Source organism: Carcharodon carcharias, chromosome 8 (assembly GCF_017639515.1).
Source record: "Carcharodon carcharias isolate sCarCar2 chromosome 8, sCarCar2.pri, whole genome shotgun sequence".
In the NCBI taxonomy this organism is placed as follows: Eukaryota; Metazoa; Chordata; class Chondrichthyes; order Lamniformes; family Lamnidae; genus Carcharodon; species Carcharodon carcharias.
Genome location: NC_054474.1, coordinates 70,494,026 through 70,610,574, shown reverse-complemented (window position 1 = coordinate 70,610,574; position 116,549 = coordinate 70,494,026). Strand labels below are relative to the sequence as shown.

Below are 116,549 nucleotides of genomic sequence, written 5' to 3'. Positions count from 1 at the left end.
AGGGTAAAGTGTAGGCTCATCAAGGCGTGGTACATGGAGAAGCCTCCAAGGTGTCTCACATGTTGTTATGATCCAGCAGTTGTTAAAGCTGAGTTATCTAAAAATAACAGAGGGAAACTTTAAACGTCATAACCTATATTTTTACTTTTGTATGTTTGAGATGCAGCTCTAAATTCAGGAATCAGACCATCAGTTCTCAAGAGGTTTTTTATTAAACTAAATGAAACATTTTATTAATTTACACAAGTTAAATATATACACATGACTACAAGTTACTACTATCATAACTTTTAACAAATCCCCAAATTAATCTCCATTAAGGCAACAACACCCCTAGACTTAACCAGACACCAGGCAAAGCATTTTCACCTTACAAATTCAAAATGAGATTCCTTTCACTTTGGTTCCTGTGGAGACAGTTGTAGGCTTACAGTTGCTTTGATCTTACACTGTCTGTGCACACACACAACTGCCATCCTTATACCTAGTACATCTCATTGAATGTAAATTCTCATTGTATCACCAGCCCTTTGAACTCTACCTCTTCTAAACAATAAAACCCTTTTCATAGTACCAATTTTATTAGTAATATAAACATGTTGCTTGGTCTCTGCTAGCTAGGTGCCAGATTTCACCCCACTTCTTGAATACTCTATTCAAAAAATACAAATGCACCTTAACTCTCTTACATCTCGAAACTAGAACACATCAAAGCACCCAGACTAGCTGGCTTTAATCCAGTTAAGACACACTTACAGACTAAACCTCTAATTTAAAAGAAAAATATTTTCCAATAATATTATAAACATTAATAGCTTCATGACAATGTGTCTCCACCATTTCTTCCATTCATATAAGTGGAAATTGTTTCCCGTTGGCCAATGGATATTTGCTGCTGTTGCAAATGCAGAGCATCATGTGCACCGTGTACACACGACACCAGCCATGCTGCAAGCAGCAAGGCCAGCTGACTCACCTTACCATAGCACAGAAGGTCACTAATTTCAGCACTGGATCCCGCCCACCTCTTATGCTCTCACAAGGCACTGACCACCTCAGCAATCTTGACCCAGGGCTGCCTTGATGAATCTGTGAGGCTTCCTGGGCCCTAGGAGGTACCTACTGCAGGAGGATTTTCAAGTTATGCTCAGAGAGCTGTGGAGTAGCTCCTTCCCGGGGACACCTGGTTGCTCTGAGCATTGGCATAAGGTAAGAGGGGTCACATGTGGAAGTGTGATGCCATTCCTTGTCATACAGTTCATGGGGTGAAAAGCTCCTGAGGGGGCGGAGCTGCTCTCTGGCTGGCATGGGAGGGAAATGTTTGGCTGGCAAATGTTTGGCAGCCTAATCATTGTGTGGCTAGTGAGGGCTAGCAAATGTCCCAGCTCACCAATATTGTAAGGGCACAGGGGGCATGGAACAGATTTCATGGCTTCTTTGTGGTGCCTTAGGGGTTGGACAGGGGTTTCCCTGTATCCTGTGAGGGTAGAATGCTTCAAAGTGGCTGCTGTGGGTGTGAGAAGGTCCGAATTGAAGTGTGGTGTGCAGCAGGTGAAGTGCTCTGCTGTGCCAACTTGCAGAGCTTTGTAAGTAGCTGCATGATGTTTATTCAAAAGTCAGAGACTAACAGGGGTCAGCATCACAAGGCTGGTGCAGCAGGCAAGTGACAAGACGGTAGAGTGTCAACATTGGCATAGAACAATGAACACATGAATAGCGGTCAACCATTGCCCATCTTACACAGGGCAACAAAGGATATCAGAACGAATTAGAGAGATTGGTCAAGGCACTTCAGAGGCTAACACTGTGAAGCCTGAGACTTTGTGGGAGATGTGGGAGGACGTAAATATGATAGGGATAAAGACTTAGGGGGCGAGGTAGAGTAAAGGGTTAACATTAGAAGCACATAATGCTGATATAATAATGATATCAGATCATATGACTAAGAAGTAAGAGAGATCTGGAAAGAGGTAAAGCTCCAGCCTTGTATAGAGGCCCAAATGTGTAAATACTTGCTGTGGATAAAAGTAATGGTTTAGAGAAACTACAGACATGAACAGCATACTTTAGGAGAATAGGCAATCCCCAAAACCCCTCTCTAGACCCCACCAACACAACAAAACAGTAACCTCTCTTCCTTCCAACTTTTTTACCTCAGATGGTGAAAACCGGGCTTCCCATTCTCATCCACCTTCCACTGCACAGCATATCATGACAGCGGAGGCAGAATAAGGCCCTGAATTGCCATTTGATTGGGCAGTTAAGGGCCTTAGTAAGCCTGAGGGTGGGCAGCCTAGTGGGCACCTTACCCACCTACCGTATTATGGGAAAAGGATCAGGGGTGGGTGGGAAGGTACTGGGCTAGCTATCCATCATATTTTAGATGTCACCGCCGGCCCCCTGTCCCTCCCTGCCCCCACTAAGACACACCTGGGATGACTGCAAAATTCATCCCACAGAATCTATTTGTTTAGAGTTAAGAAAGAATAGGAGTACAATTACACAACTGGGTGTATTCTAAGGGCCACAAACTAGTGGAAAAGATACAGCGGAGCATATTTTCCAGGAATTTACAGTGAGCTGCAAAACAATAAAGTAGCAGTAATGAGGTCTTTAATTACCCTAGTATAGACTGGGGCAGCAGTAGTGTAAAGGGAAAAGAGGGGGAAGAATTTTGAAGTACATTCAAGAGATCTTTTCAGAAAAGTAGTCATTCCAGTGCCAAAAAGGAAAATTGCAAATGGAATACCCTTGTAAAAACAAAGTCCAAGCATGAACCTAGTAGCCGTAGGTCAGTTAGCTAAACCTCAGTGTTGGGAAAGATTTTAGAAACTATACTCCCAGACAACACTAACAGTCATGTGGACAAGTGTGAATTAATGAAGGAAAGGTTGTGCAGATTTATTAAAGGCAAATTGCTCAACTAATTTTGGTTGACTTTTTTGATGAGATATTAGGGAGGTTGATGAGGGCAATGTAGTTAATGAGGTGTACATGGACTTCCAAAAGGCATTTGAAGAAGTGCTACATAATAGGTTTATCAGCAAAGTTGCAATAAAAGGGACAGTGGCAGCATGCATACAAACAGAGAGTCATGCGGAAAAGTTGTTGTCCAGACTGGAGGAAGGTATACAGTGGTGTTCCACGGGGATTGATATTGGAACAAATACTTTTCCTAACTTTTTAATGACCTAGAGTTGGGTATATAGGGCACACTTTCAAAACTTGCCGAGGACATTAAACTTGAAAGTATTGTGAACTATGAGCAGGATAGTGAAAGACTTTAAGAGGATATAAACAAGCTGGTGGATTAGGTTGATATGTGATTGATGAAATTTAATGCAGAGAAATATTAAGTGATGCATTTTGGTAGGAAGAACGAGAAACAGTATAAATTAAAGGGTACAGTTCTATAAGGAGTGCAGGAACAAAGGGACCTGGGAGAATATATACACAAATTGTTGACAGTGGCAGGGTAATATACTGGCATAGATTGAGAATTGGTTAGCAGACAGGAAACAGAGAGTAGGAATAAATGTGTTTTTTCGGAGTGCTGGGCAGTGACTAGCGGGGTACCAAAAGGATCAGTGCTTGGGCCCCAGCTGTTCACAATATATATATAAATGATTTGGATGAAGAAACCAAATGTATTATTTCCAAGTTTGCTGATGATACAGCAAACACCTGCCCCTTCACTTCCTCTCTCCTCATCTTCCAAGGGCCCAAACACTCCTTTCAAGTGAATTTCTCTTGCACTTCCCTCAACTTAGTCTACTGCATTCATTGCTCCCAATGCGGTTTCCTCTACATTGGAAAGACCAAATGCAGATTGGGTGACCGCTTTGCAGAACACCTTCAATCTGTCTGCAAGCATTACCCAGACCTCCCTGTTGCTTGCCATTTTAACACTCCACCCTGCTCTCTTGCCCACATGTCTTCCTTGGCTTGCTGCATTGTTCCAGTGAAGCTCAACACAAACTGGAGGAACAGCACCTCATCTTCCGACTAGGCACTTTACAGCCTTCTGGACTGAATATTGAGTTCAACAATTTTAGATCTTGAACTCCCTCCTCCATCCCCACCCCCTTTCCATTTCTTCCCCCTCCTTTTTGTTTTTTCCAATAATTTATATAGATTTTTCTTTTCCCACCTATTTCCATTATTTTTAAATGTATTCTACCCATTGTTTATTTCACCCCACCCCCTCTAGAGCTACCTTGCTTGTCCTGCTCTCCACTCTTAATTAGCATATTCTTTTAGATAATATCACCACCTTCAACACCTCTTTGTTCTTTTGTCTGTGATGTCTTTTGGTTATCTCCTGCTATCACTGCTTGCTTGTCCCAACAAACCACCCCGCCCCCCCCACCCCACCTTCTTCCCCCCACCACCCCCCCCCCCAAACCAGCTTATATTTCACCCCTTTCCCATTTTTACTTAGTTCTGTTGAAGGGTCATGAGGACGTCAACTTTGCTCTTCTCCGCCGAAGCTGCCAGACCTGCTGAGTTCTTCCAGGTATTTCTGTTTTTGCATTATATAAATAGTGACAGATTGGGAAATGTTGATATACACCAATCACTGAAAACAAGCATGCAGGTCCAGCAAGCAGTTAAGAAGGCAAATGGTATGTTGGCCTTCATTGCGAGAGGATTTGAGTACAGGAGCAAGGATCTCTTACTGCAGCTGTACAGAGCCTTGGTGAGACCACATATGGAGTATTGTGTGCAGTTTTGGTCTCCTTACCTAAGAAAGGATATACTTACCATACAAGGAGTGCAGCGAAGGGTCACCAGACTGATTACTGGAATGGCAGGATTGTCGTATGAGGAGAGATTGGGCCAACTAGGCCTGTGTCCATTGGTGTTTAGGAGAGTGAGAGGGATCTTATTGAAACGTATAAAATTCTGACAGGGATGGACAGACTGGATGCATGAATGATGTTTCCTCTGGCTGGGGGATCGAGAACAAAGGGTCATAACCTCACGATACGGGGTAGGCCATTTAGGACTGAGATGAGGAGAAACTTCTTCACTCAGAGGATGGTGAACCTGTGGAATTCTCTACTGCAAAAGGCTGTGGAGGCCAAGTCACTGAATATATTTAAGAAGGAAATAGATAGATTTCTGGACTCTAAAGGCATCAAGGGGTATTGGGAGAGAGCGGGAGTAGGGTGTTGAGATAGAGGATCAGCCATGATCAAATTGAATGGTGGAAAAGGTTCGAAGAGCTGAATGACCTACTCTAGCTCCTATTTTCTATGTTTCTATGTTTGAGAAAGTGATTAAAAACATATACAGGATCCTGGACTTTACAATAGAGGGATGGAGTACTGAACCTGACCAGTGATATAAATACTATGGCTACAAGAGCAGGTCAGAGGCTAGGAATCTTGCGATGAGTAACTCACCTCCTGACTCCCAAAGCCTGTCCACCATCTGCATGGCATAAGCCAGGAGTGTGATGGAATACTCTCCACTTGCCTGGATGAATGCAGCTCCTACAAGACTCAAGAAGCTTGACATCATCCAGGACAAAGCAGCCCATTTGATTGGCACCCTTTCCACAAACATTCACTCCATCCACCATCGACGAACAGTAGCAGCAGTGTCTACAAGATGTACTGCAGAAATTCACCAAGACACCTTAGACAGCACCTTCCAAACCCACGACCACTACCATCTAGAAGGACAAGGGCAACAGATTCATGGGAACATCACCACCTAGAAGTTCTTCACCAAATCACTCACCATCCTGACTGGAAATATGTCACCATTCCTACACTGGGTCAAAATCCTGGAACTCCTTCCCTAACAGCACTATGGGTGCACCTACACCACTTGGACAGCAGCAGTTCAAGAAGGCAGCTCACGGCCACCTTCTCAAGGGCAATTAGGGATGGGCAATAAATGCTGGCTTAGCCAGTGATGCCCACATCCCGTAAAATAAATTTTAAAGAAGTTATGATGAACCTTTATAAAACACTAGTTCAGCCTCAACTGGAGTATTGTGTTCAATTCTGTGCACCACATTTTGGAAAGGATGCAACGGCTTGAGAAAGTGCCGAAAAAGATTTCTGTGAATGGATCAAGCACAAGGTATTTGAGTTATAAGGACAACTGGAGAGGCTGGGGATGTTCTCCTGGGAGAAGAGAAGATTGAGAGGAGATTTGATAAAGGTGTTCAAAATCCTGAGGGGTCTGGACAGAGCAGATATAGAGAAACTGTTCCCATTGGCAGAAGGATCGAGAACCAGAGGACACTGATGCAAAGTGAACGGCAAAAGGACCAACTTCACATGAGGATTTATTTTAGGTAGCGACTGGTTAGGATCTAGAATGTACTGCCTGGCAGTGTGGTGGAGGCAGATTGAATCAGTACTTTCACAAGGGAACTGAATAAGCACACGAAGTGAAAACATTTGGAGGGCTAAGGGCGGGGGAGTGGTTTAGCTGAATCATTCTTGTAGTGAGCAAAAAAGTACATGTTGGGCCCAATAGCCTCGTTTTGTGCTGCAACCATTCTATGGTTCTGTTATTCTTTGAAATAGGGTCATAGGAACTTTTACATTCACCTGACTAGGCAGGCAGCACCTCAGTTTGATGTCTCATCTGATGGAAGGCACCTCCGACGGTGCAAATATATTTTTTATCAAATACATACCAGCTTTCAGTAAACAAGGGAGTAAAGCACCCATAACAATCAAAAACACTTGCACAATTTGTCCTACCTTCTTATCAATGAAAGCAAAAAAAATGTTCAGGTACACATACATGTGAATATGCCTAATTAGATCAAATTTCCAACCTCAGTATCTATTGCATATTTTTAAAATTAGCTTGCAGCACTGTAGTGTAGCTCAAGGATCCTCCCAAGGAAGATCATGGGATGATGCAAGGTGCTTTATAATTGCAGCATCTTTGTTTTTATAACTTTCTATTTTTGTGGTTAAGTACCTGATCTGCCCCACTGTAGCACAGATGTGGTCTAGGTTTCCCTGTGTGGGATGCAATGTCCATTGCAAACCCAGGTTTCATCACGACATGATGCATTGCTGCCAGGGGCTGCATGTTTTACGAAGACTTTAAGTCAAATCCCCTTATTATTGAATCAAACTCTGGGATATTTAACACCACTTTGAGGAATTGTGTTCTTTTATTCTGTCCCTTTCTAATTGGATTCACTAGTTCAAGTGCCAAATTCTCTTTCATTCAATGGCATAATGGAATATTCCAGGATTTTCAGTAGTCTTTTGAGGGGGGAGTTGGGCATTGGGGTTTATTCTGCTTTTCCATCCATCTTTCCATTAAAATTGCAATTCACCAATCGCTCGGGCACCTCATCAAGCTGTTCTTAGGTGTTCTGAAACCAGAGCACTCAAGCATCTCAATGCAAGGCCTGGGAGAGGGGGGATGCACAAGGCCCCTGCTCTGGGGGGGCAGGCGTTCATGATACCCAGGATGGTCAACCAGACAAATGGGAAATTCTGTCAGGAGAGGGTCACATGTTGGGCAGCAGACCAGCAGTGATTGGCAGCTTGCAGGTACTAATGACAGTTTGCAATGAGGGGGGGGGGGGGGGGGGGGGGGGGGGTGCGGGGGGTAACATGTAGAGCGCCTCACAGTGGTGGTTGACAGTTGGGAAGGGTCACATGTTGGGCGGGATGAGGTCCCAGGGGTTTGAGGGGAGGGTGGGCGAGGTGGCTGCAAGCCGGTGAAGAGTGATGGAGCGGCCAGTGGAAGAGCAGGTGGGTATCAGGCCGGGTGTTATCAGTCACCTTAAACGTTACCAAGCTGTGTGAATATGTTCCCAGTTCAGCTGCTGGCCTGGCAGGTTTTCCACCCTGCAATGGCTCTGGCTGGTGTCAAAAGTGGGAGTGGATTAATAAAACCATCAGTGACCGACCTCTGGCTTCAAAGCCCCTCATTCTCTAGGACTAGAGCACCCCGCCCCCACCTTCAGCACAGCATGGGCAGAGATGCTGCTAAATGAAGGAGCTATTTCCCTCTCCTGCTGCTTCAGCTGGAGATTAAAGATCCCAAGGCCCCTGTTGAAACACATTTCCCTGGGTAATAATATTGAACTCTCTCTAGACTTACAGCATTCCTCCCTCTCCCCTTCACTCACCTTCAATAATTAAAAGGAGGGACATGGGGTCTGGCAACAGGGGAAGCATCAGGACCCATAATTTCTTTCCCTGGCCCTGCCTCAATGCATATTTTGAAAGAGGAGTTGCAAGTATTTTAAGGTTTCAGAAAATGCGTACATCACAAACCGGTTTCTGTCTTACACGGTTTTGGAATGTTGTTATATTTTTACTCCCTTCAATTGAAATGTTAAGCCTCACAAAGATTGTGAGGGAAATTCTATGCTGATACCTACTGAGCTATTGCAGTGTTCTGATGAACTCAATGATTTTTTTAATCCTTTCATGGGATGTGGTATTCCTGGCTGGGCCAGCATTTATTGCCCATCCTAGTTGTCCTGGAGAAGGTGGTGGTGAGCTGTCTTCTTGAACTGCTGCAGTCCATGTTTGTAGGTACACACAGCGCTGTTAGGGGGGAAGTTCCAGGATTCAGCAACAGAGAAGGAACAGCGATATAGTTCCAAATCAGGATGGCGTGAGGCTTAGAGAGGAACTTCCAGGTGGTCTGGCAGGGGAGAGACTATGATCATGGTTGTCCCTAACTATGTTTTTTTTTATTCATTCACAGGATGTGGGCAACTCTGGCTGGGCCAGCATTTATTATACATCCCTGTTTACCTTTGCGAAGATGGTGGTGAGCTGCCTTCTTGAACCGCTGCAGTCCATGTGGTGTAGGCACACTCAGTGATGTTAGGAAGGGAGTTCCAGGATTTTGATCTAGTGACGGTGAAGGAACTGTGATATATTTCCAAGTCAGGATGGTGAGTGACTTGGAGGGGAACTTCCAGGTGATGGTTTTCCCGACTATCTGCTGCCCTTGTCCTTCTATATGGTAGTGGTTGTGGGTTTGGAAGGTGCTGTCTAAGGAGCTTTGGTGAATTCTTGTAGATTGTACACAATGATGCTACTGTGTGTGGCTGGTGGAGGGAGTGAATGTTTGTGGAAGTGGTGCCAATCAAGCTTTGTCCTTGACGGTGTCAAGCTTTTTGAGTGTTGTGGGAACTGTATTCATCCAGGCAAGTGGAGAGTATTCCATCACACTCCTGACTTGTGCCTTGTAAATGGTGGACAGGCTTTGGGGAGTCAGGAGGTGAGTTACTCATCGCAGGATTCTAAGACTCTGACCTGCTGTTGTAGTCATGGTACTTATATGGCTATTCCAGTTGTGTAAGTGCTGTTTTTTGTGGGCTTCATTTCTTTTACTGGGGGGTTTCAGCGAAGGCTTCAGCCTTTTGCCCTTTGGTATTGGAAGCTCTTCTCTGGCTGTTTGTTCTACCTTGAAGGGGCTTCAGTGCCTAACATTGGGTACTTAGAGACGATGACTGCAACCAGCTGAGCCCCAAACTGGGGGTAAGTAACACTGTTAGGGAGGCAGTGAAAGACAGCGAAGGAGGTACACCCATTGACTGTGCCTTCTTCATTAAAGGAATCCTTTTGGAATTTGTGGATTTGAAGCTGCAGATATCTACTGTCTGCAAGACTTCCCCAGCACTGGATATTTTGACGTGACCTTCAAGAATGTTGCAGTGGACATGAAGTTCCTGAAGGTGTCCGAGAAGAAGAGGGATCTGCCACAGCTGAGACTCCTCACAGCGGAGCCACTGTTTCTCTGCCATTGCAACGGGACCGTGTGATGGTTGTGCACCTCTACAACCCCCCGTTTGATGTGTTCACCTTCCTTGGCAGATATATCGACAACTGCACCGAGGTCAAGGACACCTTTGAGATTTGGAGCTTAAACGGCAGATTAAGGTGATTCTTAAGATGGGTGATAAGGGAGCAACCCTTCACCCTCCCTCCAGCTTTGCTATCGGGAGAAGCCGCAGCTACCTTGTCTATGCCGGGCAGCCTATAGTTGGTGCTCCTGCAGCAAATCCGGTCATGTTGTGGCCAACTGCAACACCATCATCTGAGAGAACTGCAAGCAGGAAGGACATCAGACAAAGGACTGTGAGCAGACTAAATGCTGCAACCTGTGTGGTGGGACAGGCCATCTCTACAAGACCTGCCCCAAACACTGCCTCAGTTATACACAGGCAGCAAAAACCAAGGAGGGGCAAGCCGACAGAACGACAAGTATGATTACCGCCAAGGAGACTTGCAAACCTCCACCCACCAAGTCTCCAGCGAATAGAATGGGACAAAGAAGGGCAGAGAGAGAGACACAAGACTAAGGAAAAGAGTGAGGCAGCAGACTGCCAAACACCAGCACTGCTGCCTGAACTTCCCACTCCTCAATAAACCAAATCAATGGAGGAGGAACCAGCAGCGGATTAATTGGGGGATTGACAGCTGGTGAAGAAGACCAAAAAGAAGAAGGGGCCAAGAAGGGATCAAGCCACCTCCCAGACAAGTGGCAAAGGGCAACTCCCATCCAACATGGACGACGGGCTGCTGCTCTTCCAACGAAGAAGGGCAAGGGCGCACCAGAAGCAGCAAAGCTCTAGGAAGCTGGAGGAGGAAACATCCATGGTAATCAATTGAAGACAATGAAGGGGCCAGTGCACCCCAGCTCCAGGAAGCCAGGAGCAGTGAAGTGCTCAAAGCACCCCAGCTCCGGAAAGCCAGGAGAAGCAACAACCCTGAGGGGGAATGGATGGGGGAGATTTCTCCAACAGAGAACAATCCAAACCTTGCTCCTTGCATGAACCCGATGTTACCTAGGTGGCAGATTTCCAACACTGCAGTTCAGGATGGTTTCCTCAATCCATCACAAGTGAAACAATTTGCCAACACTATGGATATGCAGGAGCAGACCAAAGGACTGAAACAGTCAATGACAACAGGTCTGGTAAGCAACAAAATGTTTTAAAATGGGAATAAAGATTATGTCCATTAATGTGCGTCGTGTTAAATCTACTACATGATGTGTTGCAACCTTAGACTACCTTGACCTACTATTTCTCCACGAGTGTGCGATACCACACCTCAGCTCCTACAGGCAATGGTTGTGATGGTGGTCCCAAGGGCCATCGACCTGGTCGGGAAGAAACGACTCATGTTCCTGCTGCCTGGGTGTTCTGCTGCAAGGAGACAACTTCCCCATCTCTGAAGTTAGGGAGGTGGTGGATGGGTGCCTCCTCACAGTAGACGTATTATACAAGAATGCTCCGCTCCGGTTAATTAACGTTTATGCCCCAGCTCCAGCAGCAAGCGGCTGGCTGTCCTTCAGCAGCTCCCACTGCTGCTGGCGACTTCCAGTTCGGTCATTCTGGGCGGCGACTTCAACTGCATCATTGATGAAGGTGGGCAATTCAGCAGGGCCGACAGCAGACTGGATGCCACGTCTGGACTCTTGATGGAAACAGTAAAGAATGCTAAGCTGCACAACATCTTCAGCAACCCAGCAGACAGAGCGCAATGTAGTTACACCTGGTCGCAGCCAGATGGGTCCATCCGTTCCAGGATAGACTTCCTATTTGTGTCCTGAACGTTCACAGTCAGATCCATTGACATCAAGCCAGTGTTCTTCTTTGACCACTGCCTCCTACTGACTGACTGTCACTTACAGGAAGCGGAAAGTGAAATTGTTGACCCCAGAAAATATTGAGGAACTCAAGAGGGACTACAAAGGTTGGAGAACCCTGAAACCCCTCTTTGAGTCCCTGACTCACTGGTGGGAAGTAATCAAGGAGAACATCAGGAGGTCTTTCATCCCCATTCAAAAAGCTAGAAAGAAACAGAGGGAAATGTCCTGACTCCAGAAAAACATGCAGAATCTGCTCCAGCTGCCGTCATAGGGGTTGGGGCCAAGGAGAACCTCCAAGAGATGAAGACCCAGTGAGCTTTGCTCTTTGCCTCAGAGCTCTCAAAGGTCATCTTCCAGTCCAGAGTCTGTTCTGTGGAGCAGGATGAGACGTGCTTGTGTTTCTTCTTCCAAAAGGTACACAGAGAGAGCAGCCTGAAGGAAGACGTCTCAGTAAAGTCATCGCAGTCCGACATTTTGAGGATCAGCAAATCCTTTTATGCTGGATTGTATGACGTGAAGCCCACAGACAGCTCGGCCTCCCAGTCCTTCCTGTCCTCCATCACGAAGTCTTAGATGACAGTAAACGGGAGAGTCTGGACAAACCACTAACTCTGGATGAGCTGACTAAGGCCCTCGAGAAGAATAAAACTGGAAGCAAAGATTTACGGCTGAGTTGTATTTGGCTCTGGGACTGGATCAGCCCAGACCTGCTAGAAGTGTACGAGAGTTTGCTTCTGGACAGCAGCATGTCAGGTTCCACGAGGAAAGGCATCATCACCCTCATCTACAACCGGTATGGGGAAAGGGAGGAAATTAAAAATTAGCGACCCATTTCACTGTTGAATGCGGACTATAAAATTCTGTCTAAAGCCATCGCCAAATCTACTCTGGAGTTGGTGATCCACCCTGACCAGACCTGCACTGTTCCTGGCAGGAAGATCACTGATAGCCTCGCGCTACTCAGGAATACGATTGCCTATATACAGGTCAGGGGTGTGGACACCTGCCCTATCAGCCTGGACCAGGAGGGGTTTGGGGAGAGAATCTGCCATTGGATCCAACTGTTCTACTCAAACATCTTCCGCTCCCAGCCATCATGGCGGGTCGCAATTCTTAGCAGAGGCCAACGTGAAACCAATTTGCATCCTGCTAATGGGATGCAGATGTAGGCCTAACCAGAATTGGCACTCTCACGTCAAATCTGGACTAATGTGGCATGTAAAAGTTGGCACTTACCATAAGAAGGCCCAGGGCAGCTTGCGAAGATCGAATGAGAAGATGGAGGCCTCCAGCGATTGGACCTGAAGCACCACGTGCAGCACTGGGAGGGTGGAGCATCACCACATGGATTTTCTGGGTGCAGCAACCTCTCCCAGGGCTCAGATCTTCAACCACCAACTTCTTCCAGGGTCCAGATCATCAAGCTGCAGGTAGAAGGTTACAGGGGGTACTGCTAGGCGGTAAGGGTCTGTGGTGGGGGTGAGGGGGGTGTCGGGGGGGGGCGGGGGGTGCCAAAGACAGGAAGGAGAGGAATGAATAGGTAGTGTAGGTGTGCAGGCCTAGAAGAGAATGGGGAGGTTGGGTTGCTAGGGGAAAGAGAGAGAGATTAAGCAGGGTATTGCAGTGGGTGAGCTGGTACAGGACAGGACTGTGGAAAGGGCTGTGTTGGAGTGTGGGCATTGGTTGGGTGGGGTGCAGCTTGTACAGGTGTGAAGGGGCATGGGGGGCCTGTGCAAAGGTGCAGAAGGGCATGGGGACTACTGAGGGGAATGGGGTTCAGAAGGAGGGGTCAGTGGAGCTATGGAGGGTACTGTTCATAGGAAGGGATGATAACAATTAAAGGGGGGAGTGGGAACTGGTAGGGTGGGAGGGTGAGGGTGCGACGATGCTTTGCGAAGGGGTGCCGAAGGTTATTAGTGGGTTTGTGGGAAGTTTACTCAGGGTTAGGAAGGATGAGGGCAGGCATATCTATAGTAATGGGTGGGGGGGGGCGGGGGGTGGGGTGGGGCGGGATTTTTGGTAAGGAAGGGGACCACTGTATTAACATGGGTGGGACGAAAGATGATGGGGTGAGGGGGGGGGGGGGTGGTGGGGAGGTGTGGTTGAAGGATGATGGTGGGGAGGTTAAAAATGATTCCTGGGGGTGCTGACCCTCCCTCCTCCTGCTGTGGACATGTGTCTGTGCAGTGACCCACCAGAATGAGACCCTTCCTAAACTAGAACTAACACCAAATGAGGTGTGTCTCTAGGTGGTGGAGGTGCAAGTGTCTGCACTTTGGTCATCAGCGATGTCCTTGCTCCTCTCCAGGCTTGTGTTAGAGCTGGACACGGCTTCCTGAGTCTTGGGCCTTGCCCTCTTCCTGCTGGCACCTATAAGTGAGAGAGGAGAGAGTGAGTGATTACATGAGCTGCCTTCAACATGGAGGCACCCTTGACCCTGAGATTTCTATGACATGCGTGGACCCTTACTGGATGGAGGCCACAAGCCAGTCTTTCCATCTCCAGTGATCTGGTCCTGCTCCAGCTGGGCTGTCTGCTTCTTGAAATCAGTGAGTTCTTTCAACTGTGGCTGACCCCCTCGTGTCTTCTGCCTCTCTCTATGGTGATGGTTTAACTTCTCCTGTGCTGAGAGTATGGGGTTGAGAGCAATTGTATTTAGCATTTAATTGTATATAGCAATTTAATGCATCTTTCTTATGTTTCCAGACTTAAAAATAACCCATTTGATTGCGTAGCATGTGATAGATGCACTGCAGCTTGTCCAGCACTGGGCCAGCACACTCCAAAGTGGTGAGCCCATGCAGACATAAGGATAAGGCTCAGAGAGCATACCATTTGCAGAGTGTGCTATCACCCTCAATGCCTGAGCCCCTTCCTCCACCCCCTTCCCAGATAACATGCGAGCTGTGTGTGTGGAAGGGTGAGAGAGACACAGTGGCCTCTCCACCTGCAGAGTGGAAAGGCTACAGTGGGGCTATTAGGTATTGTCCTTATCATAGTGCCACTGAGGCCTATGCCCCCTGTACCATTCATTGAGGTAAGTGTGAGCAGCTGAGGGTTCACTTGCCCTGGTGCACAGATGAGGTCATTCATCCCCTTGTGGCATTGGAGGGCAATCCTATGTCAGAGGCCCTGGGCTCTAACTGCCCTGGCGACTTGCTCCCATTCAGGGTTCGTCTATGTGCTCAGCCTTCTCCTCCCATTCACTGGAAAGAGAATGTCCATCCTGGCCTCCACTTGGTCAAGGAGGATGTCCAGGGAAGAGTCACTGAAACTGTGCTCCGGAGCTGAATGTCCCCTTCTGGCCATCTCCTCAATCAGCATGGTGGGTAAGTTGCTGTAAGTTGCTCATATCTGGTGCCCAGATATGAGGATGGGGCACCACCATCCAGCCCACCCTACCCTGAAAAATGTTGGGAAATCCCCGACTGCATAAAAATGAGTCTAGGGTTGCATGATACCACACGCATTCCTGGTGGCCTCCGCAGCGGGAAACACTTCCCATCCCTAGCCCTCCCACAGGACTTAGTTCCGGAAGGGAAAATTCTGCCCTTGGTATTTCTCTTGCACCTTTCACAACTACAGGATGTCCCAAAGCATTTTAATTGCAATCATTGTTGTAATGTGGAAAATGCAGCAACCAATAATAAGCTCCCACAATGTGATAATGACCAATTAGTCCAAAGGACAGCACTTTCAACAGTGAGCATTCCCTCACGACTTCACTAAAATGTCAACCTTGATTCCTGAGGTAGGACTTAAACTCACAACCTCTGACTCAAAGGCAAAAGTGCTACTAACTGAACCAAACCTCTCTGGGTCCCTACACAGTATAAGAGTTTTCATTGACTGATAAGAGATTGCAGTGCTGGAGAGAGCCATTCTAACCCTTGTTGGTCTTGGCTCTACAGCAAGTGTTCATTTCCCATTGTCCACTCTATTCCCTGACCAATTCCTGATATTTTAACCGCAGGCCTCCTCTTGTCTCTCAGATCACACCCCACCCCTCCCCCGCCCCCTCTTTCCCGCCCTAGCATCAATCCTTCTTTCTCCTGCCCCAAGCCCCAATCCCTCTGACCCTGTCTCCCTGCCCAAACTCCAATCCCCAAGTCTCACACTCCCCTCTCCAGGCCTCAATTCCTCTGATCCCCAATCTCCTCTCTCTCGCTCTGGCCCAAGCCCCAATCACTTCTGCTTCAGCCCCCCTCTTTCCCATGTGCAAGCCCCAATCCTTCTAATCCCTGACTCCCGCCCAGCCCCCCTCTTTCCCATGTGCAAGCCCCAATCCTTCTAATCCCCGACTCCCTCCCACCCCTATCTGACATAATTTCTCAGACCCAAGTCCCTTCCCTCCCCAACCAAGCCCAAATCCCTTCAAATCCATCCTTTCTGCCTTTCCTAAATCCTCTGACCCTTGCTCAACCCCCATACCCTCCAACCCCCTGCCCACATCTCCCATGCTAATCTCTCTGGCCCCAGCCCAAATTCCCACCTCCTAGTTGCCCACAATCCCAAACACTGCTGAGCTCCTATCTCTTTCCCACCACCCTCTGAGCCCACCATGGCCCCAATTTGCCAGCTTCTTCTTCCACCCTAAGTTTCTGCTTACCCTCGAGTCCAGCTCAAATCCTCTCCACTCCAGTAGCCCAAATACTTCCTGGGAATCTGGCATGGAGGACACTGCATAGATCTGTACCATTCAATAGGACTACAGCAATCCACAGACTCCCAGGCCACCTGTAACATTTGTTATCTGGATGAATCTGTGCATCACATCTAACAGGAGTGTGTGAGTTTCACTACTTGAAGGAGCTGCTCCTCAACGTTTGACTCCACTTAAGTCCCTGATGTTTGGGCACTCAGTGTTGGAGGGTTTTGGGAGTGGCGGGGGTGGGGAGCGTTAGAGGACCTCCTCGTGGGTCTGCTTCTAGGCCCGGCCAAGACAGCCACTACAGCTCCAAGTTAGACAAGGCCCATGGGGTGATGACTCTGGCTGTCTGCTTCTTTTCTGCAACACTGTCCATGTCTGGATGGCCCTGGTAAAGGAGCAGGCAGTGCCTGCTGGTACACTTGAGACTTTCCAATGGGACTGAAGTGCGTTGTAGGTACAGGAAATATTATTTAATATTTTATTTATAAATACATTTGTACTCTTTAAAAACAGAGCACTCTCAATTATCAAACAAAAATAATTTAACCAATGAAGAGTTGAATGATTTTCCAGCACTCCTTAATCGAAGTGATATCAAAGAGTGGGACTAATACAGTGTGAAATTTAAAAGCTGCAGTTCTCCTGGGAGATTGGGTCAAGCCTATCATGTACTCTGGAGCGAGGTGATCCACATTCAACCTGGAGTTGATGGTATGAAATCCAAGGCCATTACAGCAAGTGCAGAGTGACAGCTCAACTTTTCTCATCTGTGCATTACCTTGAAATAAGAACAATGAACAGCACTATTACTTTAAATACTTTTAACTGTTCATTCTCCTCACAATATCTTGCAGAATGTCATGTGGAGAATACAGACCGAAGCATTTCCAAAAGCCTGCCTGAATTTCCCCTCTACTCCCTTGAAGTGGTGAGAGATGTGTGTTTTCCTTATTCCTCTCTCGTAACTTGATTGGATCACACTGTGCCTCTCCCCCTTTCAATCACTCACTTTACTTCTTTATGATTTAATTCTCTAGATTTCTGACACCAATCACTTTCATTTCTGACTGCACTTCCAATCATTATTTGCAACACCCTGAGAGATTTCAGTAGTAAGGGACAGTGCACAAATCTTCCAGTACTTCTAAAAATGTACACTGACAGCCAGTACATTTGATTAGTGGATTGATGATCACCCATGGTATGTAACATGAATCTCACCCCATTCCCACAATTAAAAATTTAAGCATTCTTGCCTCAAATCGCCCCACGGACACTAAACAATCGTGACAAAATTATACAACAAAGAATCATTATTAACAATGAACTCTTCAAATATTTGGCACCACTCTAATGTTGTCTAGATCAATTTCACAAGAAATTGAAACATTTGAAGAAACTTTTATTGTTATTAACACGAGTGTGAATTATTAGAAAGTGAGTCAATTTATCTTTCATGTTCTTTACTTTCTCAAATGCTTCTAAAACGTTTCAGATAAATCACCAGGAGTGGATTACTGAGAAAGCAGATCTGACATTTAGATGTTTAAAAACTAGAGGTCATCAAATTCTTTGGGAAATTGCTCAACTCAAACATTTCATTAGTCACTTTCCACCAACAGGGAAGTTTAAAATCAGGTTATGTAGCTCCCATAATGAGCAAGTTGGTAAATGTATTACCTGGTGTAGTATTCAAGCACAGAGCCCAGCAATTACAAATGCACTTTCCTAAGAGAGCCCAAGCCAAGGTAGCAGTTGAATTTGCCATTGCTAGCTTCAAGTGGCTCCAGCTAGGCAATGGTAAAAACTGCAATTAGAGCTCCCATTCATAACTGCTACCTGTAACACCTGGTGAAACGTGTGTATATGGACTTCAGGCAAGGACAGAATTAGACTACACTGGCACCCATGGTTACATAATTGCCTGACCCTAAGCTCCAAAATGAAGAATTCCCACTTAAGCAAGTCAAGAAGTTGACAGCACCCTTGGATCAGTACCCAAGCAAGAATTAGCATCTTCAGCAGCATATAAAGAATGTACTAAGTATCTTCAGATTAATTTAGTGCTCATCAAGGTGAAGGGTATCAGTGCAAGAAACAATTTGCCAATTATTGTCAAAGTCAAGCCCCCAATTCATCAGAACTTAGTATTTCATACAACACTCTTAACACCCACATGTCAACCATAGACGATTTGGGGTCAATTCCACAGAAAGCAAAACTGTTTTGAAAGAAAGCAGAGTTTTCCAGTGAGTTTCTGTAAAGGATAAAGATTCAATTGGAAAGAAACAAATAAACTTTGTGAATTCTTTATTACGATTGCAATATACTGAAAGAGAAATCATACAAAAAAAATCAGTTAGTAATCTAATTGTAATTTTTAAAAATCAAAAAGTAGTTATCTTCGTATAATGTAGTGTGAAAATATAAGCAAACAATGATTCATTCAAACTATCAGAATATTATACAAAAATACTTTGAAGTTTGAGAAGGGAGTAAGACAATGCTCCAAAGAATACTTTATTCCATATATGGTCCCATTATATACAGTACACTTCTTTGTTTGAAAATTGCTTAAAAGGGAAATGTCAAGATTTCTGAAACAGTGCATTCAACAGCAATTTTTTTTAAAACAAAAACAGCACTTTTTAATCCACAGTACAGAGCAATTACATACCACAGTATTCCCCAATCCAGTGTGACCAAAGGGTTACTTCAAAAATCTAATACATGCTTCCACAAAGTAAATATTGTTAATTGCAGTTTTTGGAAGTGCAGATTCACTGTCACATTTGATAGATGCTGGGAAAGATCCATTCCAATTGTACATTTGTGTATTCTAAAAGTGTGTTTATTATTTGGGAAACACTGATGGGTCTAATACCAGTAACATTTCAATGGATCCCCTCCCCTGAAGATGGTCTTGATATGCAAAGTAAGTTACTGGAGGTTGCTGGGCTCCCACTGTGGTGTGCCATAGCCATACAGACAAGAGTCCACAAATAACCCCATAAAAATCAACCGCACTGTGACAAAAATAAGATCTTAGATTTGTATGAGAAACAGATGCTTTGGGTCAAAAGTGGTAGCCTCGGAGATTCCATTGAGAGACCCACAAGTTCAAACGACAAACCTTAGACCCCAACTCCCCAACTAACCTGTCATAGCTCCAGACAAAAGGGCAAGTGCTGCAAAGTGACTGAGAAACAGCCTGGATAAGGAGCAAGAAATCAAGTAAACTGTGCACTTGTGCTGTTTATTTCAATCCATCTAACTTCATAGAAACCTAACAGGGCTCACTTGATGTACAGTCTGAAGTAGTATATGGCTTTAGTACTAGAAGTCACCAAACCGAGCACCCAAAGCAGAGAGCTATTAACTACTAAGGATAACTGGGGCGGTATCAAATGTGAGGAAGTGCCAGGTGTTGGGCTTGAGCTCACAGGGACAGGATACGAGCATTATAACGTCCATCGGCCAGTCTTGCTCATGTAACATGTAGTGGATCAGGATTTTCAATCGAGAGATACAAATAGATTTTATCAAGGTTATATACTGTACTGGTCCTGGACAAACATGACATATTCAATGCACTTTACTGAAAACTGCTGTCGTTAGGCAGCTACATTCCTGACTGATTAAAATTACACATTTAGATTCTGGAGGGATGAGGTAGGACAAGAGAGTAAAACTTTATATTAAGCAAAATGGGGCACAAATTATTACATTTCTTCAAAGCAGCTATTCTTACAAAGAACCATGGGTGATTTGGATAGGGTGAGGTTGGGTTGGACTGGATTCAATTACATTGTGTTAATTACTCTTCACATAACAGAACTTTCATCCACATTTTTGATGGAGCACTAAGAGGGAGGCAAACCAAACTCAAAATCCAACACACTTCAAGCTGTCAAATGCAGCAGCAACATTTTGAATAACTGGGCTTCTGTTCACAGGCTGGGACTTTACATGTTTTACAAACTGTGTGCATTATTGTCTTTTAAATTCAGAAACATAGCATTAATAACACATGCACATATACCTGGTCACAAGTAGCTATCTATATACAGAAAGAATTCCTGTGCTTAAAGCATCTGGCAGTTTATAGCATATTTACATGCAAAAAGCAAACTGTCTAGATTTTCTTTACAAAGTGTCACAAGTGAACAATGGGTTGGAAAGGTATGATTATCACATAGACGGTAATGCAGACAACTCTTTCTCTGCTACAGACATTATTTGTACAAACTGTAGCAAGTCTGTCTCTCTTACGCTACACATTCAATGGCTCTATCCCTTACTATGTTTCCTGCACATGGTGCAATGGTCCAAGCTACCTATTCAATGGAAAATAAAATACAGATTTATTGTCCAGCACTCAGTAGTCGAACAGATACCTTCCTTTATTACAACAATCTTGCATACCACTGAGAAAAGCTGCAGGGAGTATGTATTTAACTGCAACACACTATGATAAAATAAGAGTCAAAGCTAATCCAACTGGACTCTCCCAATAAAGGTGCTCAAGCAGCCACCTATAATGCTTGAGTTAACACCTACCTAAAATTGACTGGACAAGTGCCACTGTTATGTAGAGACTTGCACTTTCTACCTGCAAGAGGTAGCATTGGGGATCATGAAAACTAAGATAGCACTCAAAGGGATAAAGTTCCACTTAATTTGGGAACAGGACAATGTTCAAGAAAATAGCTTTGAAGCCATTCTCAGATTGCTCATTTGCTTACAGTGGGACATTTCTACACTTACTAAGAGCTCTATGAGTTGGGGGTGACAGAGGAAGTTCAAATGGCACAAGGTACTGGTTTTCGCAGGATCCATTCTTGTTATTATTTTCTTTTGCTAATTTCTTATTTACATCTGCTCCTGAAAGCACGAAGATAATGTCTTTTCCAATTCAAAAACACTGTAAAACAGAAGGGGATTTTGGTTAAAATAATTGGGAATGAGAACTTTTGCAGGGTAATGGGTAAAAACTTGGAACATCAAACCCATCAGTCAGCCTGTTCAATTAGTTCAATGGTATTGGTAACATTAAAAGCTGAGTCTTCAAACTGTACCCATTAGTGCTTTTTGGTCAACACAATTCACCTCATTAATCAGGATTCTAGTGCTGAGGCCTTTATTGTGCAAAGGGCTCTAACTTTCTGGACCTCTTTTGTTATTTGGGTTGAAAAGAGGGAGGACAGATGATTCGAGGGGGGAAGGTGTGGGGGAAAGGTGGTTGGATCATAGGAATAACTATGACAAATAAAAACTTGACAGTTTTAAAACTTTTTTTTAATATATAAAAACTAGCATTCAACCTAAAAGCAAAATCAGTAATTATTCAACAGAAATGATTCCTAAATCAGGAAAGGAAAACTTAACCGCTCAACAAAGAATACAGTTAACTTTTTAAAATAACTCTGAAAAAGTTATCACAAAATAAATATGAAAATGTTAGTGACCATTTCAATGTGGTTTTCCTTTTCAGAATCTCAGCCCAAGTTTGTAACTGGGTAATACATCTAATGAGCTCTTATAGAGTGTTCATAATTATGTACACTTGATAACTTTCAAAGCGTGTACAACAGAAATTCTAGGAAAAGAAAGCTGGTGGATTAATGTGATCTGCAACCGCTAACATCTTGCTGAGGAGATTCTAGTATCATTTGTATATACGAGCGTAAAAGTCTATAGTTTAAATTATTAACTTTGATCCCTCATGTCTTTAAGCAAGACAAGGTTAGTCAAACAAGATCCACACAGTATAGCTGGCTATTTTCAGCTAAACATACAGTACTTGTAACTGGAGATATCTGGGTAGGACAAAAGAGATGTAGGTGAGCAGTTTCTTATGTCCATAATCTCTTTAGTTTTCTCTTTTCAAGGTCTCCAGAGTGCATCCATTTTGCTGGTCTGAAAAAGCTGAACTTCAAAATTATCTTCCAGCACATTTACAAAGCTTCTTAATTAGCTGTTTCTTACCCAATAAGCTGAAGGAAATTAAAAATTATTTAGTCAAATAAGACAACTGTGTTTCAAAATTCTGCTGCTATCCTTTTTTAGGTCACTGTAACCATTTGGAAGTACAGTTCTCAAGGTAGGCCTGAGATACCTCATAGTGCCAGGTAAACTGGACCTTCTGACAATGGAGATGATAATGAACTGTTTTGTTGTGATCATTTTAATAGGTGCAATGAGCTGTAAGTACCTGAGGAAATTATTAATACCTCCATTGCCAGAGTTTACAGGGATTAATTTACACTAAAGTCAGTACTAGAAATAATACAAACATTTAGAGACTATAGTTTAAAGTCAGTTATTTAAAGCGGCTGCATTAGCTTAAGAAGAAAAATTAATATGTGTCAAAACAGAAATTGCATAAGACTATTTCAGAATGTGGGAGGCAGTGTCTTATGTCTAATTTATTGAATCCATATTCATAGCAAATATCATTTTTAAATAGTCTCAAGAGGTGCAATCAGATCACCTTTGTGTAAAAATATTACTGCTGCAGAGGTAACAAGACTCTGCTGCTGCTTTGTTCTATTTCTCCAAACTGACCCAGTGCACTTTCTGTCTTGCAAGTCAAGTCCTGAGGTCTCTTTACAAAGAGAAATAGTATTTTTTTTAAATGCAATGGACCTGTCTCATGTTTTGTTTGTCATCAATACATTACAGAATGATTCAACATAATATGCACACAATTTATAGATATATTCTGGAAACAAGAGTATTATTTTCAAAAGGATAAGCACATTAAAAACAAAACTTTGAATATAACTCAGGCAAGCCAACAAAAAGAAACATGCTTTCATTAAGAAACATCCCTACACTGTTCACATATACAATCAATATGTAAAGGAAACTAGATGAGGCAAAGGATGTTCAGAATTGGAGGAGTATCCCTGATAAGATCAGTTTCTGTTTAAGGTCAAGTTTTCATCTTTGGCAAATTGGAATTGACCTCATCAGAGTTCCACAGTATTTAGTAGTCAAATGTGTGCAATTACAGGCATTCCAACTAAACAGAAAACCCACTTCGCAAGTTTCTCTTTAAGCTGGACAGAAACAAGGGCAAGCAAAAGGATAGGAGACTGACCCACTTAAGGGAAATTCCTTCTTGCTGAGTTTTAAGGGGTCTCTCCTATTCTCATAGATCCTCAAGCAGCACCTTGGACTATAACATTGTTACTTCACAGTATCTTTCTGAAGATTTGTCCATTGTTCATATATGAGTAAGCCCCTCACTGGAGCGGTGACAAATGTGAGCCTTTTGCACTCTCCTTTAGTGTTTAAGACCATGACAGGTAGAAGTCAAATATCAAAATTAAGCTACCTTTTATAATTCTATTGGGGTCAGTCTGTATCAGCAGTTTATTATACAAAATGCTCCCTGAGCACAACTCCAATTTTCTCTGAGAGAGATTCTGAATGTGTATTAAACAGTAGCATCATTCCATTTCTGAGTATTTTAGTTTCTGCTTCAAAGGAAACGCTTCCCTGCTAAAAGAAAATATTGGCTATCTTGATCAGAATGGCAAATAGTAGCCAGAGTAGTCACTCCTGAAATGGCTACCCGTCCTTCACCCATGACAAGCTTCAATGCAACTAGGCTTGACTTACACCACCCTGCTACTCTCAGCCATGTTACTACAGGAGCTGTGAGGAGGACAAGTGATCTACCCCTCTCTCCATCCCTCTTCAAACAGCGAAAGGAGAGAAAAACAAATCAGGACACATCATTGCCATCAGGCCATTCTCATGGAGATCATTGCTAATTGCTCAGAGTGGCAAGACAAGGGTCTAGAGATAGTCTGAGGTCCTCCCTCTTGGCCAGAGTTGACGCATAACTCAGAGAGATTTGGAGAGTTTGGCAGGTTGGAAGTAACTTTAACAGCACATAGTCTCACTGACACAAAAGGCAAAAAAGTGAGTGCAGGTGTAACCTTGCATATTGTCAAGCTGAATTTCAGCATTAGCAAATCCATGAGAGATAACTTGTTCCACCTTTAACTTAATTGGCAAAGCCATTCACATTCTCTTTTCAGGGTAAACTGTAGAAAGGTGGGAGGGAGAGAATGTTGATGGACTGGAAGACAATCTGCGCATTACTACCTCATCGTAAGACAGATTAGGTAGCACTGAAGTTCGCAAGAGGTGGTTATACATTTGCTGGGAATGGGAAGCAAGAAGTTGTCGATGTTGCACAGAGCCAGGAACCATAACGGGTGAAACAGGAAGACCAGAGGTTAATACTGGCACCATGGCCGGTTCAGACTTTCGTGTCTTCGAAGAATTTTTATTCAAATCAACCAACTGAAAATGTGCTCCAAATTTTTCTGCCATATTATGAAGTTCTGGATGATAGCCTCCTAGGAGATAGGGGCTTGTTTGTTTTCCTTTCTTATTGTCCACTTGACTCACTGAGGATAAGGCCTGATGATTGGACAGGTTCAATTCTTGGTCTCTTTCATGCTTTTCTTCTTGACTGACTTGATCTAAGTGAGAGTTAAGTGACTTCTTTCCAGTTGGCTCTTCAGCCTCTTTTCTCGACTCATCTAGTCGGTGTGCAAGAAGGCTTTGCTTGACCGATACCATACTACTTGATGGGAACGGTCTGTTTATGGAGCTTTTTTGGAATTCCGCTTGACAGTTCTTTTTTCCGTCTAAAATTAAGGTTGTCCCAAGCAGTGCATTAGGCCCACTTTGTGCTGGAGACCTTTGGCTGCTGTCGGTTGTATTAATTGTTTCAGAGGCAACAGGTAAGGAAGGCAGCTGGGATATATCTGTAGGATGCTTGCCTGCTGCATCGGAGCTCAAACTTGTTTTCTTGTCTTGAGTGCTCTCAGAACTGGTCAAAGTATAATCTGGCTTCTGGATTTTAGGATATTTTGGTAGACTTAAGTCCGTGGGTAGATCATTAGGCACAACTCCAGAACTGAAGCTCAGGGGTGATGAACTAAGTGACTCCACACCAGAGCTATGATCTGAGTGAATAGAATCTCTTCTCCGGTCACTCACCTCCGTGCAACATGAGTTCAATCTCAGTTTCTTGGTTGGCTGTTCATTTTTGTTATGGCTTTCCCTGTTCTCACAAACATTTTGCAAAGATTGAGGAAGTAGATAAAGAGGGGCACTCTTGTGTGACAGACAGACTGGTGCATCCATGAAATCTGCAGTTCTCTTTCCTGGAGAACTCCTACTTGACTTGCTGAGGTTTAATGGAGAGGACTGTTCCCTATATTGCATTGAAGTCTCGATCTGTAGTGGTGACTGTTTATTGGATAAATTCTGAGGTAAGATTTCACACAGTTGTCCTTTACGGTCATACATATAGCTGCTGTCCATGGATTTGCTTAAATTCAATCCTTCCTCCACCAAGCCCCTCTTCATCAGGCAACTTAATGAATCTCCATGGTCACTATTCACAAGTAACCCCTCAAATGCAACTGGCATGGGGTTAACTTCACGTTCTTCCCTGGAATCTGTAACATGTTTGGTAGAATTCAAGTTACTTAACAGGGGTAGAGGAGACACATTCCCTTTCACCATTCGAATTCCATTCACTTGTCCAAAAACAAGCTTCTTTGTTGTTTGAGGATCACATTCAGAGTCTTCTGAGATAAGTCCAGCAACATTTTGTGTTTCACTCTCGCTCCGAGTTTTGCCATACACCTTGCTATCCTGTTTGATGCTCTGTGATCGTTCCATCTTCAGTGTCCTCTGCAAAGCAGGTCTAGATACATCTTTGGATGTGGTCAAGCCCAGCCTGCTTTTAAGAACATCAAGAGGTGAAATGCCTTCAGGTAACTGGAAGCTCAGTATACCAGAGTGAAGGTGCTGGAACATTGCAGATGGAAAGATAGACTTACTGCCCTCTGTGCCAATGTGCAGACTTTGCTTAACACCGGGGCCACTGGACAAGTCCTGAGGCTGCAGGGGTGACTTCTGGCATTTTCCTGCATTTGAGCACACTCTATTTTTCTGGTTTTTCACTTTTTGCTCACGGGATCGGTGTACTTCCATCTCAGATGTCTCACCTTTTCCTAGTCCTGTAACAGGGAAAGTCTTGCTTCTGGGATATTCCCCTGTAATCAATGCACCATCATCTTGGTTTTTACATTTTAGAGTTTGCATCCGTTTGTCTTGGGGGTTGCCCTGAGTACCTGCGTGTTGAGCAGTGGTAGTCCTTTGGCTTTTTTCTTGGCATCTTTCAGCACTTGCTAGATGACCCTGAAAAGGGAAGAGAGAATGGTTTCATTTTTTATCCTATTTCACTCTTCAGTTTATTACCCCCTCCCCCACCCCTCTCTAATTTTCTAGCCCAGACACTAACTGTCATTGTGGCACTATTGCACAAACAGTGACACACAATGCAGCTCACATGGCCTCTTCACCATCCGATTGTCCAGGCCGTCACCAGCGTGTTCAACTCTGAACTCGTTACATTGCAATCCAATCCTGTTCCGGTCAAATTTCACAACTGTGTACTTTCCACCTGAAGCTAACTGGGCAGCCATACAAATCAGAAATTCACAAACATGGATGCTAATTTTAGTGTCACCATCACAGTGTCTAGTTGACATTAACTAATACAAGCACAGATGTGTAAATAAAACCTGGGACCAACATTCCCTTTAAGCTGAATTGAGTGTACAACGGCGCAGAGTCCAGAAATTACCATGCAGGGAACAAACAGGCCATGTACAAGAAGCAGTCTCTTTAAGACTTGTACATGTGTAGCAATCTTAAAGGGACCGTGTAGTGCAACAAACAGGCCATGCACAATGAAGGGAAATTAGAGTGAACTTTGCCTGGGACACTCCTATTAAGTATGGCTCAGTACTGTGAATTTGCCCATTGACTCAGTACAAGTTTTTAAATGTGAGAGGGGAAGGGCTAGGATTCTGCAACATTTAAAAGACAGTTACAAATTCAGATTCCATTTCCCAAGTTTAATATACCAAACAAACATCTACTTATTTCTACTTGATGTTATCCTTGCAAATTTCAGAAGAACCAAAAAGACTTCTATGTTGGTTTAAAATCAGCTTTGCAGCTGGACAGTTTCTCTACCCTGAGCTTTCCTACAGGAGTCAGCAATCTGACTGCCAAACATCCATTCACATTAGGGAGGAAACTGCACCAACTGGATCAGTCACATCGCTAACGGCCTGCTGCTCTTTCTTCCAGTTTGGGAACTTTACAAACAAAACACAGCAGTTGACAGCGTGTGCTACAGATTCAGGTCTTAGCAGTAAATATTGGTAGAATAGGAATTCATGCCCAGTTTTCCTCACAGCAAATTCCCAATCTCAGCTATGTCACTATATGAAGAACTAAAGGGAGGCAGTACCCAGAGCAAAGAGAGAAAACAGGCAGGGCAATCACTACCTGCTTTACTTGTGATTGAAGCAGAGACAATAAGAACATTTAATAGGTTAGGCTGATGGTTGAAGGAAAGAGAACTAAACGGGATACAGGAATAGAGCGAGCACATGGGATTAGGGCTACTGATCGTGTTGAGGATAAGCATCAACACAGAGTGGTTTCTGTGCTATAATTTCTGTATAATTGTGCACCCCTAGTGGTAAATGGTACAGCAGCAACTAGGAGATTTAGCTAATTTAGGAGAGTCTAGAAAAGGAAAGAAATTAAAAAAAAACGAAACAGTAAATAAACTAAAAATACAATATCACACAACAGGGACCGCTCTGATGCTAGCTTGTCACCTAAATACGTTTATGACACTGCCGGCACTTTCTTGTGCCAGATCATAGCTGGCACAAGGAAAATGGTACATATCAAATGTCTGCAAATCCACCTCCTGATTTTAAATAAGTAGGCTGCAAGATGTCATTCTGTTTCAATTACAAACCAGCACAATGGTCGACAAAAACTACTGCAGTATAATACTGAGGCCTCCGTGGGTCCCTCTGGAAAAAGGGCTTTGCTAATGACTTGAACTGCATAGTATAGGAATGTATTAAGCACTGGCCACAAGAACTTTTTCCACATTGAGTGAGGGAGGCTTCTTGATCTTGAAGAAGAAAAAGCATTGCATGCCATAAGCTCAACTGTAAATTGGTACCCAGTAGAATGGCCTCACCTCTTGCTCTAATATTTGAGTCGATTCCTGAAGATTTTTCACTTTCAAGTTCAGCTCCCCGTTTTTAGTTTTCACATCTTTCTCAGAGTCCTCAGATGTGCTTGTAGTGTGCTTGCGTGGCTTGGCTGGTGGCAGTGGTTTGTGCTCCTCCCCTTTGAGGTAGCGTTCATATGGAAGGATTAGCCTGCAGAGAAACAGCATGAGTCATCTCATTGTGCTGGACGAGGTTAGCTTCAATCATCATTCTCACAGCTTTCCCCAAACCAATCTCCAGAAGTAATTGCACACATGGTAGGTCACAAACAATATCCTCAATTCGCTCATGGGTTCTCTAGAGATATCAATACAGGTTCAGGAGAATGAACAAATGTCGAAGCTGTCAAATTTATGTCCAGCATACCAGGGTCCCTCCTGATGCCTAACTCAGTCCCATATTTCTATTTGTTTGATTGTGTGGGCTAGAGCCATCCTAGTTAGAATTCACCCCTCCAATATTTCTTCTGTCACATAACACCAGAGCCTGAGGGGCACTGACAAATCAATAAATATTCCTGTGAACTATTAGATAGGGAGGCGGTGCCGAAGCTAAGCCCTTGTAATTTGATCCTAAAAGCACAGGCAACTTGATCCTACTCACAAGGTTGCCATGTTTCAGTTATGGAAAGGTGGAAATTTGGAAAGGCCTTTGTTTATTAACCTCAGCGCCTAACTCAGAATACTCAAGATCTCTCAGCATCAACATGTAATATATAAAAAATAATGGCAACAGAGGGATTATATATGGTCCCCGGATTCCATGGATACTATTAAATGGCCAAGAGACAAAAGGCTTGAACATCCCTGAACTAGGTGGTATGTGGTACATATGAACATGGAGCAGGAGTAGGCCATTCAGCCCATCCCGAATTGCCCTTGTTCAGAGTCAACCACATTGCTGATGGGTCTGGAGTCACATATAGGTCAGGCCAGATAAGGACAGCAGATTTCTTTTCCTAAAGGGCATTAGTGAACCAAATAGGTTTTTACAACAATCAGAAATGGCCATCATCAGGCTTTTAATTCCAGATTTTTATTAAGTTCAAATTTCACCATCTGCCTGGTGGGATTCGATCCCAGGTACCCTGGGCATTACCCTGGGTCTCTGAAGCACTAATCCAGTGAACTTTGGATCAGTATTTGTGCTTTCCTTGATCTGGACAAGGTTACCTTCAAAGTAAATCTTTTTACGCTTGCACCTGGCCTGCAAAAGAGAGGTATCTGTCTGTGCACACAGGCTCCTCCTCACCCTTCTATCTCTTCATTCACAGGCCAAACAGAGCACACAGTCTCCCCTTGCCCTCCCTCCAAACAGCACACACTTCTCTCCTCTCGACCTCTTCCTCAATCCCATCTTCCCTCATTGGAAGAGAATAAAATTTCTTCACAACACTAATATTCTTACTAGAATGAATAATGGAATAAGAATAATAATTTTACTGGAGCAATCCTTTAGAAACTAGTTCTTCAGGACATGCTTCTACATACCTGAAGGTTTACAACGAACAACAGTTAATTTTTCTAAATATAGAATCTCAGAATTTAAAGTAGAAACTGGACATTCAGCTCAAATTTGTAACAATTTTCCACCACAAGCCAGCCAAGTTCACCCACTATGCTATTTGCTACCTGTGTCCTTCAACATCCCTATTTTTTCATGCAATTATTTAATTGCCTTTTAAAAAAAACATATTCATCCTGACTCAGTTGTAGTGCCCTCGACTCAGAACCAGAAGAGTGTGGGTTCAAGACCCACTGCAGAGACCTAAAACTATAATCCAGGCTGGCCCTTAAATGCAGTTGTGAGAGTGCTGCATTGTCGGAGGTGGTGTGTTTCAGATAAGACATTAAATGTCTGCTCTCTCAGGTGGCACTACTCGAAGAAGAACAGAGGAGTACTCTCTGGAGTCTTGCCCAGCATTTGTCCCACAACCAACATAACTAAAACAGATTATTTGGTTATTTATTCCTTCTTGTTGGTGGGACCTTGCTCTAAACATATTTGCTGCAACTTTTCTTGCATTACAACAGCCGTTACACTCTGAAGTACTTCATTTGTCATGAAACACTTTGAGGGGTGTCTTGAGGTCCTGCAAGTGTGTTTTATTTCTCACTGGTTAGTGGTAGAAAATTCATGGCAACAGCAGAGTGAGCCTACACTACATTTGTCATAATAATGCCCTTGATGTTGTCAGGTAAATAACAATAACTACTGAACTTAAGCAATAACACATTGAGAGGATAGTAGCATGTTTTTGGGGCTCTCTAAGAAAAAAGAACTTGTATAAATACTGTGTCTTTCATATCTTTGGGACATTCAAAAGAGCATAAGCACTACTGTAGACAAGTGCAGCAAGGTTCCATAACAGCAACAAGATAAAATGACCAGATCTTCCACAAAGCAGCAATCACCTCCGGATTGCCGCCCTGACCGTACTTTTCTGTGCCCTGATGCAGCTCCACATTTTTGGCCGGGTCTTCCAAGCCTGGCTTCTCCAGAAACATGGAGTATACAGTCCACTGGAGAACTCCGGCATAGCGGAGTAGCATCAGGGGAAGACTGGGCATGCCCCCTTGTTACAGCACCAGCTGACATAAGGTAAATTTAAATGGCCAGTGTAAATGTTAGTGAATGAATGGGGAGGATGGTAGGTGGGTGAGATAGGTAGTAGGTGAGGGGGCAGTTGGGTCAATTCGGGAGGGGTGGTCAGGTTGGGGTGGGGGTAGTTGGAGGGGCAGGAAATCAGTGAGAGAGTGTGATTGGGGGTGGGTTCAGTTCCATAGTTACTTAGGAGTTAGACTAGGATTTTTTAGTCTAACATTTCCTGAATAACTATCCAGGAAAGTACGTCGGAACTCAGACTTGGAGACTTTGCGGAAGGTCCAGGGGAGCAGGGGAATCGATTGTTGAAGTTCAAATTATCTGGACAATTTCCACAGAGATCAGCATATTGAGACTTCCAAGGGGTCCCGACGCACACTTTGGGTCATACGTTCCGTCTCTAATGACCGGAGACCAGTAGATATGGGCCAATCTGTTTTAGTAATGTTGGTTCATAGTATAAACGTTGGTCAAGAGAACAGGAGAACTCCACTGCTCTTCTTCATATAGTGGCATTGGACCTTTCACCTTTACCTGAGAAGGTTTATAGAACTTTGATTTAATGTTGCACCTGAAAGACATCAACTACGGCAGTGCAAGAACTCCACTTCACTGCACTAGGACTGCTAGCTAGATGTGATTAAGTCTTTAGAGAGGGTCTTGAACTTACAGCCTTCTGACTCAGAGATGAAAGTGGTACCAATGAGCCAAGGCCTGCACTTTGGTTCACCTCTTACTTTTAAGAAGATTTAGTCTTTGTGTGTTGTCAAGAAAAGCAACTAAGCCACTTAGCATCATTTCAGGAAGAAGCCATATCCAATTAATACAATGACACATTTAGATACAAACTACATCATTGTGTTTCACAATTTTTCTTATCAAAAATGTCTTAATACAAAATTGTGCCTCTTTAAATTTAATTTATTTGAATAAATTTCAGTATGGATCTCAAATTTGCTGGGAACTTGGAAGTGCCTCAGTTCAATTCACTTAGGCTCCTGAAATTGTGAACTGGCTTTGAATTCACAGGAGAAAGGTCATATTCTAGCACAATATATCACTAATATCCCTATAAACAAGTTGCCTGCACCTTTTCTTTGGCTGAACCCAAAAGTTTTCTAATGCGATGTTCCAGGAATTGAATTCACACTGCAGAAACTCAATTTGGGTCACCTTTCAGCTGATGGTTTGTGGTCCTGTTCCTAGAGGTGAGAGCTGTAACAGGTCCTGACTTCAGTCACTTATGAAAGTCAGGCAACCTGAACCACCTTCACTTGGGTAAATAATAAACCTAAGTTCCAGGATAAACGACTGTAGCTGATGACTTCTTTTATCAACTCCGTACCATCTCATTATGCTCCGGTGCAATAGCCACTGATCTGATAACAGATTCTGTCCATTGCCTGAAGAAGTTGGAGGTTTCACAGATAGCTGGAATTTTAAGAGTGCAGGCTGACAGTGAGATGCAATGTACTCTACCTCTCGTAGTGTCTCCTGGTACAAGTGGCAGCGCTAGTGCTCCCTGGGTTACCACCCAGCTCATCATAGATATGTTTCCACAACCGGCGGGCAGTTACCTGCAACAAGAAGTCAGGACCTTTTAATAAAGGCCACTGCTAGCTTAAAAAAAAAAGCTGCAGAACTGATAGCTTTCAAATTTAAATTCCATTTTCCTCAAAATACTGACAAAGGGGGAGTTAGATACGACCAGTGCCAACCTAACGTGTAATATTGGGAGATCATCAGCTGAACCCGCCTTCCATTTTGGATGTAAACAGAATCCTTAGGATCTTAGAGCAGAATGGATAATTTCTCTGGACCCACAGTTATGAGTTACCCAGTGAAGGAAACAAATTCACCGAATACCACAGCTGTGGCAAATTCAATACACTGAAGCAGGTCAGGATATGGGAAAGTGCCTTACACTTCAAGGGAGGCTGAAAGAAACAGGACACATTACTTTGAAATGCCCAATACACTGTGGAAGAAGGGAGGGAAAGAGAATAGAGAAGCAAGATTCAGGGTGAATTCATATTTGACGGTCAACGTGGTCAGAATCATTAAGGAAATATGCTTTAATAGCATGGGGACTGATGCATCAGGGAAGAGCCATCTTAAGCGAGGGTGGAGAATTGGGCGTGTCAGAGAGATCCTCCAAAGTGAACACAGATTTCTGAACTCAGCAGCTTCTTCATTATACTAATGAGTTAGTGGGTTCCAAGATCCATTTATTTCAAAACTAGTTACAAGGATATGTCTTAACAGCCCTGAGAAAATAAGAGGAAGGATACTTACTGCCTCGTATCCTCCAAGCCGTTGTGTGACAGTAAACATTATGAACAGATCAACTAATGAAAAAAGAAAACATGTCAAAGTGGGTGAACAATGGATTTTCAAACATGATGTCAAATTCAATACTATCCACTACATTTGGGATGCACCTCTTGCCAGATATACCCCTTGAATTTAAACATTAGCATGAGGGTTTGTCTGCATTTGGACAGCTGTAGCGCAAAACTAACCTCGGATTTTACATAATTAGCACTGCTGCAGCTCCGTAACTCCAAAAGAATCACAGAGGGTGCTTGGTTGGAAAAAGAGCATCAATTAGGTTATCTCGGCTGGGGGGAGCAGAAGAGAAAGTGACTCAGTTCACTTATTATAGCTGACATAACTCAATATTCAAGTGGAAAAATGCTCCGCTAAGCACTTTGAACATTAATCATCATTTTAAAGAACTAAAGGAACATAGAACTATACAAACGTTGGTAATTCTAGTGGACCGCTGTGGTAAATGATTTCACTATGACTTCACTTCTCGAAATTCCTACATAAATCAAGCTCATGCTCCTGACTTGTGTCCTGTAGATTGTGCACAGGCTTTGGGGAGTCAGAAGGTGAGTTACTTGCCTCAGAATTCCCAGTCTCTGACCTTGCTCTTGTAATGGCTGGTGAATTCAGTTTCTGGTCAATGGTAACCCCCAGGATGTTGATAGTGGGGTATTCAGTGATGGCAATGCCATTGAACTTCAAGGAGAGATGGTTAGATTCTCTCTCGTTGGAGATGGTCATAGCCTGGCACTTAAACGGCAAGTAATGTTCACGCCACACATCAGCCTGGGCCTCTAGATGACTCGTCCAGTGACATTACCACTACACCATCATCTCACCATTCCAGATTTCTAGCATCTGTAATACTCTGCTTTCCGATTACTGTTCTTTCTAATTTTTTTGTTCTACACAGCCTGTTTGTTGCACTGTGTAGTCCCTTTAAGCTGTGCACTTGCGTACCTTAAAGGGAATGTTGCATGTGCACAGCTTGTTTCCGGCACTGTGTAGAACGTCCCAGATTGTTACTCAGCCATGGAGTTCGGAGGGAACATTGTACAGTGCTTACACAGTTCATTTTGTGTGTTCAATTCTGTATTTTCTGTCGGTGCTGGTATCCAAGTTGATGTATATTGCCCCGACCTGTTTTGTTACTCAGGTAAAGAGAAAGCAACACTGTGGTGAAGAAACCGGAGGGGTTGGAGGGGGCGGGGCAGGGGCAGCCTTAAAATTTCTAGAAATTGCTCGTTTTAAGAATGACACCATGTTGGGTGCCAGAAGCGGTCATGTAGCAAACTGGATCTAGTGACAATTTGTGTTGCACCATTTTCCAATTTTGATCTGGGTTAAACAGGAAAGTATGCTACATTTGCTGAAGCATAGCAATGACCTTAGACAGCACTTTCCAAACCCACAACCACTACCGCCTGGGACAAGGGCAGCAGATAGATGGGAACAACATCACCTGGAAGTTCCCCTCCAAGCCACTCACCATCCTGACTTGGAAACATATCACCGTTCCTTCACTGTTGCTGGGTCAAAATCCTGGAACTCCCTCCCTAACAGCACTGGGGGTGTATCTACAAAACATGGACTGCAGCGGATCAAGAAGGCAGCTCACCACCACTTTCTCAAAAGCAACTAAGAATGGGCAATAAATGCTGGCCCAGCCAGCGAAGCCCACATCCCATGAATGAATAATAAAAAAAAATGCAACCTCATGTTGTTAGACACAGCAGCACCACAACCCAATGGCGTGGAAGCTGTCTGATTGTAGTTTCTTTTTAAAAAACACTTATTTAATTGGCAGATTGCATTTTAGACTTGCACCAGTTTGGACCCTCGCCTATGTGGGAGTAATGTGACATGGGTCATGCGTGGGCATTCCTGTACTTTTGAATTCCCAGTTTTGGCTATTCCACTGTTCAGGAGTTGCAATGTGAAGACCAGAAAGTTCTTGTATGACAACAGCTTGAACACTGCAGGGGCAGTGGTTCAGGCTGCTCTTAAACATGAGCCCACTACCAGAGGCCTGAGAGTCAATTACCTGTCCAATCTCTAAGCTAGCAATGAAGCAGAGAGGAAACAAAAACCTCACACAGTTATAAGCCTGGCTGGAAAACAGTAAACTTTGTGTTCTGCAGTTCCGAATAAGGTCATATTGGACTCAAAACTGGGCTAACATTTATTGCCCATCCCTGGTTAACTCCTTTCCTCTCTCTTTCGAAGCTGCCAGACCTGCTGAGTTACGCCAGCACTTTAGTTTTTATTTCAAACTTCATTTTACACCAGAAGAGAAATAATGCAACATTGCTCTCCTCCTCCCCCAATTATTTTGGAGTGTAATATGATACTACAACATTTAGTGATGTCAATATGATACTACAACATTTGGTGATGTCAATATGATACTACATCATGGGTTCAGATATTAATGCCAATAGCAGCCAAAAAGCATTGGATCAGCAGTTTAACTGCCAAGACAGGTGTGGACAGGTTTGGTTGGTCCAACTACTGTGATTGAAACCAAGTTGTTCCCAATGTGGTAAAACTACTTTGCAAGGCAGTTAGGCAGGAGTACAATACCTGAAGTAGCCCATTCTGGAACACTCTTGTCCTCACCAGTCACACCACTTGCTTCTGGCCACTCAACAAAATTACAGAAAAACTGATCCATCAGATTAACTGATACTAGACTTCAGACAGAGTTAATGTTTCAGGTCTTGTCTTTTCATCAGGCCTGAAACATTAACTCTGTTCTTCTCTCCACAGATGCTGCCTGACCTGCTGTGTATTTGCAACATTTTCTGTTTTCGTTTCAGATTTCCAGCATCCACAGTATTTTGCTTTTGTAATACTAGACCTCAACTGACTTACTACCAGGCATAAATTACTACCAATTAACAAATAAATAGATATTAGAGGTGGTAGCACAGGATGTGTCTTGGTACTGTGCCATGTGCAAATTCATGGACAACGAGATTATCACCAATTTCCACATTGTCAATAAACGTCTCTGGTTTGAGACACTCGGCACAGAGTCTTGGTTGGATTGCAGATTAAAGACACTCCAATACAAAGGGAGGGAGAGAAATGTTTGGATCGCTTTTGCCAGAGAATAGTGCAGGTACAGGAAGGAGAATGTGTGACTGTTAGTAGGTTAACAGGGTTCCGAAAGGAGATGGTCCCGCAGACACTGGTCATGTCAAATAGGTATAATGTACTAGTTGCCTGCAAATAAAAGGATTCAGGTTGCAGGCTAAACAGCCAGAATGCTAACCATGGCACATGGAGCTGAAGGCAGTCAAAAAACAGAATAGAAAAGTTATAGTCATAGGAGATTCGATAATAGTGCCCTCTCCAGTCACGACCAAGGGTCCAGAAGGATGTGTTATCTACCTGTTGCAAAGATAAAGAGCATTTCAAAGCAATGAGAGGGGAATTTGGAAAGGGTCAAGAAAGATCCAGTTGTCATGGTCCATACTGGGACCAATGACATCGGGAAGAAAAGGAAGGAGGTCTTGCTGAGGGACTCTCAAACGTTAGGAACTGAATAAGAAAAAACAGAACCCCATGGATAGTAATCTTGGAATAACTACCCAAGCCAAATACTAATTGACATAGTTATACAGAGATCAGCAAGGCCAGGTATAGGAAGGAGAGTTTCTATTTCATGGGACGTGAGTACCATTACTGGAACAGGAAGGAGTTGTACTACTGGGACAGGCTCCACTTGATCTGGGCTAAAACCAATATATTAGCAAAAAGGATAAATAGGAATGTCAATAGCTTTTTAAATGGTAAGATGAAGGGAGAAAACTGGTAAAAATAACTTGTGTGATGGCAAAAGAAATAGGTGAAAGTGAAGGTCAGATCAAGGTATGGAACCAGGGTAACATTACAATTATTAATCAGGAGCACAAAAGGACCTGCTTAAAAATGAAGTAAAAACAAAGACAAATTAAATCACCTATACAACAATGTACGCAGTCTCCAAAAGAAAATAGGAGAGCTAGAGGCAATAATCTATAGTCTATAGTGAAGAACCAGATGTAGTAGGAATAAATAAAACAAGGCTACAAAAAGATCAGGCCAACTAGGTACTGGAGGTTAAAACTAATCTGAAAGGATAGGGAAGGAAGGGGGATGAGGATTAACTGTACTAATTAGATATAACAATATTAGTTAAAATAAGAACATAACTAATGGAAACAGAATCCATGCAGAATGAAATAAAAGATAAGGGAACGATCACACTAATAGGGATATATTACAGACAACCTCAATGGAAACGAGGTTAAGGAAGAAATATTTAAGAACTTTGTGAAATGAGTAAAGGCCATAGGGGGCAAAAGGTGTACAGAGAATGGAGTCTTAGAATGTGCGGAGGACTTCTTTCTTACTCACTATGTAAAATAAATTCTAACACAAGAGAGAGAGCGCGAGCGAGAGTATTACTGGTTCTGATAATAGGAAATGAACCAGAACAGATAACAGAAGTATGCATAGGGGAGTGGTTAGGCAATGGCTATCACAACATAATAAGGTTTCAAATAAAGATCAAGAACGATATAGGTAAAACAAAGACAAAGTTAATGAATTGTAAAAAGCTGATTTTAGCAGGATGCAACTGGAACAAGGAAATTAAAACAGAGTAATTTACTGGCCAAGGAAAGGAAGAGCAGTGAGAAACACAGAAAAGCCGAATGGCAATGACAATGAAACGGTAGAATTATTAGTATTTACTAGAGAAACTTACACGGTTGGCATGACTTTAGAAGATATAAAGATATTAAAGATAGAAATAGGGCAGAATTTTGCCTTTGCCAGGTGGGCGGGAAGTCGACCATCGTCCATGATTGAGGCCGGAAGGCAATTTCTTGCTGGTGTGCCAATTAAGGCAGGGTAAGAAGGGCGAGCACAAGCTTCGTGCATGTGTGCGCGTACCACTTGACAATCTCCATGGAATAGAGCTGCCTCAGGGAGATGAAGAGTTTTTAAAAATATATAAGAAATGAAAAATGTAAGAAAACATGTCCCCTCCTGTGAAAGAGGGAACATGTTATATTACATTTTTCATTTCTTTATTTTTTTCTCAAACTCTTCATCTCCTTGAGGCAGCTCTGTCACAGGGGCAGGGACATGTTATTAATTAAATTTTATTCTTATTTGCTTTAGGAAACCTCATCCCGCCCTTGGATGAGGTTTCCTAAAAAGTGCGAAGGCTGTTTGGCCTTTTCGCCTGCCCGTCAACCATAAAGTTGAATGGGCAGCGAAAAACTTAAGTTAATAACCTTGTTAATGGCCTTAACAGGCCTTTTAATTGTCGTGCCCATCAACTGAAATATCACACGAACGGGTGTTGACATCGAGATGCTCGCCCGACATTATCGCACGTCATTTATTTTTCAATGTATAAAATTCTAACAGGGCTAGACAGGCTAGATGCAGGGAGCATGTTTCCCCTGGCTGGGAGTCGAGAACCAGGGGCCACATTCTCAGGACATGGGGTAGGCCATTTAGGACTGAAATGAGGAAAGATTTCTTCATTCAGAGGGTGGTCGACTTGTGGAATTCTCTATCACAGAAGGCTGAGGAGGCCGGGCCAGAGTATATTCAAGAAAGAAATTGATAATTTTTTGGATATTAGGGGCATCAAAGGGTATGGAGTGAAAGCGGGAATATGGCGTTGAGATAGAGGATCAGCCATGATCATAATGAATGATGGAGCAGGCTCAAAGGGCCAAATGGCCTACTCCTGCTCCAAGCTTCTATGTTTACGCTCGAGCGGGTCAGGCATGCGCTCACCCACCGAGCTAAAATTTTTGCCCATAGAGAAGATAATTAACAAACTATTTAAACTTGGAAAGGATTAAACCTCTTGTCCAAATGGATTGCATTTCTGCATCTTGACAGAAGTTAGGGAAGAGACTGTAGAGGTCCTATCATATACACAAAGAAAACCATTGCAAAAGGGAATAGTGCTAGAAGACTGGTAGACAGTCAATGTGATTCCTATACTTAAAAAAAACACATAGAACAAATCCGGTGAACTACAGATCCATTAGCTTAATGGCATGGCAGGAAACATTGTGAAATCCTTACTCAAAGATTTAAAAGCAAAACATCTAGAACCTGAATGTATAATAAAGACCAGCCGCCATACACTCCAAAACAGAAGTTCATGCTTGAAGAACCTTACTGAATTATTGAAGAAGAAAGGATAAATATGGGTGGCGCAGAAGACGTAATACATTTGGACTTTCAAAAACCTTTGCTTTTTCACTCAAAGGGTTGTGAATCCTTGGAATTCTCTACTCCAGAGAATTTTGAAGGTTCCATTGTTGACTATATTTAATGTTGGGATAGACAGATTTTTTGATTCTCAGGGATAAAGGGATATGGGGAGTGGGCAGGAAAGTGGAATTGAAGCCCAGCATCAGCCATGATCATATTGAATGGAGGAGCAGACTTGATGGGCTGCATGGTCCACTCCTTCTCCTATTTCTTGTGTTCTTTGATAAGGTACCATAGTGCAGACTCATGATTAAAGTCAGAACATGCAAGGTCAGAGATCATGTAGCAGAATAGATAGCAAGTGGCTACAAAGTAGAAAACAGAGTAAAAGTATAGAGTAATTAGTCATATTGGCAAATAGTTGGGCATGATATTCCATAGGATCATTGCAGGGTGTTGTTTACCATTATATATACGATTACCTATTACAAACAACTGAAGGAATATGCTGCTTGATTTGAATAGCCAGTCACTGGGATGTACAGCCTACCTGGCATCACACTGGCACTGAAATTTGTACATGACTTTGCTCAATTGTGTGGTAAGCAGAATGTATTTTTGGACTGATGGCAGTATTCCTGCTGGTGGAAAATACCTTTTACATAGCCACTGCATTGTAGCAGTGTTAAACAGTTTGATTAACCTGTTGTTCAAATTTTTGTGATACTTTGCCTTTCCAGGGTAATTTGAGATTGACAGGGCACCTTTCAGGTCCGAAAGTGGCAGCCTGTGGCCCATTTGCGAGTTTGCATAATTCACAGCGAACAATGGTCTGATCAGGATAGCCTTTGTCCTGCAGGATAGTTTTGATGCACTCTATTTCTGTGTCAAGCTCCCAACGTGACCAAATGGCTAGGGCCCGCTTGCTGGAAGTGAAATACGTGCATTGGCAGGGATCAGTTTTCTGCAAATAAAAGGAATATGTTCAAGCCTTGAGCCTTTTTTGAATTACTCAGCAGCTTGGGAAGCCTACAGTTCCCTGTTGCATTCTCCATAGCCATGCCTTGAGCAATGAGAGTCAGCTTGCAATCAGCACCCTTTTCTCCTGTAATATAAATTGTGGTGATCGTTTGAAATTTGGCATTCTTGCATTTGTCTTGATGAGTGCAAGACAAAAAGCTTTGGCAAAGTATCTCTTATTCTCAACAATTTTCAAGGCAGTGGAAGTGTGGAACTCTTCCATAAGAACAGTAGATGCGAGACCAATTAAAAATTTGAAAACTGAGATTAGCGCTATTTATTGGCTAGGGGTATTAAGGGCCATGGAGTCAAGTTCGATAAAGAGAGTTAGGACAGAGCAGCCATCAGACCTGAATGGCAGAACAGGTTCGAGGGACTGAATTAAAGGTTCTTGTAAAAAGGTTTGAGAGAATATGGAATGCATTCCGTCATAGACACAAAGTCCAAACGGAAATGTTTAAAAAGGAGGTAGATGCAATAGTAAACAATTGTAATTAAAAAGAGTTGGCAAAACGAACAAAAATGATGGAGCAAGTTAAATAGACCAAATAGCCTACTTCATTCCTATCCATTCTTTAATAGTTAGGCAGAACCAGGCAATGGAAAGCAACATAACAACCTTGTTCTAAAGCTAATGTGGTGATGAGCAACGGCAAACATTACAATAAAGCTATGCTTTCTTCCTGTGTTTGCATCAGATTACAATCGTATTTATATTTTTGAAATCATCAAAGGCCTGAGCTTCTGCGGAGTAGCAATTAGAGTCAGATTGCCACTCTGCTCCTAGTTACTTATCTGGAAATCCAGCCGATCCTTTCTCATCTGACCTTCTGACTCAGGCCAGGCAAGGACAATGTAATTCAGTTCACGCCCCTTGTCTTATGGCACTGGCTGCCCTAAAGCAGGTAAGTTTAAAGGTTCAACCACTTTCAAGCCAGAGACGAGGTAGGTTTGTAAAGTAAGTGAGCAGGATTGGGAGCTGGTCAATGGGCAGGGACGGGGGAGTGGTCAAATGGCCAGTTCCGGCTGGGGGGTGGGGGGGGGCGGAGTCAGTCAGTGTGGATGGGGTCAGGTGTTCAGGGGGTCTTCCATGGAAGGGGTGGGGTGGGGTGGTGGTCAGTGCTATAGTTACCCAGGAGTTAGGAGTGGTTTTAATTTTTCTAACATTTTCTGCGTAACAATCACTGTAACGCAGGTGATAGTTTTATAGTTGAATCATATTTTCAGATGGTTCAAATTGCAGGGCAATTGTCCAGTAGAAGTTTAAGCTTCCCGAGCAATTGTCTGGATTTCCAAGGTTTAATTTTTGCAGCAATGTCAGTCTGTACCAAGGATGCTGCCAAGTGAAGTCATCATGTCCTGACATCAGAAATGGCCTCTCAAACTCTCAGGCACTGTGACAGGTGCTGATGTTGACTCAATCAAATTCCTGCCCCATGAAGCTATTACAGATTTATATTTGCTGACTAATCAAGAAAACACTTTGAAATAAATGATATAGGTAAACAAATTAACATGAGGGCACATTGGGAGAATATATAAAACCATCCAATACACCCGGTACTATGTTCCATATTTTGCTATTGAATTAGTACAATTCCAGAATGTTCCATGTTACTTCAACTACTACCCACAATAATTTTTTACCTAGGACTGGTGAGATTCTGACTGTTTCAGTGAGACTGGGGAGAGGAAGTACAAACATTCAGGGAACAGTCAAAACCTATGCAGGCCCAACATTTATTAACTAAGTACATGGGGATGATCAAGAAGTCCAAATATCTTGTGTACGTGGAGATGTTAAATCTTCCTCTTATTTATGTTTGGATTAGTAGAGGGTCAGGCATAGTTACTTATTGTTGCAGAAGTAGCCAGCTTTTTCCAGAGAGATGATCCTGCAATTTAACCTCAACATGTTAATCCAGAGAATTCAATTCATTTATCTGAGTAAGGTAAATAATGAACTGGAACATGAACCATAGAATGTTTACAGCACAGAAAGAGGCCATTGAGCCCATCACGTCCATACTGGCCCTCTGCAAGAGCAACTCTGCTAGTTCCATTGCCCTGTCCTTTCTCTGTCATCCAGCAATTTTTTTCCTCTTCAGGGGCTTCTCCATTTCCCTATCGAAGACACTATTTGAAGTTGCCTTCACCACACTCTCAGACAGTGCTTTCCAGATCCTCTCAACCTGAAGCATAAAGAATTGTTTCCTTATGTTGCTGTTTCTTTGTTTGCCAATCATCTTAAATTGGTGCCCTCTGGTTCTCAATCCTTACACCAATGGGAGTGTTTTCTCTCTCCACTCTGCCTGGACTGTTCAAACTTTTTGAACGTGCACCTGACTAAAGTCTCTTATCCATGGAACCATTCTCATTAATATTTTCTGGACCGTCTCCAATGCCTTCACATCCATCCTAAATTGGACACAACACTTCAGTTGAGGCCAAACCAGTATTTTGTAAAGGTTTACCATAATGTCTTTGCTTTTCTACTCTACACCTCTATTTTTAAAGCCCAGGATCTATGTGCCTTATTAGTCACTTTTGTATAGCAAAGGGAACAACAATTTATACTCTTAGCTAATATCACCAGCGTCAACACCTCTTTGTCCTTTTGTCTATGACATCTTTTGGCAATCTCCACCTATCACTGGCCCTCTATCCAGTTCTACCTGTCCCACCCACCGCAACCCACCACCCACCCCCCCCCTTAACCAGCTTATATTTCACCTCTTTTCTATTTTTCCTTAGTTCTGTTGAAGAGTCATACGGACTCGAAACGTTAACTGTGTTCCTCTCCGCAGGTGCTGTCAGACCTGCTGAGTTTTTCCAGGTATTTTTGTTTTTGTTTTGGATTTCCACCATCCGCAGTTTTTAGCTTTTTAACAATTTATACTGCATGAGAAGAGATTGATGCTCTCAATTTGTGCTCATGTACCCTCAAGTGTTTCTGTCCCTGCACCCCTTTAGAACTGTACTCTTTAGATTATATTGCCCCCTCTCCTTTTTCCTATTAAAATGTATCACTTCAAATTGCTCTGCATTAAATTTTATCCATCCATTCCTCAGCCTATGTCCTACTGAAGTCCATCATGGTTCATAATGCATTCAAGTTTTGTATCATCTGCAAATTGTGGCCTGTATATCCCAAGTTTATGTCATTTTGATATATCAAGAAAAGCACCTCTGGGGGACACCACTGGATACCTTCCTCCATTATCTTACATTTCCTGTCACTCAGCCAAGTTCATATCTATGCTGCCACTGTCCCTTTTATTCCATGGGCTTCAACTTTGCTGACGTCTATTATGTCACACTTTATCAAATGCCCTTTGAAGTCCACGGTCATCACAATACCCTCATCAACCCTCTCTTACATCAAGTCAAGTTAATTAAAATGATTTGACTTTAAATAAACCCACGTTGACTTTTCTTAATTAATCTACATTTGCTCTTTTCCTTAAATAATTTAAGCTATATGATCACTGTTTCCTAAGTGTTCCCAATTCACACTATCAGAAAATTAGCCCGAATGCACTTTAGAAACTCTTCACCCTCTCTGCAACGTACACCATTACTATGCCAGTCTATATTAGGACAATTAAAGTCCTCCATTATAACTGATTCTTATTTTTTGTCCTTTGCCAAGTTCTTTGAAAATTTGTTTCTCTATATCCTTCCCACTATTTGGTGGCCTATAGATTACACCCAGTGCTGTAATGGCATTCCAAATATTTATTAACTCTAACCAAATAGATTCCTTCCTTGACCTCTCCAGGACATACCCTCTTTCCAATACTAATATTCTCTTTCATCACCTCTCCTTATTTCCTTCCCCATCTTTCCTGGACACTTTGTGTCCAGAAATTTTTTAAATATTCTTTCATGGGACATGGCATCACTGACTAGGGCAGCATTTTTATTGCTCATTCCCAACTGCCCTTGAGAAGGTGGCAGTGAGCCACCTTCTTGGACCACTGTAGTCCACCTGGTGCAGGTACACCCACAGTGCTGTTAGGAAGGGAGTTCCAGGATTTTAACCCAGCAACAGCAAAGGAACGGCAATATATTTCCAAGTCAGGATGGTATGCGGCTTGGAGGGGAACTTGCAAGTGGTGCTGTTCCCATGCATCTGCTAAATATTCACTGCTTAGTCCTGCCAGGAGAAATATTTTCATTGAACACTAGCTTGTTCACTCTACATTTTAAATCCAGGAAACAACCAACTGATAGATGGAGGATGCATCTGATGGGTACTTACACTGTGCCATTCCAGGTCAATAACAATGTCTATATTAATCCAAGTTGTATGTATTAATAGTGTTAACATTGAACTGGGAAAGTTAAAAGTAAAAACTTTTGTATATTATACATGGATTTATCCAAAACCCTACAATAAAAATAAAGTTTGGTAGCACAGAACGAAAAAATAAAGTTGGACAAGTGCAGGAATTTTGAGGCATTCAAAGACACTGACCAATTTTTTAGCTACTTTCAGAGGGAAAAAAAAACACAAAGGAATTTCACAAAGACTGAGTTACCCCATATTTGAGGAAATGGTGAATTTTACAAACTGCTCTTAGAATTTCAGTGGAACAAATAAGATACATTTTATCCCAATGGATTTATTGATGGATCTTTCAGATGCTGGTTATGAATTAAGTCTGTTAAGGAGAAAATATTGTTTACAAGTACTGCAGATCATTTGATTTTATGTAAGGGATTCTTTCCTACATCAGTCGGTCTTTATCACTTTACAGTGATGCCCTTTGTTTTCCATGGGTCTCAGCCACATTTCAGAGGCTAATGAACTAGATACTAAGGAGATTAGAAAACCTTTATTCCCCAATGGTTGAAATAACTGCACAATACAGTTTTATTGGGAGTTCAAATTAATATAAACCTCATGGTACTATCCCCTAGCTTGGATTAGTGAAGCTGTTTAATAAGTCATCAAATATTATGAGGCAGCAATTTGTTATAATCAACCAGATCACTGGGGTTAGTTCAACTTGTTTAGGTGATATCATTATCAATGGTGCTTTGAGACACAGGACCATTTACTTTCAGTGGTCCAAAGGTTAAAATAAGGTTTAACTATTAATCTAAACAAACATGCATTAGGTCAAAGGTAATAGGCTTGGCAATTGACTGATGAATCCTGTGGTATCCATAGGCAACAAATAGGGCAGAATTTTATGGCCCGCAGGTAGGCGCATGCCCGACCCAACTGGGCATAAAATAGTGCACAATGACGTCAGGTGAGCATCCCCACATCTTTGCACATTCGTGTGATATTTCAGTCGGCGGGCGCGTGCGAGAGTCAGCAGTGTGCCCACCAACAATTAAAAGGCCTATTAAAGCCATTAAAGTATTAATTAAGGCAGATATTTTGCTGACTGCCCAACCTTACGATTGGTAGGTGGGCTTTGCATTTTGAGGAAACCTCATCCACGGGCAGGATGAGATTTCCAACATTAATTAAAAAATGTTTAGGCAGTATTTTCATTATGTATATGTTCACATGCATAAGTCCTATGTGGGGACACATTTTCTGGAATTTACGCATCTTTATTTTTGATTTTAAAACCCTTCAGCTCCCTGAGGCAGCTCTCTGCCTTCAGGGAGCTTTCATTCTGTGCTTTCCCGCGCTTGCGCAGACTTCAGTGCTCACCCTCCTCTCACCCCCACCCCAGCAGCGCTGAGCCTTTCAGTGCGCGTTTCACGCTGGCTGGCTGTTAACCAGCCAGCCAGCATGAAACCGCAGTTGTGGGCCAATCGGGTGCAGCAGACTGTTTCCTGGCCGTTTCCGGGCCCACCCGACAACTTGAAAATCCTGCCCATAGTGCGTCCTATCTTCAGAAGTAGCTCGTGCAGGCTCCAATAAACTTTAATACAAAAATCTATATTTTATCCATGCAGATGAGGCAGATCCTATGTTCAGTGCCTCGCCTGTTGTGTGACATAGTTAATCTCAGCCATAGTAGGAGGGAGGACTGCAATATGAGAGAAATCTTCACCAAGTGCAGGCAGAAATTTGGTGATAGCAGAATTCCCATTCAATATACACGTTATCTGATCTCCCTTTTCATGAAACTTAGTGGACAGCCAAACCATAGCAGCAGGGCACTGAGAAAAGAATCAGCTAGGCTACTAGATTACTGTTACTCTGTACTGGGAGGGTTTAAACAAAACCCCTCCATTGAAAAGCAGAAGAGATGCATATCAAAATCAGACAGCTTAGTCTGCAGAATGTCACCCATCTTGTGATTAAAGAATGAGACTTTTTAGACTCTTCATGTGAATTATTTAGGCTCAATGTGTTGAGCCAGCCCTCTTCATTTTGGAAACAGCAGCAGTTAGTTGCCATGGACTTCCATCCAAGGTGGCAGCTCTACCGGTCAGCTCCTAGTCCTGGTTGGGAGAGAGGTCATGCCTTCATCTTCCTGTCCATAGAAGGAACAGCAGAACTAGGGAGCACATGTTCTTTGTTAGTTGATAAGATTACTCAAGCAGGTAAGAAAATGTTACTTAGCCAACTAAAATGGTGAGGTTTATTTTCTTTTTTCCAAGTACAGATGGAAATTATGTTAATATATTGTTCTTAATGATTTGCGATATATGTTCACTTATAACTGTAAAGTAAAGCACCTTAAAACAATTTATATTTGGCGGTGTCTCATTAATGTGCTAATTAATTTTTTTTAGGAAGACCGGAGGACAAGTTTATGATTGGTATATCATATAAGAAGGTAGGCACACCCTGGGTCACATTATGGTATAATTATACATTAGACATTACAGGCAAAATTCTGATCTTAATGGATGAGAGTGTCATTTACTGGAAACCCATGATGCTGAATCCAGTACCTACAGCAGATCCAAGATTTGTACAAGATATAACTCCCCATGAGGCACACCTGTGGGACATAAAGCAAGACTGTCCATTAAAAGATGCAGGGAGCTATCTGGTTTGCAGCAAAGATGGAAGAGTGAGAAAGCATACACTACCATCTAGGACAGGAGCAGCAGACGCATGGGAACACCACCTGGAAGTTCCCCTCCAAGCCACTCACTGACTTGGAAATATATCGCTGTTCCTTCACTGTCATTGGGTCAAAATCCTAGAACTCCCTCCCTAACAGCACTGTGGGTGCACCTACACCACATGGACTGCAGCAGTTCAAGAAGACAGCTCACCACCACTTTCTCAAGGGCAATTAGGGATGGGCAATAAATGCCAACCTAACCAGTGACACTCATGTCCCATAAATTAATAAGAAAAAGATACATCATGGCAATTCAATAACATGTAGGCCTTATAGATGCTGGTTTCTAACATCAAAATCTAATTAGAAAAGCTCATTATAACAAGCAAGGGATCTGACATTTCTTTAGTTTTTGTTTGCAGCATTCGTTCACTTCATCCTTTATTATTTAACCCATTGCTGTCCAGTGCACCCTGTCTCTGGTTTGGTCACACGTCAATTATGATCGCACAATGCTTCATGATGGGCTTCCTTCTCTGAATAACGGAACTGGGAAATAAGATGGTTGCTCTTTAATAACGGCTTATTAAATCCAAAAATAGGATAGTAGAAATGGGCCATCTCTCAATAGGAGTAACGTACTTAAATTGGGGAGAGCTGCCTGCTGACTCAGTTTGGAGAAAGCTTATGGTATCCAGTTCCGTTATCTAATGGTAAATGTACTCTTTACATGAAAAGAAACAAATGCAAGCAGCTTTTTTTTAAAAACAGAATCAGTTCTGTAATCATTTCCAGCTGAATGTCTGTACAGTTCAATTATGCAAATTAGTCATAAATATTGCAATTATTTTATTATGATGCAACACCCTGTGATTTGCACCATTGTGTGCAACATTCCCTCTCAGTCTCTTCATTCACTTGCACTTTAACTTTAATCAGTAGAATGATGTATAGTGCCAGTCTTTGTGTGTCTCAGCCTACTGAAGAGTAAAGTGTGTCTACCTGATCACTGTAACACACTGATCCACTTCCTTTACCAGCACTGTTTAGAATTAGTGAAGTATCACTGAATGCAACATGCACTGACTGCACGAGCAGTTGTTATGGTAACCAGTCAGGCTTACGGGCTCATTACGTTTTGCTCTGCTCCGAGCACTGGCATTCATACTATTAATTTTAAACTTTACCGCAGCTTACAGCTGAGTAAATGCCAACTTAGTTGTTGCAGTGATCACACAGAAAATTACTTCACTATTGGTGAAATGAGAGAAGCAGAGTACCCACACTTTAAAACATGCAGAAAACAGACTTGTTGCCTGCAATTGCCTATGTTGTTCATTACATCAAATTCATTGTCCTATATATGAGGCCAAATATTTCCCCAGACAAAAAACAATAAAATTCAATCAACCACACTGATGACCAAATCAGCACAGTTATGTGCTATGGACCAGAATAGATTGCCATATCTTGAGTCAAGGGTGGTGTACAGCTGTGTAAGAGCAAAGTGCAAGATGTCACTGTGGTAAAGAAAATTAAATAGTGGTGGAGAAAATTAAATTTGTGGTAGAGAAAATTAAATAGTGGAATGCTACAGTCAAACACAAATAAATTGCAATTAATGAGGCTGGATCCCAGTCAACTCATTTGTTGATATATCTGCCAAAATATGTTAACTTGAATTTATAGCCTTTCTTACTTTTCTTGAAGCCCAGGTGAGGTATTCTGGCGATGGGAGTGTTGCGATCACACATGAAGTTGTGCAAAGCCTTCAGGAAGTGTTGCTCTGCAGAAAGAAGGTCATTTGGATTGGCTGGTTGATTCGTTTGTGCACTTCCAGCTGCCATACTTTCTGATTCAACTTTGTTCTGGAAGGAAAAAAAATCTTTCCTTAAAATTCAAGAAAGAAAAAGACAGAACTATCTTGCTACAAGAATGAAATGGTAATAGATGAGAGTTTTGGAGTCTAGAATACGTCACCGTCTGACAGAGGTTTACCTTACAACAAGGCTTTGTTGTTATCAAACCTGATTACAAACATGGTGATGTTGTTGCCTGGTGTACTGACCTCTACCTTGCAGAGGCTGAGCGCCAACTCGCAGACACTTCTTCCTTCCTCCCCCTGGACCATGACCCCACCACCGAACATCAAGCCATTGTTTCCAGGACTGTCACTGACCTCATCTCAACTGGAGACCTTCCCTCCACAGCTTCCAACCTCATGGTCTCCCAAGCCCAGACAGCCCACTTTTACCTCCTTCCCAAAATTCACAAACAGGACTATCCCAGTAGACCAATCGCGTCAGCCTGTTCCTGCCCCACAGAACTCATTTCCTCCTATCTTGACTCCATTCTCTCTCTCCTTCTCCAGTCTCTTCCCATCTACATCCGCAATTCCTCTGATGCCCAATGTCATACCAACAATTTCCAGTTTCTGGCCCTAACCGCCTCCTCTTCACCATGGATGTCCAATCCCTCTACACCACCATCCCCCACCTGGATGGTCTGAGGGCTTTTCACTTCTTCCTTGATCAGAGGCCTGAACAATCCCCATTTACTACCGCTCTCCTCCGCCTGGCTCAACTTGTTCCCTCACTGAGCAATTTCTCCTTAAACTTGACCCACTTCCTCTAAATAAAAGGTGTGGCCGCATGGGCCCCAGTTATGCCTCTCTCTTTATTGGGTATGTGGAACATTCCTTGTTCCAGTCCTACTCAGGCCCCCTCCCACAACTCTTTCTCCAGTACATTGATGACCACTTCGGTGCTGCTTCATGCTCTCGTCTGGACCTGGAAAAATTTTTATCAATTTTGTTTCCAATTTCCACCCCTATCACCTTACATGGTCCATCTTTAACACTTCCCTCCCATTCCTTGACGTCTGTCTGCATCTCTGGTGATACATTATTAGCCCACCGACTCCCACAGCTGCCTCAACAACATCTCACACCTTGCTTCCTGTAAGGGCTCCATCCCAGTTCCTTCACTTCCATCGCATTGGTTCCAATGATACCACCTTCCAAAACTGTGCTTCTAACATGTCTTCCTTCTTCCTTAACCGAGGTTTCTCAACCACTGTGGTTGGCAGGACCAATAAACATGTCCGACGCATCCTCCACGCCTCTATCCTCATCCTTTCCCCTCCCTCCCAGAAACATGATAGGGTCCTCCTTGTCCTCACTTTTCACCTCACCAGCCTCCGTATTCAAAGGACCACCCTCCACCATTTCCGCCAAATCCAGCATGATGTCACCACCAAACACATCTTTCCCTCACTCCCCTGTCAGCATTCCATTGGGATTGTTCCCTCCGGGGCATCCTATTCCACTCATCTATCACCCCCAACACCTCATCCCCTTCCCACATCACTTCCCCATGCAATCACAGAAGGTGCAATACCTGCCCCTTTACCTCCTCACCATCCAAAGGCCCAACACTCCTTTCAGGTGAAGCAGTGCTTCACTTGCACCTCCTTCAATTAAATGAGCACATGGAGGTACATGTGACAGGTTTAAGGATTGTTCAGTTAACCTTTTCCTTCCAAACTAAAATCTTCATTACTCAAACTGAATAAAATGGAAATAAGGTCACTGGCGCAGCATGCAAATGCAAACCTTCAGAAGTGGCCTCATAGACAATACATGGTACACCAATAGTGGAGTGGGAGGATGCCCTGATGTTAGCTGACAGGGTTTGGAGGCGGGCGGGTGGGGGTGTGTGTGCTGTGCTGTGCTGAGATTCTCCATAGCACAAGGAGGAAAGAAATGAAGGCAAGTAAAACCTGATCAGATTTATGCACTTATGCACTTACAAGCTGCTGGTTTTCAAACCTGTCAAACAAAGTCTTGGAACAAAGACGGGCCTGTTTTATAGACACTACACCATTTATTTCCCTACAAAACCAAATGAAAGCATGTGGAACAACAGGAAATGTAAATTGTAGAATTCAACTCTTTATTTACCCAGCCATTATTCCCTCAAGGCTCAATATTTTGTAACTTACCCGCTTGCATGATGCAACATTTAATATTTGAGGCATAGTTAGAGTAGCAACAAGACAATTTGACCGCAGGAGGTATCATAGCCAAGTCCAGTCCTGTTCCAACGTCCACATCAACTGCAGGGCTTGCAAGAGTACTCACTTAAGTAACCCAGAAAAACTTTTGATGGCCACTATATAGCTCTACCTCACTCGCTTTCTCAATCTTTGATTCAATCTCTTCCACAGCTTGCCTCGAGTTTCCAGCTAGCTTATGTTTACTTCTTTTTTGCTTAAAATTTGTTCATAGGATGTGGGCATTACTGGCAAGACCAGCATTTACTGTCCATCTCAAGTTGTCCTCTGCCTTTACCCAATCTCACTGCTGCTAAAATTCTCTCTCACCTTAGTCACTTCTAAATTCAATTTTTCCAATACAACTTGCTGGCTTTCCAAGCTTCACTCTACATCCATATATGATCCAATTACCCCTGACTTCTGTGGCTCCTGATTCTCTGCTCTTCCAAAGCGGGTCTAATAAATAGCCTAAACAAAAACAGAATTACCTGGAAAAACTCAGCAGGTCTGGCAGCATCGGCGGAGAAGAAAAGAGTTGACGTTTCGAGTCCTCATGACCCTTCGACAGAACCTCAAGTTCTGTCGAAGGGTCATGAGGACTCGAAACGTCAACTCTTTTCTTCTCCGCCGTTGCTGCCAGACCTGCTGAGTTTTTCCAGGTAATTCTGTTTTTGTTTTGGATTTCCAGCATCCGCAGTTTTTTTGTTTTTATCTAATAAATAGCCTGCCTCCTTGTAATCAATGATGATTTTATCAGCCGCCTTGCTTTTAAACTCTAGGATTCCCTTTCTAAAAATCTAATTCGCTATTTCCCTATAAGATCTATCTCTTTGACAGCATCTTTGGCCACTACATCTAGTTGCCTCCTATCACTACTCCGATCTAACCCCAACTCTGAGGCACCTTAAGACGCTTTGCTACTTTAATGTATGGATACAAGCTGCTGAAGCATTCAAAGAATTACGGAGCAAGAAAGAACTTGCATCTATATGATACCTTTCACATTCTCAAAACATCCTAAGAGCTTTACAGCACCGATACACTTTTTTAAATTAAGTCACTATTGTTTTGTAGACAGTGTGTTGGTTGAGTGATAAATCTTGGATACATCAGGAGAATTCATCTGTCCTTTAAATCATGCCATGAGATCCTTTAAATCAAACCTTCCAAATCCACGACCGCTACCATCTAGAAGGACAAGGGCATCAGACACATGGGAACACTAAGTTCCCACCAAGCCTCTCACCATCCTGACTTGGAAATATATTGCCGTTCCTTCACCGTCGCTGGGTCAAAATCCTGGAACTTCCTCCCTAACAGCACTGTGGGTGTACCTACACCACGTGAACTACAGCGGTTCAAGAAGGCAGCTCACCAACACCCTCTCAACGGCGATTAGCGATGGGCAATAAATGCTGGCATAGCCAGCAAGGCCCACATCCCATAAATGGATATAAAATCGAGTATGCAGACAGTGCATCAGATTAATGACTCATCTGAATGATGACACCTCGACAATGCAATGCTCCCACAATACTGCACGGGAACAAGCAGCCTAAATTACGTGAATAAATCCTGGAGTGGGTTAAACTCACTGACCTAGGCGAGTGTGCTACCATAGCCAAGGCCAACACCAGTTAAACCAGTTTCTCCTATCAAGGAGGAGCTCTTGTCCATTAATTTGATGCACGATACCTGGTCCACCACAAAAATCAAGACATAAGCACTGAAACTAAGATGCAGATTCCTGAAACAGCCTATTTACACAGGCATTCATTCAGTATAGCAAACAGCAAACCACTTTTTTTTTTTTAAAGATCTCCAGAATGTGCCACAGGCTGATCACTAACACATTCCATGCTGTAATAGAAATTTATTTTAGCAAATGTAAGCATGATTTGACAGCATTGTAAATGACCAACCAGCAACTAATCTCCTTGGACCTGTGTGGAAAGTATCAAAGAGAATAAAAGCTGGATCCCTTAGGGTTATGCTGGTTCCAAGATGTCATATCTGCCAAGAGAGGATCAGAACCAAATTATCTCTTTGTGACAGACTTGATAATCCAATAACTCAAGATAGGCAGGTTTAATGGAGTACCGTTACATCCGGATTATGAGATGAACCTGGCCGTTTGTAGGAAGCTTGTACTTTTGAGATAACCCCTTAACCCAAAGTTCTAAAGTAGTTCTGGGAAAGGAATTGGTCATTGGATTTTCTGACTGAGAAGGTGACCTGGGTAACCAGGAAAGGCAAATAGAAGCTAATCGAGGAGCTTGGGTTTCAGCTTGTTATGCTGCAGAAGAACTCACACAGAACTCGTGTTCAGGAGAAGCAAGTAGAGCTCTCTACAAAAAAAGGTCAGTTTTCTGTTTGGCAGCATGAAGAATACACAGAACTCCTGGAGCTCTTGGAGAAGTGATATGTGAACTAGCTAAAAGGGACCGAAAGCTAAAAGCTGTGTGAATAGCTCAGATATGATAAAGAGCCAAGTATTTTACCAGAGGTGATCAGACCATGAATTAGGGTGTTGTTGATTGGTAAATTGAAAGGAAATCTGGAAAGCCACGCCATCAGGGCTACCATGACCCAAGGGGCAGAGAGTTTGTAAAAGTATGCTTTGCTGATGATGATTGTATCCCAGGACCTCAGATAAAATGCTGCAAAATCAGAGGTGGAATCATTCAAACGTGATATTAAACCTATGCCCTCTCAGATGGCTGCAAACGGCCCCCTGACAATGTTTTGAAAAAGAACAGTTGAATTCTTCCTGCTGTTCTGGCGAATAATTACCTCTCAGTCAATATTAATAAAACAGATTACCCATCCATGATTATATCGCTGTTTGTGGGCTTTGCTGTGTGTAAATTGGCTGCCATATTTCCTACATGCCAACAGCGGCTATACTTCAATTGCTGTAAAGTACTTTGGGACATCCTGAAGTTGTAAAAGGCATTGTATAAATTATTTCTTTCTCTATATGATTGGTTTCTGTCCTCATCAAGACATCCAACCATCACCATTTTGGAGCTTTTTTAAATATGACAGATCCAATGTCAAAAATAATGGACATGAAATCAGACAGCACCAAAGAAAATGTTCAGCTAAGGATGATCAGGTTCTGAGCGAAAAGTTTCATCACAAACACATAGTGAAGCTTCAATCACCTGAGACCACCGGCTTGTGGCGTCAAGGTCTTATTTTGTCTCATTTTCTCGATACCAAAATCAAGTCCCAGCAGAGGGCAAATTCTCCAAAGCCGGTCCTCGCCACTGCAAATGATCACATATTACAAACCTTTTCTTCCTTGACATCCGACTGGCTGGGCCGCCGGTTCTCCCGCAATGGGCTCTCGTCACCCTTTCTGCTTGTTGATTTCTTCTTTTTTCGAGATCGCCCTTTGAGATGAGTTGCTGCAAGGAAGAATGAAACAAGGAAAAATATGAGTGGTGAGTGGCAAGTAGCTGCTGCACCTTCAGATCATTGCCTGAGGTGAAGCGCACTTTTTTTTGTTTCTCCAAATATAGCGTTGTGCTCGGCACCAGCCAAATATATTCAATAACAGCTGAAATTTGCATACCGCTCCCTTGGTGTTTTTTCTCTCTCCCTCCTGTGGTTTTCTTCTGGTATGAAGGGTAATTTCAATAAATGAATACATACCCTTAAAATCAGAGTTCAAACAACCATCCTCAAGCCATTTACCAGGTATTCTTGGGATAAAGATTCATAAATAGCAAATAACCTGAACAGTGCCAACAAACTGGACCATCCCCTTACACATTACAATCGAGAGTTGGTTCACATGCTGACATTAAGTTGTAAGCATTCACTCCCAGGGAATTCAAATATAGCCCATCTTGCCACCCACCCACCAACAAAAATAAACACCATAAAAGTTATGTCAGAAGGATTGGTAACCAAAGTCTTCTTTTGTTTTTTTTTTAAATTTAAATTGGGATTACTTATTGCAGTTACAACACTGAAATGTAAAATGAGTACATGCAATCGTTAGCCCTTATCTACACTCCCGTCAATATTAGCCTGTCAATACATGCACTCTGCCCATGGCCCAACCCCCAGTGGCTTTGTTTCACAAGGCTGAATGACTGACTGCAGGCCACACACTTAAGGGTCAGCTTGTGCAGCAAAAGTAATTTCAATTCAAATGGGAGAGCCAACAGGACAGTCGCAAACCCTCACTCAAACACACACTGTCTCACTTCATTTAAATATGCCAAAAGGCAGAGGAGAAAAAAGCAAACAAATCACATGATGACAGTGATAATTCTGCATCAATACCACAACACTAAAAAAAAGCCAATATCATTCCACTCCTGTATTTCCAAATACCATCACTGATACTATTCCATTTCCATGCAACTATCCAACCACTTATCATTCCAATACCATTAAAAGCAAATTCTTGAGTCATTTGGCTTCCACATGACTGTAATTATAAAAGTTGCATATTCCTTCCTGTGTACTGGAATTTGTAATTAGTTTTACATCGCTTCCTGTCTATTTGCAATAATATTGTTTTATAATTACCAAGGTACAGATAAAAGCATTAAAAGTATTTTACATCTTTTCCCATTTTATTTGTAATTACCATAATTTCGCAAAAGCTCTGCTTATTTGGAAATATAGTATTTTAACTATTCCTTCCTGTAATTTTTTATGCACTTGCTTCCCTGTATATTTGCATCAAGAGTTTTATGTTGTTCCCTTTACATTTGGAATTATAAGGCATTTCACATTCCTTCATGAATAATTGACTACAATACTCACAATTTTACATTTTATCAGCCAACACTGATCATCCAGAGTCCACTCTGTGGCAGATCAACAGTACAAATTCCATCTAGTCCCCTGGAGTATTTCTCAGAGTAGGGGCTGCTGCAGCAGCAATAGCAATGTTATACCAGTAAGGTTAAATAGAACCAGCTCCTGACAGTTCCGTGTTCCTTGATCGGCTCTTTATTGCCTCATAAACAAATTAGTCCTGCCCTAGATGCGGTCACTAATATCCTCCCAAGTTACATGCGCATATTAAAACAGCCAATTGAAATCACCTCTGAAATATCGACAGATCGAACAAGTCATTTACAGAGCACATCAAATCAGTAGCTTCCTGCATACCTAACCAATGAGAACAATTGGCTTTTTATTGGTATCTTGTCCAAGTATGTGCAACTATTCAAATTTCCATTAACCCATCCAGCAGCTTTACATTGTGCCCTACAGCGTGGTGTCATCTTTCTTATTTGTGACCTTCAGAAATAAAAAAGTGTTTTCAGAAATGTTTAATTGAACTGTAAAACCTCCCACATTTACCTATTTTAAATAATTTAATGGCTTGTTCAGGGGATCAGCCTACAGTCTTGGCATTGTTAGCATAATGTGCTAACCGATTTAAATGACCACCCCCAGCTTCACAGCACCGATTCATCTTGGATTATTTCCTATCTGAATATTATATCAGGGTGACAAGGACACTTTTGAATGTTTGAAATACCCTGAGAGTACAAGAGGCCAGTCTGTTCTTTGGGCCCCAACTACCCAGTTATTAATTGCAAACATATTATTTATAAATAAACCAACCCCCACGCCTCCATAATACTTTCAAGAAAATGATTGTTCTGGAGAAGTCATATTGGACTCGAACCTCTCTATGTTTCTGATGCTGCCAGGCCTGCTGAGTTTTTCCAGCACTTTGTTTTCATTTTTGATTTCCAGCATCTGCAGTATTTTGCTTTTACTCAACAAAATTAAGATGATTTCCATAAAAATAAAATAAAATCCAATCTAGCTCTACTGTCCACTGTGTGCTATGGATCTTACACATACTCTAAGGAGAGTGCTATCCTTCTGCACTGGCTGATTTGCTTCCATGAGAATGGCTGACCAGGATGCCCCAGGAGGTAACTGGTTTCAGTGACTGGTACATAAAATGTTGAGGCTTTGCGACTACAATTTTTTTTGTACTGATTATAAATAAAGCTCTCAAGCATATTTTAACCCAATAGCGAAAGGCTAGGTTTCTGTTCCTGTTTCAGCTGCACAGCATGACGGTGCGGAGGAATGTAATGTCTAGGCAAACATTATAGGGGCATCTGTCATTATCTTGGGGGAAAAAATGTTATTGAAAAGTCCATTCCCCTCCAATGAAAACCACATAACACAATTGCAGTTCATGATTTGTAGCCTGCATAGCAATCAGTATTAAACAGAAATCTGAAATAGCACCATGGCCTTCATCAGAGTCTATTCTTCTCCAAAACAATAGATATTCTTCAATTAAAGTGTGAGCCTCCAAATGGAGGCCCCCCACCCCCACCACCCAACAAAAACCAAGGGGGATCCTAAACACAGATTTCTGTTAATTTGTCACTAGGCCAGACCTCTATATACAAATTTTGGTCAACCTAATGACACTTTATTTCTAATGCAAAGCACTAAGGAAAGAGTCTTCAATAATGCTCTTCATCTTGGGGTTGAAAAGCCACTTTCACCAAGGGGTGCCTGGGTACTGTATGTGTCATGCCTATAGGTTGCTCCTCTCACAGATAAGTTTTAAGACTACACAAGTGCTTCTGTCCTCAGCAGAAGTGGGCTGAACTATTAACCTAATTTCAGTGAATATCTATCCTACACAAATTTCAGGTCAGCAAATGAGAACAAATTCCAAACCATTTTATCTTCACTCATTGTATTCAGTCCTGTTACATGATATAGCAGACCTCGGTTAAGTGAAAAGAAACCTAAAATCCCAAACCAATTTGACTAATTCTGCTCACAGCTAATGGCATCCAGCTCACCCAGGTTTGCTTAAACTGTGCAGCCCACATTCCAAACAGTCACCTCCCCTGCAATCCATGATATTCCAGACCAGCTAAAATATGTCAGAAATGTTACCAGACATTATATAACCACTTCTCAATTACCAAATACAAATGGCTGTCTTAATTCAACAATTATACACTAATCAACATTTGACCAACAAAGATAAAAGCAAAAAACTGCGGATGCTGGAAATCCAAAACAAAAATAAAAATACCTGGAAAAACTCAGCAGGTCTGACAGCATCTGCAGAGAGGAACACAGTTAACAATACAAGTCTGTATGGCTCTTCAACAGAACTAAGGGAAAATAGAAGAGAGGTGAAACCTGCTGAGTTTTTCCAGGTATTTTTATTTTTGTTTAGGATTTCCAGCATCAACAGCTTTTTGCTTTTATCTTAGTGTTTAATTGACTGCCACTTCTCTTCAAGGATGCCTACCTTGAAGAAGTATTGCTCTTCTCTCAGACAGGATTTCCATCTCTCTCTTTTGCCTTGTTTACCTTCATCGCTTTCCATTTCTCTCCTGCTGTTTACTCAAACTCACTTTCACAGCCATATTTCCTCTATGACATCTTTTGGCTATCTCTACCTATCACTGGCCCTCTATCTAGCTCTACTTGTGTCCCCCCCCCCACAACTTAAACCAGCTTATATTTCACCTCTCTTCTATTTTTCCTTAGTTCTGTTGAAGAGTCATACGGACTCGAAACATTAACTGTGCTCCTCTCTGCAGATGCTGTCAGACCTGCTGAGTTTTTCCAGGTATTTGACCAACAAATACTGGTCATATGACACAAGGCCATGTAGAACCAACAAGGTACAGGAGAAACAATCAGAAAAGTGCAATCTAGCCGCTCTGAAGTAAGCAGGGCATGGAGGAATGAGCAGGTAAGAATACTTCATAAAACTACCCAAAGCCTTACTGATGGTCAAGTGGGTTATAACACGAGCTGGGGAGCAGTAAGCCACACAGCCCACTCTCAGGTCTGAATTTTTGATTATGCTGAATTGCACAATCTCTGCTGGGGAAACACTTGACTGAAGTAGACCTGGGCTAAAGCAGTAAAACTGTTTCCTGTTTCGATTGCTGAACAAGATAATTCTGTTCTATGGGCAAGAGGGAACTTCTCTCCAAGGCATCCTGTTTTTTTCACCTTCTTACTGCACGCCACTGCCTGACTATAAGGTCTCTTTCCAAAGGCCTGGCAGTCTTTTTGGTGTCTGCATCAGGAGGACCAAAACAGTGGATACCATAGACAAATAGAGGTAAACACTCAAAGTGACATCACAGTCAGCATGAGTGAAGAACAGGAGAGGTAATTTACAGCTAAGTATTTAGTTCATTGGTGGGTGATAATAACCAGATAATCTGTTTTTGTGAGGTTGTTGAGAGATAAATATTGGCTCGGGCACCGGTGCTAACTTCCCTATTGTTCTTCGAAATAGTGTAATGGAATCTCATGCATCAATTGTAGAGCATCAACATTGGTTTAATGCCTGATCTGAAAGGTGGCAGAACTCTCTCAGTACTGCACTAGGGCAAAGGCCAAGATATTTGAGCACAAGTCTCTAAAGTGGGACTTGAACCCACAACCTTCTGACTCAGAGGTGAGACTGTTACCAAATGAGCCACAACAGCTACTAACCCGCTACATACATATGAACAAGAAGGAGTAGGCCATTTGACCCCTCAAGCCTGCTCCACTAGCTGTTAAAGCCATGGCTGATCTGATTCTGGCCTTAACTCTATTTTCCCATCTATACCTGATAACCTTTGACTCCCTTAATCAAGGATCTATCTGACTTAACCTTAAAAATATTCAATGACCCAGTTTCTGCTGCTTTCTGGGGAAGAGAATTCCGCAGACTAACAACCCTCAAATGAAAAAAATTCTCATCTTCATCTTAAATGGCAGCACCCTTACTTTTAAACTATGTCCTCTGGTTCTAGTTTCTCCCACCAGAGGAAACATCCTTTCAGCATCAACCCTGTCAAGTCCCCTCAGAATAATGTTTCAATAAGATCACCTCTCATTCTTCTAAGTTCCAATGGATACAGGCCCAACCTATCCAATCTTTTCTCATAAAGTGACCCCTTCATCCCAGAAACAGCTGAGTGCCCATTCTCTGAACTGCTTCGAATGCAATTATATTCTTCCTTAAGGAGAACAAAACTGTACACCCTATGCCAGATGTGGTTTCACCAAAGCCCTGTACAACTGCAGCAAAACTCCCCTACTTTTATATCCCATTCTCTTTGCATAAACAGCAACATTCCATTTGTTTTCCTCATCACTTGCTGTGTCTGCATACTAATGATTGTGATTAATGTACCAGGAAACCCAGATCCCTCTGTACCACAGAGTTCAGCAATATCTCTCCATTTAAATCATATACTGCTTTTCCTTTCTTCCTGCCAAAGTGAACAAGTTCACATTTTCCCACATTCCACACACAGAGATCATCTATACCTTACGTAATCAATACACGACTATGCAGAAACAATGATCAAAGAAGCGTTTGCAGATGACAGAGCACTTGCTGCAAGCACAGAAGGAGGATTACAAGAACTAGTCGATAGGCTAGTAATAGCATACATGAATTCTGGGAAAAACCAAAGTGATGCATATCTCAAAATCACCAAGAAATATTCACATATTCAAAGAAGGAAAAGAACTAGAACGGGGCAAGAGTTCAAGTATTTAGCAAAGCATTATATTTGCAGAGAAACAAAAACAAGAATATCAATGGGAAAGGCCATACTTGATAAGAAGAAACAGTTGCTAACTGGAAAGCTGACTGAAGAACTCAAGTAACAACTTGTAAAGAGCTTGATTTGCAGTGTGTGTTGTATGGATGTGAAACTTAGACCTTATGAAAAGAGAAGGCCAACTTGCTAGGTAGCTTTGAAATGTGGGTTTGGAGGAGAATGGAAAGATCAGATGGACAGAAAAAGTAACAAATGATGGAAGTGCCGAGGAGAGTGACTGAACAAAGAAATTTGTTGAGCATAATAAGGAAAAGGTAGAGTCGGAGTAGGGCACATCTTAAGAGGAAACGGGCTTGTAAGAGATGTTATAGAGGGAAGGTTTCAAAACAAAAGGGGGAGGAAGAGAATAAAAATACTAGATGGCTTGAAAATTGAAGCAAGTTATTGGCAAATAAAAAGACTGGCACAGGATAGAGAGACATGGAAAGACTACTATGCCCCATGGGCCTGCCTTCAGGCAGAACACACATGATAATGAAGAATCATTACAATTAGGCTGGGAAAGAAAGAGTTTACCCAACTGCCTGGATGAGAGGGCCTATGAAGTCAAGGGTACAAAAATCCAACAGCAAGATCCAGGCATTTATGGGAATAAGTAAGCAAAAATGGAAAAGGTGATTTCACCAAAAAGTATCTCACATGGATGAGACATTTGAAGGCCCACAAGGCCTACCACTGAGCTTTGACAGCATGATCACGAGGTTATATTTAGTAAGCATATTGGTATTAATATGCTTCAAGGAAAAAGAACACTTAAGCCAATACAGCTCTTTATTCTTGACTCATCAAATGGAGGGAAATTCCAGCGGCAGACAATAGCAAAGATTTGGTTGGTAAACACAGGACTGCTTTTTGACCTGCAGAAATGAAACCTTGTTTACTGCAGGCTTCAGTTTCACAAAACAATAACTGTAATATTGTATTATATTTCACTCAGAGTCAATCATGAAACCAAATTTCTCTGTACCATTTGTTCGTGCCTTCAGTTCTGCTTTTTATAATCCACACTGGAAATCTATTGTATTATTGTCAACTGCCTGTGTTTAAAGCAAGCGGTCAGCAATTTGGGCAGAGTTAGCACCAGTCACATAGTGGCTGATATGTTTCCGAATTTCCAGTCATCTCCTCTGTGCACATGTTTACTTCCACACGAATGCAGAAGAGGCAAGCTGATATTCTTTGGAAAGTCATAGTGAGCTTTCTGGAACCTTGATAAAAACGTACATGTTCACCATTACAAAATTTTAAATTTGTCCCTCGGTTTTTTTAAACCCATATATTGCCACATCAGCTTTCAGAGAAAACAATTGGAGAAAGTGATCCCAAAACACTAATACAAATTCTGAAACTATTGTAATGAAGCTGTTGAACTACATCACTCACTTCGAAGTAGTAGCCTCGATCATAGGTCCCTATTCAGCTGCAATTTGTTTTGATCTGTTGAGTTTTTTGAAGCTGTTTATTTGCTTTTCTAAGTTTTGTAGGTTGATATGTATGTATCCACATTGGAGCCAGCCAAGTAGGTCTGGAATTTGCATAGAATTTACAGCACAGAAACAGGCCTTTTGACCCAGCTGGCCTACATGGATGTTTGTGCTCAACACGAGCCTCCTCTTAGCCTACTTCATTTTATCCCATCCAGCAACCTCAGACATTCTTTCTGTTCTTCTCTCTGTCCATTTTAAAATTATAATTGCACAAATGGTCTTCTTTGAAGAAGAAATAAATTTGATTGTTTCTAACACAGAGCTGCTCACAGCAGAAAGGAACAAGTCCTCCACATTCAGGATCATAGCAAAGTTTCAAGCTTTTCAAATACCTCAGAGTACCATTGAGACTCAGTCAGAATGCACTAGTGTAAGGGCAATTTCTCCATGGTCACAGAGGGAAATAAAAGATCGATGTTTAATTGGTTGATTGTCAATCAACTGAAGAATGCAAGAAACCTGAGCAGACTAGGACAAAGACATTTTTTCTGGACTTTAATCAAATGATTTCCAAATCAAGTGCTGTGTGGAAACAGTCACAAACCAGCTGGCATCAGGTTGAAGCTCTTTCAGTATGATTCCACTTCCTCTTAATAATTGCACAGATGTTGCCCCCTGCTGTTTAATTTCAATACAATCACAGGGACAGACAGGGAACAAGGATGCAACAAGTGATGGGGTTAAGAATTGCGGATTAGATGTACAAGAGTACACTTCTACCAGCACTGAAATATTTTCAACTTTATTTTTCATTACGTTAGAAAGCTCTCATCTCATCTGCTTTTGAAACACTTAGTCCATGCATTTGTTACCTCTAAACTTGACTATCTCAACGCACTCCTGGCTGGCATTCATCTTCCACCCACTAGAAGCTCGAGTTCTTCCAAAATTCTACAGCCTGTATCTTAACTTGCACCTAGTCCCATTCATCATTACCCCTATCTTCGCAGGACTACAATGGCTCCTGGTTGAGCAATACCTCGATTTAAAAATTCTCATCCATGTTTTTAAATCTCTCTATGGTCTCACCTTTCCCCATCTCTAAGTTCCTCTAATCCTACAACATCCGAGATATCAGCGCTCCTCCAACTCTGGCCTCTTGCACATCCTCCCCTTGTTCACTAATCTACAATATGTCAAGGAACGATCAAGGGAGTAGAATCATAGCATGGTTACAGCACAGAAAGAGACCATTTAGACTGTGGAGCCATGCTCACTCTCTGCAACAACAATTTAGCTACTCCCATTATCTGTTCTTTCCCTATAATCCTGCAAATACGATCAGGTGCTTATCCAATTTCTTTTTGAAAGTCATAGTTAAATCTTCCTCCACCACACTTTCAGGCAGTGTATTTCAGATCCTAACCATTCACTATGTAAAACAGTTTTTCCTCATGTCACCTTTGGTTCTTTTTCCAGTCACATTAGATCTGTGCCCTGTGCTTCTCAATCCTTCTGCAAAGCTAAACAGGTTATCTCTTCTACTCTCTCTCTCTCTAGGGCTCTCCCTCATGTCACCTTTGGTTCTTTTTCCAGTCACTTTAGATCTGTGCCCTCTGCTTCTCAATCCTTCTGCAAAGCTAAACAGTTCATCTCTTCTACTCTCTCGAGGGCTCTCATGGTTTTAAGCACCTCTGTCAAATCTCCTCTCAACCTTCCCGAAGGGAAACTCATGTCTACCCATTCCACCAGCCTGTCTATGTCCTTGAAGTCTATCACTAATCTCTTCACAGTTCAGTATACTTCTAAGTTATATGTCAGGCTACTTTCGATTTAGTATTATGTAATAAAGAAGGTTATTTAGCAATGAATCCTCTGGGGAAGATCATAATATGACAGTATTTCACATTCAGTTTGTGAGTGATGTGAAGAACAAAATTTATGTTTTAAATTTAACCATAGCCAATTCTGAGGGATGTGTTGGCTGAGGTAGATTGGGAAATTAGGTTAAAAGATATGACAGTTGATAACTAATGGCAAATATTTAAAGAAATAATTCATTAACAAATGTACATTCCCTTGAGTAATGAAAATTCCACTGGAAAAGTAGTACAGCCATAGCCAAGTAGAAAATATAGTACTAGATTAAAAATAGTAGCAAGCCTGAGGATTGGGAGAGCTTTAAAAATCAGCAAAGAATGACCAAGAAATTGATAGAAAGGGAGAAAATAGAATAAAAATAATCTAGCAAGTGCTTTTAAAATTATGTGAAAAGGAAGAGATCTGTTTAAGTAAATGTGGGTTCCTTAAAAGCAGATATAGGAGAAATTATAATAGGCAATAAGGATATGGTCAAGATGTTAAACAAATATTTAATGTCTGCCTTCACAGTAGAATACACAAAAGCATACAAGAAATTGTGAAAATTAAGGATTCGAGGATGGAGTGTAATAACTATATTATCACTTTTCAAAAAAGGAGTGAGAGAAAACAAGGAATTAAAAGGCTAGTTAATCTGACATCAGTGGTGAGGAAGATACAAGAATCTCAGTTCTAAATGGCTGGCACTTTATTCTGAGGTGACTCCTAGTTCTGGACTCTCCAAACATGGTACCTGCCAATGGGATGTCTCCCCTGTCAGGATGTCTATACACTATACACATTTCAATGAGATTCTCTCTCAATCTTCTGAACTGCAGAGAATACATTCTCATTCTCAATAAAGTAAACAGTTTTATGAAGAAATAGCGTTTGATAAATCTATTACAGTTGTTTGAAGGTGTGATTAACAGAGTAGATAAAGAGGAATCAGTGGGCACAACATATTTGGACTATCAGAAGGCATTTGATAAGGTGCCATACAGAAGTTCTTAAATATAATTAGGGCTCAAGGAATTAGGAGTAATATATCAGCATAGACAGAGAATTAGTTAACAGACAGAAAACAGTAGGAACAAATGGGTCATTTTCAGGGAGGCAGGGTGTACCTAGTGTTGTACTACAATGATCTGTACTTGGCCCTCATCTATTTATAACCTATAACAATGCCCTAGATGAAAGGACTGAGAGCAGTAGATCCAAGTTTGCTAACAATACATAGCTAGGTGGAAAAATAAGCTATAAGGAGTATGCAAATAGGCAGCAGTGGGATATAGACTGGTTAAGTGATGGAGTAAGAAGGTGGCAGATGGAGTGCAATGTGGGAGAGTATGAAATTAACTTTGACAGAAAAAATAGAAAGTACAATTTTTTTTCAAAATGAGTGATTGGCAAACATTGACATGTAGAGGAACTTGGATGTACTTGTACACAAATTATGTTAACATGCATGTACGGTAAACAATTAGGAAGGCAAATGGTAGGCTTGCCTTTATGGCAAGGAGGTAGGAGTATAAGAGTGAGCAAGTCTTGCTGCAAATATATAGGCTTTTGGCGAGACCAAACCTGGAGTACTGCATACAGACTGGGCTCCTTACCCAAGGAGAGATAATTGGGTTGCTCAGAATGGTTGCAACAAAGGTTCAGTAGATTGGTTCCTGGAGTGAGAGGGCTATCCTATGAGGAGAGACTGAGAAGAATGAGAATGTATTCTCTGCAGTTTAGAAGATTGAGAGAGAATCTCATTGAAATGTGTATAGTGTATAGACGTCCTGACAGGGGAGACATCCCATTGGCAGGTACCATGTTTGGAGAGTCCAGAACTAGGAGTCACCTCAGAATAAAGTGCCAGCCATTTAGAACTGAGATGAGCAGAAATTTCTTCCTTCAGAGTGCTACGAATCTTTAAATTCTCTATCCCAGAAGGCTGTGGATGTTCATATAATGAACATATTCAAGGAGGGTGATAGAATTTTGGGCTCAAAGGGAATCAAGGGATAGAGTGGGAAAGTGGAGCCGATGCAGAAATTCAGCTTTGAACCCTCCATGGCCTCACTCCTAACTCTCTAACAATTGCAAGAAAGGGTTAATATGCTTTAAAGCTTGGTAATAGCATTTATACTTAACCAACTAACAATGAGCAGCTTCTGCAATTTCTGCAATATAGCACAGCGAGTTAGCAAACTGAATTTTATCACTGAATGGAGCATGCTCAACAGGCCTTATTTTTCATTCCTGGGACGAGCATTGTTGGTAAGGCCGGCTTTTCTTGTCCATTTCCAATTGCCCTTGCAATAGTGGTGGTGAAATGCAATGTTGAAAATAGCTGAGTGACTTGCTAGGCCATTTCAGAAAGCTGTTAAAAATCAACCACATTGCTGTGGGTCTGGAGTCACATGGAAGGATAAGTTTCAATCCATGAAGGACATTAGTAAACCAGATGGGTTTTTACAACAGTCCAGTAGTTTTATGATCATCATTACAGACTCCAGCTTCCTAATTCCAGATTTTACATACGAGCATATGAATTAGGAGCGGGAGCATGCCACTCAGCCCCTCAGGCCTGCTACACCATTTAATAAGATCACAGCTGATTCGAATGTAACCTCAGCTCTGCATTCCCACCTACCCTGAGAACCTTTCACCCCCTTGCTTAACAAGAATCTATATAAAAAGAAAAAAATTAGTGAAGACAAATGAAGATCTCTTACAGTCCAAAATGGGAGAATTTATAATAGAGAACAAAGAAATGGCAGAACAATTAAACAACTACTTTAGTTTTGTCTTCACGGAGGAAGACACAAATAATTTCCCAGAAATACTAGAGAACCAAGGATCTAGTGAGAAGGAGGAATTGAAGGAAATTAGTATCATTAAAACAATAAGTGCTGGAGAAATTAATGGAGCTGAAAGCCAATAAATCCCCAGGGCCTGATAATCTATATCCCAGGGAATAAAGGGGGTGGCCATGGAAATAGTGGATGCATTGGTTGTCACCTTCTAAAATTCTGTAGATTCTAGAACAGTCCTGGCAGATTGGAGGGTGGCAAATGTAACCACACTATTTAAAAAAAGGGAGGGAGAAAACAGCGTATTACAGAATTATAGCATAACATCAGGGAAAATGCTAAAGTCTGTTATAAAGGATGTGATAACAAGGCACTTAGAAAATTGATCAAAAAACAGGATTAGACAAAGTCAACATGGATTTATGAAAGGCAAATCATGTTTGCCAAAGCTACTGGAGTTTTTTTTTTGAGGACATAACTAGCAGAATAGATAAGAGAGAACCAGTGGGTGTGGTATACTAAAAGCTTTCTGAAAATCCAAAGAAAGTCCCACATAAGAGGTGAGTGTGTAAAATTAAAGCACATGGGGCTGGGGGTAATACATTAGCATGGGTTGAGAATTGCTTAGCAGACAGGAAACAGAAGAGGAATAAACAGGTCTTTTTCAGAGTGCCAGGCAGTGACTAGTGGAGTACTGCAGGAATCAGTGCTTGGGCCCCAGCTACTCACAATATGAGGGAACCAAGTGTAATATTTTCAAGTTTGCTGACGACACAAAACTTGGTGGGAATGTGAGCAGTCAGGAAGATGTTAAGAGGCTTCAAGACAATTTAAACACATTGAGTGAATGGGCAAATACATGGCAGATGCAGTATAATGTGGATATGTGTGAAGTTATCAACTTCAGTAGGAAAAGCAGAATGGCAGAGTATTATTTAAATGGTGATAGATTAGGAAATGTTGATGTACAGAGGGACCTGGGTGTCCTTGTACATCAACCACTGAAAACAAGCAGTTAAGGAGGCTAATAGTATGTTGGTCTTCATTGCAAGAGGACTTAAGGACAGGAGCAAGTATATCTTACTGCAGCTGTACAGACCTTGGTGAGACCACACCTCGAGTACTGTGTGCAGTTTTGGTCTCCTTACTTAAGGAAGGATATACTTGCCATAGAGGGAGTACAGCAAAGGTTTACCAGACTGATTCCAGGGATGGCAGGATTGTCATAGGACAAATTGGGCTGACTAGGCCAGTATTCACTGCAGTTTAGAAGAATGAGAGGGGATTTCATTGAAACTCTGACAGGGATCGGCAGACTGGATGCCAATTGATGTTTCGATGGCTGGGGGGTCTAGAACAAAAGGTCAGTCTCAGGATACGGGGTAGGCCATTTAGGACTGGGATGAGGAGAAACTCCTTCCACTCAGAGGGTGGGGAACCTGTGGAACTCTCTACCACAGAAGGCTGTGGAGGCCCAGTCACTGAATATATTTAAGAAGGAAACAGATAGATTTCTGGGCTCCAAAAGCATCAAAAGGTATGGGGAGAGAGCGGGAGTAGGGTGTTGAGATAGAGGATCAGCCATGACCATACTGAATGGCGGAGCAGGTTCGAAAGGCTGAATGCCCTACTCCTGATTCTATCTTTTATGATTCTATATTTCTACCTCTGCCTTAAAAATATTCAAAGACTCTGCTTCCATCGCCTTTTGAGGAAGAGAGTTCAAAAGACTCTAGGCCCTTAGAGAAAAAAAATCTCATCTCTCTCTTAAATGGGTAACCCCTTATTCTTAAGCAATGACCCTAACCAGAAAAATCCCTTTTACAGCTCTATCAAAAAGTGCCACCAAGCCAAAAATGTGATAAAAGCCACTTTTGGGACCCCAAAATGCTGATTACTTTTATTTTATTATTGTCAAATTCTCCAACTGTCATGGTGGGATTTGAACTCACATCTCAAGGGATTTACAAAGACCTCTGGGTTATTAGTCCGGTAATATAGCCACTATATTATCACGCCCCATACACCTTCTCCTACTGCTACTTTTTATGTCCATAGGCTCCCAATTGAACAATGCCTTGATTTTAAAATTCTCATCCTTGTTTTCAAATCACACCAAGCTCTTGCCCCCATCTCCCAAGAATAGGTTAATCTGCTCTGAAGCTTGCTAATAATAGTGTGCGCATCCTGTTATACAGCTGTGAGTGAGAGGGAGGGCGCGAGAGAGCGAGATGAGCACCCAGGAGGAAGGAACCAATCCGATTGCGTATTTCAACTGTGCCCCATGACAGTCTTGTAGTAGATAGTGGATGGTGATTAAGAATTTTTCCCTCTATAGATCTGGGCTGATGAAGCCAACTTCTATCTCCCCAACACCATCCCTCTAGCTGCAATCTGCTATCTCAGCGAAGACGAGGAGTTGAATAATAGAGTTTTCTAGCTTGCACAACTTCACTATCACTTCTAGCCCCAAACTACTCATTGCTTTTTAAAATTTTACCAGATTACCCAAGAAATTGAACGTCCCTCCTTAAAAGCTCAACATCAAATTTTGCCCAATAACTCCTAATAAGTGGCGTGAGGCATTCTACTACACTAAGTTGCTACACAAATGTAAGTTTTTGTTCTATAATGGATCCTTATTCTTCCTAATAGCATCCCTTCAATTTCTCGGACTAGAAAGTAGACAGAGAACAGGGGTGATTCCTGGATCTAGTAATATCTCACAGTTAGGTAGCAAATAGTACCTCCGGAGACCAAAGGGAAGCTCTGTCGAGAGTCACAAGTGACGTGGAAATGGATCTCATGTGATCCCTGGGTCACATAATGAGCATCTGTAGATTGAGGCAGACGCTTCATTTCCCTTTGTTGCTGGTTAAAGTGCCTGCGCACACTGGACACATTTTGAATTAATCAATCAACTTCAATTTTAGACTGCTAGACGGAATGCCATAAGGGAATGGGGCATTCAGAGTAACAGAAAAGGAATGTCAAACAGCCAACCTGACTGAAGTGCCAAACTTTACCTCCTGTCAGTTGAAGATGCAGCAACGTCAGTGATCGTGGTTGTGTGGTAACTTGCAGCCTTGTCCGCACCACTCGACCAGCTGAAGTACGTGTCAAGACACGAGGTGCTAAAGAGGACAAAAAAAACATATGCTTTTTCCAAATTCAGACACACAAAGCACTCTGTCATTTATGTCATCAGAATTACATTTCGCTTTGGCTTAATACAGAGGGGGAAAATTTGCTGCAACAGTTCTCCTGTTCATTCTCCGTGACTTAAGATGCAAAACCAGGAAACCTCCATAGGGAGGCATGAAGTGTTTCTGCGGCTCTTCTGCTGAAGTTACAGTGGACGAATGAAAGAACCCCCACCTAACTTCAAAGCCCAAATATTTAAAGCATAACAAAACTTAAGAGTCAGGCTCCCTCTATAGTCATCCCATTAAGATTGCTTAATAAGATAAGACACAAACACAGAAGTTGATAATACAGAAGGAAGGCATTGTGCCTGGGCTGGCTGCTATTTTCTACTAGCAATGATGTCAGGGATACTATATATCTACAAAATTTCTACAGGTACTTTTAATAATTACACCAAATTATCATGTGTTTCCTATTAATAGTTCTTTACCAACTGTAGTCACAAACAATGCTCCCTGTAAGCTGCACAGTCATGCAAAAACCTGAAAGTTCTTGTGCAGGGCATGCACAAATTGACCCATTTAAGTTACCGTGGCCTCACAATAAAATTTATAGGGGTAAACCACTTAAATACATCACATCAGACACCAAAAAAAAGAGGGTGGTTGGTCACGAGAGACACCTGCATGTTGCCGGTGGCCGGTCTTGCTATGGGTGAAAATTAGAGGGTCAGAAAGCGGGTTGATCCACTGAATGGCTAGAACAATCTTGATCAACTGTTTTCTTTTAATATTCCCTATGCCCTTGTGATCAGTGCTTCCTGAGACACCTGGTTGAGACTGAAATTGTGGGCTCATGTCCTCCCATTTCAATACATAAGGTTTCACTTTAACGTAGGAAAATTCTACATTGGACAGGTTGAAATTCATATTGTGGGACAAAAGGGCTGAATTATCAGTTTGAAACAAAAGCAAAGAAACACGCTCACACAGGCAACAAGGTGGCAAACTTTCAGAACTCACCAAACTCATCACATATGGATTTGTTATCCCCCAGTGTTGGGTGTTCAAAGGTTTCACGACAGTAAAGAATCTTGGTGTTCTCATTAACCAAAAGGATCCCTCCAAGAGCCAATAGTTGTGCTTCACTGACACAGTCAGCAGATGCTTTCTGAATTCTTTTCCTTATGGCCCGGTAGCGACAGTACTGGGGGTAGCTTAATATTTTAACTCGTGGTCGGTCATCTTTAAATCCTAGAACACAAAGAAGTTACTTTGGTAATACCAGAGACTGGCCGGCACTAATTCATCACCTTAATTTCAGCCTGACTAGGTAGGGACGGTGCCTTGGTTACTTCATTCAGTACAAGTGATACCAGAAGAAACTGCATGGTGTCACTGTAGTAGATGTGGAAAATGGTCGAAATTACAAGATATAAAGCTCCCATTAAAATCTCTACCATCGCAGTAGAATGTCCGGGAATCAGTTCTGTGAAGCACAGAGAGTGGGAAACTAAGCATTTGCTATCTGTATTTATTCATTTCAAGCAACCACGCCCCATACCTTCCCATATATGTCACCTGTTTAATCTTGTGCTTCATAAAGTGCACAGTTACCTGATAGAGTGGATCATCAGTCCATAGTAGAACCTGTCCAATTTTCATCTTGGTGATTTCAATGGGTTCTACAACAAGTGAGCAACCTGTTCCAACAGATAAATGCCTGGGCAGCAAATAATGAACATTTCCTCCAGGGCTTTGCATTCCTCCCAAACACATCTGAAAACATATAGTTCCACTATCCATGCACAGCCCAATACATGCACAGGTCCTCACATACCTGATGCACACATATCTATTCCAAATCTGCCCTACTAAATACATACACGTCACTAAGCCCTACCTCCCAATCCCAACATTTGCACATCTAATACAGAGTACTAACCTTTGCAAGTAGCCCACTAGATCCAGTAATGCTACTGTTAAGCAGTTTTGAGAATAGTCTCAACCTGATGAACCAGATTTCACCTAAAACACCAACAAATTGTAGCACACACTGGCAAACATCAACAAAGAAACATTCAGCCAAGCAAACCTGGGGAACAATTTTTCAAATCTTCAAGGAAAGGTATAATGTCTCTTCCCCCATTGTTGCCTGCCATTGATGCCACCTACTTTTGCTGGTGGGGCAGAAAACCAGACCTGCTGCTTCCTCTACAGTCACCAGTAGAACAAAAGGGAGATTGCCAAACACGGCTGGTGTGTCTACCTTTCTGTTCCCCTAAAGATGGTGTGTTTTTGGTGCCAGCATCAACCAGCCTGGCATGATAACAGACAATAAACACCCATTGAGAGATAGAATGAATTGCACATTGGTGTAAAAGAGACAGTGATCCAAAAGCAAAACACAAACAGTAGTTGGGATGCATATTAACCTCATTTTGGCAGGGAGGGGAGGAGAGAAGTAGAGCCAAAATGTTAGTGAAAATGCATTAGCAAGGTCTTAGTGCTGCCAGGAATTGAAACAGTAAAACGGTCAGGATAAAGAGATGAACGCAAATTCTAATATAATAATGGTTCTAATATAATAACTGGGGACTTTAATTACCTGAATGTAGACTGAGACAGTGGTAGTGTAAAGGGCGGAGAGGGGCATGAGTCCCTAGATTGTGTTCAGGAGAATTTCCTACAGCAGGAAGTGTCCAGTCCAAGAAAGGATGCACTTTTGGACCTGGTTCTTGGAAATGAGGTGGGCCAAGTTGATCAAGTGTCAGTGGGGGAACATTTAGGAAACAGAGATCATTGTATCCTAAGGTTTAGGGTGATGGTAGAAAAGGACGGTAGGCAATCCAGAGTAAGATTTATTAACTGGGAGAGAGCCGACTTCAATGGGGCAAGAGCGGAGCTGGGCTGGATCGATCTGAACCAAAGGTCAGAAGGAAAAACTGTAGCTGAACAACGAGCTACCTTCAAAGAAGGTTTGGGCACAGTCAAGGCATATTACTTCAAAAGGGAAAGGTAGGGCAAACATATCCAAAGCTCCCTGGATGAAAAACGATATAAAAATTAAAATGAAGAAGAAAAAGTGTGCTTATGACAGGTGTCAGGTAGAAAATACAACTGAGAACCAAGAGGGATACAGGAGGTTCAAAGCTCAGTTGAAAAAGCAAATCAGATAAGCAAAAAGGGGTTATGGGAAAAGACCAGCAGCCAACATAAAGGGGAATCCCAAAGTCTTCTATCAGCACACAAGTAGTAAGAGGATGGTAAAAGGGTGTATAGAGGGCATTAGGAACCAAAAAGGGGAAGTGCAAGTGAAATGCTGCTTCACTTGAAAAGAGTGTTTGGGCCCTTGGACAGTGAGGAGAGGGGAAGTGAAGGGGCAGGTGTGCACTTCCCTCAACTTAGTCTACTGCATTAGTTGCTCCCAATGCGGTTTCCTCTACATCGGAGAGGCCAAACGCAGACTGGGTGACCACTTTGCAGAACACCTTCGGTCTGTCCGCAAACATTACCCAGACCTCCCTGTTGCTTGTCATTTCAGCACTCCACCCTGCTCTCAAGCCCACAGGTTTGTCCTTGGCTTGCTGCATTGTTCCAGTGAAGCTCAACGCAAACTGGAGGAACAGCACCTCATCTTCCGACTAGGCACTTTACAGCCTTCCGGACTGAATATTGAGTTCAACAATTTTAGATCATGAATTCTCTCCTCCATCCCCACCCCCTTTCCATTTTTCCCCCTCCTTTTTGTTTTTTCCAATAATTTATATAGATTTTTCTTTTCCCACCTATTTCCATTATTTTTAAATGTATTTCCATCCATTGTTTTATCTCTACCTCTTAGCCTTTTTAGATTCCTTCACCCCACCCCCACTAGGGCTATCTGTACCTTGCTCCTCCTGCTTTCTACCCTTAATTAGCACATTCCTTTAGATAATATCACCACCTTCAACACCTCTTTGTCCTTTTGCCTGTGACATCTTTTGGTTATCTTCACCTATCACTGGCCCTCTCCCTAGCTCTTCTTGTCCCAACCACCCCCCCCCCAACCATCTTTTACTTCACCCCTTTTCTATTTTTATTTAGTTCTGTTGAAGGGTCATGAGGACTCAAAACGTCAACTTTGCTCTTCTCCACCGATGTTGCCAGACCTGCTGAGTTTTTCCAGGTATTTTTGTTTTTGTTTTGGATTTCCAGCATCTGCAGTTTTTTGCTTTTAAAACAGGTTATACACACCAATTATCTGATCATTATCTCAATGCTGTGTGTAAATTGGCTGCTGTTTCCAAATTACAACAATAAACATACTTCAAAATAGAAATGATTTCCCGGTTTTAACATGCTTTCGGACGTCCCAAAGTTGTGAAAGACATTATATAAATGCAACAAATAAAAACAAAAAGAAATTTGATGCAATTAATTTTTAAAAACAAAAATAACTCCCCAATTAGTCAGCTTGTTAAAGCAGCAAGTAGCTGGGCCATACAGACCAAAAAGGTGCCACATTCCATCCCTGGTCTGTGCCGAGTTAGTTAATCTCAGGCAGCATCAATGTTGGCGCAACAACAAGGAACAACGACAACAACAGCAGCGGAAAAATGTCAGATTTTGTATTCCTGACTGCTATCCAGCATCATTGCCTGCTGGAAGCATGAATTTGGACCCCTGGCAGGGGTAGCAATGAACACCGCCACATGCTTCCCTTGACCAAATAGCCAACTGGCACTCAAATAGTTAGAGTCAGACATGAATGACCACTGGAGCAAAGTGGAGGGGGAAATATCTCAGGTACATTCTCGAAGAGGAGAGAAAGTCAACAGAAAAAGGGTGATGCAAAATTTTAAGACCAGGTGGTAATGTAAGGATCAAACTGGTAACAACACAAGGACCGATAGGAACAAACCTTTGTGATTACAGGTAAAGAAAGCCAGTGAAAATACTGAAGGCAGCTGCAACCTGAAAATGGACAGGAGATGGTGCTAATAGAGGTGGAGTGTTTCACTAGTAAACTTAAACTTGGCACAAGTGTGGCATTGCTATTAAGGGACTATATTAAAAGGAAGGGGGAAGCTGAAGCAGTGAGGGTAGGTATTTATGGTATGGCTCTGAAGTAATATCAATTCATGTTATTTGATTTCTTGCTCAAGATGTACTGATGATGAGCTGTTTGGGCAAGTAAAAGACTGCAGGAATTATGACCTGATAATCACAGGAATTTCACTGAAGTAGAGTGATCGGGAGAAAGCAATTTCACAAAGACAATGAGTCACTGCTTTGAGTGCAAGGGAATATGCCATGTTAGATTCAACATCAATACTGAAGGGGTTAAGACTGGGTTGATGTCATCACTGCACAGCTTTATTAAACTACCTATTAAGTGTGAAGCTCGTACAAACGCAGATAGGCAGGAATTTGGAACTGCATGGAAACAGCCCATGAAATCTGGCCTGGTTCCTTTTTCTAAATGAGCTTTCTCATCCAATCCTGCTGCCAGCAATGCCCACATCCCATGAATGAATAAAAAATTCATTCATTCATTAAGCTATCGACAACAGCATGCATAATCTTAGTCCCCCGCCCTTTAATATTTCTTTTTCTATTTATCTGCTTTTCCTGTGAAAAGCTATCATGCCTTCTATGTGCACCACCATATCTGGCAGGATATTTCAAATTCTAACAGCTCTTTTTAATATCCCCCTTTTTCAAGCAGCTATTTAAATCCCTCTTGCAAGAAGTTACAAATAATTGTGCAGAGAGTTTGTCATTCCACCCACTGTGTGTGTGAAGAACTAACTCCCATCCCGTTTAATTTTTTTATGATTATCTTGGGGAACGGAAACTGGAAAACAAGACCATAAAAACTTTTGTCTCTCTCTTGTCCTCTCAGAGTGTAATTCGACCACCACTTACAAATGGTTACGCCTGGTTGAATGAGGGTATTATTCTGGAGAAACAGCACTCTTTTCTTGTGAAACAAACTGCGGCTTCATCAAATCATTTGCATTAGATTTGTCAAAAGCACGGCAATCTACACGCTTGCTCACCTAAATAAAAGCTTTTTTTCTAAAAAGAAGAAATTGACCTGGATATTGGGGCCAGTAGCGATGCAGCAGCACTCGCCTAGAAGCAAGCTACCCACAATATCGAGCCATCTCTGTGGTTTGAATCTCCCCTTCCTCAACATCAGTTTGAATCTGGTGCCAAGTCAAGGTGGCCTTCATCTGTACAGCAACAATGATATCATCAAGGAGGATAATCAACCAATTGTATTTAAGTATTCTCACAGACAGCAAACTAGGAAATAAAATGCAGTGATTTTCCATTCACTTTTAATTGCAGAGAACAAAATGAATGACTGGGCATAGACATAGGGTGCAAGATTATAAACTAATCATTAAACAAAACTGAAAATGTGAGATTTTATCATAATGGAGAAATTAGGCATTCCACAAATATAAAACTTGTTTTTCAGGGCCAGTGGGGCTATTCAGCTATAATTATGAACTTAGTCCAACCTTGAAAACTTAAGTCACACCTCATTCAACAAGGTATGACATTTTCAAGGTCTTTTATGGCAAGACTAACAGTGTAAAAGAGCAGGCTCTCATCAATTCAGTGATTTCTAACTGATTGCAGTCTGGGAGTGAAGGGAGTGGGGGAGGTCTTCATCAATGCACCAATGGGGACATGTAAAATCACTGACAGCAACATCTGGATTTTCACGTTTAATTGTGCATGTACAGGCTCCTGTAATTGCTGTCAGTTTGAGAAGTCATGATGATGACACTGACAGTTTTGTTGTCATCACTGTCGCAAAATACAGGCCAGATAAAAATAATCGGAAAAATACATACAAAAGCATCAGGGATTATACTGGTGTGGTGGCCAGCTCTACATAAGTTAAGCCTTATTGTAAACAATGCCTTGGTTTTACTTTGTGGGGCCAGCCAAATGTCCTACACACAAGGAACGCCATCACCGTATTTAAAAGACTTCAAAGCAGGCACCTGGGAAGTTTACAGTTTGCCAATATTAATTACACATGCTCTCCCCGCAGGGATTCACCTTCATTTCCCAAGTCTAGAAATCTCAAAGACAATATTCAGGGGCAATAGTTTCATATGGGGATACTGCTGACATTTAGGCGGTTACAGCTCCATAGTTTATCAGCATGGCTAACTGGTCAATCATCAAAGCTCCAGGATCTGCCACACAGAATTTGACTTGGGGTTCCAATCTGCTGTATGGTATGTCATTAAAACAGAAATTTATAGCATGAAAGAGGCCATTCAACCCATTGTGCTCACACCAGCCATTAAGTAGTAATCCAGTCTAGTCCCAATGGTCTGTAGCCTTGCATATCCAAGAACTTTTTAAATACTTTTGAGCGTTTCAGGTGTAAGTGCCACTGTGAGGAGACTAAGATCTCACATTGTATATAAAATATATATAGATATGCTCACCACTATTTCTAAAAATTTTAAAACTGAACATCTGTAAAACAGCTGAAACTGTGTCTGTCTCTGACCCCTGGAACTCACACATTGTTATCTCCTGAGGACCACCTGTGGACTGCACAGCCCAACTTCAAAGGGAGCTATACGAAGGCCATTTGTATGTGACAACCCAGGCTGGCCAGCGGAGACGGGATGTCCACTAAGACAATGCCTCTCCAACATTCCTTTTAACCCATAATGGCTGAGACATTATCAGCCTGGAACACAAAGCCAATTTCCAGACACTAGATAAACATCCTTTGTTGAAGACATCATGAAGAGGTAAAAACAAAAAAACTGCGGATGCTGGAAATCCAAAACAAAAACAGAATTACCTGGAAAAACTCAGCAGGTCTGGCAGCCTCGGCGGAGAAGAAAAGAGTTGACGTTTCGAGTACTCATGACCCTTCGACAGAACTTGAGTGAGTCCAAGAAAGGGGTGAAATATAAGCTGGTTTAAGGTGTGTTTCACTTGCCAGCAACCCATATCACATGACTTTACCTCTTCATGGAAAAACTCAGCAGGTCTGGCAGCATCGGCGGAGAAGAAAAGAGTTGATGTTTTGAGTCCTCATGACCCTACCTTGCTAAGCTGCATAGCTCAGTCTGCTGTTTAACATCTGGCTAGTAATCTACACCAAAGGACCTCTGGCCCAGGTTGGACGCCTGGCCCCATCTGCCCTGCTTCTGCTGTAAGTCTGTAACATCATCTACAAGACTGACAGCATTGATTTTCAGCCTGCTGATCTCTGTGAAGGATGCCTCATTGGATTCTTTTTGATTCTTGAACCCATCTTTTCTCTGTGGTCTCTGTACTGTAAATCTTTCTTTTATTTATCCCTCCCTTCACTATCTGAATACAAGGGGGATGTTGCAAACATTCTTTTGTGTTTTGATTGTGTGCAAATGAACTAACCCTTTGAGCTCATTCTATCTCAAATTTGCTGTGGGGTTATTAATAGAACATTGGATCACAACAAAGCCAAGAGATTGGGAAATATGCCACCGCTTATAAAGAGGGAAACAATTCAAAACACCTTTCTAATTACGGATGGGTGGTGAGAGGAGATATTAGTGCTGTTTAAATTAACCCCCTTCCTGTCCATAACATCCATATTCCCGCCAAGATGACGATACAAAAATTCGTTGTGTGGTCGATGATGATGAACAAAGCTGTAGACTGCAGGAAGCTATCAATGGACTAGTCTGTTGAGCAGAATAGTGGCAAATGGAGATCAGTCTGGAGAAGTGCGAGGTAAAAAGGTGAAAAAGTTTCCTTTTGATTCCCTTCTAAACCTCTATCTCTTAGCCTAAATTTATGTAGCATCAAGGAGACCTAGCAAAACTGGAGTCAACGGGAATCAGGGGGGAAAACTCTCCACTGGTTGGAGTCATACCTAGCACAAAGGAAGATGGTTGTGCTTGTTGGAGGTTGGTCATCTCAGCTCCAGACCATCACCGCAGGAGTTTCTTAGGGTAGTGTCCTAGACCTAACCATCTTCAGCTGTTTCAGCAATGACCTTCCTTCCATCATAGGGTCAGAAGTAGGGATGTTTACTGATGATTGCACGATGTTCAGTACCATTCATGACTCCTCAGATACTGAAGCAGTCCATGTCCAAATGCAGCATGACCTGGACAATATCCAGGCTTGGGCTGACAAGTGGCAAGTAACATTTGTGCCTGGCAAGGCAGAGGCCAGGAATCATGCGGCGAGTAACTCACCTCCTGACTCCCCAAAACCTGTCCACCATCTACACAGCACGTCAGGAGTGTGATGGAATACTCCCCACTTGCCTGGATGAATGCAGCTCCCACAACGCTCAAGAAACTTGACACCATCCAGGACAAAGCAGCCCGCTTGACTGGCACCATAAACATTCACTCCCTCCACCACCAACGCACAGTAGCAGCAGTGTGTACCATCTACAAGATGCAGTGCAGGAATTCACCAAGACTCCTTCAACAGCACCTTCCAAACCCATGACCAATACCATCTAGAAGGGCAAGGGCAGCAGATACTTGGGAACACCACCCACCTGGAAGTTCCCTTCCAAGTCATTCACCATCCTAACTTGGAAATATATCACTGTTCCTTCACTGTCACTGGGTCAAAATCCTGGAACTCCCTTCCTAACAGCACTGAGAGTGTACCTATAACACATAGACTGCAACGGTCCAAGAAGGCAGCTCACCACCGCCTTCTCAAGAGCAATTAGGGATGGGCAGTAAATGCTGGCCCAGCCAGTGAGGCCCACATCCCATGAATGAATTTTAAAAAATGTCCCTGCTTATGGATCCCTCAACCAAGGAGTCTAGGGCCTTCCTGTTCACACTATCTAGCTCCCTCAATTTTATACACTTCAATTAGGTCTCCCCTCAGCCTGCTCTGTTCCAAAGAAAACAACCAATCCAATCTTTCCTGATATCCAAAACTGCTCCAGTCCAGGCAATATCTTCATAAATCTTCTCTGTATCCTCTCAATCACATCTTTCCTATTGTGCGATGGCCAAAACTGCACACAGTACTCCAACTATGACCTAATTAGTGTTTTATTCAGCTCTTATATTCTTGGATAACAGACAAATATCATGTATGCTTTCTTGAGCACCTTATCTGCCTGCCCAGCCACCTTCAGGTACATGTGCACATGTACTCCAAGGTCCTCTACACTTCTCAGTATCCTACCATTTAAGGAGTGTTCCATTGCCTTGTTAGCCTTCCCCAAAAGCATTACCTCACACTTCTTCAAACTAAATTCCACTTAATGTCATTGTTCTGGCCATCTGACTAGTCCATTGATATCTTCCTGGAGTCTGGAGCTTCCTTCTTCTTCATTAACAACATGGCCAACTTTTGTATGGTCATAGTTTTGCCATTGTGAGATTTGAACTCTTGATACTCTTTCGAGTACAAACCTGTTTCCATCTGTTTCAGATGAAGTTACATGTTTCACAGTTTGCCATTGTGAGATTTGAACTCTTGATCTTGGGGTTACAAACCCAGTACCATAACCACTTGGCTATTTAGGCCAAGCTCAACAATGTAACTCCTTCGAGTACAAACCCATTTCCATTTGTTTCAGATGAAATTACATTGTTTCATAGTTTGTCATTGTGAGATTTGAACTCTTGATTTTGGGGTTACAAACCCAGTACCATAACCACTTGGCTATTTAGGCCAAGCTTTTGTATGGTCATCTTGGAGCCATTTTGACTGCAACAATATTATGCTTATCTCTTTCTTTCTTCTTACAGGGAATGGTCATTAGTTGATTGGACAACTGATAAGCACTTAAGGAGATAGATAACAGGAGCTGCTCACAAGTGACATGATATGCAGTGTAACTCATTGGGTGCACATGCGCATCAAGGAAGGTGCTTCGGCCTATCGAGATTAAAGTACATTGAAGGAATAAGGAAGGCCACACTGAAGTTCAGTAACCCAATAATCTTAATCAACTATCCAACTTCTGTGCATAAATAAAATGTGATGAAATAGCAGAGAAAGCCAAAGAAATAATTCTCTGTGAATGATGGAAAAGATTCATGTCAGCTACTTCAACCTCAAGTAGGAACTTGATCCTAAGTAAAATGTCATTATAACCTAAACAAAATAATTGGAATGCCACACATATTGAGATTCAATTGATAATCCCGATCAGCTGGCAAACTACTTCCATTTACTATCATAGGTGTTTAATTGGAGACACTTTCTCAAAACTAAAGTATGCACCACTGATGGAAGAACCTTGTCATCTTCTATAGTCTGACCCCATGGGATGCCTGTATTAGTTAGACCCCAGAGTACCCATCATCTGCTGCTCAAGGAGTTGGCGGATATTTTATAGTCCCACAAGGTCCTGAGCAGAAGCACTAAGGTTTTAAAAAAAAATCATCATTGCATGAAATCAATGCACAGGTGAAGCCTAAATCCATTCCTCTTTGTTTGTAAACATTCCCTGTCCAGACTCAATGTGATGCAGACTTATTCCTTAAACATCACAAAGACTATTGAGACTGCTGAATGTTCAGTTCCCTCTACATACCACTGTGAAGGACCGGTTAGCTCAGTTGACTAAACAGCTAGCGTGTGCATCAGATTAACACCAACACGAGAGCTTTCAATCCCTGTTCCAGCTGAGGTAGACTTGTGGCCTGTTTCCTTGCCCTGCCCATAGTAAAAATCATAGCACTTTTCTGTGGTTCAGAAAATAATTGCAAAGGGCCTGCCTTTGGGTGGAGAACTCAAGAAGATGAGGTATCACTGTGTGTGGGATTGGTATACATTTTTGGTCTATGCTGCTTGGAGAGGGGTGCTCCACCCTGGAAGGGAGGGACAACAAGCAAGGCAATTACAGGACAGTGAATCACGATCACAGGTCAGGTGAGGTGAGGTGAGGTGGGTTGGGGAGCGGGGGGTATTGTCTGATTCACTATACCACCTTGTCTCCCAGTTACTTGATTTTGTTTGTTTTTTTGAACACTGTATTTTAAATAAATAGTAAAAAGCCCTTATGACAAGGTTATCTGGAGCACAGCAGATTTTATTGGTCAGCCAGGCTGGCTGGACCAGAGGCAGCTTCAGTGAAGGAATCAATTCAGAGAATAAACATCATCAAGGTCCAAGATTGGCAATTGTGATCAATAAATAGTAGGACCACGAGCAAAGTAAGCACATTCAGTCCCCGTTTCTACTGCTACAGAAGCCAAAGGGTTTGTCAAAGTGGATGAGAGTTAGCTTACTCCTGCAGAAAAATCATCAAGGTTCTCAAGTGCAGGAGAGGAAAAGGGGAGAGACGAGTCCCAGGTGACTGCTTTAGCCCTTCATTAAGTTGCTTTAGAAGAATCCTCACCTGAACTTTCAGATTCATTTTCCACATTGTTTGAGGTGAGGCAGCAGTGTGAAGGCGGTCTGACGTTCAGCTCAGGATACTCCTTGTGGCCACTGCTGTCCAAATTGATAGTGCTGGATTTGGCTTCCTCTGTGTTTGTGGCCCATTGTGAACTCTCAGTGCACACCCATTTCGCCAAATCTTGTAGCCGGATAATTATCCTTTTGGAGACTGCAATGACCTCATCCTATCACAAGAAAAGTAAAACACACTCAAGCTTTAGTAAGCTTCAACCAGCTAATTATTAAAAAGAAAAAGGACTTGCAGAATTTCTCATCACGTCTGCCTGAAACATTATGAAGTGCTTCACACACAATTAATTACACCTGATATACAAGGTATTGTGTGAACAAAATCACACAAATGAAAGGAAAGGTAAATGGCAGTTGGTTCTGGTGGTACTGATTGAAGGAATAATGTTGGCCAGAAATCTGGAAAAGACAGGCAGGTTCAACATCTCAGCTGAAGGCTGACAACCTCCAACAATGGAAATGCCAGATAGATTGGGAATTCAAACTTTCAACCTTCTGATTCAGGGGTACAGTTATAATAAATCAGAAAAGATTTCAACAACCTAATATTTTTTAATATAGTTACTCAACCAATGTTTTATGAAGAAGTCCAGTTTAAATAAGCATCATAAATGCAGGTTGCTCATCCATGCACACCAAGCTGGATTTTTCATCTAAGAAGAACCAGTTGGCCACAGCAGCCTAGCGAAGGGAAGGATGTACTGGGCAGATTTTCTTTGCTTCTGACCTCTATCCAGTGACTCTCGTCACCAAGTGCCTGCATGTTAACAGATGTGCAGGTGAGTACAGTAAGCCTGTTCACATTCAATATCCAGCCTTACATAAGCTAAAACGGATAATTGGGTGAGGCAGTGGAGGATTTGAGATTACTATATTTTTTGGTGCACAAGTCAACCTTTGAAGACAAAAACTCCCTCCAAAACAGGAGTTAACTTATAAGCCAAGTATAAAAGTGAAATGCTGGCACGGGTGGTCGCCATTTTGCAATGTCACCTGCTTCTGATGCAAAGAATAAACTCCAGTTCGCCTTCACAACATAGCCCATATTGCCTGCTTGATCATTTATGCCCAATAATAAAGGTACCGGTGATTAAAACATGCATTCATGGGGGGAAAAAAAATTAAGGTTGACTACTGATACGAGCATGCCATGGCTGAAGAGGGTCGAATGATACGCCAAGTACCTGCGAAAACACGATCAATGAGGCTGGAAAAATGGGTTCACCTTATACATCACAATATACAGCACTATTTGAAAGTGTACATTTCTCCATATTATTCAAATAGTGTGACATTTCCTAAATGGACAAGACACCTCCTCTGCTGAGCTTGCTGCACACATTGTATGAGGAACTAATCTAGCTTGGAGAGGCCACTGCTGAGATCTCTATGTATTTATTGAACGACATAAGGCACAGGCTGAGGTCAGTTTGAAGCTAATTCGTAAATTTGCACTAAATTTGCCTCCTGCCCTTGTTGGGAGAAGGCAGGACATTTTTGGATCAGGAAAGCCTAAAGAAAATGACCGTTTTCTTTTCCTTTTTTTAAAAAATACTTCTGCACTCTGAAGTGTGATATACTCTAAATAGAAACATTTATGTATGTGAATGGATTTTCTTTCATTTTAACGACTTTGGGCTCGGGGGTCAGCCCAAATACTTTAATTGCTATGTCATTTAGATTTTTGTGTGTCTTTTTGAAGACTAACACCTCATTTAACATGATTACCCTTGTTTCTACTAACTGCATGATTTTTGAACTACAAACAAAAGATCTGCTAGTCCATCAAGCCTGTCCCACACAACAGCTAAACTCTGTACATCACAATATAGGAATCCTGCATCACACCCAAAAAACATCCAATCTCCTGGAAGAGGTGAAAACCCAGATCAAAAACCCAGGCCAATCTAGGGGAAAAAAAATCTGGGATATTTCCCTGCGATCCCCTTAGACAACTGAAATCCCTCTGACCCAGTCTAATATCAACTCGAGATCCTTCTGGGACTTGAACTATTTTATACCATCTTCATGCAAAGACAATTTGCCAATTATTTGGCCCCAAGCTGCTCCCTTTCCTTTATTGTCATCTTCTTACTCTGTTAATGTTGTGAAAGCAGATTCACTGGCTTGTCTGGGATCAGTGTAGCAGGAACTACCTCCAGTCTGGTTTTAGGGTCTTCGCACTAAAGCTAGTGTCTTCCTCTGCTTTTGGAAAATGCTTGGTCTTTTCTGAGCACAAAGATACAGAATTCCTCATTGGGTGGCTACTTAGTCTTGTGAATTGGGTTTAGGGAATTCCAAGCAAATTCCTGAAGGAAGAAAAACCTTTGAACATTCTATCAATTTACCCCTACCAAGCAAAAAAAAAATTGCTCCAACTAGTAGTTTCCTATAAACTCCTTTGGATTGTCACCATTTTCCCCTCCAAGGCATGGTAATATTCTGTGACAATGGGCGGTAATAAATGTCTGCTAAATTATACCTCCTGATTTTGCTCCAGGAACAGGACAGATTATTGGGTCATACCGCAGAATGTAAATCCCTATTTACCAGCCTTGGATTTTCTTCTAGTGTAGGAGTCTGAGACACAGTTTTCTTTTCTTGTTAAGCTGCACCTTGTATTCTTCAAATTCAATTTCCACCTGAGAATACTTACCCCAGCCTTCGAACATGAATCTCAATTTCCATACTTTCTCACCATGCTCTGCCAATACTCTACTATATAGTTAATGCTTCCCATACTCAGACTCTCAAAATTCTACCTCTCGGTTTAGAACTGATCAGCTTACCAGCAGCTCCCTATCCTCGATCTCAGCCAGAAAAGGACTACACTATGATCACAACGGCTTCATTGCCCTCCCCACCACCACTGTTCTCCCCTCCTCCAGAAACTAAAAAATAAAATTCATGTAGGTTCTACTCCTAATCGTCAGATCAGTTCTCAAAAAGGGAAAAAAAAATCCTGATGAGTTTGTTGGAGATTGATTGAGGGAGTAAGCATTTGGAACCAGTCATATTTCTTTTACGTCAGAGCTGCTGAATCTATTGGCCATTATCATCAACTTGGCTGTTACCTTGAAGTGCATGTCTTTCCATTTAAACTACTTAATCTACCATTGCACAATGCATTTTAATAAAACATAATTCATTAATTGTCTTTCCTGTTTACCAATTAAAGTTCATCTTTGAACAGAATACATCTTTATAATCAAAAACAAAAACAGAATTTCTGCATGTTTTGTGACTAGAATTTCTTTTATTTTTCCTCATTAGTTAAGAATCTGAATGTTTCACATTTCTAATTTTATGGTATATAATGGATAAAAACCAATCATATCGACCCAGAACTTGAGAGGATTTCAACAACCATCATTGCTCCTCTGAATCTGGCCAGGATTTAGCACAAGCACAGGTTAATACGGACATTTTTAAATATTAATTCACAGGATGTGGGCTTCACTGGCTGGGCCAGCATTTATTGCCCATCCCTAGTTGCCCTTGAGAAGGTGACAGTGAGCTGCCTTCTTGAACCGTTGCAGCCCCTGTGGTGTAGGTACAGTGCTGTTAGGGAGGGAATTCCAGGATCTTGACCATCGGCAGTGAAGGAACACTGATCTATTTCAAAGTCAGGATGGTGAGTGATTTGGAGGGGAACTTCCAGGTGGTGGTGTTCCCATCTATCCGCTGCCCTTGTCCTTTTTGATGGTAGTGGTTGTGGGTTTGGAAGGTGCTGTCTAAGGAGCCTTGGTGAGTTCCTGCAGTGCATCTTGTAAATGGTACACACTGCTACTACTGTACATTGCTGATGGAAGATGTAAATGTTTGTGGATGTGGTGCCAATCAAGTGGGCTGCTTTGTCCTGGATGCTGTAAGCTGCTTGAGTGTTGTGGGAGCTACACTCATCCAAGCAAGTGGGGAGTATTCCATCACACTCCTGATGTGCCTTGACGGGCATGTTTTGAGGAGTCAGCAGGTGAGTTACTCGTCGCAGGATTCCTAGCCTCTGACCTGCTCTTGTAGCCACAGTATTTATATGGCTAGTCCAGTTCAGTTTCTGGTCAATGGTAACCCCCCAGAAGCTGATAGTGGGGGATTCAGTGATGGTAATGCCACTGAACGTCATAGGGCGATGGTCAGATTCTCCCTTGTTGGAGATGGTCATTGCCTGGCATTTGTGTGGCACGAATGTTACTTGCCATTTGTCAGCCCAAGCCTGGATATTGTTCAGGTCTTTCTACATCTGCACATGGACTGCTTCAGTATCTGAGGAATTGTGAACATTTTTCAATTATCAGTGAACATCCTCACTTCTGACCTTGTGATGGGAAGAAAGTCATTGATGAAGCAGCAGAAGATGGTTGGGCTGAGGACACTATTCTGGGGAATTCTTGATGTCCTGGAGCTGAGACAACTGACCTCCAGAACTACAACCATCTTCCTTTGTGCTAGATATGACTCCAATCAGTGGAGAATTTTCCCCGATTCCCACTGACTCCAGTTTTGCTAGGGTTCCTTGGTGCCACACTCTGTCAAATGCAGTCTTGATGTCAAGGGCAGTCACTCTCACCTCACCTCAGAAGTTCAGCTCTTTTATCCATGTTTGATCCAAGGCTGTAATGAGATCAGGAGTTGAGTGGCCCTGGTGGAACCCAATCAATGAGCAGGTTATTGCTAAGCAAGCGCCTCTTGATAACACTGTTGATGACCCCTTCCATTGCTTTACTGATGAACGAGAGAGATAATTGGCTGGGTTGCATTTGTCCTGCTTTTTGTATACAAGACATACCTGGACACTTTTCCACATAGCCGGATAGATGCCAGCGTTGTAGCTCTACTGAACAGCTTGGCTAGGGGTACGGCAAGTTCTGGAGCACAAGTCTTCAGTACTATTGCCAGAATATTGTTATGGCCCATAGCCTTTCCACTATCCAGTGCCTTCAGCCGTTTCTTGATATCACGTGGAATTAATCAAATTGGCTGAAGGCTGGCATCTGTGATGCCGGGCACCACCAGAAGAGACCGAGATGGATCATCCAATCTGCACTTTTGGCTGAATATTGTAGCAATGCAAATGCTTCAGCCTTATCTTTTGCACTGACGTGTCAGACTCTCCCATCATTGTGGATGGGGATATTTCTGGAGCCTCCTCCTCCAATGAGTTGTTTAATTGTCCACCACCATCCACGACTAGACGTGGCAGGACTGCAGAGCTTCGATCTGATCCGTTGGTTATAGGATCGTTTAGCTCTGTCTATCAGTTGCTGCTTACTGTTTGGTACGCAAGTAGTCCTATGTTGTAGCTTCACCAAGTTGACACCTCATTTTTAGATATGCCTGGTGATGCCCCTGGCATGCCCTCCTGCACTCTTCATTGAACTAGGATTGATTCCCTGGCTTGATGGTAATGGTAGGGTGGGGGATATGCCAGGCCATAAGGTTAAGGATTGTGGTTGAGTATAATTCTGCTGCTGATGATGGCCCACAGCGCCTCGTGGATGCCCAGTCTTGAGTTGTTACATTTGTTCAAAATCTATCCTTTTAGCACGGTGGTAATGCCACACAACATGATGGAGGATATCCTCAATGAGAAGACGGGACTTCGTATCCACAAGGAGTGTGTGATGGTCACTCCTACCGATACGGTTATGGACAGATGCATCTGCGACAAGTAGGTTGGTGAGGGTGAGGTCAAGTATGTTTTTCCCTCTTATTGGTTCCCTCACCACAGACCTAGTCTAGCAGCTAAGTCCTTTAGGATTCAGCCAGCTCAATCAACAATGGTGCTACCAAGCCACTCTTGGTGATGGACACTGAAGTCCCCCACCCAGAGTACGTTGTGTGCCCTTGCCACCCACAGTACTTCCTCCAAGTGGTGTTCAACGTGGAGTCATCAGCTGAGGATAATACCACTACACTATCGCCTCCCCCAGGAAATCCTTAAATTGCTGTATGTTATTCACTGCTTCACCACTGGCTGTGGACACCCACCCCAACCCCAGAGCCAGCAATCAGCGAATTCAATTAATCTGCCAAGAATTTCTCCTTTCCTGCTCTCACATCACGGTTAAAAATCCAAATGAAAAGGTAACCTTTGTTCAATGAGGAGTAATTGGGCTATTGACACTGACCTGTATAATAACTACTGCTGAACAACAGGTCTAACCCTGAAAAAATAATTTTATCTTGTGTAATGTTGTTAAAGGAAAATCTAGTAATCATAGTGGAGAAATGTAAAATAATTGATTTTTTAAGGCTTGTTCGTGATAATTCAGCTTCTACCTTCACCCCACATATATGTCCTAATCTCTATTTCACTTTGTATAATTAGTAAAAACTGATTTGATATTTGTACTTCCATTTGCTGGTTGGCTGTCTGGGAATTCTTTAATGCGATTGGCTGCTTGATGACATCACTGCAGCTCAACAATCAACATTAAACAATGTTTCAATGCACTGCAAATCAAGAGAGTTAAAGTTCTCACCACAGAATTCCTAAACCCGAAATCCCCCAGCACCACTTTCTTCAAGGTCAGCATCAGGTGTCCTTGCTTCGCCGCCAACCACAGAAGCTGGTCAATTATGCAAAGCTTTTCGCCCAAACTTACACTCAATCACATTTCATCACAAAAAATCCACCCAATTAATTACATAAGAGAGACAGACGGAAAAAAAAGAGGGCTCTTTTCTATATTTAGCAGATTCAAGTAGCAACTACCACATCCTCCAACTCACGGTGGACGAAACCGAGCAATCCACCAGTAATAGATACATAGAATCGCTTACACATTCCTTTAACAGTTAGTAAGCACAGGTTTATGATTCAATAACTTAATCTTATCATAAGAATTATTCAAAATGTCTCATCTATCTTTTCTTCTATTTGTTTTTTAGGATTTTAATCTGTTCATTCTAGACTTCTTGCCTATCATTCACATCAATACCTTTTCCTTTTTTGTACCATTTTCTTGCAAGTTATCAATGCTATCTAATTTTGCTGTTGGCTATATTACTTATTATCTTCATTCACTATATTTTTAAAATTGTTTCTTCAGATTCCTAGCTTTTTTGTACTTTGTTTCCAATGGATTCACTGCCTTTACTTGTTTCACTGTTTTTCATGTTGTGTTTTCACTTCTATTCTCCTATAAAAGACAGATTCTATCTGTACTGAGGGAAGAACAAAGGTTCACCGACAACAATTAAATCCAAGAGCTCAGAAGAGACAGAATCTGTGGCACTGCCATTCAAAGATGTAGGTCCATCTGAGTTGATACGCCTGCTACACATTCCAACTCCTCAATTTATCCAGTTCATGATCCTACTGACTCTCACAGACCAATGACTGCCCTATAATATGGGAGTTATACATAGGCATACAGTCCTGTGCACTCTGACCCGCTACTGCATGTCTCCCACTGCAACTGGAGCTCCAGTATACAGATAAGCCTTCTTCTCAGGCTGTCCCTTGGGTTCAAGGATGACTTCTTCCACGCTAAAAATTAGTTCTCAGGTGGTTGAAGAGTCCAATGCACAACCTACAGTCTCTGTCACAGGCGGTAGGGGGAATGGGTGGGTGGGGTGCCCGGGTTGCCACGCGGTCCTTTCGCTGTCGACACTTGGCTTCAGCTAGTCCTTGGCGATGAGACTCATGGCCTTCAACTCTTTCCTGGATGCTTTCCCTCCACTTCGGGCTATCTTGGGCCGGGGATTCTCAGATGTCGGTGGGGATGTTTAACTTTTTCCAAGGAGGCTTTGAGGGTGTTCTTGAAGTGTTTCCTCTGACCTCCTGGGGCTAGCCTGCCGTATCAAAGCTCCGAGTAGAGCTTTTGTTTCGGGAGTCTCGTGTCAGGCATGCGGATGATGTGGCCCACATCAACAGACAACAGACAAGCAGCCTGCAACATCCCCATAAACTGTAAAGCTGGGCCATCACAAGAAAATGAAAAGTGCAGGTATAACTTTGATAAAACTAGGCAACTGTCTTCCAATGGGATAATGAACAGACCCCATCTCACTCCCGCAATTCTTCACTTTAAATGGGAAGGTAGTCACAACATTAGTGCAGTCAGCAATTTCCACTGCAAATGTTGACTATTGTTTAGCCTGTGCCATCACTATAGAGACACAACTGCTTAGCAGTGTTCCTTTTTTCTAATCCTTCTCAATTCAGTTGCATTTCTTATTTATTCTGAACATTATATCCCAAACAAAGCCTTTTAAGGTTGCACTATTAGGGTACAGGTTCACACCTGCCATTCCACATGTGAGGCCCCAATCTCAGCCATGTCATTTCAGGAAGGCATCCAACAATGGCTCAGGACATTGTGATGGGAAGGAAACAGGATAAGTAAATTATATTAAGTTATAGCATTGAAACAGGCCATTCAGCCCAACTGGTCTGTTCTGGTGTTTATACTCCATGCAAGCCTCCAACCACCCTACTTCATTTAACCCAATCTGCATATTCCTTTCTCCCTCGTGTATCCAGCTTGCTTTTAAATGCATTTATTCCATTTGCCCCAACTACTCCATGTGGTAGCAAGTTCCACATTCTAGCCACTCTCTGTGCAATATTCTCCTCAATTCTCAATTGGATTTATTAGTGATTTATATGGCTCCTACTTTTGGAGTCCCCATAAGTGGAATCATCTTCTTTAAACTTACCTGATTGTACTGCTTTGTAATCTTAAATACCTTCATTAAGTCAGCCCTTAGCCTTCTCAAGGAGCCCCAGTTCATTCAATCTTTCCTGATTTGTAAATAAGCATGGGTTTTGCTTTGTGCTTTAAGGTTTGGGTTAACACTGTTAAAATGGTTACAATCCAAAAGCACAAAACCAGCATACTGAGAATTCATCAGAACAATTATTATTCATATTGAGGATGAAAGGCTGAAACACAGAGAAGGCCATGTATTAAGTAATAGCAGTGTCCAGGTATCTAACATGACCATAGTCTCCAAAAACGTCAGATCCTTTTTGGGCATCATTTTACTAAGTCCTGCTTCCCAACTGCAGAATCAGATCCTCATATTGGCATGATTGCCTTTACAGGAGATCAAGGTGCCAGCTTACACTGCACAGAAGCAAGCCTCATGAGAACTCCATTGACTGTGGCAGCCCTGACACGTATGGACTTCTGCAGCCAGAGGGGAGAATTTCCATTTCCATATCAAACTGGTATAACAACCAAGGGGAGGGGGGGGCGCTTGAAGGAGTTCATTCCCAATGAGTATCAATATGAAGGGTGCCGGGTTCAGTATAGCGTATAATCTGTGATCCTTCTTTTGTCACTTGGGCATTCAACAACACTTCAGATAACAAAGCTGAAAAATGGCTAAATTAACATGGTATTGAAGATGGCATTGAACAATACGGTCAAATCACCACCCTCTCCCTCCTTTCAACCATCTTCCCAATTTCAGCCATGTTACTAAGGGAAGCTTGCATAAAGGTCAAGTGACATGTGACAGGAAGGCAGAATCATTGCCGGGTCACCTTCACAATGGCAGAACTGAGAACAGCATTGCTAGGTACCTAGTTCATCCCAGCCTCAGCAAGATTAAGGCCTGGTAAGACCCAAAAGTGGGGGGAAAAGAATGAAGGTAATGAAATTAAACTCAAAAGACAAACAACATACTCAATTGAAATGAAACAGACATCAATCCCAGGTTCAGCCAATTTGAATCTCTCACATTGTAAGAATCAGTGACCATTTTAATTCAGTTTTCCCCAGTGACACCATTAGTGGTCACTGTTTAAAATACACTCCCCCACAAGGAAGAAAACAAAAAACCCTTTCAAGCACCGATAAGTCTTTCTAAAACCTGACTGCTTAAAAGACAGCAGACAGCAAGAGTCCCTCTTATGAATTCATCATGCTTTCAAAACCAGTACTTACAAAATAAAACAATTCTCAAAAGCTGCCTTCTCCAGTCTGAAGCTTTATGAAGAGCCTGCCACAGTCCTAATTTCACGGGGATATTTTTTATTTAAATCTATTCTAAATAGTTCTATTAATTTGTGAGTAACTCTATACAGAACAAAAGAATTTCATTATTAAGCCCAGCTCCTCATACAAGTAAGCTTTTACTCAATATCTTTAGAAATGTTCCCACTGGGCAACTCCTGTCAGATGAGCGGATTATGGCTATTGTTAAAAGCTCTCACTGCCATGGAAACATCCCGGTCTTAACATTAAAACTGGGACAAGTATGCAATGGTAATTCTGTGCATGAGATAAGCCTGATCTGTTTGTGAGATTTGGTACACTCCACAGAGCACCCTTCTCTGACCTGCAAGTGGTATTTGATCTATTCTTTACAGCACCTTCTCCCATCACACACCACCGACCACCTTCCTCCGTATAGGTCATCAAATTTAGCCTCGGCAAAGTTATTTCAATTAAAAAAAAAATCACTTAACCTTGCCACGAAGACCTATAGACATTGCCGCCACCCCCCCCCCCCCCCCCCCCCCCCCCCCCCCCGCACAACGCCTGCCGGTGATTGGCATTTTGACAGCATCAATATTTAGACCCTGATAGTCCTAGGCTGCATCTCCAAGGGACCTGTGCCATTCTAAAGACGCATCCAAGGTGCAACGAAAAAGGAAATTATGGAATAAATGACTCACGCCATCCATGAATTTTCTTAGGCTATTTTACCACTCCATCATTTCTCTTGCCGTAAGCACCAAGGGAGCTAAATTGGATAGTTCCCAAAAACAGATGCAGCATCTCAATGCTTGATTATCCAATGATTGCAATGCAGACAGCAGCCAACTTCATGCTGCCTGCTCATCTGAGTGAACCCTACCTCCAGCCAGCACAAACCATGCTGATCACTGGCTGGACCCATCAGCAGAAGACCAACAGTGCAAGTGATTAGTACCACTTAAAAAGGTAGCCTACACAGTTTAAAAAGAACTGGTGAAGTTACAAATTCACTCTGTCTGCTTGTCCCTGGCAAGGCAGAAAAATATTGTCAGCTTTCTTTGAATAAAAAGCCTCAGTACCTTCTCTCATGCAACAGTGGATGGTAAACTGCAAGGTGTTGCAAATATCTGCAGCTAATCCTGGAAAGAGCCAGACACACAAAAGTTTGTTGCCACAATCACTGGCAATGTAGTCCTTGCCCAACTCCAAAATTGCAATTGTGGCTGCAGCAGATAGCAGATTTTAGTAAGGACATCTGGATTGAAACACAGACGTCTCACATATTATTCATTGCGGAGTTTCAGGTAGGAGAATTGCTCCATGAACATCCTGCTAAGTCCTTTAACCCCTCCTCCTATGCCCTCTTCCAGCAGCTGGTCCTGCTCAGTATGGCCTCTTGTTCATTTACTAACGCATGTTGGGTTCCAAGGGGGATGCCCACTAGTGCATCAATGTCTGGGAGCAACTGATTTACGCAGAAGCCTTGAAGTCAGCAAAAAAATCCTTCCACATTGGCCAGACCATTCCAATTGAAACAACTACAGAAAACATAAAACATTCGCAGAAATATAGCTGCAGCCAGAAGGAAATCAACTAGTAACTAACTCATAAGTAGTTGATGATTCCATTAAATAGCTCTGGTGGGAGGGTTTTGGCCTGCTACTGAATGCATGTCCAGCTGTGCTGGGTTCAGAGAGCACGTCAGCTGGAGCACTGACCTCCAAAATGGCACCACTGGTGTCAAATCACCAGCACATGCTGACTGACATCAGATCTTCCTGCTCAGTATACTTCTGGTGGGCATTCACTCCACACCTATTCATTGACAACTGCACTAATATTGCACCTTGCACAGTTTGCCCCACAAGTGTGGGGTCACACCACAGATGTCATTTTGGAGTTTTAAGTACACTTGTGGCATCCAAACAACAGGTGCTAACCAGCCCAATTTCTTGCCCTGCGAATTATCATAGCTCTGCCCACCAACCAATTAAAAACCAATGTCGATCACTATTTTCCTGCAATTACAACATTTTTCATGCCACTTCCACTTAAGGCAAAAAACAGCTGTGCTAGAAATCTGGCAGTGGCAGATTTAAGGACTTTTATTTGAGGAAGCTTATTCAAGAAATCAAGTTATTTTGTTTCCCAGGTTTTGGGAGTCTATGTGGAGCTGGGCACAAAGTGAACACAAACTCAACTACTGACCCAAATTAGCATATCAAGAATATTACTGGAAAATGACCCAAGTAACCCGATAGTTCTCTTAATCAATAGAAAGCTGTCAACATGTGAAGTATCCTGATCCTTTCTGAGGTGCATTCATGTCTTCTGACTCCATGAATCCAAGCAAAACCCTGATCATAGGCAGTCACACTTATACTACCAGCCAATTAAAACCCTGCCCTGAAAGAGATCAGAGCTTTTTGTTACATGACCTGACTCACAGATGGAGCTGGCAGAAATTAAGCACCCTGCACCTATATTCAATTGTCTCATTATACTTTTAAATAACTTGATAAACAATTTTCATCCTGTGGTGTGCATCCAATTCCAAGAAAACAACAAAAGCAATTATCTAAACAAAAATGGATACAAGGAACAAAATTGAATCTGTTATCCATTTAAAAGTTTATCCACAGGATGAAATATAAGCAGTAAATTTCTAATTTCTGTAGCTGAAGATGTGAGGCTGGAACATAACTTCTAGTTATATGGTCCTTTGATCAGTGGTAAATTGTTTCCCTCTAATGTCGCTTGAGGCTGCCTTGCAAGCCTTCAGTGAGCCTCAAATAAGGCTGGTCACCCTCTCCTTAATTTCTTGAATACTAGGGGATTTAAAGGATATGGGGATAGTATTGCAAGGTATAGCCGAGGTAGAACAATCATGATTTATTGAATCACAGAGGAAGGTTCAGGGGCCAAACAACTTATTTCTGCTCTTGTTTCTATGTTAATACATGTTCCATTATCATAGCACTGTAAGTTATCCCTAAATTAACATTTAACTACAAAATTTTAAAACTTAAAAAAACCCAAAAATATCTAGTACTGAAGTGTTAAAAACCCCAGCCAGTTTCTCAATCAATATCAGATGAGTTTGCATTTTGATAACCAACAGTAATAACGCAAGTTTGTTTTTCACCTTTTCAACAAACACTTGCATTCACATAGCACCTTTAACATTGTAAAATATTGCAAGGTGTCTCACAGGAGTGTAATCAGACCAAGAATAAACAGCCACACTGGCTCACTGATATGATATTTTAAAACCAGCTCGATAACTAATTCGCCACTTCAATCTCACTCTGTAATGTGTTTCAGAAACTGACTTTTTGTAGCATCATCACCGAGCCTCTGGAAGATGCCATTTAAATAGGCAGGTATCTTCAATCTGAAATAGCTCAAAATGGAAAGCAACCAAATATTACTTCAACAGGTTCCACACAATCAAATAACATTTTCACAACAGAAAAAATGAATTTCTGCTGCAATTGTGCAAGATGAAACCCGTGAAATAGTTTAACTGACAGACAATCATCTGGCATTAGACATTGCACCCTCAACGTTTTAAAATTTATTCTATTCCTTTCCTTGGGTTTCCCTTCTTCCTCTGCAGGAAATAACTACAGAGGATCTGATTTCATTCAATAACACAGCCACTAGTGAAGCCAGAACCAACTTTCCCTTTGTTCCTTGTTCTCCTCTACATTGTTGCTCTCTATAGGGGGCCTGTAACATCTTGGGCAAGCTTAGATATCTGTGTGTGAAGAATCACATCTAGAGATTTCACTTTATGCCCAGTGAGTGACCCTGAGTTAGCCATCATTTAAGATCCTTTTTCATATATCAGAACTGAGCCTTTAGTCCAGGAGACAACAAAAGGATCCCACCCTCTCAACATCAGAAGTCAACAATGCCAAAACACCCTCAAATCCCCAAGTGAACATCACTGCACAAGTAACATTTTTGGAAAATCTGCTCTAAAAATACTACATGCCTGTAGCTAGCGTGCATTAGGAAGACAGTGCAGTTCAGGTGCTAGCCAGCCCCAGGCAAAAAGAAAATTGCACCCTTATAACAAAAGCACTCACTTTGGTCTTCAGGGCAGAAAGAATTTGGAAAGCAGAAATGATCACAATAGATAGGAACTTAAAAATAAGTTCCTAGATTTAATGTGCTGAGTACACAATTTTGTTATGCACATGATACAGGAGGTCACATCAAGCAAAATGTCCACATTCTTCAAGTCCAAATAATTCCCAGTATTATAGTTTAACTACAGTTCATTTGAAACATTCAAGACAAAAGTATTCTCTTGTTTCATAACTGGTCTGCTCTAGACATTTAACTGCAAGAAAAGATTTCCCCTTTGTTTTCCAAACTGCAATCCACTATTTGGCTTGCAAAGCATTAAGTAATTTTTTATTCTTACTCCTTCCTTCTCTTCCCTCAATTAAAATTTTCCTGGACTAGTTGTGGCCCTGAACATGTCTGTACTACAGCTCCTGACAAACGAACAGGAAACAGAAATTTTAGGAATGAAAAGTATGTAAAACAGTATACATTCAGGAGACTTGGCCGGGTATTCTCAGCAATGTGCAGGAGGAAACTACAATTAATTCCATATCTATAAATACTTCTGTATAATATCCAGGGCCAGATAAAACCTCAGCCTTTACCCCATCCCTGTGTTATAAAGTGACACACTACTTCCAGTGTGATATTTCTGCATTCTAATCAAACTCCTGTAAGTTGGAAAGTCCCAGACAAAGTTTTTCTGAAATTAATAACCCCATGAGAAATTGCACAACATGCAGCCTGTACTAATATTTCACAGTCAATTTTCTTACAAATGAAGATAATTACTTTAAAGTACTACTATTGCTGTGCCAACAAGACATACATGGCATACAATGGTCTGGATCTTGCAATCAGTGGTGAGGTGAAGGCATATACCATTGTGTGAAAAACTATGACCAAACGTTAGTGGTAGACTGCAACTTGCTCACCCGCCCCAGCATGGATCCACTGGCGAGGTGACTGAGGGGACCTAGTATGAGGAATGGCCAGGGGCTGGGATATTGTGGGGGGTGCCACAGTTCACCATAATCAGAAGTCAGGGATTTTAAACCATTTTGAGCCTCGTGCAAGAAATCATTACAATAACAAATGAGATGATGTCAGCATGCGCTCCAGTTACAAATCTGGCAAAGAGAATAACAAGCTATTTTAATAAAACAACAACAGATCTGCAAAAGTTCTGAATATCTGAAGCAACATTTGCTAGCTGCATATTGCATAATGTTTCCACTGACAGGAGTGTTGATAACCAGAGGATACAGATTTAAGATCATTGCAAAGGAACCAAAAAGAAAGGCAGAGGAGTTTTTTTTTAAAGTACTGAGTTACGATGATCTGGAATGTACTGCCTGAAAGGGTGGCTGCCATGAAAATATAATAATTTTCATAATGTTATTGGAATTTATTGTAAAATAGGAGTAGTGGGGTCTGGATAGTGTATGTGTGTGTGTGTGTGTGTGTTAATTGAATTAAAGACAGCTGGTCTAAAGGCTTTGATGTATCAGAAGAGAAGCTAGGTTTGAAATACTAAATAAGTAAACATGGCTGAAGTTTTAGAATGTGAGGGGTAAAGGATAAATTGCATTTTTAGATAAACCAGAGTAGTTGAATTTCAAAAGAGGGGGTGAAACGTTACACTTAGCCAGAAGAAGCCAGTGTGTTTATTTTTCCTAAAGCATACTGATAAAATTGGTGCTATGAAAGATTATTATTAGGAAGGTAAAGTCCAAAGATATATTGGAATAATGGGATGTAAAAAGGAAGAAACATGTATCGAGGAAATGAGGTTATGTGTAAGGAGAAGGAATTCTAAGATCTAACTATTATGAAAAGCCTCCAGCCTCTATGTACCAAGCTGCTGCTTGTGGAAACCTAAGCTAAGAGAATTCATTGTGAATATCCCTGTCCAGGATATCGTGTGTTTTGCCTGGGTCTGTTAAAATCTATTTTGTTTTTACTGTTGCATTAGGGGAGCTAAGAGTTATCATAGTAGTAATTTGTAGACCTATGCGTTTAAAATCTTTTATTAATAAATGTTTAATTTAGTTTTGTAAAAACCTCAAGACGTGATAGACTTATTACTCCTGAATTCAAGGCACGCACCTCGAAATAAAAATACAAATTGCACAATAGTTGTGGCAGTTGCTTCAAGTTTCCCTCTGGAATTTGAGCAGCTCAGCATTTACCATCCACTGTGCCGTAACAAAATTGGAGGCTCTTTGCTGGATATAACTGAAATTCCTTGATTGGTTTGGAGTTGGTGAATCTTAAGGTTATGAGTACGAGAAGTACTTTGAATTCAGAAGTTGGTATGAGGTTCTTTTTTTCAAGTGGTGAGACTGCAGTATGGTTTTCACAGTTGCTAAGACTTGTCTGGGAGTTGAAGTTATAACTTTGGTTCGTTTACAAAAGGCAAACAAAGCTAAGTTAATGAGATTGGTAGATAAGTTACAATTAGAATTTCCTGCAGAGGTAAGGAAATCAGACATAATTGAATGTATAGCACAGCGTTTGAAATTGGAAGGAATAGCCTAGAGACCAAGTTCTCCAAGGGGTGGGTCATTGAAATGGGATCAAATTCAGTTGCAAATGGAAAAATTGGAACTAAAGGCAGCAGAAAAAGGAAAGAGAAAGGGCATTTCAAAAGGGAATTAGAAATAGTGAGGTTAGAAAGGCAGGAAAGAGAGAGGGGGGACCGTGAGAGCTAGCGCAAGGGGGATTTCAGCTTAAACTGCTAGCAGTTAAAAATGGGACACCAAGACGTGCAGAAGGACTTATTTCCAGATCAGAATCCTGTGGGGAGATGTTTAAATTTATACAAGCTGTCCCATAGTTTGAAGATAGATGTTGAAGCATTCTTTATTGCGTTTGCGCACAGATGAAATGGCCACAGGAAAACTGGACATTGTTGTTACAATCCAGGTTGGTGGGTAGAGCACATGAGGTTTATGCTTCGCTGTCAGAAGTGTCGGTGAATTATGTTGCGGTAAAAAAAGACTATTTTGAGTGCAGAAGTTTAGGAATGAGAAATAGCCTGGGCAAACTTATATGGAGTTTGAGAAAGTAAAACAAAGTAATTTTGACTGGTGGATATGGGCATTAAAAATAGAAATGACATATGCAGCTCTTAGAGAAGTAATTATTTTGGAAGAATTTAAAGACTCAATTCCTTCAGCATTGAGAACTCATGTGGAGGAAGAGGGTTCAAATGGTAAGACAAGCAGCAGAGATAGCTGATGATTGAGTTAGTTCATAGAGCTAAATCTTTTTTTGTCATCCTTTTAAATCAGAGAAGGATAGAAAATGGGAAGATGAAAGGAAGGTGGGTAATCAGGGAAGAGGAGGAGTAGGTAGAAAATCCCAGGAAGTTTTTTCTCAGAATAAGGAAGATGCTGAAGGTAGAGGTGACACTTGAAAATTGAGGTCTTGTCATTGTAATAAAGTTGGACACACAAAATCAGTGTGTTTGAAATTGCAGGGAAGGGAAAATCTGTTGGAATTATTGGGGTGCAGGAAATTTATGGAAATAAAAGTACTCTGGGTTCTGAAGTTCAGACACTGGGAAAACCAGTTGTTTTTTGTACAGGTAAAACAGGAAGAAGCATTGATAGGTAAAGAAGTGGGAGTTTACCCAAAAGAGTTCTGAGGAACAGGTTGCAGAAATGTTTAAAGATTTTGTGTGTGATGGGCAAGTATTTCCATGTGTACAGGATGGAGTAGGTAAAGGTGTTAAAATTTTAAGAGACACAGGGGTTAGTCAACCTTAATGTTGTGGGATAGTGAAATTTGTTGTTCAGAGGGCACATTGCAGGAACAACAGATAATAAGAGGGGCTCGTGGAGATGATAAAGCTATTCAATTGTGGAAGGTAAATTTAAAGATTAAGTGGAAAACAGTGAGGTGATTGTTGGAGCAGTGGAAAAATTGCCCATTGCAGTGGTTTAATTTATTTTAGGCAAGGATATAGCTGGATCACAGATGTGGGTGATGCCTATGGTAGTAGAACAGCCGATAGAAGTGTTTTCAACCAAAGTGTTGCAGAGAGAGCATCCTGGATTGTTTCCAGATTGTGTGATAACAAGATCACAGACTCACAGGTTGAAACAAGAAAAGCAGGGAGTTAAAAGGCAGGCAGAAGGTGTAGAAGTCCAATTAACTGGCATCGTGATAAGATTGTTCAGAAAGACTGGGAGACAACGCAGCTGAGGTATTTAGCTCAAGACAGTTGGAGGAATTACAGAAAAAGAATACACATATAAGACAGTTATATCAGACAGCTTACGCAGAAACAGAGGCAGAATGTATTCCAGAATGTCATTACCCTAAGGGTAATGTTTTAATGAGAAAATTGAGGCCTTATCATGTTTCAGCAAATGAAAACTGGAAGTATGTCAGATTATCATACCATTTGGATATAAAAATAAGATTCTGAGAATTTCTCTTGAAATTCCAATGGGGGACATTTAGGAATTAGAAAGATAGGCAAAATACAAAAACATATTTATTGGCCTGGATTGCATAGAGATGTAGTAAAGTTCTGTAGAACATGTCACACATGTCAGGTAATAGGGAAACCACAAGCAGTGATTAAGCCGGCACCTTTAATTCCAAATCCAGCATTTGAAGAACCTCTTAATAGGGTCATGATTGATTGTGTAGGACCCCTCCCTAAGACTAAAAGGGGAAATCAGTGCTTACTGACAATAATGGATATGTCTACCAGGTTTCCTGAAGCGATACCTTTGAGAAATATTACAACAAAGAGAATTGTGGAAGAACTGACTATACTTTCTACAAGATATGGTTCACCTAAAGAAATACAGTCAGATCAGGGTTCAATTTCATGTCACAGCTGTTTAAGTAAGTAATGAACAGTTTGGGGATAGAACAGTTTAAGTCAACAACTTATCATCGAGTCACAAGGGGCATTGGAAAGATGGCATCAAACTTTAAGAACTATGATAAGGGCATATTGTCAGTATTAGCCACAGGAGTTGAATAGGGGAATTCCATTCTTGTTATTTGCTATTAGGGATGCTCAACTGGTTTTAGCCTTTTTGCACTCATTTATGGTCATGAGTTAAGGGGACCACTGAAATTGATTCATGAGAAATTGGTGGGTCAAAATTCAGAAACTACTCTCCTGGATTACATATCAAACTTCAGAGAAAGATTGGACAGAGCATGTGAGTTAGCTAGGGAACATTTAAATATATCGATGAAAGTGAAGGCAGACAGGAAAGCTATAGCTCGTAGTTTTGTTGCTGGGAAAAAGTACTAGTTCTGTTCCCAGTGCTGGGTGACTCATTAAAGGCAAGGTTTAGTGGGCCTTACAGGATTGAAAAGAAACTGAGTGAAGTAAATTATTTAATAAATGCTCCCGACAGAGGAAAGAAGCAGAGGATGTGTCATGTAAATGTGCTTAAAAAGTACTTTGACAGGGAAGAGGACCAAAAGGAGGTATTCGTGCTGGTAGATAAAATAGGAAGAGGCAGAAATGCAGGATTCTGAAATTGATTTTCCTCTAATCAAATTGAATAGTGAGGGGCTACTTGAAAATTTAAATGTAACATTAAGTTACCTTCCAGACAAAGTGATTTGGAGAACGTATTGCAGTCAAACAAAGCTATTTGTGGGAATAAGCTGGGGAGGACAAATTTAGCTATACATGATGTGTGTGTGGAAGTTTCATCTTCGATAAGGCAACATCCTTACAGATCAAATCCGGCAAAGTTATCGCAAGTACAGAATGAGATTGAATTCATGCTTCAAAATGATATCATTGAGTCTAGTTGCAGAAACTGGAGTTCACCTACTGTAACGGTACTGAAACCGGATGGAACACAAAGATCGTGTGTGGACTATTGAAAGGTGAATGAGGTGACAAAAATTCATATCCTATACCATGGTTGGAAGATTGCACTGAGAAAGTGGGACAATCAAAATTTATCATAAAGATTGCCTTGCTAAGAGGATATTGGCATGTACCATATTCAGCTTTTGTGACACAAGATGGAGTATACCATTTTAAAGTCATGCCATTTGGTATGAAAAATGCACCTGCAACATTTTAAAGACTGGCAATAGAGTAATTGCAGGACTTAGCAATTGTGCTGTTTATATTGAAGATCTAATCATTTTCAGTCAGACATGAGAGGAGCATTTACAGCATCTAGAAGAATTATTTACTTGATTACAAGAAGCTAATTTGGTGATGAACTTGGCTAAAAGTGAATATGCAAAAGTGCAAGTTACATGTCTAGGCCATACCACTGGATATAATAAGTGGCGCCAAGAGATGCGAAAGTCAACGCTATCGTGGATTTCCCTGTGCCGACAACAAAATGAGAAGTTTTGAGATTTCTGGGCATGAGTGGGTTTTACCAGAAATTTGCACCAAATTTTAGCAGTGTGGTTGCTCCATTGACTGAGTTATTAAAAAAGAACTAAAAGTTTCAATGGAACTGGAGTGTCAGAAGGCATTTGACAGTTTGAAAACTGTATTAACTATGACAACAGTTTTGGCAGTACCCAATTATGCCAGGCAATTTAAGTTGGCCATTGACCCAAGCGACATAGTCATTGGGGCCGTATTGTTACAAGATGATGACACTGGAATTGAAAATCCGATAGGGTACTTTTCACGAATGTTGAATGCACAACAGAGAAGATATTCAACGATCGAAAAGGAAACTTTGGGTTTGGTATTAGTGTTGCAACATTTTGAGATTTATGTTGCAAACAATTCATCAGAAATAACTGTTTATACAGACCACAATCCTTTAAAGTTTCTGGCCAAATTTCAAGACATAAGTGCAAGGCTATTCAGATGGAGTTTATTGCTGCAACCATTTATTCTACAGGTTATACATGAGGCTGGATGAAAAAATATGATGGCAGATGCATTGTCAAGAGTTTGAAGCTTAAAGAGAAAAATGGACGTTTAAAATCTGGACACTGGACTAAAATGATTTTGGTTGATACCAACGATATTTGTATATTTTGCAATGTTAATGCATGCATCCGGTAATGTAATAGTGTAAAAGTATAGGAGGTAATGCAAGACGGGTTCAGAAAATGAAGCCTTTTTTAAAATTATGACAGTTCATTTTTCAATAAGGAAGGGGATGTCAGGAAGATAATTTTCATAATGTTATTAGAATTTATTGTAAAGTAGAAAGTGTGTCTGTGTGTGGGGCTTAATTGAATTCAAGACAGCTGGTCTGAAGGCTTTGATATACAATAAGAGAAGCTAGGTTTGAAATGCTAAATAGATAAACATGGCTGGAGTTTTAGAATGCGAGGTGTAAAGGGAAATTTGCATTTTTAGATAAATTAGAGTAGTGAATTTCAAAGCGATGGTAAGGTTTTACACCTAGCCAACAGAGGCTAAGCCAAACAGTGTATTTATTTTTCCCATAGTTTACTGATAAAATTAGTACTATGATAGATTTTTATTATTAGAAAAGTAGAGTTGAAAAAAGACATCGAAACAATGGGATTTACATTGAAAAGGAAGAAATCTGTATAAAGGAGATGAGGTTATGTTTAAGGGGCAGGCAGGTTAAGACCTAACATGTGTGAAAAGCCTTAAGTTGCTGCCTACAAGGAACCAAAGTAGAGGAAAACTCACTTTGAATTTGACTGTCCAGGGTGTGTGCTTTGCCTGGGCCTGTCTAAACCTATGTGTTTTACTGTTGCCTTAACGGAGGTGGAACTGGGAGACAGATTAATTAGGGGATTTAGAAGTTATTACAGCAGTAATTTGTAGACATGTGTGTGTTCTTAAAATCTTTTTATTTTATGAATAAACATTTAATTTAGTTTTGTAGGAAACTTATAAGCCTCGGTGGCTTTTTTACTGAATTCAAAGCCCACATCTCGAAATAAATACAAATTGCAAATACTTGTGGCAGCCGCTTCAAGTTTCCCTCTGGGATTTGAGCAGCTTGGCATTTACCATCTGCCTGCCATAACATTGCTGCCTATGGGAACCGAAGCTTAAGAGAATTCACTGTGAATATCCCTGTCCGGGGTCTGTTAAAATCTATTTTGTTTTTACTGTTGCCTTAAAGGGGAGTCTGAGACTCAGCGGTCTTATTACTCCTGAATTCAAGGTACGTATCTTGAAAAAAAAAAATACAAATTGTACAACAGTTGTGGCAGTTGTTTCAAATTTCCCTCTGGGATTTGGGCAGCTCAACATTTACCATCTGCTGTGCCATAACAGTGGCAAAAGCAGAATCAATAGCAACTTTCAAAAAGGAACTGAAGGTATACTCGAAAAGGAAACATTTGCAGGGCCAGGAGGAAAGAGCAAGAAAGTGAACTAATTAGGTAGCTCTTTTAAATAGCTAGCACAGTCATGACGGGCCAATTGGTGTAAAATTCTACGATTGGCGAATACTATAATTCTGTGAATAGTATAGCTACTTTGGGCAAATTCAGTTCTTATCAGGCTGAGGTGTTAACAATAGGGAACAGAATACTTTCCATTATGGACACCCAGTGTAAGCAATAAACAGTCTCTGGTCAGGTAAAACATGATCACCCTAATCCACGCCAATAATGGTGACTCAGCTCCAACATCAGCAAGGAAAGTCATATTGCACAACTGCAAGATTTCTTCTGCCATTTCCACACTAGTAATCCAATGGTCGCTGAGTAAGATTGCCAATGTAGTGTCAAGTTAGGGCTGTGCCCATGGAAAACTGAACTGATCAGCCATCACATGAGACATGTCGACACCACAAAGAGTAAATATCCTAGCTATCAGTCTACGGCTGTACATGAATAATGCAAGTGGTGAAGGAAGCAACTGGCTGAATTTGTAGAGGGACATTTTCCCATAGTATGCTGCTCAATTAGTTTAAATAAATGCATGAAGTGCATATCAGGCCCATCACCATCTGGGGAAAGAGGAAGTAATATTTCAAATGGAGATCCTATGGTTAATTTCATGCTCAAACAGCACAGACCTGATACAGAATTACAACAACAATGTACCAGTTCCAAGATCTTCACTCCCTAAGTGCAAGATCCAGGAACTGGTTCACTTTTGCATACCATTTTAATGAAGGGAGATTGTTAATTGATCTGTTCTATTTTCAGATTCTGACAATACTGTTGTATATCCTCAGCATTTTTGTTTTCATTTCCGATTTCTAGCACGTACAGTTTTATTCATATGAACATATGAATTAGGTGTAGGTGTAGGCCATTCAGCCCTTCAAGCCTGCTCCGCCATTCAATAAGATCATAGCTGATCTGACTGTGGCCTAAACTCCACATTCCGTCTACCCCCGATAATCGTTGACTCCCTTGTTAGTCTACCCCCGATAATCTTTGACTCCCTTGTTAGTCAAGAGTCAATCTGCCTCTGCCTTAAAAATACTCAATGACTCTGCCTCCACCGCTCTCCGGGGAAGAGAGCTCCAAAAACTCACAACCCTCTTAAGAGAAAAAATGCATTCTCATTTCCATCTTAAATGGGAGACCCCTTATTTTTAAACAGTGTCCCATAGTTCTAGTATCTCTCACAAGGGGAAACAATTTCAGCATTCACCCTGTCAAGTCCCCTCAGGATCTGATATGTTTCAATAAGATCATCTCTCATTCTTCTAAACTCCAATGGATCCAGGCCCAGCCTGTCCAACCTTTCCTTATAAGATATAACCCAAACCTAGATACGAGTTGAGTGAACCATCTCTAAACTGCTTCTAATTAATTTATATCCTTTCTTAAATAAGGAGACCAAAACCGTACACAGTACTATAGACGTGGTCTCAACAACTCCCTGTATAACTGCAGCAAAGCATCCTTACTTTTATGGTCCATTCCCCTTGTAATAAACAACAACATTCCATTGTCCTTCCTAATCACTGGCTGTTCCTGCATGCTAACATTTTGTGATTCATGTACCAGGATACCCAGGTCTCTCTGTACCTCAGAATTCTGCAATCTCTCTCCATTTAAATAAAATAACGTTTTTCTCTTTTTTCTGCCAAAGTGAACAAGCTCACATTTTCCCAAATTATATTCCATCTGCCAAATTTTTGCCCACTCACTTAACCCATCTATGTTCCTTTCAGACTCCCTATATCCTTCTCACAACTTAATTTCCCATCTTTGTGTCATAAGCAAATTTATCAACCATACATTCAGCCCCTTCATCCAAGTCATTGATGTAAGTCGTAAACAATTGAGGCCCCAGCATTCCACTTGTCATATCTTGCCAATTCAAAAAGACCCATTTACGCCTACTCTCATTTCCTGTTAGCTAACCAATCCTCTACCCATGCTAATATATTAGCCCCTACAGCATGAGCTCCTATTTTGCGTGGCAACGCCTTCTGGAAATCTAAGTACAACATATTCACAGATTCCCCTTTATCCTCAGTCCTTGTTACTCCCTGAAAGAATTCCAATAAAAATTAGTCAAACATGATTTCCCTTTCACAAAACCATGCTGACTCAGCCTGATAACAATGAGGTTTCTAAGTACCACGCTATAACCTCCTTAATAATAGATTTCAGCAATTTCTCTATGACAGATGTTAAACAAATTGGCCTGTAGTTTCCTGCTTTCTGTCTCCCTCCTTTCATGAATAGAGGAGTCACATCACTATTTTCCAATCTGATTAGACCTTTCCAGAATTGAGGGAATTTTGGAAAATTAAACCCAATGCATCCAATCCAGCAGCTGCTTCTTTGATCTCTAGGATGAAGTCTGTCAGGACTCGGGGACTTGTCAGTTTTAGTTCTAATAATTTTCTTAGTACCCTTTCCCTGGTGGTTTTAATTGTTTCAAGTTCCTCCCTCTCTTCCACCTCTTGATTCACTTATTTTTGGGATGTTACTTGTATTCTCTTCAATGAAGACAGATGTAAAATATCTGTTCAATTCATTCACCATTTCCTTATTTTCCATTATTAATTCCCTAGATTCACTCTCTAGAGAATGAACACTTTACTTTTTCCTTTTTAAATACCAGCAGAAACTCTTACCATCTGTTTTTATATTTCTAGCTAGCTTTCTCTCATACTCTAATTTCTTCCTCCTTATTAATCTTTTAGTCATTCTTTGCTGTTCTTTATATGTTGACCAACCATCTGACCTGCCACTCATCTCTGTGGAATTCTATGCTTTTTCGTTCAATTTGATATTATCTTTAACTTCCTTAATTAGACATGGATGGTGCGTCCTTCTCTTGGAGCCTTTCTTTCTCACTAGAATGTATATTTTGAATATGTGGAAATATCTCCTTAAATGAATGCTGATACATCTTTGCTGACCCATCCCTTAGCTTAATTTCCCAGTTCACTTTGGCCAGCTCTGCCTTCATGCCCTGATAATTGCCCTTAAGTTTAAAACATTAATCTTAGATCCACTCCCCTCTCCCTCAAACTAATGTGAAATTCAATCATGTTATAATCACTGCTACCATGGGGTGCCTTCACTATGAGAGCATTAATTAATCCTGTTTAACTGCACATTAGTAGATCTTGTACAGCCTGCTCTCTGTTTGGCTCTAGCACGTGCTGCTCTAAGAAACTGTCCCAAAAACACCATAAGCTCGTCATCCAGGCTACCTTTGCCAATCTGATTAGTCCAATCTATATGTAGATTGAAATCACCAATGATTATTGCCATACCTTTGTCACAAGCTGCCATTACTTCTCCCTGTATACCACCCTTGTAATCCTACAAGAGTGGTTACTATTAGGGGGCCTTTAAGCTACTCCCATAAGTGACCTTTACTATTTCTCATCTCTATCCAAACTGATTCTACATGTTGATCCACAGAACTAAGGTTCTCTCTCTCTATATTATACCAATGTCATCCTTAACAAACAAAGCTTCCCGAATGCCATGTACCCTTGAATATTCAGGTCCCAGTCTTTCGTTATCCTGCAGCTATTTCTCTGTAATGGCCATCAAATCATACATATTTATTCATTTTACACTGTCAACTTGTCTGTTTTATTAAAAACATTACGTGCATTCAGATACAGAGCCTTTAGTTCTGTCTTTTTACCATTTTTTTAACCTCTAACCTTATACATTGGTGCACTCTTAAGTTTGTACACTCTGTCCCTTCCTGCCTTCTTTTCCCTCACTCCTATCTTGCTCTCTTGCCTTGTCTTCTCTGTTCATCACATCTTCCCAAACTTGAACCCTCGCATCCAATATTTAGTTTAAAGCCCTCTCTACAGCCCTAGTTATACAATTCACCAGAACATTGATCCCAGCCGGTTCAGGTGAAGACCATCCCAACAGTACAACTCCCACTTTCCCCAGTACTGGTGTCAGTGCCCCATAAATCGATATTCATTTCACCCACACCAATCTTTCAGCCACACAGTTAACTCTCTAATCTTATTACCCTACGCCAATTTGATCACAGCTCAGGTAGTAATCCAGAGATTATTCTATCTTTACCTTATTAAACAAAAATTCTGGAGTCAGAGAGTAATTCCTGCTTGCCGTGAAACCACAAGCAATGGGATTTACATTGTTCTGCCCACTGATTGGACAGCAAAAGGTATAATGGCCTTAGAGAGGAGGTACAATGCAGGTTCAGAATTATACCAGGACATTAAGGGTTAAATTATGTGGTCAGGCTGCATCAATTTAGTTTGTATTCTGAGTTTAGAAAGTTGAGAAGTGATCAAATTCAGGCATTTAAAATGAAAAAAAAATGGATTCAATAGGATACAAAAGAAACTATTTGCTCTGATAGGAATCCAGAGCAATGGGGCAAGATCATAAAATTAGAGCCAGGGCATTTAGTAGCAACATTAGGAAGCACAGTGAATCGTTGAAATCTGAGGCACTCTCTCTCTCTCTCTCCCCAAAACGCATGAATGTTGGGTCAATTAAAATTTTCTACTGGTTTTTGTTAGGTTGAAGTTAACAATGGGTATGGAGTAACAACGTGTAAGTAAAGTGCAGGAACAGATCAGCCATGATCTAAACGTACAGTGGAACAGGATCAAGGGGCTGAATGGTCCATTCCTCTTTCTACATCTCTACCTCTGACAATAGTATGGCTCTATTATTATTATATTTTTTATTTCTTTGAAGATAACTTCTCTGCTTTACATGATTGTTTCCAGGTTAAAATTAAAGCCAGTATTACTGTCTTCTCCAATCTACTCCGCAATCTAATCTTTATTTTTACTTTTATACAGTTGATTTCTTTCCTGTCTTCAGAGCCATTTTAATTATTTCCTGCTTTGATTATTTCTTCAACTTAGTTTGTCCATTTTTATTCTCTGCTGTTTCTTGAATTGTTTCCTTTCAGCTTTCTTGTACTCAAACCTATTCCTGACCTTTTACTCTAGTCTCCTTCTCTTAGTTTTCTATTCTATGCACATCTTTTTTTAGATTTCACATGAACTTATCTTTCATACTTTCTAGATTTCTTTTCATCTTAACAGTAGATTCCAATTTATGTTGGACTTGTCCCTTTTTGTCCCTTTTCTGAATTGACCTTCTTTATCTGAAGAGTACAACACAAAATACCATGCCCTTATTAAAAGTAGCAAGAGAGAATGAAGGTAGGCTGAATTTTTCATTCCCAAGCAGAACTATATTTAACAGTTATCAGATACTTCCTTTTCCCATCTAAAACCACACTTTCAATTTTGACATATTACTTTCTATCAATGCATTTAATAACGCATGCAACAAAATGGAGTCTTCTGACTACAAGCAGAAATCAGCAAAACTGTGGACCTTTATTGATAAGAACTTTCAATCCCTTTATTATTTGAGGGTAACAGAATACATTATGAATATTTTTGTGTGTAGTTCATACTTCATTTTTAGTACTTGAAATATTTTGCACTTTATATTACAAACTACAACAAATATCATTGAAATTAAATAGTAAGACCTATTGTATTACTTATGTCAAACAGTATGCATCAGGTCTGAATAATTCATAGGTATTGGGGAAATTCAAGATAGTTGTGGCGTGAAAACTAATGCAGCGTATTAACATTTTGTTAAAATCAGTGGCAACTGGCATTAAATTGAGCTGCCAAGTGAGGAGTGTCCATTGTGTGAAAAGAGTAGGGATCTAAGCTGTTTTTGACCCATTGATAATACATAGAAAATCTAGCCCCAACTGGAAATGTGCATTGATTTTCTACAGTTTGGATTTGGAAACAGAAATTGTAGATCCCCCAGCATGCCAAATAATGATAACCATGCCTGACTATTATTTATTAGTTAACACTTAGCTTCCTCCCCTGAAGTCAGAATATTGTACAGCATTTTTTGCATCATATAGACAGAAGCACAATGGGGAAACTCAGGCCTAGTAATAAGGGCAATACCAAAAGAATTTAGACTGACAAATTAATTTCTGACCAGAAAGGACCCAAAAGCTAGACATGTTGTTATCACAAGATGGATATGGAGGGAGACACCTTAGCTCTTCTATCCATCAGAACTTACAGTACACTCAGCACAACTAACTCTTATAATTAGTCAGTATACAAGAGGAATAATATTGAAGTTTGCTGATGAGGAAAGAATACAGGGGAAAAACGTTGGCAGTTACAGTTCAAAGCAGCAAAATACGAAGTTAGTCACTGAGGAAAAGAACAATGAAAGGAAGTATAATCTAAATACTTAGGCTCAACACAGTGGAGCAATATAAAGATCTGTGGTTCTGCTGCATAATTGTTAATGGTGAGCATGCAAGTAGAATAGGCATAAAAATATGATTCTGAATTTATATATACTAACACTGAATTTTAAAAAGAGGGAGTGATGTGATTGGTTAGGTGACAGCTGGAATATTATGTGCAGTTCCTGGCATCACAATACAGGAAAGATATTAATGTTATGGAAATAGTACAATGAAGATTCGCCAGAATGATAAAGATCAAACATTGTTGATATAATTAATTTTAACCATTCTAGTGAACAACTTCAAGGTGGAGAGGAACCTGATAAGAAGTTTGAAAATTATGAAAGGTTCTAAGGGGATAAATAGTGAAAAATTGTTTTCACTGAAGTGGGTGCAGTAACTCAATAACAGGGGATCAAAGGCTGTCTCTAGAAGGCTGGAGGGGTTGGAATAATTTTTAATCACACAAAGCTATGATAGCATAGAATGCTTTACTGCAGGTGGTTATTGAGCCAGACCAACACAATTTAAAAGGGAATTGGATAATTATTTCCAAAGGTAATATAAAAGATACTTGGAAAGGGGAGAAAATTGGGTTAAAGCAGGTAGCTCCAGTTAACAAGCAAGCACCAGCTTAGGGACCCTTGGGCCAAATTGTCTCCATCTTTGCTGCAACTTCTAAAATCACGACCTAAATCAGGCAATCAGAATTGTTTTTTTTCCCCACTAAGTTGGACAATGCTTCTTTGTACAAACATCTTCTCCGTTGATCCATCTCATTCACGAATCAAAATGAAACTGATAAAATTCTTCCCTCCTCCTACATCTGACATCACTCGTGCCCCAAATTTAAACAGTGTCCGACCACATACACAAATATAACTTCCATTTGTGATATAAAATGGTGAAGTTCAAGAAGCTCAAGATAAATTAAACCCACTCTTTTGGAATATTTCCAAAAGTCAGAGGTTCATATCTCAATGTTGTACCTATGGCAACAAATGACAGCCTAAAATCTATCAGCCCCTGCCAGGTCAAATCCAAATTTACCCTCTCCTCCTCACTTTCAGGTGAAACGGAGATAGAAAGCCCTCATCAAACCAACATGTATTGATCAAGTGACATTAATATAGAAATACATCCCAAGCGCTTTACAGAGGGCTGAATTTTTAAAAAATGCAAAAGGAGGAATTATTAGAAGGAATGGTAAAAGTGTGATCAAAAAGGTGGATTTTAAGGACAGTCCTAAAGGAGAGAGAGATGGAGGGGGAGAATGAGTTTAAGAGGGTGCATTCCAGGCCATGAAGCCTAAACAGGAGAAAGCATGGTGACCATGATGGGGCATAAAAGCAGTGGGTGTACACAAAACAAGAATCAGAGGAACAGTGTTTCAGTGGGTGGGGTGCATGCAGGAGGTTACAAAAGTGGGATGGGGTGAGATCAAGAAAGGATATTAAAAAACAAGCTTGAGAATTTTGGAGGGTTTTGGGAGTCAAGCCAATGTAGGTTAGCGACAAGGGTAATACGTATGTATCTTGTTCCGCGCCAAATCCTACAAGCATTGGATAAGCTCAAGTATATGAAAGGCAAGACAGGCCAGGAGATCTTAGGGGTAGTTGAGTTTAGAGGTGACAAAGACATGGAATAAAGGTTTCAGTGGCAGATGGGTTGAAGTAGGGGTGGGGCTATGCAATGTTACACAGATGGACATAGGCAGTCGTTATGATGGATAAGTCCAAAAACAAGGAAAGATTCAAGGAGAATCAAACCCCAGAGTCGTGCTAATTCTGTACATTCTTCTCCTGATAATTGGAAGTAATTTTTTGAACTAGAAAAGTTTGAATCGTTCAATTATTTGAATAAAGTGACAAATAACACAAAGTAGAAATTCACTGCTAAACAATATTGATTCAGGAAAGGAGTACTGTAGACAGTATTCTAGATTTATTGACATACTGAAATATTGTTTCTGTTGCTACATTTTAACAAAAAACAGATTCTGCAATAATATCACTGGTTTCCTCTGGGTAGCTGGTACAATCTTTCTGAACATAGGACAGGGGGTCCCTGACAGTGTCATCATCCCCACTGCCCCCGCACAGGAAACTCCAGAAACTACTGGCTTCTTGTGAAAGGAGTACAGCAGCAGGGGATCTCATCAAAATGTGAATCCAACAGCTAATTGTAGATATACTTTGATATGATATAAACACATGTTGTAGGATTTAGATTGTCATTAGATTTTGGTTTTGTGACTATTTAAAAAAAATCCTTTCCAATAATGTCATCCAGCCTGTCATTGGAACCTATTGATAGTGTTAATGCCTCAACAGACAGTAATTAACAGATGTAAAAAATTCTATAGCATATTGTTTGATTTACTGTAAAACACCAAGCCTAAGAAACTCTGCAGTTAAAATCAATTGAGAAAGAATAAAAGGGCATTTGCATCAAAGAGGCAGTCTTTCCATTTGTCTCTGGGGAAAAAAAGTCAGACTAGTTTGTCAGGAAATGCTTGGCATGAATCCGGAACGGTTTATTCCGTTGAATCCCAAATTACAGAGTGCACGAGAAAAGCAAATGAAAACTGATATGTAAAACACGCTTTCTTCATATTATTTATTATGCATCTGAGATAGCCTGCCTTCATGCAATTACCTCGCTGAAAGAGAGGGTTGTAGGGACCTCCTGAATCCAACCCAACACCCTCAATGCAGTTTCACAATAATATTGCACAGTGCTGCAATCCTGCCCGGAGATTATGGATTATGGAGACAATGAATCTGAATAGTCTTTCTAGGGACGATTTGCAGCAATGATATTTGTTACTCATCATCAGAATTGAAGCTAACCCACACTGAGGAAACTGTGGGGATCCACGCCCTTTGCAGCAGAGATCAAACTGCAGCAAGGCTTTAATCTTTCTTTTATTATTTTAAATCACAGTAAGAAACACCAATCGTTTAAAAGCCATTTGCAGTTTTGAACTGGTGCCAACAACATCGCTATGTGCATTGTTTGAAAGATTTTAAAAAGCACACCGGTTTTCAGTTTGAAAATTCCTGGAAATAACTCATTAATTTTATCCACCCGAATGTGGGGATAATGTTTTACAAGTAAAGCTTCGAGGGATTTGAAAAATATATGAATTAAAAAAATGAATAAAAAAAACTCTTTTGTTGAGGCGCTGCTCAACAAAAGTGACACGACGTTCTGAGTAATTCAGGTCTGTAATCCCAATCGCTCATTTAACGTTGCCAATCTTCCTGAACCTCGAGTGTGGAAATGTAGTCGCTGGGGGTTACATAAAGCATTCGCTAGAACGGCTTCCCGAGGCAAAGTTGTTGGAATCTTGCTTGGCCAGAGATCATCTGACCTTGAAACAACTGGAAAGTATTGAAAAGGGTCCGGAAGAGTCACGGGGGTGAAAATAAAGGAATGTTCATCCCATATTGAGCTGGAGCGTGCCACCCACCCCCCTTCCCCTTCGAAGTCTATAAACAAGCAGCTGCCCACTTGCCCCCTTTACCTGGCCGTGGTGCAGGCTCCGTCCCTGTGGGGTATCCTCGGGGCTGAAGTAAAGCCTGGTGCTGGCCAGGAGCTGCTGGCGACTGCGATCCTCCCAGAGGAGCTGCAGCTCCGCGATGCATTCGGGCTCATGGGGCTGGCATCTGACAAAGAAGAACTGGCCGAGCCTGGCCGTCAGCGCCTTCCCCTTGCCGGAGAAGCCAGGCTCGGGCAGGCTGAAAGCCCGGTAAAAAGTGTAGGGTCCGTGGGAGCCGCAGGGAGAGCCGATCCACTGGGTGGAGAGGAAAGGAAACAAAGAAGCAGAAAAGCCATTAATAACAAAGTATCAATACAGCCAAACACATTGTATCAAAAACTTCACTGCATTCGCCTCGAAACAAGTAGCCCAGATCCCCCCAAACACCAGCAACCCCCCCCAACCCCGGCGACCTCCCAGGCCTGGCTTCACCCCCCTCCCACCACACTGCAAACAGGCGTTTTACTCCAACTTCTTCCATCCCTCCCACCCCAAAGTTAAAAAAAAATCTTCTCCAAACTTTTAACCATTGTTTTTTATTACCTCGATTTTCCGCCGCTCCATATCTCCTCCGGCACTCTGCAAAGCAGCAAGGTCCTGGCAGCTACACGCCTCACATTTATATCACAAACAAGAGAGTGGGATCAAGAAAATAACTGGGTGGAGAGAGAGAAAACACATCAACAACTTCCCAACAGCAAAGAGCGGGAGAAAATCAAAGTGAAACCAGAAAGAGACCAGAAACTTTCCTAAACCATCCTCATCAAATCCCAAACTGCAAATAATATTTTATTATTATTCAATTCCCTGGCAGCTTCTTGCTGATCCGTGCCTTTTTGCAGGTAGGGGTATTTCTTACGACTGTTACTTTCCCCTTTTAAAAATAAAAATCTAAACTTTTATTTTTTTTCTGAAAATAAACTTTCTTTTTTGAAAATAAACTTTCTTTTATTTTTACCCAGCTGCGAGGACGGCATGACGTCACGGGAATTGTGGAATGGGAAGGAGTTTCCAGCACAGAGGCTGGCACCTGGGATTGGGAACACAAACCCCACAGAGAAGATGAATTGGAGACTTGGGCATAAAGGCAAGGTCAAAAGGAATGCTAAGATTGGGAATTCAATCCCTGTGGACAGCGCGGCTAAAAATTTGGGATTGGGAATATCATAAACCCTGCAGAGCGATGGGGAGATGCTGAGAATCTGCAACTAGGGATATAATTTCTGCTGAGAGGTGATGGGGATATGAGATTAAGAATACAAGTTCTGCACAGCTGCTGAAAATTTGGGACAAAAAATACAATCCCTGTGGAAAAAGAGATTGGGAATGTCATATTCAAAACAGAATGTCCACACAAGGAAATATTTGGAAATTGGATTTACGATTATACTAAGTGTAGAATGTTAAACTGAGAATATG

The 116,549-nt window shown here is 41.6% G+C and overlaps 1 protein-coding gene across 1 annotated transcript; it reads right to left on the bottom strand.

Moving 5' to 3' along the window:
• Positions 1-18,565: 18,565 nt before the first annotated feature.
• LOC121281070 (AT-rich interactive domain-containing protein 5B-like) lies at positions 18,566-115,793 on the bottom strand. Its single transcript, XM_041193700.1, has 12 exons — positions 115,674-115,793; positions 115,116-115,385; positions 82,854-83,079; positions 71,525-71,755; positions 70,382-70,489; positions 54,948-55,063; positions 49,294-49,462; positions 33,313-33,365; positions 32,497-32,594; positions 28,380-28,563; positions 26,311-26,503; positions 18,566-21,188 (listed from the first exon to the last, which is right to left on the bottom strand). The coding sequence occupies exons 1-12, from the start codon at positions 115,692-115,694 to the stop codon at positions 21,133-21,135; spliced, it is 1,725 nt and encodes a 574-aa protein (XP_041049634.1). The 5' UTR covers positions 115,695-115,793; the 3' UTR covers positions 18,566-21,132.
• Positions 115,794-116,549: the final 756 nt, after the last annotated feature.

Coding starts and splice junctions, on each gene's coding strand:
- LOC121281070 (XM_041193700.1), bottom strand. CDS start 115,694: ATGGAGCGGCGGAAAATCGAG. Junction 71,756..82,853: donor AAATGAATCTGAAAGTTCAG/GTGAGGATTCTT, acceptor TTTGTGTTCTAG/GATTTAAAGATGACCGACCA. Junction 32,595..33,312: donor GGCTTGGAGGATACGAGGCA/GTAAGTATCCTT, acceptor TTCTTGTTGCAG/GTAACTGCCCGCCGGTTGTG.